The sequence below is a fragment of the Pongo pygmaeus genome, chromosome 6 (genome assembly GCF_028885625.2).
Source record: "Pongo pygmaeus isolate AG05252 chromosome 6, NHGRI_mPonPyg2-v2.0_pri, whole genome shotgun sequence".
Lineage (NCBI taxonomy): Eukaryota > Metazoa > Chordata > Mammalia > Primates > Hominidae > Pongo > Pongo pygmaeus.
In genome coordinates this window covers 26,778,827-26,923,005 of record NC_072379.2, presented here as the reverse complement: position 1 = coordinate 26,923,005, position 144,179 = coordinate 26,778,827, and the positions used below count along the sequence as shown (strand labels likewise).

General features: G+C 40.8%; 1 protein-coding gene and 1 pseudogene across 7 annotated transcripts; one reads left to right on the top strand and one right to left on the bottom strand.

Annotated features, from left to right (window-relative positions):
- Nucleotides 1–26,839: 26,839 nt before the first annotated feature.
- Nucleotides 26,840–28,069, top strand: LOC129040650 (myelin protein zero-like protein 1; annotated as a pseudogene).
- Nucleotides 28,070–60,918: 32,849 nt separating this feature from the next.
- ZNF107 (zinc finger protein 107) lies at nucleotides 60,919–139,443 on the bottom strand. Of its 7 annotated transcripts, XM_063668379.1 has the most exons (11): nucleotides 139,332–139,443; nucleotides 135,474–135,953; nucleotides 135,233–135,324; nucleotides 126,727–127,065; nucleotides 124,428–124,554; nucleotides 123,305–123,376; nucleotides 116,973–117,234; nucleotides 115,908–116,203; nucleotides 91,124–91,250; nucleotides 90,542–90,637; nucleotides 60,919–68,159 (listed from the first exon to the last, which is right to left on the bottom strand). In XM_063668379.1, the coding sequence occupies exons 8-11, from the start codon at nucleotides 115,908–115,910 to the stop codon at nucleotides 65,992–65,994; spliced, it is 2,394 nt and encodes a 797-aa protein (XP_063524449.1). In that variant the 5' UTR covers nucleotides 115,911–116,203; nucleotides 116,973–117,234; nucleotides 123,305–123,376; nucleotides 124,428–124,554; nucleotides 126,727–127,065; nucleotides 135,233–135,324; nucleotides 135,474–135,953; nucleotides 139,332–139,443; the 3' UTR covers nucleotides 60,919–65,991. The 7 variants fall into 7 exon arrangements, with proteins under 7 accessions (XP_063524449.1, XP_054351364.1, XP_054351368.1 ...); XM_054495389.2 differs by lacking the exons at nucleotides 124,428–124,554; nucleotides 135,474–135,953; nucleotides 139,332–139,443 and having other exon boundaries at nucleotides 135,233–135,331; XM_054495393.2 differs by lacking the exons at nucleotides 124,428–124,554; nucleotides 126,727–127,065; nucleotides 135,233–135,324; nucleotides 135,474–135,953; nucleotides 139,332–139,443 and adding exons at nucleotides 123,081–123,223; nucleotides 123,521–123,631.
- Nucleotides 139,444–144,179: the final 4,736 nt, after the last annotated feature.

The following is a 144,179-nucleotide window of genomic DNA, read 5'->3' as shown; positions in this document are numbered from 1 at the left end:
ACTGGGAACAAGATCTGGACATGGCAAAGGGCTCTACTCTAAAAGCAAAGCTTAAGATGTCTATATTCATTGCTCATGGTGCAGAAAATGTCTTCTGTGAGTTTTCTGCATGTCTTCAACCCAAAGTCTGGCCCTGTCTTGTGAATCCAAGGCAGAGACCAGCTTTTATGTGCAGATTTTAGGTGAAATCAAAGTGACTCTCTCTTTTTGGGGTTTACAGCAAGCCAAGTAAAACCAGAGGAGAGATCCTCTCATGGAATTTTTTTCAACACATTATAAAAAGTATTTTGACCTAAAAGGAAAAAGCTGGGGTAAACAATATAAGTAGAGAGTTTATTTTGGCTGAAGCTTAAAGATTGCAACCCTGGAGTATAAAGTTGCCCTGAATATACACTCCAATTAGAAGCAGTTGTAAGTGTGTATTTTTAAAGGCAAAAAAGGAAGGCAGAGAGGGTACTGATACAAAGTTATCTGTCAAAAATTCTTATTGTTTTATATAAATAACTGGTTAGCGATTGACTATACATTGTTAAGCTATAGGGTGTGGGTTATAGAGTCAAGTGTGGCATTATTAGGTTGTGGCAATAGCAACCAATTTAAAAAGATAAATAGTTCAAAGAGGAGAGAAGAATATAACTGTGGTCTCATTTTAACATATCTCTGGGTCTGATAATTAAAAGAACTTGCATGTCTCAAATAAAAGTTCTTTTCTTCCCTCAAATCCCAGGATGTGAATTCAGAATTTGGAACTGCACATTTAGGTCTTGGAAAGCTGGTGAGCTATGCACATTTGTGAGCATTTGGACAAGAGGAGGAGAGAAGAAGGTAAATTCTCATGTTTAATCAATGTACATGTGCGAGCCTGGTTGGGGATCTGGGGCCCTATGATCTTTGAATCAGTGTGAGACCTGAAGATGCCAAGAGCACTGAAAAAGGTGGAGTAATTGATTGCTGCTCTGAAAAGTCATTTTTGCAGAAATCTAGTCTAACTTCTCTAGAAGGGATTGTGGATCTTAAGTAGAAGGAGAGACCATTCTGCTTACAGATTTGGGGAGCACTTTGCTGTACTTTGTGCATTTTGCTGCACAATCATGGGTTGTAATTGGACACTTGAGAAAGAAAGACCCCTCTAAAATGAAACCTGTTGGGCACCTTGTGTATAACGTCTGGTAATTCTGGACAGTGTGTAGAAAATATAGCTAGAAACAAAAACATCTCTAACTCTAAAAAACTCTTAACAATAATAGAACAAGAAAACTATTTTGTTATATCATTAAACCAAAATGTGATGTGCATCACAGGCAATCTACTAAGAGATTGCAAACACAGAAAGGTCACCAAAATTAGTTTCCAAGTAGAAGACTTGACAACACCATTTGCCATACATAGCTTATAACCCTAGTAATCTGGAAGGTCATCTGCATTTTCTAATTGGTAATATTCAAATAAAAAATAAAATTTTCACATCTTCATGACTGAAAGTCCTTTTATAATGTGGAGCCATGTACCTGCTGAAGGGAGCCTCCTACTCTCCTGTACTAACTGTGGATAAATCAGGTGTGTGTATACTCTTGCTATTTATATTTTGAAGCAATAGTTTCCAGTTCCTAAAGATAATTCTGAGTCAAAAAAGACAAATGAACTGTTTAACTAATACAAATGAGTTACATATATTTCAAGGAAGCAGAGAAAATATTTAAATACAAAAGTTTTCAAATTAAGTGCTTAATGAAAATAGAAAACATTGGGCAGGGGCGGTGGCTCACACCTGTAATCCCAGCACTTTGGGAGGCCAAGGCGGGCAGATCACTTGAGGTCAGGAGTTTGAGACCAACCTGGCCAACATGGTGAAACCCCATCTCTACTAAAAATACAAAATTAGCCAGGAGTGATGGTGGGTGCCTGCAATTCCAGCTACTCAGGAGGCTAAGGCAGGAGAATCGCTTGAACCCGGGAGGCAGAGGTTGCAGTGAGTCGAGATTGTGCCATTGCACTCCAGCATGGGCAAAAAGACAAAACTCCATCTCAAAAAAAAAAAAAAAGAAAAGAAAAGAAAATAGAAAACGGCAAAAAATCTTCCCTTATTTTAAAAAGAAAGCATTAAACCGCTTCTTCCTAATTTGTATTTGCTTCTTTTTTTTTTTTTTTTTTTTTGAGACAGTCTCGCACTGTTGCCTGGGCTAGAGTGCAGTGGCATGATCTTGGCTCACTGCAACCTCTGCCTCCTGGGTTCAAGCAATTCTGCCTCAGCCTCCCAAGTAGCTGGGATTACAGGTGCCTGCCACCACGCCTGGCTAATTTTTTGTATTTTTAGTAGAGATGGGGTTTCACTATGTTGGCCATGCTGGTCTTGAACTCCTGACCTTGTGATCCACCCACCTCAGCCTCCCAAAGTGCTGGAATTACAGGTGTGAGCCACTGTGCCCAGCCTCTGTATTTGCTTTGACAACAGCCATGTCTAAAGCCATGGTCTTGAACTTATTAACATCTGAATTCTAGTAGGCACAGGATTCAGGTACCTGAGGGATGGACTTGGGCACACTGCCACACTGTGTGAATATGAAAGAGGGTTTTGGGGGAAAAGAAAGGCAGGAGAGAGAAAGGTACTATCAAGAAACATGAGTGGGCCAAGCACAGTGGCTCACACCTCTAATCCTAGCACTTTGAAGGGCCAAAGTTGGTGGATCACCTGAGGTTAGGAGTTCAAAACCAGCCTAGCCAACATGGTGAAATCCCATCTCTACTAAAATTACAAAAAATAGCTAGGCGTGGTGGCACACACCTGTAGTCCCAGCTATTTGGGAGGCTTAGGCTGAAGAACTGCTAGAACCTGGGAGGCAGAGATTGCAGCGAGCTGAGGTCATGCCACTGTACTCTAGCCTGGGCAACAGAGCAAGAGGCTCCATCTCAAAATAAATAAATAAATGAATAAATAAGAAAATAAAAGTTATTTTCTGCCTATTTTTTGAGATTCTCAAAGATCTTATAGTTGGTATTATTCTCTTATTACAATTCTTCTTTAGGAGTAAGTAACTTCATACCTAACTCTAAATTAGTTCTATTTGACAAAGTTTAGGTAAGCCCTAGGACAATAACAACAAATCCATCCTCAAAAAGAGGCTCCCCAACCACCTCTATCCCAACTTTAACTGCATCTGACTTTGAGTATCCAGCTTTCCAGGGCTCTGTAGCTTCTGTCAGTATAAACAATTCTTCTCTGGCTGAGGTGAATAGGCTGGGACACCTGCAGGGGTGACTCACCAGTAAAAGATCAACCAACTGGGTGTTCAATCACCCTTTCTTGCAGGCTCAAGATTGGCCAGCTTGGAGTCACTGGGTTTGGGCTTTCATTTTCCAATCAGCGTAGTTCACTTGATTTTTTTTTTTTTTTTTTTTTAGACGGTGTTTTGCTCTTGTCGCCCAGGCTGGAGTGCAATGGCATGATCTTTGCTCACTGCAACTTCCACCTCCCGGGTTCAAGTGATTCTCCTGCCTCAGCCTCCCAAGTAGCTGGGATTACAGGCATGCTCCACCATGCCCGGCTAATTTTGTGTTTTTAATAGAGATGGGGTTTCTCCATGTTGGTCAGGCTGGTCTCGAACTCCCAACCTCAGCTGATCTGCCCACCTTGGCCTCCCAAAGTGCTGGGACACTTGATTTTATATTTAAAAAATAGTCAGCGTTTGAAGAATCTAGCAAAATTACTCAAACTCAGTGTTTATGAAAGAGAATTAAGTTGTAAGGCATTTACATTTTATATCTCAACAACAACAACAACAAAACAATGAAAAACAAGTGTCTATCCCTTTCAGACAATAAACACATCACTTATCTCTATAAAAAATAATTTAATAATTAACCATATATTAATACTTTTAGAAGGTGCCAAGTATCATCTTAAAAAATTTAGCAGTAAACTTATTCAGATGACATGCTACAGAAAAGAGATTCGAAATATTACAAATCCTTCACCCTGCAAAAAAAAAAAGGAACTATTGTTTTGATGCATCTGTGTAATTCACCAGTTGATTTACTACACGTCTTGTGGAAATGTATTCATTTTCTATAGCCATAAAAGGAGAGATATTTCCTATTTTTCCCTGGTAGCATTCTCAAAGCTAAGCCCTGAGATTCTGTTTGAAATTACTCCCAAAAAGTGGCAGACCAGAGAAACAACTACACTCATTTTTGTGTGGAAAAAAGTAAATAAGAACTTTTAACAAATAAAATATATGATTAGAACCCCATCTCTACTAAAAATACAAAAAAATTAGCCAGGCGTGGTGGCAGGTGCCTGTAGTCCCAGCTACCCAGCTACTCAGAAGGCTGAGGCAGGAGAATGGCATGAACCTGGGAGGTGTAGTTTGCAATGAGCCGAGATTTCACCACTGCACTCCAGCCTGGGTGACAGAGCAAGACTCCATCTCAAAAAAAAAAAAAAAAAAAAAAAAAAAAATTTTAAAAACCAAAATCCAACATGCATTTTCACAAGGGTCAGGATAGTCAAGGCCCTCAGACAAATAAACTTTCATGGCTCAGAGAGGACAAAAAATGGAGCAGGCCAATCACCTGGTAGGGCTTGTTACCAGTGTCATTTGCAAGGCTACTTTAAAAAGGATTGTCCAACAAGAAACAAGCTACCCCTCACCCATCTCGACTATGCTGAGGCAATCACTGAAAGGTGCACTGCCCCAGAGGACAAAGGTTCTCTGGGCCAGAAGCCTGCAACCAGATGATCCAACAACAGGACTGAGGGTGCCCAGGGCAAATGCCAGCTCATGTCATCACCTTCACTGAGCCCCGGGTACATTTAACCATTGAGGGCCAGGAAATTGACTTCCTCCTGGACACTGGTGCGGCTCTCTCAGTGTTAATCTCCTGTCCCAGACAGCTGTCCTCAAGGTCCATTACCATCTGAGGAATCCTGGGACAGCCTGTAACCAGATATTTCTCCCACCTCCTCAGTTGTAACTGGGAGACTTTGCTACACATAGTAAGTATGCTTATCTAATCCTAAAAGCCCATGCTGCAATATGGAAAGAAAGGGAGTTCCTAACCTCTGGGGGAACCTCCATTAAATATCACAAGGAAACCATGGAGTTATTGCATGCAGGTAAAGGCCCAAGGAGGTGGCAGTCTTACACTGCTGAAGCCATCAAAAGGGGAAGGAGAGGGGAGAACAGCAGCATAAGTGGCTGGCAGAGGCAGGGAAAGACCAGCAGAGAGGAAAGACAGAGAAAGAGAGGAAGAGACAGAGACAAAGAGAGACACAGATAGAAAGAGACAGTCAAAAAGAGAGAGGAAGAGACAGAGACAAAGAGTCAGAGAGAAAGACAGAAAGTCAGAGAAAGAAGAGAGAGGAAGAGACAAAGGAATCAAAGAGAGAGACAGAAAGTCAGAGAGAGGAAGAGACACAGACAAAGAGGGAGTCAGAGAGAGAGAAAAGACAAAGTCAAAGAGAAAGAGAGATGGAAGTAGTGAAGAAAAAACAGTGTACCCTTTTCCTTTAAAAGCCAGGGTAAATTTAAAACCTCTAATTGATCATTGAAGGCCTTCTCTGTAACCCTATAACACTCCAATACCACCTTGTCAGTGTAAACAAGGGCACAGCCCAAAAGCACTGAGGCCACTGACAACCCATAGCCTTCCTATCAAAAATCCTTAACCCAGCAGGTTTCCTAACAGGGGATCTAAACCTTAACTAATTACCATACAAAGGTCTGACCAGATCTAGGAGGAACTCCCTTCAGGACAGAATGACAGGTGGTTCCTCCTGGGCACTTAAGGGAAAAAGACACAATGGGTATTCAATAAGTGACAAGGAAACTCTTGTAGAAGCAGAGTTAGGAAAATTGCCTAATAATTGGTCTGCTTAAACGTGTGAGCTGTTTGTGCTCAGCCAAACCTTGAAGTACTTACAGAATCAGGAAGGAGCCATCTATATCAATTCTAAGTTAATATGGACTGAGCAAAGTCTTACTAATAGCAAAGAGTAATTGAAATCCCAAGCTTACCAGGTTTTCAACAAAAGTAAAATTTGCTAAAAGTTAACACCTCTCCTTGCCCCTTTAATGGAATCCTTTTATTATTTCATCATATTATTAAACAGCATACTAACCATACTCTTTACCTATCTATCCCTCCTGCTTCCTTGGATACCTCATACAATCACCCCTCCCCTTCCACTAGCTCGTAATTACCTCTACAAGGCTCTCAACTTAACCCACTCTCTGTTAAACCAGTCCAATCCTTCCCTGGCAAATGACTGTTGGCTTTGTATCTCTCTATCAATCTCTGCTTGCGTTGCCACTCCCATTCCCACAAAAAACTGGGTCTTTACTAACTTAACCTACCATCCTCATTATGAAGGAAAAGACCCTTTCTGACTTCTAGATATGCAATCATTAGCCAACTTCCCATCTCTGATAGGACCAAGAATACCCTAACAGGACGTGCAACCAACTTTAACATTCTTACATTTCCAACCTCACTTATTACACAAGCAATGAAAAGCCCATACACGGCCATGTAACTCTGAATACCACCATAACTTTCCAAGCCCCTTTATGCATCCAACACAATCTGTTATCAGGCCTTCCCCTGGGGCACCTACTATCCATCAGTGTAATTACACCCTACAACTTCAAGCCCCAACTGATCATAGTAACTTCTGAGTCACCCAAACAGCTCCATTCAGACAGCATGTCTGTCTCTCAGGGTCTCCAAAAATCATCACCTCCTTCCTGCTTAACAAACAGTCCAGGTTTTGTAATGGCAAACATACTTCCTGCATGACCATTCACCCCTGGACCCCCTGCAGCAGCACCCCCACCACTAGTGAATGCCTTTTCATCCCCTCTTTCAATCACTCTCTCCAATGGTTCCTAGTAGATACAGAATGGTTTTTTCTCCAATGGGAAAAGAGAACACAGGGAGCCACTCAGTTTGCTCCCAACACCCCTTTCCTGCCACTCACCAGAGCTATCTTGGCAAGTACTCTAGGAGTATGGAAAAACAAAAACAACAAACTCACACACCTTTTTAACATATACAACTAGTTCTGTCTACCGAGGCAAGGTATATTCTTATGTGGAACATCAACCTATAAATCTGCCTCCCCACTATCTGGACAGGCACTTGCACCTTAGTCTTTCTAAGTCCCAACATTAACATTGCCCCAGGGAATCAGATCCTATCAGTAACCCTCAAAGCTCAAGTCCAGCAGCACAGAGCCATACAACTAATACCTCTACTTATAGTGTTAGGAATGTCTACGGCTACCGGAATAGCCAGTTTATCTACTTTATTATCCTACTACCACACAGTCTCAAAGGATTTCTCAGACAATTTGCAAGAAATAATGAAATCTGTCCTTACTCTACAATCCCAAATAGACTCTTTGGCAGCAGTGATTCTCCAAAACTGCCGAGGCCTAGACTTCCTAACTGATGAGAAAGGAGGACTCTGCACCTTCTCAGGAGAAAAGTGTTGCTTTTACACTAACCAGTCAGGGATAGTATGAGATGCCACCTGGCATTTACAGGAAAAGGCTTCTGAAATCAGATAATGCCTTTCAACCTCTTATACCAACTTCTGGAGTTGGGAGACATGACTTCTCTTCTTTCAAGTTCCCGTGACAGCCATCTTGTTATTACTCGCCTTCCAGCCCTGTATTTTTAACCTCCTTGTCAAATTTGTTTCCTCTAGAATCAAGGCCATCAAGCTGCAGATGGTCTTATAAATGGAACCCCAAATGAGCTCAACTAACAACTCCTACCAAGGACCCCTGGACAGACTCTCTGACCTTTTCACTGGCCTAAAGAGTTCCCCTCTGGAGGACACTACAACTGCAGGGCCCCTTCTTCACCCCTATCCCGCAGGAGGTAGCTAGAGTGGCCATCACTCAATTCCCAACAGCAGTTGGGGTGTCCTGTTTAGAGGGGGGATTGAGAGGTGAAGCCAGCTAAGCTTCTGGGTCAGGTGGGGACTTGAAGAACTTTTGTGTCTAGCTAAAGGATTGTAAACACACCAATCAGCATGCTGTAAAAATGCACCAATCAGCACTCTGTAAAATGGACCAATCAGCACTCCGTAAAATGGACCAATCAGCACTCTTTAAAATGGACCAATCAGCAGGATGTGGGTGGGGCCAAATTAGGGAATAAAAGCTGGCCACCAGAGCCAGCAGTGGCAACCTGCTGGGGTCCCCTTCCACACTGTGGAAGCTTTGTTCTTTTGCTCTTTACAATAAATCTTACTGCTGCTCACTCTTTGGGTCTGCACCACCTTTAAGAGCTGTAACACTCACCACAAAAGTCCACGGCTTCATTCTTGAAGTCAGTGAGACCAAGAACCCACCAGAAGGAAGAAACTCCAGACATAACTGAACACCTGAAGGAACAAACTCCAGACACACAATCTTTAAGATCTGTAACACTTGCTGCAAAAGTCCATGGCTTCATTCTTGAAGTCAGCAAGACCAAGAACCCACTGGAAGGAATAAATTCTGGACACATTTTGAGTAGGCAACCTGAGATTTTAACAGGAGAGCAATCCTCTAAGAAATAAAATGTTAGCCATGTGTGAATTTTTTTTTTTTTTTTTGAGCCAGAGTCTCCAACTGTCACCAGGCTGGAGTGTAATGTCATGATCTCAGCTCACTGCAACCTCCATCTCCCAGGTTCAAGCAATTCTCCTGCCTTAGCCTCCCAAATAGCTGGGATTACAGGTGCCTGCCACCACACCCGGCTAATTTTTTATATTTTCAGTAGAGACGGTGTTTCACTATGTTGGCTAGGCTGGTCTCCAACTCCTGACCTTGTGATCCACCCCCATCAGCCTCCCAAAGTGCTGGGATTACAGGCCTGAGACACTGTGCCCATCTTGAATTTTAAGTTTTTTAGTAGCCACATTAAATATAATAAAAAGAAACAAGTGAAATTTTTTGTAATTATTTAACCCAGTATATCCAAAATATTATTATTTTAATATGTGATCAGTATGTAATTATTAATAAGGAATTTTTGGTTCTAAACCTTCTTAACTCACTCTGTATTTTATATTTGCAGCACATCTCATTTTAAATCAGCCACATTCCAGGTTCTTAGTAGCCTCAAATGTCAAGTAGCTGCCACATCAAAGAGCAGCTCTGAGGGATCTGACTGTCTGATCTCAGGGAGCCAAAGGGCCCAAATACCCGCTTTCTGCTGGAAATGAGGGAACAGCCTCTCCCTGCTGCAGTTTGCCATGGTTACCACAGGACTGAATGAAGGAGGACAAATGAGAAATGAAAACCTAAAACAAAAGAAACTATTTTACAGGAAGGGGCCAGGGGAAGAAGAAGAGGACTCCCTGCTTCTAGTGAGCAAAGGCAGCCACCTTGAGCTTCTACAGCCCTTTGTATTTATTGGGTAGAAAAAGGAAGGAGGAGGTAATGATTGGTCAGCTGCTTGAGTGATCACAGGTTCACATTATTGCTAACAGGCTTCAGATGTGCCTAATTACAAGAAACACTGTGCTTGGTGTGTGACTGCCCTCAGCATTCCTTCTGGGTGGCAGATGCAGTCGTCAGCTTGCTAACATCCTGCATTTATGAGAACAGTTTGCTGTTTACTCATATAGCCTCCAGTGGTATACTGAGTTGATCACAACCCTCACTCTTTTGGCCTGCAACATCTTCCTATAAACTTCTCCATTCAGGCCCACAGATGGGAGGGACAGTGCCCCTAGAATGAGCAGCCACTGCAGGCAGGAAGTGTCCACATGTAGACCATTGTCTCCCAGTTTCTGTTTGGTGAGAATTCCTCTTCCTTCCAAACATCAGACAGTAAACAATGGATGATAGGGCCCCAGCAACAGGGAACCCCATGTCTTCAGGACTCTTTATAGTGTTGACCTCCAAAGTTTAGATGTGGAGAAAATAGATTAAAGGCTGATATGGTTTGGTTCTGTGTCCCCACTCAAATCTCATCTTGAATTGTAATCCCCACATATCAGGGGAGAAACCTGGTGTGAAGTGATTGAGTCATGAGGGGCAGACTTCCCCTTGCTGTTTTGTGATAGAGTTCTTATGAGATCTGGTTGTTTAATAAGTGTGTTTCTTCCTCTCTCTTTCTTTCCTGCCACCTTGTGAAGACAGGCCTTGTTTTCCTTTTGCTTTCTGCCATGATTGTAAGATTCCAGAGCCCCCCTTAGCCATGTAAAACTGTGAGTCAATTAAACCTCTTCTCTTAAACTACCCAGTTTCACGTAGTTCTTTACAGCAGTGTGAAAATGGACTAATACAAAGGCCGACTTCTTATTTTGCTTTTTGGCCTTGGATCTAATTGTCCAGCTGTAGCTGTGTGTTTTTCTCCTGTGATGTGGGGCACTGTGTGAATTTCTGCACCAATCACATGCATCCACATCTACCTGCTCTTCTGTATAACTCAGTACCATCTAAGTGAAATCTAACTTTAAATGAAGGAAAAAGAAAATTAATACTTATAGGGTGCCAAACATCTGGAGGTTATTTGTAATTAACCTTTACTGAAATCCTGACATCCTGCCTATAATGAATGTATTTTTTAGTAAGCCATAACTGCATAGCAAACTATCCCAAAGCTTACTAGCTCATTATTAAGCTGGTTTGAAATTTAGGCTGAGCTCAGCTGGGCTTCTTCAGGCATGAATGGTCAGCTGATGGCAGATTAGGTGGCTCTGCTTCTGAGAGTGAGCTGTCTGTCAACTGAGGCACTTTGGTTTTTCTCCCCATGATATTTTATTTTTCAGCAGGCTAAAATGGGCTTTTAAGACCAAAACTGGCACACTGTCATATTCACAGTTTTGCCCTGTGCAAATAAGTCCAGAAAGATCCAAGGTTTGAAAAACAGATTCTTCCTGTTGATGGGAACTACTATAAAAGCATGTTGCTAAGGGCATGACTATAAGAATGAATAAAAAGAATTGTTGTATTTTCAATCAATATTATTATACCTTTTCTTGCACATAAGATTTATATAACTGTTCCACAGCTACTAAGCTGCTGGGCTGGGACTCAGGATTAACTCTGCCTGAGTCCAAATCTCATGCACCTCAATAGACCACACTACTCAGCCAGGTTTTCTAGTCCATCGAGGTTCTGGAGAGAGATGCTTCTGAAATAGAAGCTATATATATATATTCTCATTCCATTTACCTAGCACTCTTCAAACATTGAAATAAATTCATTATCACAGAGAATACTGCTGAAGCCTCTGGGAAAAACAGAGGAAATGGCTGAGCACTGAGTTTAGAAATTAAGGCCTAAAATTATATTTTTTATTTCTTATCACAGGAGAAATTTGAAAACACCTATAATGCACTCCATATATCTGCAAACTCTTTGTATCACTCTTTGGTATTTGTAGACTATGTATGAGTTCCAAAACAAACTACATCAAATTACCGTGCCTGATAGAGCTGCTGATTATTTTCTTCTGCTGCAATTTGGCCGAACAGCTGTGGATGCCTTAAAAGGCAAAGATATTTTATAAGACCACAAATTTAGGAGTAGCTACAGGGCAAAGCCCTGAAGCACATATAAAAATCACACAACCAATGCATTCCTCACCCTGAATCAATGCTTTTCACCCCTGGCTGCATATTAGTACAAACTGCAGTGGGGTTATTTAAAGTCCCCAAACCCAATTTGCAATGGAACAATTAATCAAAATCCCTGGAGTAAGACCCAGGCAATAGTGTGATATGAAGGTCTCCAGGTGATTGCACTATTCAGCCAAACCCCCAAATCTCTGCTTTAAACTAACATCATTTGGTGAACTAGTTGAAAAAAAAAAATTTTTTTTTTTTGAGATGGAGTTTCACTCTTGTTGCCCAGGCTGGAGTGCAATGACATGATCTTGGCTCACCGCAACCTCCACCTCCTGGGTTCAAGCAATTCTCCTGCCTCAGCCTTCCAAGTAGCTGGAATTACAGGCATGCACCACCATGCCTGGCTAATTTTGTATTTTTAGTAGATACGGGGTTTCTCCATGTTGGCCAGGCTGGTCTTGAACTCCCAACCTCAGGTGATCCACCCACCTCTGCCTCCCAAAGCACTAGGATTACAGGTGTGAGCCACTGTGCCTGGCTGAAAATGTTTCTTAAATAAATGTAAAAGTGTTTGCTGCTGAGTTGTTGTCTTTCAGTCTTACTTGTATTGCCTACTTTCTATCTTTTTCAGAACTGACATCTGCTACTTATTTCACTCCTAATTCAAATCAGTTTCATACCTACCAAGTACACAAGATGTGCAGAGCACTGTGCTAGGTGTTCTGGCCTTGGTGACTATTATCGTGGGGAGAAGACTTTGCAGTAAAAAATTGCATTCAGCTGGGTGTGGCGGCTCATGCCTTTAATCCCAATGTGTCAGGCCAGGTATCACTAATGCAGGCTTCCATAGCAACTGTCTCAGTACTGACTGAGTGGTTAAGTTAAATGTTAAAAGCCAGTGCACTTATACAAAGGCTAGAATGTAACAAAAGCTCACCAAGAGTTTTGCCTAGGCCTTTCCTGTGCCTTAAAGCATGACAAAATAATGAAGAACTTCATCTTGAGTTTGTCTGTTGAGAATTTCCAGGCCTTCTTCCTGTAACCAGTTGCAGAAAAAAGAATTCTCTTCATCCCTAGTTCATCTGAAATAGCAGCCCAATCCTTAGTTTGGTCCAGGAACAAAATTTGGCACAACAGCCAGGAAAGACCAGGATGGTGCTGCATTCAGCAGTCAGTGGCTTGGGATGAGACAGCCCCTCTTGAAGGCTGTCCGGTGTGCAAAATTGCATGTCTCTTTCACTACTGGGGAAGAATGGAGATCAGAAGTGGACACGTTCAAAGGGTGAGATAACCCAATCATATGCCAGGAGCCTATTGTTTTCTTATCTAGGCTTGTTAAGCTATTTGTCAGGTACTGCCAAGGGAAACAATAGGGCTCACTCATATACCCAATTTACATTTTGGTTGAGATCAGGTTTTGAGTTGGTTTTGAGTCGTTTTGTCTGAGTGCACTCCCACTTGTGTTGTCCAGAATTTGTCTCCACTCGTTTGTGTATCTGTCTTATTCTTTTTGATACCATGTAAACTTGAAAATGGGAGGTATTGGGTCCATTCCTGCTAAGAGGCCTCTGGGAAGAAAAAAAAAAATTTTAGGAGCTCAAAGGTTAAGTGTCAGCTTCATTAAAAGCTAACATCCAACATGTGTATACGTATATGTGCATGTTTATATTTAAAAGGCAACCATGTTTTTATTTTTGTTTATTTCTCTCCTAGGATGTTGCCTTTTTGAGCAAAAATTTTCTCAGATTAACTGAATTCTGTTTTCTTCATTAATAGCTATTGCAACAGAAGCTACTCTGGGATTTTTAAGAAAAAGTGTAATTTAGACACTTAGAAATGTCTTCGTTTGGGAAAAAAAATTTTTTTTTTTGATACCAAGTTTCACTTTTTCACCCAAGCTGGAGTGAAGTGGCATGAGCTTGGCTCACTGCAACCTCTGCCTCCCCGAGTTCAAGTGATTCTTGTGCCTCAGCCTCCCAAGTAGCTGGGATTATAGGTGCCCACCACCATGCCTGTTGAACTTTTATATTTTTAGTAGAATTAGGGTTTTGCCATGTTGGCCAGGCTGGACTTGAACTCCTGACCTCATGTGATCCAACTGCCTCAGCCCCCCAAAGTGCTAGGATTACAGGCATGAGCCACCGTGCCCAACCTGGGAAAAAAATTCTTAAGTGCACTGTAAAAGCATCAAATAGTCTAGTCTCATAATAATTCTCCCTTTTTGAAAACCCAGGATTCAGTGTGGGCTCTGCTCAGAGCTCAACGATCCAGTTAAAAGATAGGTAGTCAAGATCTAAATAAAGTTAGTCTCCTTATACAGTTGTTTGAAAAATTTCTATAATTTTTTGTTTGATCTGGCATCCATTTTTAATCTCCCTCTAGCACCACCAGACTTTCTCTTTGTGTACCTTGAGATGTAAATTTTGCCATTTGATTTTCACCTAAGAGTTGTTTCCTTCCATATGCAGATTTAGGTCTATGTAGCTGACAACTGCCAGAGTAATAAATCAGGTCATCAAGAGTTTGCAAGTCGAAGGTAGGAAAAAGGAGGTCTTATGAATCTATTAAATGTACTTCTATTGGCATGGCTAATATGTCTATGTATTTATGTCTTGTGTACACCATGTTTCACTACTGAAAACATATAAAAGAGTTCTAATCAATTGGCTAAAAAAAAAAAGCACTTAAATGCTTTTTTTTTTTTTTTTTTTTGGAGATGGAGTCTTGCTCTGCCACCCAGACTGGAGTACAGTGGTGCAATCTCTGCTCTGCTCACTGCAACCTCCACCTACTGGGATCAAGAGATTCTCCTGCTTCAGCCTTCTGAGTAGCTGGGACTATAGGCACCTGATACCATGCCTGGCTAATTTTTGTATTTTTAGTAGAGACGGAGTTTCACCATATTGGCCAGGCTGGTCTCAAACTCTTTACCTTGTGATCCGCCCACTTTGGCCTCCCAAAGTGCTGGGATTACAGTCATGAGCCATCGCACCTGGCTAGCACTTAAATACTTTAACAGAAAAAAGAAAAGACTAGTCAAATGCTTTTTAAAGGTTATATGGCTTAGTAAAATATTTAATAAATAAGCTAGCTTTTAAAATTATTGGTAAAGTAATATTAGAAATGTCTTGATTTGCCAGCATACATTTTTGCCTGCATTTATTGATAAAGCAATTTTATACTTATCTCTGCCAAAAACTGTAAGGTGTCAAAAGAGGCTACAAAACTGTAACTCAGCCCAAAACAGAATTATCTTTGCTGTGTAAATCTTAATAAATAAAACATTAATATTTGTTTAATGAAGATAGCTACATCTTGAATAATTCAGTAAAATACCCTCACTTCTAATTTTGTGGCTTTAGGCAAGCTAGTCCACAGACATGAAGGAAGTGTGTTCTGGGAAAGGACTGTTACCAACTTTGTTTCAAAGCTAAACTGTAAACTAAGTTGATGAACAAGAAGAGACTAGAAGTTAGAAGCAAGATGGAGTCATTTAGGTCAGATTATTTTCACTGTCTCCGTTATAATTTTGCAATGGCAGTTTCATAACTTTAAATAATGACTATCACAGTTTTCATAAATAATCTAGGTAAATGGTTAAAATAAATCACTAGATAAAGGTAATGGGATAAATACTCATAAGCAACTTTGTCATAATTTGGAATCTAAAGTTAAATTAAACAACAGTTATTTCATTATTTGGGTATTTTCCAATAAAAATATATTGTAGGGAAACATTCTTTCTAGAAATTATGTCCTTTTTAAAGGGGAACCGATTTTCATCTAATTCAAAGCTTATTTAAAGGTTATATATAAAACAAAGTAAAATAAACCAGGAAACAAGGGAGATATAAAGAAAGTTATAAAAATAAAGATAGTTTTAAAGATTATTGGTAAAATATAAATATTTTCAAAAATGGAAACATTTGGTCTAAATTATGCCAATCAAATATTACATTTGCTAAAGGCTTTAGGTCATACACTACTTTTTTGACTTAAAAATTGTTCAATTTCTTCTGGAGTGTTAAATTCTAGATAAGGCCTGTGGACATATGAAATTAGCCATGCCCCTAGCTATGCAAAAAGGTATTAAAGAACAGATATTTTATGTAAGAAAGGATCTTGTATGGTAAATTCTTGTCATAAAGTAAAATAACTGGTTGTTTAAAAAAAAGGAATGTTTAGGACAAGTCAGAAATTCAAGGCATGTCATAGCTTGTCTGTGTAAGTAGTGAAATAATTTATAAAAGGGAATTTATGCAAGAAATGTCATACAATTTAAAGGTAATTAGGCCTCCTAAATACTTTATAAAATGCCACTATGACTCTTAGCTGTACAACTTGCCTGCTTTACAGCTAGGTAAGTCCTGGGATATACGGAGTTAGATGCTGGAATAAGTCAGACCTTATCTGCACTTCTGTCTAGGTCCTAGGCTCCACATCTAGTATGTCATTAAAATCCCAAACTTACCTGGGTTTTCACCAAAAGTAAAGGTTGCTAAGAGTTAACAATATAACATGTATGTGTGACTATTGAAGGAACGGTTTATATGCAATGTAAGAAAAATAAAATATACTTTTGGTAAAATAAATTATAAGGAGGCATGAGAATGTGGATATTTGACTAGATTAAAAGGTTAAAGAACTGTTTTAAGTTGGATAAGATAAAGACAAAGTTTTAAGCAAGTTGTAGAAGGGTGATTGTAAAGGAAATTCTGTGTGTAAACATACTGGCTAAAGTTAAAGAGGGTATTGTCCAGTTTTTCTGTAAATAGAGTATTAAAATAAAAGCACAATGGGTTTCTCTTACAGCACTAACCTACTTTTTTTTGCTTTTTTTTTTCTTTGGAGACGGAGTCTCGCTTTGTTGCCCAGGCTGGTCTTGAGCTCCTGATCTCATGATCCATCTGCCTCGGCCTCTCAAAGTGCTGGGATTACAGGCATGAGCCACCATGTCCAGCCATATTTACCCAATTTTAATGTTTGAGTACGAGGTAACATTTTTATAGACCTTTTATAACCCTTTACAATTTTTGTTAAATAGCAGGTTAGCAGGTCAGGTGCAGCGGCTCACACCTGTAACCCCGGCACTTTAGGATGCCGAGGCGGGTGGATCATGAGGTCAGGAGTTTGAGACCAGCCTGGCCAGCATGGCAAAAGCCCATCTCTACTATAAATACAAAAAATTAGCCAGGCATGGTGGCACACATCTGTACTCTCAGCTGCTTGGGAGGCTGAGGCAGGAGAATCGCTTGAACCCAGGAGTCGGAGGTTGCAGTGAGCCAAGATCACGCCATTGCACTCCATCCTGGGTAACAGAGTGAGACTCTGTTTTAAAAAAAATGGGTTAAAATGTCTATAAGGTTTTATTAAGAATTGGGTTTAACAATGTAAAGGTAAAATTTGGCTCACTTGGTACCAAAAATCATACAGGAAACATTGCCAAACATAAAATGGGGCTTGGCTTTCTTTGGGCTATATTTGTATAAATATGTTATTGGTATGTGTTCAAAAATCATGTGAAACTCCTATAATTCTGATATATCTTAGTGTACGTTACCAGTAATAATTACAATTGTTATGTTAAATTATTGTGTGCCATAGAGGTAACAATTTTCATTGTCAATTGTGTTTTTAACTATGGCTACCCTAAAACTTTTTGTCATCAGTAAACAATTGTTTTCTTGTTTTGGTCCTCTTTAGAAGGTGGTTTTATAATCATCTGTAAAGCTCTAAACGGTGCTCTTGAATGCAGGTTTCTGATCACTTTGGAGATTGTGACATAAGAATAAAGGAAAAATGTTCAGGACTCTTGAAGTGCTAAAATGTTCATTAATGTCAAGCAGAACAGGAATTAAATGCATAAATTAAACTAATAGGAAACTGAAGTGATCTTATTGACTTTTTGCTTAAATTGCTGCTAATCCTTTGTTTTTCAGAATCAAGGAAACTTTTCTTTTGAACTATTAACAGCTTTTAACAATTAAGTATACTCCTATGAACAAAATTTGGAGCATATTTATTTCTCTCTACCTGATTTCTCCAGAACTTGGAAACTATTTATGAGTATTCTTCATTTATGGCAATATAGTTATTTGCATAAGTGCAATAAGAATTTGTTTTCAGGACACAATTTGCAAACCTGGTTATCTGACCAAGGCTTTGACTAGAATGGTGTGCTCTCCTTTAAGGAATCAAACTTGACTTATGAAGCCAATAAAGCCCTTGGAAAACTGGCCTCATATTTTCTGTACACAGTCCCTGTACAGGGTTTCTGATCTGCAATAAGTAAAGAATGTCACTTTCTAACAGGTCAGGAACCAAAAGTTATCTTGGAACCTCAAGAGGAGAAGAATTCACCCAACTCTAGGTATTTGATGGTACAAATCCATGGCTGGGCTCAGTGGTTTTTTTTTTTTTTTTTTTGAGATGGAGTCTTGCTCTGTTGCCCAGGCTGGAGTGCAGTGGTGCAATCTCAGCTCACTGCAACCTCCACCTTCTGGGTTCAAGCACTTCTCCTGCCTCAGCCCCCTGAGTAGCTGGGACTACAGGCATGTGCCACCACACCTGGCTAATTTTTTGTATTTTTAGTAGAGATAGGGTTTCACAATGTTAGCCAGGATGGTCGTGATCTTTTGACCTTGTGATCCGCCTGCCTCAGCCTCCCAAAGTGCTGGGATTACAGGCATGAGGTCTTATCTCAGATTCCTTCTATGGAACAAAGTTCCATCAAAGCCAATTTAAAAGGCCTATGTGAAAAATAATTATTCTTGCTGCACTGTATACAAATAATTAGGCCAAGTATAATAAAGCAAACCAGTCCTACCACAATTTATCTTTCAGTAAAACTGCGAAACTGGAGAGAAAGAAGTTATGTTTCAAAAACAATAGTACACCTGTGATTAAATTCTAGTCTTACCTAATGTTTTTCAAATTTTATTATTTTCTACAGTTTGGATTAAATTCTAATTTTTCTGGCTACAAGTCTCCAAAATAATGTTTTTAATTTTTTCCTTTATATTTTTCTGTTTCCCCATTTTTCCTAATAAGAAATCACTAAAACCCAAGCTGTGCTTTCTTAAGGCCCTGTGAACTAAAGACTAGATGACTTAAACTTCAGAAGAGTAGCCACCTATTTTTATGTGCTTCTGTTGCATACTATTATGTTTCAGAAGGTGCTGCCTCTAAGCCCCCAAAACAGAGAGTGCCATAGGAAACAAATTGACCTCTTCCACTCCAGCGCTGCATTCAGTGCCCCATAACAATTACCCCCTCTCAGCAGGAAGAAGCCAGAAAGATTATGACCCCCCACATCTCCCTCCAATTCTTGTGATAAATAAATACACAAGCAAGACAGAAATCATGCACAAATTGACAGTAGGGATTGTGGCAGGCCAGGTCTTACAAATAGAGGCCTCCAAAACAACTGTTTCAGTACTGAGTGAGTGGTTCAGTTAAATATTAAAAAATAGTGCCCTGGCTGGGCATGGTGGCTCACACCTGTAATCCCAGCACTTCGGGAGACTGAGGCAGGTGGATCACCTGAGGTTGGGAGTTTGAGACCAGCCTCACCATCATGCAGAAACCCCACCTCTACTAAAAATACAAAATTAGCCAGGCGTGGTGGTGCATGCCTGTAGTCCCAGCTACTCGGGAGGCTGAGGCAGGAGAATTGCTTGATCCTGGGAGGCAGAGGTTGCGGTGAGCAGAGATCACACCATGGCACTCCAGCCTGGGCAACAAGAGTGAACCTCAGCACCCCTGCACTCCCCCCCCCCACAAAAAAAAAAACAGTGCCCTTATACAAAGGCTGGAATGTAACAAAAGCCCACGAAGAGTTTTGCCTAGGCCTTTCCTGGGCCTTACAGCATGACAAAATAACGAAGGAATTCTTAACAGGACCTATGTAGAATTAAAAATTTTTTTGTGGGTCTGAAGAAACCCCCAGGCCTCCACAAACAAGTTTACTGGGGGTCTGAAGGAACTACCCTAACCTCCATGATTTAGCAGGAGGCAAGATAAGGGTAATCACCTCAGCACCTGGACCCATTTAGATTAAGTAAATTTACTGAGGCTCCAGAGGAAGGTCTTCAGGACTCAGACATTAGTTATATTAGTGTTAATTTCCCAATGCTTCTGTATTACAATAAATACTTGCTTTACTGAAAGTAGAAATAATCTAGAACAAAAAGTATCAACCATCTCTAAATTGTAAATTTATGTGACTATTTTGGAGTTGATGTTTTGTGATCTCTTCTTTGACATCCTAGCAAAGATACTTCTGTAAAAGTATATTTCACAAATATACTTTCAAATACAAATTAGCACTATCCATGTTTTGGTTACTTTTGCTTTGTGCTTCCACCCCCATATTATTTCTGATAACAAAGCACAGCAACATGATTTTTCTTTTTTTTCTGAGATGGAGTCTCACCCTGTCGCCCAGACTGGAGTGCAGTGGTGCAATCTCAGCTCACTGCACCCTCCGCCTCCCAGGTTCAAACAATCCTCTTGCCTCAGCCTCCCGAGTAGTTGGGACAACAGGTGTCTGCCACCACGCCTGGCTAATTTTTTGTATTTTGATAGAGACAGGGTTTCATCATGTTGGCCAGGCTGGTCTTGAACTCCTGACCTCGTGATCCACCCACCTTATCCTCCCAAAGTGCTGGGATTACAGGCGTGAGCCACCATGCCTGGCCTGCAACGTGATTTTTCTAAGGCAGGCCTCATGAATTTCACCTGGATGTTAACACATTAAAAGGTGGTGAATGCAACTAAAAGGTGTTTAATACATTCCACCAGAAAGGAGAGGCACAGCTGGCCATGCTGGGCCTCACAAAGGCTGTCCCATGCACAGATTGGAAAGCAGAGGTATCAGGGAACTGGGGCTTTGTCTTTATGACTACGATGGTTGTAAGCAATCAAGCAAGGCCGTCCCTTTGGACACAAAGTAAAATCTTGCATGTTGGGGTCCGTGGTTGGGAAGATTATAGTATTTGCATGCTAATAAAAGCTGCCTGAAAAGGAGCATGTAAACAACAGTGATTGCTTATCTGCACCTGTGACTCAGCAGGCTTATGAAGTGGTTATAAATAGCAGCTGTCAAATGGCCAACACAATCTGACAACATGTTCAATATAATTTATTACTAGTGGAAATCCTGAATTAATTAATTATTATTTTTGAGATGGAGTCTCGCTCTGTCACCCAGGCTGGAGTTCAGTGGCATGATCTCAGCTCTCTGCAACCTCTGCTCCCCAGGTTTAAGCAATTCTCCTGTCTCAGCCTCCTGAGGAGCTGGGACTACAGGCACACGCCACCACACTTGGCTAATTTTTGTATTTTTAGTAGAGACGGGGTTTCACCATATTGGTCAGGCTAGTCTTGAACACCTGACCTATGGCGATCCACCCACCTTGGCCTCCCAAAGTGCTAGGATTACAGGCATGAGCCACCACACCCGGCCCTGAATTCTTTAATTTCTGCAGTTTCCATTACTTCTTAAGATGCTGTTAACAAATAAAATCTGCCTTAAATGTTGATACCTGATAACTTCTCTTTGGAGGATTTTGAATTGGCCGACTTAATCAAAACTCCAGCTCTTGCCATCTAAGTACAGTTAAATGGAATATTTAAGATTCCTAAGGGGTCAACTATTACACTTTCAATTTCTTTTTAACGGTATATTATTTTCCAAAAATTCTTTCTTATGACCATTTGAATAGTTTAGCTTTTGCTCCTCTCTTGTGAGCAACAGGATTATATATATTTGGTAAAATGTAATACAGAAAACTTAAAAATTATATTGGACCACCATCGGTAAAATGTATATATCTGGTATAAACAACCTTTTTTAGCAAATTGAATTCTGCATTTTTCTCTTTCCTGATATATATGAAATGCACAAGTATGTTTTTCTTCTGTACAGGCATAAAGAGGTGATTGTCATTTGTATTATCTGCTAAAAGCTTGTGGCAGCTCATGGTATTATTGACCACATATTCTAATGTCTTTTTGCAGAATTTAATATTATATTGTAGTGTCAATTTAACCTTTAGATGTGTGTTAAATCTCTAGATATATTGCAATTAGATTGATTTTTTTTTTTTAAACAGAGTCTCCCTCCATCACCCAGGTTGGTGTGCAATGGGGTGATCTTGGCTCACTGCAACCTCCACCTCCCAAGTTCAAATGATTCTCCTGCCTCAGCCTCCTAAGTAGCTGCGATTACAGGCAACTGCCACCACACCCAGCTATTTGTGTGTGTGTGTGTGTATTTTTAGTAGAGATGGGGTTTTGTCATGTTGGCCAGCCTGTTCTCAAACCCCTGACCTCAGGTGATCCACCACCTCGGCCTTCCAAAGTGCTGGGATTATAGGTGTGAGCCACCATGCCCAGTGTAATTAAATTGATTTTTTTGTAATGGTGATTGTCCTGGTAAATAAATATAAAATAAAAATTATACACCTTTAAAAGATAGTTATTTACAATTGCTTAGAGTTTACCTGGTCAGCTGAGGCCTATCTTTGCTGAAATTACACCTACTCAGTTACAGTCTCTCTGTACAGTAAGAAAAATAGTCCTGACCGAGAATGGCAAAGAAATGAATGAAAAACTTTTGGCAGAGGAATCTTACATGTAAAGAAACAGAGTTGTGGAAAAGAAAATAATGTTCAGAGATGTGTTTTACTCCAGTTATTTTTTATTTTCATTTTATTTATTTATTTATTTATTTTTTTTTTTTTAGACTGAGTCTTGCTCTGTCACTCAGGCTGGAGTGCAGTGGTGCTATCTTGGCTCACTGAAACCTCTACCTCCTGGGTTCAACCGATTCTCCTGCCTCAGCCTCCTGAGTAGCTGGGACTACAGGTGCATGCCACCGCGCCTGGCTAATTTTTGTATTTTTAGAGAAACAGGGTTTCACCATATTGGCCAGGCTAGTCTTGAAATCCTGACCTCATGATCCGCCTGCTTCTGTCTCCCAAAGTGCTGGGATTATAGGCGTGAGCCACTGCGCCAGGCCCATAGTTAATCTTTAAAAAAAATAAATGCTTAGGCCAGGCACAGTGGCTCAATTTGTCTCTAAATAAATAAATAAATGCTTCAAAGTCAAATCAAATTTATGTACTTAATTGAGAAATTGCAAATATAGTGGTGAATGAAATTAAAGCTTTCTGTCTTCACAGAGTGTATACTGTAGGGTTTAGAAAATAAGGTTAATTAGATAATAAATAATCCCTCATATAAATCAGGTAGTATAAGTTGCTACTACATTCTGGAAGAAGGTTTGCCAATGCCTACACAAGCTGAAGATACAAATATATTTCAATTATATTTGTGGTTATAAAGTGGCATCATTTGTCTGGGGTAATACCCCAGGTTCCTTGCCTCATGCCAAGGAAATCAAGGACACGGACATGTAAGGAGTGAGTTTAAGAGGGAAATTTTAATAAACAAGAGTGAAAAGCCCCCTCATGCAGAAGCAGAGAGTTCTGAACAGATCTCTTCATTCATGGCAAGATGCATTTGGTTTTATAGATGTGCTTGAGGAGGTGGTGTCTGATTTACATAGGGCACAGAGGATTTGTTGGACCAGGTGTGCCAAATACATAGTGTGTGAAGAAGCTTGCCATCACACCCTAATCTTTTAATATGCAGATGAATTCTCTACCTGGTGGGTGCCATGTTACCTATTCTCTGACTTCACACAGGATGACAAAGAAAGAGGAAGATCATATCTTTCTTCATCTTCTATCTGCATCCTCCTCTTCTGTGAATAAAAAGAGATGCAATGAAGACACATCTGTTTCCTATTCACATATCACTTCAACTCACTATCAGTCAATGTAAGTAGAGCTGATTGATTATAGCAATTTCCTGGCAGGACACTTCTCAGCAATAAATAACACACTGAAAGAAAAGTATAGGCTGAGTGCCGTGGCTCACACCTGTAATCCCAGCACTTTGGGAGGCCAAGGCAGGCAGAGCATGAGGTCAGGAATTCAAGACCAGCCTGGCCAACATAGTAAAACCCCATCTCTACTGAAAATACAAAAAAAAAAAAAAAAAATCAGCTTGGTGTGGTGGCAAGCACCTGTAGTCCCAGCTACTTGGGAGGCTGAGGCAGGAGAATTGCTTGAACCCAGGAGGTGGAGGTTGCAGGGAGCCAAGATCGTGTCACTGCACTCCAGCCTTGGCAACACATTGAGACTCTGTCTCAAAAAAAAAAAAAGAAAAAAGAAAAGTATAGATTTTTCATAAAAAGCTAATGTATTTCTAGCGAAGTTAACCAGATGCATCAATAACAAAATGCTTCCTGCCAGGCATGGTGGCTCCTGCCTGTAATCCCAGCACTTTGGGAGGCTGAGACAGATGATCACCTGAGGTCAGGAGTTCGAGACCAGCCTGGCCAACATGGTGAAACCTAGTCTCTACTAAAAATACAAAAATTATCTGGGTGTGGTGGCACCACCTGTAGTCCCAGCTACTTGGGAGGCTGAGGCAAGAGAATGGCTGCAACCCAGTAGGTGGAGGCTGCAGTGAACCGAAATTGCACCACTGCACTCCAGCCTGGGCAACACAACGAGACTTTGTCTCAGAAATAAATAAATAAATAAAAATAAAATGCTTGTGGTAAAATATAGATTCATTTTGTTGATTTCTATTGAGCTCAGGTAATATTTGACCAAAAGCTAGCAAATATACCACAGAAAAAGGAATATTTTAAATAAGAATATTGTGAATGAAGTTATCCTATCAATAGAAGTAAAAATATTGGCCGGGCACGGTGGCTCACACCTGTAATCCCAGCACTTTGGGAAGCCGAGGCGGGTGGATCATGAGGTCAGAAGTTCTAAGACCAGCTCGGCCAAGATGGTGAAACCCTGTCTCTACTAAAAACTACAAAAATTAGCTGGGCACAGTGGCAGGTGACTGTCATCCCAGCTACTCAGGAGTCTGAGTCAGAAGAATCACTTGAACCTGGGTGGCTGAGGTTGCAGTGAGATATTGTGCCACTGCACTCCAGCCTGGGTGACAGACTGAGACTCAGTCTCGAAAAAAAAAAAAAAGTAACAATATTATAACCTCATACTAATAGTCTCATCTATAGTTACACAACTTCAAATGCTTCTTTTTATTAAAAATTATATTTCATATGATTATTCAATGTATATCACCCCCCTTCATTATTTCAATGCCTTCTCCACTTTATATCCCTGCAAAACAGGCCAGCTGTTTCTAGGAAAGCACATGGTGCTATTGCTATTTTAATGATGATATTGGAGAGCACTTGTTTGGGTGCTAATTCCATGGCAAACACTGCTATTTGGCCCAAAGTACTGTTTTTCTATTCTTCTCTATATTTATGGACAAAATAAAATTCTTAGCTAAGAAGACTTTATCTCATTCAAGTATATATTATGGAATTTTGTTGACACTTAAGTGTCTCTGACTTACCTGGAATATTGAAATTTCCCATGAATTCAAATTGAGCACTGTAAATAAACAATCTTTTACTAAAAGCGTTTGTGAGGCAGAGTAAGATTCATAAAATTTCTTTGTAATATGGAAAAAATTTTGTTAATGATGTTCCTAGTAATCCCTCTGAACACAGCATTCTCAATTCTCAGTATGCACCATGAATCACTCAGGGGAAATTGGTATCTCTGCAAGCAGGCAGAAGAAGGTGCTGAGTAGAGGTGCATCACATCGCACATAAATGCTGTCTATATGCACCTATTAGAGTCTTAATTTAATGGACTGTTATTTTCATGGCTAGATACTTACTGAATCTAGTCATATTATTTTTGGCAGCTAACGGTATCTGTTACCCATTATTATTATTTTTTTTTTTTTTGAGATGGAATCTTGCTCTGTCACCCAGGCTGGGGTGCAATGGCATAATCTTGGCTCACTGCAACCTCTGCCTCCCAGATTCAAGCCATTCTCCTGCCTTAGCCTCTCAGGTACCTGGGACTACAGGCATGCGCCACCACACCTGGCTAATTTTTTTGTATTTTTAGTAGAGATGGCATTTCACCATGCTGGCCAGGCTGCTGTCAAACTCCTGACCTCAAGTGATCCGTCCACCTTGGCCTCCCAAAGTGCTGGGATTACAGATGTGAGCCATTACACTCGGCCACCCATCAATTTTATACAATTATTTCCCTGGCTGAAAAATAAATCCTTTCCTAATTTACTCTACATAGAGAGATTAGATTTGCAATCTTCAATCTTTTAATGTTAAAGCAAATCAGAGAAGAGCAGTGTATGTATGTAGAATGCATTCTCCTGCCTAACTTCAAAATTCTTCTTATATTTTCTTGGATACCCTAGGAAGCCACCTAAAAAATACGCCTTTCAAATCCTTTAGCCAGGAGTTTAGATTTCATATGGTCAATAACTTAATGATTGAGCAAAGCCAAAATCTTGTCTTTGTTTCTTGTGAGTAATCTGACCATTTCAAAAAGCATGGCAGTTATGCCAAGCCTTTGAAAAGATGTGGTTTTGATTAATTTTATCCCATTTCAAATGTTTTCTCTAATTGTTAATTTTATTAGGTTACTCTAAGAGCAAATATCTACGTAAATGTTCATACATTAAAGAAATATTCATGGCTGGGTGCGGTGGCTCACGCCTGTAATCCCAGCATTTTGGGAGGCCGAGGTGGGTGGATCACTTAAGGTCAGGAGTTTGAGACCTGCCTGGCCAATATGGTGAAACCCCATGTCTACTAAAGATACAAAAAACTAGCTGGGCATGGTTGTGTGTGCCTGTAATCCCAGCTACTTAGGAGGCTGAGGCAAGAGAATCACTTGAACCCAGAAGGCAGAGGTTGCAGTGAGCCGGGATTGTGCCACTGCACTCCAGTCTGTGCGACAGGGTGAGACTCTGTCTTGAAAAATAAATAAATAAATAAATATTCATACTATGACCAGGTGCAGTGGCTCACACATGTAATCCCAGCACTTTGAGAGGCCGAGGTGAACAAATCACTTGAGGTCAGGAGTTCGAGACCAGCCTGGCAAACATGGTGAAACCTCATCTTTACTAAACATAAAAAAATTAGCCAAGTGTGGCCAGAGCAGGGCTCAGGCTAGGGTGTAGAGCTGGCAAGTCATGGCTGGGGCCAGAGTAGGGAGCGCAGCATGGAGGTGCCACACAGTGCAGGTGGTGAAGAGATCAGAACCCTCTTCCCCAAGCCAAGCCAACCTCAGCAGGGACCTGGGCTCAGGGGCGCAGCAGCGGTGACTGCAGTGGCTGGATGATGGCAGCACCCACCAGAGCCGGGGCAGTGATTACAGCCCCAGACAGGAGGCGCTGGCTGTGGTCGGTTCTGGTGGTGGCGCTGGGGCTCTTGACAGCTGGAGTATCAGCCTTGGAAGTATATTTACCAAAAGAAATCTTCGTGGCAAATGGTACACAAGGGAAGCTGACCTGCAAGTTCAAGTCTACTAATACGACTGGTGGGTTGACCTCAGTCTCCTGGAGCTTCCAGCCAGAGGAGGCCGACACCACCGTGTGATTTTGCCACTACTCCCAAGGGCAAGTGTACCTTGGGAATTATCCACCATTTAGATACAGAATCAGCTGGGCTGGAGACATTGACAAGAAAGATGCATCAATCAACATAGAAAATATGCAGTTTATACACAATGGCACCTATATCTGTGATGTCAAAAACCCTCCTGACATTGTTGTCCAGCCTGGACACATTAGGCTCTGTGTCATAGAGAAAGAGAGTTTGCCTGTGTTTCCAGTTTGGGTAGTGGTGGGCATAGTTACTGCTGTGGTCCTAGTCTCACTCTGCTCATCAGCATGATTCTGGCTGTCCTCTATAGAAGGAAAAACTCTAAACAGGATTAAACTGGCTGCAGTACATCAGAGAGTTTGTTACCAGTTAAGCAGGCTCCTCAGAAGTCCCCCTCTGACACTGAGGGTCTTGTAAAGAGTCTGCCTTCTGGATCTCACCAGGGCCCAGTCATATATGCACAGTTAGACCACTCTAGTGGACATCAGAGTGACAAAATTAACAAGTCAGTCTGTGGTGTATGTGGATATCCGAAAAAATTAAGAGAAGACCTAGAACATATCTTCAGCAAGAAACAAAACCAAACTGGACTCTTGTTCAGAAAATGTAGCCCATTACCACATGTAGCCTTGGAGACCCAGGCAAGGACAAGTACATGTGTACTCACAGAGGGAGAGAAAAATGTGTACAAAGAATATATATAAATATTCTATTTAATCTTCCTGATGTGAGAAGCCAATGTTGCATGATGAAAAGATGGTATGATTCTACATATGTACCCATTGTCTTGCTGTTTTTGTACTTTCTTTTCATGTCATTTAGAATTGGGAGATTTCATAAACATTCCTTTCACCATCATTTAGAAATGGTTTGCCTTAATGGAGACAGCAGCAGATCCTGTAGTATTTCCTGTAGACATGGCCTTTTAATCTAAGGGCTTAATCAGTCTTAGCATTTATTGTAGTTGGAGGATGGAGATGCTATGATGGAAGCATACTCAGGGGGCCTTTAACACAGTATCAGTACCATTTATTTGTTTGCAGCTTTAAAAAAATACTCATTGGCTATGCCACTTGAAAACAATTTGAGAAGTTTTTTTGATGTTTTTCTCACTAAAATATGGGGCAATTGTCAGCCTTACATGTTGTGTATACTTACTTTAAGTTGCACCCTTGAAATGTATCATATCAATTTCTGGATTCATAATAGCAAGATTAGCAAAGGATAAATGCTGAAGGTCACTTCATTCTGGATACCTTTGGATCAATACTGATTAAGTAGAAAATCCAAGCTTTGCTTGAGAACTATTGTAATGTGGAAAGTAAAAGGTATCGGTTTTATTCTTTGCTGATGTCCTTTCTGCTTGAAATAACAGTCCCCATACAGCTAAAGGAGAGGAGTTTCTTCTAAGTAGGCAAAAATGGGATCATTATATTACCACTCTCCAATATCCAAGAGCTCGCTCTCTAGAGAATCACCTTTTGCTTTTTTTTTTTTTTCTTGAGGTAGTCTCACTATGTTGCCCAGACTAGCCTTGAACTCTTGGGCTCAAGTGATTCTCCCTCCTCAGCCTCCCAAGTAGCTGGAACTATAGTTGCACCATGGCAGCTGGCATGAATCACCTTTATAAAGTGTCAGTCATGCTTCCAGCAAGAGGCAGCATCAGTCATGGCTTTATAACAGCTTCATGGTGCCTCAAAGACTGTTGAGGTTAACGAGAGCCTAGATTAGACAGTTTGGCTGTCCTTCCCTAAAACTTGTTTTCTCCCATTCACTACTCCCCACCCCACTTAAAATCTATGAGTTTTTACTTTTTACTGGGATTGGAAAGCATGGTGAAGATCATTAAACACTTATGTTGTCATTTCAAAAAAAAAAATTTGCCAGGTGTGGTGGTGTGAGCCTGTAGTCCTAGCTGCTCTGGAGGTTGAGGCAGGAGAATCACTTGAACCTGGGAGGTGGAGGTTGCAGTGAGCCAAGATGGTGCCACCACACTCCAGCCTGGTTGATGAACTGAGACTCTGTCTCCAAACAAAAAAAGTAATATATATATATAAAGATGTTTAAAGTTCAATATTGTATTAAAGTATAGTAAAATTCTCTAAAGTCTAAAATTAACAGAAGATAAGTTCATCATCAAATTAATTATGTTTTCAAGATTTTTCAATTGTGAAAATGAAAAATTAGATATGTTTTTCATGATAATTTTAATTCTAGGAGGGTACTTACTGGTCCCCATGGTATTTCTGTAATGAATAGTGTAAAACTGGATCACCAGAATGGTGCACACATGCTGATTTAATTAGAATAAGAATGAGTTCACCCTCATTGATGGTAGACTATCAATATCCCACAGGCTCATCATTCACTACAACTTACTAAATGTTGCTTCATAATGCCAGTGACCCCTTTCAACCAGATTGCCTCCTTCCTCCCATTGATGTGGTCATGTTTTGGTCTCCTCTGTTTATCTTAAGCTATCTCAGATCAGGTGATTATTTATTGAATGAATGAGAACCCCCTTTTCTTTCCTCTGCCATGGAGAGGATCCATGGGATCCTCTTGTCCTCCCTACTGGAAGCAACATGTGGGAGCCAGGAATGATGAAAAGATACAAGTATATTTCCTGCCATGTGGCCTCCATAAGCAGTTTAGCATGGCCCACCTGGAAGTCACTTACTTCCAGACCAGCAGGGGTGTTTTTCTCTGATGTGTCCTTTTCTTTGTTTGTTTTGTTTTGTTTTTGAGACAGAGTCTCACTCTGTCATCAGGCTGGAATGCAGTGACACGATCTCGGCTTACCACAACTTCCGCCTCCCGGGTTCAAGCAATTCTCCTGTCTTAGGCACCTGAATAGTTGAGACTACAGGTGCACGCCACCGCGCCCAGCTAATTTTTGTATTTTTCATAGAGACAGTGTTTCACCATGTTGGCTAGGATGGTCTCCATCTCTTGACCTTATGATCTGCCCCCCTAGGCCTCCCAAAGTGCTAGGATTACAGGCATGAGCCACTGTGCCCGGGATGTGTCCCTTTCTTTTAAAAGCACCTCTGATTCAGTTTAGCCCAATCAGGATAATCTCTCTTTTGATGAACACAAAGGCAACACATTAGTAACCTAATTTCATGAGTGATTTTCCACCACAGTCACACTTTTTTTTTTACACTTAACAAAAAAAGGATTACACAACAGGTGTGCAACAGACTGGGAATCCTGAGGATCATCTTAGAATTTTGCCTAGCCACCTGAATAGACTTTTAAAATAGTCTTTTACTAGCTTTTGTCATCTAAGCAAACAAAGATATCATCTGCAAATAATAGTTAACTACTTTCCAATTTTATTCATTGAAATATTAACTAACTTATCCTTTTTCTGGCTTATTTCTCCTTTATGTATCATTTTATACATTCACAAGCACACAGAACAATGAAAATGTATCCAATTACTCAATTCTGGTTAACCTTTATTTAAAAATTAGTGTTAAAAATAATTTTTTTGTGGGCCGGGCATGGTGGCTCATGCCTGTAATCTCGGCACTTCGGGAGGCCGAGGCGGGACAAGGTCAAGAAATTGAGACCATCCCATCCAACATGGTGAAATCCCATCTCTATTAAAAATACAAAAATTAGCTGGGCATGGTGGTGCATGCCTGTAGTCCCAGCTACTCCAGACGCTGAGGCAGGAGAATCACTTGAACCCAGGAGGCAGAAGTTGCAGTGAGCTGAGATCACGCCATTACACTCCAGCCTGGTGACAGAGCAAGACTCTGTCTCAAAAAGGAGGGGGGTCTCCTTTCTTGGCTTTGGAGCACCCGCTTCCCTCTTCTCTGTAGAGGGAGCTTCTTCCTTCTTTCTTCTCCTTCTTTCTTGTCTATTAAACTCTCCACTCCTTAAAACCAAAACATAAAATAAATAAATAAATAAATAGTTATGCTTTGGCCGGGTGTGGTGGCTCACGCCTTTAATCCCAGCGCTTTGGGAAACCAAGGTGGGTGGATCACCTGAGGTTGGGAGTTTGAGACCAGCCTGACCAACATGGAGAAACCCTGTCTCTACTAAACATACAAAACTAGCCAGGCGTGGTGGCGCATGTCTGTAATCCTGGCTACTCGGGAGGCTGAGGCAAGAGAATTGCTTGAACCCAGGAGGCGGAGGTTGCGGTGAGCCGAGATTGCACCACTGCACTCCAACCTGGGCAACAAGAGCAAAACTCCATCTCAAAAATACATATATATTATTAATTTTTCTGTTTGAAGAGGGTTTTTATTGTTTTATTGGTTTATCTCTGGATACAAACTTGCCTGTGGTTTAATATTGGCTTTGGTATGGTAAGCAAGTCATTTTTCTCCTTGGCTTTGTTTCTTTCTCTGTAAAATGAGGATAATAATAACTGTTATTCAGTTACTGTGAGAATTAAATTTATTAACATATAAATTGTGTTGTGGCTAGTGCTCAGTACAAATTAACTATTATTTATTATATATATATGCTGAATTATATTAATACATGTTTTAACACAGAAATACTCTTCCATGACATGAGTTTTTCAACCAATAGATGAATATATTTAATTTTTTTTTTTTTTTTTTTTGCGATGGACTCTCACTCTGTCACCAGGCTGGAATGCAGTGGTGTGATCTTGGCTCACTGCAATCTCTGTCTCTTGGGTTCAAGCCATTCTCCTGCCTCAGTCTCCCAAGTAGTTGGGATTATAGGTGCATGCCACCACACCCAGCTAATTTTTGTATTTTTGGTAGAATCAGGTTTCATCACGTGGGCCAGGATGGTCTCCTGACCCTGTGATCCGCCTGCCTTGGCCTCCCCAAGTGCTGGGATTACAGGCGTAAGCCACTGTGCCTGGCCTTAAATTATTTTTTTGAAAAACAAATGTGGCATAGATACACAATGGAATACTATTCAGCCTTAAAAGGGGGTAAATCTCATAATTTGAAACAATATAGATAAATTTGGAAGACATTATGCTAGATGGTATAACCCTGACACAGAAAGATACTGCATAACCTCATTTATATATAGAATAAAGTTTAACTCAAAAAAGTAGAAAGTAAAATCATCTTTAACAGAGGCTGAGTGTGGTGGGAAGAAAACAGGGAGTTGTTCATCAAAGGGTACAAAGTTTCAAATAGAAAGGATAAGTAGGTTTTGAGATCTATTGCACAGCAGAGTGACTATCATAAACAATAATGTACTGTATATTTTAAAATAACTAAATGTAAATTTCAAGTGTCTCACCACAAAAAAAGATAGGTAAGCAAGTTGATAGATATGTTATTTAAATTGATTTAATCATTCCATATTATATATATATATATTCAAGCATCACATTGTACTCCAGAAATGTATGCAACTTTGATATGCCAATCAAAAATACCATTATGCTTTTTTTAAAAAAATGATAGTATTAAAAATATTTAACTAGTATTATAGCCCCAGACTGACTAGAATAAACATGGGTTACAAACCACTGATAAAGCAACCTTGTTTTCGGGCTTAACATTAATCATGATCTAACAGAATTGACAAATAAGACCTAATAAGTTTCCTATACACTTGCTATGTTCTGGGTACTCTTTGGACATCTTTGCTTTAATTTCTTCAATTTTACCAAAACTCTAGCATTTAGGACTATTATTTTCACTGTACAGTTGAAAAGTCAAACAAAGAGAGGTCAAGAAACTGTATTTATGGGGTGATCACCGTGGCTCAGGCCTGTAATCCCAGCACTTTGGGAGGCCAAGGTGGTTGGATCACCAGGTCAGGAGATCGAGACCATCCTGGCTAACACAGTGAAACCCCGTCTCTACTAAAAATACAAAAAATTAGCTGGGAATGGTGGCGGGCACCTGTAGTCCCAGCTACTCGGGAGGCTGAGGCAGGAGAATGGCGTGAACCCGGGAGGTGGAGCTTGCAGTGAGCCGAGATCATGCCACTGCACTCTGGCCTGGGCAACAGAGACAGACTCTGTCTCAAAAAAAAAAAAAAAAGCTGTATTTATGTCATACAGCCCATAAGTGGCAGAACTGGGATGCAGTCAGAAACCACCTGATTCTGAGTTTCAATATATTAACCATTATGCTCAACACCCTCTCACCTGATGCTTGTTTTTATTGCTGACCTAACATTTTGCCTTTGAATTTTGTAATTTAGTAAAAAAATAAAGAGAAATTTGCAAACCACTTTTTTGGGAAAAAAAAATGGCATTCAGGAGGCAGAACCAGATTGCAGCTCCCACTAGGACAGACAAAGCAGTGTGTGGAGACTTGCATCATGAATTTTTGCTCCAGAACTACAGCAGGAATAAACCAGGAAAGCTGAGAGAACCCACAGACCCTCTGAAGAAAGTGGATTGCTCCTGCAGGACTTAGGAGACAGCCCAAATACTGTGAGTGCCCAATCTGTGAAAGTGGGAAAAAGGGATCATCCACCCCCAAACACATACCCTTACTGGGGAAAATGAATGTCTAGATCATGGGAGAAGGATCTCACCTTACCTGGAGCTGAGTCAGTTTAGAGAGTGACTGAAATATAGGGGTAGAGGAAACAGCAGAAAAAGCCCTGTGGGCTCTCTGGGTCCCCTGGGGAAGCTATTTCATACTTGCCTCGAAGGGGTTTTTGGGGAGGGCTGCCAGAAGTACTTGGAAAAGACCACAGGAGGAAGGAAACCTCCAGCTGAAGGTTGTAACAATTCCAACTGAACACAAAGTCTCCTGGCAAGAACTCCGGGGAAGGCATGAATCTGGGGTGCAGACTCTACAGGAAGGGAAGCATGAAAGCCCTGCTCACTTTCTCAGCTGGGAGGCGGGTAGCCTGGGGCAAGTACTCAGCCCTGCTCACCACCAGCTGGAAAAAAACTCAGTGCTGTTGGGGGGTGGGGTACGGTTGGAATGAGACCAACCTTTTGGGTTGCATGGGAGCTGGGTGAGGCATGTAACTGCTGGCTCTCCCCCACTTCCCTGACAACCTGCATGACACCACAGAGGCAGCCATAATCTTTCTGAGAGCAGAACTCCATTAACCTGGGAAAAACACCCCCGTTTCCTGCAGCAGCTGTAGCAAGCCCTGTCCAAGGAAATCCTGGCTGGGACACCAGCAGACAGTTCACATTACAGGACTCTGTGCAGACAACCCCCAGTGTGCCAGCCCAAAGACTGGTAGACCTGCTGGGTGGCTAGATCCAGAAAAGAGATAACGATCACTACAGCTCAGCTCTCAGGAAGCCACATCTCTAAAAAAGGGTGGACAGTAGAACATCAAAGGAACACCCAATGGGACAAAAGAATCTGAACAGCAGCCTTGAGCCCTAGACCTTCCCTCTGACATAGCCTACCCAAATGAGAAAGAACCAGAAAAAAAAAATCTGGTAATATGACAAAACAAGGTTTTTTAACATCCCCCAAAAAACACATTAGCTCACCAGCAATGAATCCAAACCAAGAAGAAATCCCTGATTTACCTGAAAAATAATTCAGAAGGTCATTTATTAAGCTAATCTAGGCGGCATCAGAGAAAGGTGAAGTCCAATTAAAAAATAAAAAAATAAAAGAAATGAGAGGAGAAATTGTCAGTGAAATAGCATGAATAGAAAGCAATCACAACTGCAGGAAATAAAGGATGCACTTAGAGAAATAAAAAATGTTCTGTAAAGTCTCAGCAATAGAATCAAACAAGCAGAAGAAAGAACTTCAGAGCTCAAAGACAAGGCTTTTGAATTAACCCAGTCCAACAAAGACAAAGACAAAAGAATAAGAAAAAATAAAGCCTTCAAGAAGTCTGGGATTATGTTAAGTGACCAAACCTAAGCATAACTGGTGTTCCTGAGAAAGAAGAGAAATATAAAAGTTTGGAAAATGTATTTAGGGGAATAATCAAGGAAAACTTCCCCAGCCTTGCTGGAGACCTAGAAATCCAAATACAAGAAAATTGAAGAACACCTGGAAAATTCATCACAAAAAGATCATCACCTAGGTACATTGTCATCAGGTTATCCAAAGTCAAGATGAAGGAAAGAATCTTAAGAACAGTGAGGAAAAAGCACCAGGTAACCTCTAAAGGAAAATCTATCAGATTAACAGCAGATTTCTCAGCAGAAACTTTACAAGATAGAAGAGATTGGGTCCCTATCTTCAACCTCCTTGCACAAAACAATTATTAGACAAGGATTTTGTATCCAATGAAACTAAACTTAATTTTATTTATTTATTTATTTATTTGAGATGAAGTCTCGCTCTTTTGCCAAGCTAGAGTGCAGTGGCATGATCTTGGCTCACTGAAACCTCTGCCTCCTGGGTTCAAGCAATTCTACTGCTTCAGCCTCCTGAGTAGCTGGGACTACAAGTGTATGCCACCACACCCAGCTAATTTTTTGTATTTTTAGTAGATACAGGGTTTCAACATGTTGGCCAGGATGGTCTTGATCTCCTGACCTTATGGTCCACCCACCTTTGCCTCCCAAAGTGCTGGGATTACAGGTGTGAGCCACCGCACCCAGCCAAAACTAAGCTTATAAATGAAGAAAAGATACTGTTGTTTTTAGACAAACAAATGCTGAATTTGCCACTACCAAGCCAGCACTACCAGAACTGTTAAAAAGAGCTCTAAATCTTGAAACAAATTCTGGAAACATGTTAAAACAGAACCTCTCTAAAGCATAAATATCACAGAACCTGTAAAACTAACAAATAAAAAAACAAGGTATACAGGTAACAAACACCATCATGAATAGAATACTACCTCACATATCAGTAATAACATTGAATGCAAATGGCCTAAACACTCCACTCAAAAGATACAGAATTGTAGAATGGATAAGAATTCACTGACCAACTATCTGCTGCCTTCAAGACACTCTGCTAGCACATAAGGACTCACATAAACTTAATGAGGTGGAAAAAGAAATTCCATGCAAATGGACACAAAAAGCGAGTAAGAGTAGCTATTCTTATATTAGACAAAACAAACTTTAAAGTAACAGCAGTTAAAAAAGACAAAGAAGGAAATTATATCATGATAAAAGGCCTTGTCCAACAGAAAAATATCACAATCTTAAATATATATATGCACCTAAAACTGGAGATCTCAAATTTATAAAACAGTAACTACTAGACCTAAGAAATGAGATAGACAGCAACACAATAGTAATGGGGGACTTCAGTACCCCACTGACAGCACTAGACAGGTCATCAAGAGAGAAAGTGAACAAAGACACAATGGATTTAAATTATACCCTGGAACAAATTGACTTAACAGATATTTATGGAACATTCTACCAAACAACCACAGAATATGCATTCTATTCATCAGTGCATGGAACTTTCTCCAAGATAAACCACATGATAGGTCACAAAACAAGTCTCAGTAAATTTAAGAAAGTTGAAATTATATCAGGTACTGTCTCAGACCACAGTGGAATAAAACTGGAAATCAACTCCAAAAGGGACCTTCAAAATCATGCAAATACATAAAAATTAAATAACTTGCTCCTAAATGATCATTGTGTCAACAAAAAAATCAAGATGGATATTTAAAAAAATCTTCTAACTGAATAATATCAAAACTTCCAGGATACAGCAAATGCGGTGCTAAGAGAAAAGTTTATAGCCCTAAATGCCTACAACAAAAAGGCTGAAAGAGCACAGACAATCCAAGTTTATACCTCAAGGAACTAGGGAAACAAAAACAAACTAAACCCAAACCCAGGAGAAGAAAGGAAATAACCAAGATCCCAACAGAACAAATGAAACTGAAACAAAATAATAGAAAAGATAAATGAAACTAAAACCTGGTTCTTTGAAAAGATAAATAAAATTGATAGACAATTAGCAAGATTCACCAAGAAAAGGAGAGGATCCAAAGAAGCTCAATTAGAAATGAAACAAGAACTATTACAACTAACACCACAAAAATACAAAAGATTATTTAAGGTACTATAAACATCTTTATATGCATAAACTAGAAACCCAGAAGAAGATGTATAAATTCCTTGAAAGATACAACCCTCCTAGCTTAAATCAGGAAGAATTAGAAATCCTGAACAGACCAATAACAAGCAGCGAGATTGAAATGGTAATAACAACATTGCCAACAACAATAAAATAAAGTCCAGGACCAGACAAATTCACACCTGAATTCTACCAGACATTTAAAGAAGAATTGGTACCAATTCTATTGACACTACTCCACAAGATAGAGAAAGAGGGAATCCTCCTTAAATCATTCTATAAAGCCAGTATCACCCTAATACCAAAAACCAGGAAAGGACACAACCAATAAAAAAACTATAGACCAATATCCCCGACGAATATAGATGCAAAAATTCTTCACCAAATACTAGCTAACCAAATCCAACAGCATATCAAAAAGATAATCCAGCATAACCAAGGGGGTTTTACACCAAGGATGTATACATGGTTTGAAATACACAAGTCAGGGGGTGGGGCCAAGATGGCCAAATAGGAAGAGCTCCAGTCTCCAGCTCCCAGTGTGAGCGATGCAGAAGATGGGTGATTTCTGCATTTCCATCTGAGGTACCAGGTTCATCTCTCTAGGGAGTGCCAGACAGTGGGCACAGGGCAGTGGGTGCAGTGCACCGTGCACAAGCTGAAGCAGGGGGAGGCATTGCCTCACTCAGGAAGCACTAGGGGTCAGGGAGTTCCCTTTCCTAGTCAAAGAAAGGGGTGACAGATAGCACCTGGAAAATCGGGTCACTCCCACCCTAATACTACACTTTTCCAACAGGCTTAAAAAACAGCGCACCAGGAGAATATAACCTGCACCTGGATCAGAGGGTCCTACGCCCACAGAGTCTCACTGATTGCTAGCACAGCAGTCTGAGATCAAACTGCAAGGCGGCAGCGAGGCTGGTGGGGGGGCTCCCGCCATTGCCCAGGTTTGCTTACGTAAACAAAGCAGCCCAGAAGCCCGAACTGGGTGGAGCCCACTGTAGCTCAAGGAGGCCTGCCTGCCTCTATAGGCTCCACCTCTGGGGGCAGGGCACAGACAAACAAAAAGACAGCAGTAACCTCTGCAGACTTAAATGTCCCTGTCTGACAGCTTTGAAGAGAGCAGTGGTTCTCCCAGCACTCAGCTGGAGACCTGAGAACAGGCAGACTGCCTCCTCAAGTGGGTCCCTGACCTGTGACCCCTGAGCAGCCTAACTGGGAGGCACCCCCCAGTAGGGGCAGACTGAAACCTCACACAGCCAGGTACTCCTCTGAGACAAAACTTCCAGAGGAACAATCAGACAGCAGCATTCATGGTTCATGAAAATCCACTGTTCTGCAGCCACCACTGCTGGTAGCCAGGCAAACAGGGTCTGGAGTGGACCTCCAGCAAACTCCAACAGACCTGCAGCTGAGGGTCCTGTCTGTTAGAAGGAAAACTAACAAACAGAAAGGACATACACACCAAAAACCCATCTGTACATCACCATCATCAAAGACCAAAAGTAGATAAATCCACAAAGATGCGGAAAAAACAGAGCAGAAAAACTGGAAACTCTAAAAAGCAGAGCACCTCTCCTCCTCCAAAGGAATGCAGCTCCTCACCAGCAACGGAACAAAGCTGGATGGAGAATGACTTTGATGAGTTGAGAGAAGAAGGTTTCAGATGATCAAACTATTCCGAGCTACAGGAGGAAATTCAAACCAAAGGCAAAGAAGTTGAAAACTTTGAAAAAAATTTAGACAAATGTATAACTAGAATAACCAATACAGAGAAGTGCTTAAAGGAGCCGAAGGAGCTGAAAGCCAAGGCTCGAGAAATACGTGAAGAATGCAGAAGCCTCAGGAGCTGATGTGATCAACTGGAAGAAAGGGTATCAGTGATGGAAGATGAAATGAATGAAATGAAGTGAGAAGGGAAGTTTAGAGAAAAAAGAATAAAAAGAAATGAACAAACCCTCCAAGAAATATGGGACTATGTGAAAAGACCAAATCTATGTCTGATTGGTGTACCTGGAAGTGACGAGGAGAATGGAACCAAGTTGGAAAACACTCTGCAGGATATTATCCAGGAGAACTTCCCCAATCTAGCAAGGCAGGCCAACATTCAGATTCAGGAAATACAGAGAATGCCACAAAGATACTCCTTGAGAAGAGCAATTCCAAGACACATAATTGTCAGATTCACCAAAGTTGAAATGAAGGAAAAAATGTTAAGGGCAGCCAGAGAGAAAGGTCGGGATACCCACAAAGGGAAGCCCATCAAACTAACAGTGGATCTCTTGGCAGAAACTCTACAAGCCAGAAGAGAGTGGGGGCCAATATTCAACATTCTTAAAGAAAAGAATTTTCAACCCAGAATTTTATATTCAGCCAAACTAAGCTTCATAAGTGAAGGAGAAAGAAAATACTTCACAGACAAGCAAATGCTGATTTTGTCACCACCAGGCCTGCCCTAAAAGAGCTCCTAAAGGAAGCACTAAACATGGAAACGAACAACCAGTACCAGCCACTGCAAAATCATGCCAAATTGTAAAGACCATCAAGGCTAGGAAGAAACTGCATCAACTAACTAGCAAAATAACCAGCTAACATCATAATGACAGGATGAAATTCACACATAACAATATTAACTTTAAATGTCAATGGAATAAATGCTCCAATTAAAAGACACAGACTGGCAAATTGGATAAAGACTCAAGACCCATCAGTGTGCTGTATTCAGGAAACCCATCTCACCTGCAGAGACACACATAGGCTCAAATTAAATAGATGGAGGAAGATCTACCAAGCAAATGGAAAACAAAAAAAGGCAGGGTTGCAATCCTAGTCTCTGATAAAACAGACTTTAAACCAACAAAGATCAAAAGAGACAAAGAAGGCCATTACATAATGGTAAAGGGATCAATTCAACAAGAAGAGCTAACTATCCTAAATATGTATGCACCCAATACAGGAGCACCCAGATTCATAAAGCAAGTCCTGAGTGACCTACAAAGAGACTTAGACTCCCACACAATAATAATGGGAGACTTTAACACCCCACTGTCAACATTAGACAGATCAAAGAGACAGAAAGCTTACAAGGATACCCAGGAATTGAACTCAGCTCTGCACCAAGAGGACCTAATAGACATTTACAGAACTCTCCACCCCAAATCAACAGAATATACATTTTTTTCAGCACCACACCACACTTATTCCAAAATTGACCACATAATTGGAAGTAAAGCTCTCCTCAGCAAATGTAAAAGATCAGAAATTATAACAAACTGTTTCTCAGGCCACAGTGCAATCAAACTCGAACTCAGGATTAAGAAACTCACTCAAAACTGCTCAACTACATGGAAACTGAACAACCTGCTCCTGAAGGACTACTGGGTACATAACGAAATGAAGGCAGAAATAAAGATGTTCTTTGAAACCAATGAGAACAAAGACACAACATATCAGAATCTCTGGGACACATTTAAAGCAGTGTGTAGAGGGAAATTTATAGCACTAAATGTCCACAAGAGAAAGCAGGAAAGATATAAAATTGACACCCTAACATCACAATTAAAAGAACAAGAAAAGCAAGAGCAAACACATTCAAAAGCTAGCAGAAGGCAAGAAATAACTAAAATCAGAGCAGAACTGAAGGAAACAGAGACACAACAATCCCTTCAAAAAATTAATGAATCCAGGAGCTGGTTTTCTGAAAGGATCCACAAAATTGATACACTGCTAGCAAGACTAATAAAGAAGAAAAGAGAGAAGAATCAAATAGACGCAATAAAAAATGATAAAGGGGTTATCACCACCGATCCCACAGAAATACAAACTACCATCAGAGAATACTATAAACACCTCTACGCAGATAAACTAGAAAATCTAGAAGAAATGGATACATTCCTCGACACATACAACCTCCCAAGATTAAACCAGGAAGAAGTTGAATCTCTGAATAGACCAATAACAGGCTCTGAAATTGTGGCAATAATCAATAGCTTACCAACCAAAAAGAGTCCAAGACCAGATGGATTCACAGCCGAATTCTCCCAGAGTTACAAGGTGGAACTGGTACCATTCCTTCTGAAACTACTCCAATCAAAAGAAACAGAGGGAATCCTCTCTAACTCATTTTATGAGGCCAGTATCATCCTGATACCAAAGCTGGGCAGAGACACAACCAAAAAAGAGAATTTTAGACCAATATCCTTGATGAACATTGATACAAAAATCCTCAATAAAATACTGGCAAACAGAATCCAGAAGCACATCAAAAAGCTTATCCACCATGATCAAGTGGGCTTCATCCCTGGGATGCAAGGCTGGTTCAATATATGCAAATCAATAAATATAATCCAGCACGTAAACAGAACCAAAGACAAAAACCACATGATTATCACAATAGATGCAGAAAAGGCCTTTGAGAAAATTCAACAACCCTTCATGCTAAAAACTCTCAATAAATTAGGTATGGATGGGACGTATCTCAAAATAATAAGAGCTAGCTATGACAAACCCACAGCCAATATCATACTGAATGGGGAAAAACTGGAAGCATTCCCTTTGAAAACTGGCACAAGACAGGGATTCCCTCTCTCACCACTCCTATTCAACATAGTGTTGGAAGTTCTGGCCAGGGCAATCAGGCAGGAGAAGGAAATAAACGGTATTCAATTAGGAAAAGAGGAAGTCAAATTGTCCCTGTTTGCAGATGACATGATTGTATATCTAGAAAACCCCATTGTCTCAGCCCAAAATCTCCTTTAGCTGATAGGCAACTTCAGCAAAGTCTCAGGATACAAAATCAATGTGCAAAAATCACAAGCATTCTTATACACCAATAACAGACAAACAGAGAGCCAAATCATGAGTGAACTCCCATTCACAATTGCTTCAAAGAGAATAAAATACCTAGGAATCCAACTTACAAGGGAAGTGAAGGACCTCTTCAAGGAGAACTACAAACCACTGCTCAATGAAATAAAAGAGGATACAAACAAATGGAAGAACATTCCATGCTCATGGGTAGGAAGAATCAATATCATGAAAATGGCCAAACTGCCCAAGGTAATTTCTAGATTCAATGCCATCCCCATCAAGCTACCAATGACTTTCTTCACAGAATTGGAAAAAACTACTTTAAAGTTCATATGGAACCAAAAAAGAGCCCACATTTGCAAGTCAATCCTAAGCCAAAAGAACAAAGCTGGAGGCATCACGCTGCCTGACTTCAAACTATACTACGAGGCTACAATAACCAAAACAGCATGGTACTGGTACCAAAACAGAGATATAGATCAATGGAACAGAACAGAGCCCTCAGAAATAATGCCGCATATCTACAACTATCTGATCTTTGACAAAGCTGAGAAAAACAAGCAATGGGGAAAGGATTCCCTATTTAATAAATGGTGCTGGGAAAACTGGCTAGCCATATGTAGAAAGCTGAAACTGGATCCCTTCCTTACACCTTATACAAAAATTAATTCAAGATGGATTAAAGACTTAAATGTTAGACCTAAAACCATAAAAACCCTAGAAGAAAACCTAGGCATTACCATTCAGGACGTAGGCATGGGGAAGGACTTCATGTCTAAAACACCAAAAGCAATGGCAACAAAAGCCAAAATTGACAAATGGGATCTAATTAAACTAAAGAGCTTCTGCACAGCAAAAGAAACTACCATCAGAGTCAACAGGCAACCTACAAAATGGGAGAAAATTTTCGTAACCTACTCATCTGACAAAGGGCTAATATCCAGAATCTACAATGAACTCAAACAAATTTACAAGAAAAAAACAAACAACCCCATCAAAAAGTGAGCAAAGGACATGAACAGACACTTCTCAAAAAAAGACATTTATTCGGCCAAAAAACATATGAAAAAATGTTCACCATCACTGGCCATCAGAGAACTGCAAATCAAAACCACAATGAGATATCATCTCACACCAGTTAGAATGGCAATCATTAAAAAGTCAGGAAACACTTTTACACTGTTGGTGGGACTGTAAACTAGTTCAACCATTGTGGAAGTCAGTGTGGCGATTCCTCAGGGATCTAGAACTAGAAATACCATTTGATCCAGCCATCCCATTACTGGGTATATACCCAAAGGACTATAAATCATGCTGCTATAAAGACACATGCACACATATGTTTATTGTAGCACTATTCACAATAGCAAAGACTGGGAATCAACCCAAATGCCCAACAATGATAGACTGGATTAAGAAAATGTGGCACATATACACCATGGAATACTATGCAGCCATAAAAAATGATGAGTTCATGTCCTTTGTAGGGACATGGATGAAATTGGAAATCATCATTCTCAGTAAACTATCGCAAGAACAAAAAACCAAACACCGCATATTCTCACTCATAGGTGGGAATTGAACAATGAGAACACATGGACACAGGAAGGGGAACATCACACTCTGGGGACTGATGTGGGGTGGGGGGAGGGGGGAGGGATAGCTTTAGGAGACATACCTAATGCTAAATGATGAGTTAATAGGTGCAGCACACCAGCATGGCACATGTATACATATGTAACTAACCTGCACATTGTGCACATCTACCCTAAAACTTAAAGTATAATAATAATAAAATAAAATAAAATACACAAGTCAATAAATGTAATACACCACATAAACAGAATTAAAAATAAAAATCACATGATCATCTTAATAGATGCAGAAAAAGCATTTGATAAAATTCAGCATCGCTTTATGATGAAAATCCTCAATAGAATCAGCATACAATGGACATATCTCAATGTAATAAAAGCCATCTATGACAAACCCACAGCCAACATAACACTGAATGGGGAAAAGTTGAAAGCAGGCTGGGTGCAGTGGCTCATGCCTCTAATCCCAGCACTTTAGAAGGCCAAGGCAGGTGGATCACATGAGGTCAGGAGTTCAAGACCAGCCTGGCCAACATGGTAAAACCCTATCTCCACAAAAATACAAAAATTAGCTGGGGATGATGGTGGGTGCCTGTAATCCCAGGTACTTGAGAGGCTGAGGTGGAGAATCGCTTGAACTTGGGAGGTGGAGGTTGCAGTGAGCTGAGATAAAGCCATCGCATTCCAGACAGAATGAGACTCTGTCTCAAAAAAAATAAATAAATAGGGGTGGAGCCAAGATGGCCGAAAAGGAACAGCTCCAGTCTACAGCTCCCAGCATGAGTGACCCAGAAGATTGGTGATTTCTGCATTTCTAACTGAGGAACCAGGTTCATCTCACTGGGGAGTGTCAGAAAGTGGGTTCAGGACAGTGGGTGCAGTGCACCGACCATGAGCCAAAGCAGGGAAGGAAGCCCAGGAAGAGCAAGGGGTCAGAAAATTCTCTTTCCTAGTCAAAGAAAGGGGTGACACATGGCACCTGGAAAATTGGGTCACTCCCACCTTAATACCGTGCTTTTCCAACAGTCTTAGCAAACGGCACACCAGGAGATAATATCCCGTGCCTGGCTCGGAGGGTCCTATGCCCACGGAGCCTCATTCATTGCTAGCACAGCAGTCTGAGATCAAACTGCAAGGCAGTAGCCAGGCTGGGGAAGGGGCGCCCGCCATTGCCGAGGCTTGAGTAGGCAAACAAAGCATCCAGGAAGCTCGAACTGGGTGGAGCCCATTGCAGCTCAAGGAGGCCTGCCTGCCTCTGTAGACTCCACCTCTGGGGGCAGGGCAATGCCAAACAAAAGGCAGCAGAATCCTCTGCAGACTTAAATGTCCCTGTCTGACAGCTTTGAAGAGAGTAGTGGTTCTCTCAGCACGCAGCTGGAGATCTGAGAACGGACAGACTGCCTCCTCAAGTGGGTCCCTGACCCCTGAGTAGCCTAACTGGGAGGCACCCCCCAGTAGGGGCAGAATGACACCTCACACGGCCGGGTACTCCTCTGAGACAAGACTTCCAGAGGAACGATCAGGCAGCAGCATGTGCTGTTCACCAATATCTGCTGTTCTGCAGCCTCCGCTGCTGATACCCAGGCAAACAGGGTCTGGAGTGGACCTCCAGCAAACTCCAACAGACCTGCAGCTGAGGGTCCTGACTGTTAGAAAGAAAACTAACAAACAGAAAGGACATACACACCAAAACCCCATCTGTACATCACCATCATCAAAGACCAAAAGTAGATAAAACCACAAAGATGGGGAAAAAACAGAGCAGAAAAACTGGAAACTCTAAAAATCAGAGCACCTTTCCTCCTCCAAAGGAAAGCAGCTCCTCACCAGCAACAGGACAAAGCTGGATGGAGAATGACCTTAATGAGTTGAGAGAAGAAGGCTTCAGATGACCAAACTACTCCGAGCTAAAGGAGGAAGTTTGAACCCATGGCAAAGAAGTTAAAAACCTTGAAAAAAAATTAGACAAATGGCTGACAAGAATAACCAATGCAGAGAAGTCCTTAAAGGACCTGATGGAGCTGAAAACCACGGCATGAGAACTATGTGATGAATGCACAAGCCTCAGTAGCTGATTCGATCAACTGGAAGAAAGGGTATCAGTGATGGAAGATGAAATGAATGAAATGAAGTGAGAAGACAAGTTTAGAGAAAAAAGAATAAAAAGAAGTGACAAAGTCTCCAAGAAATACGGGACTATGTGAAAAGACCAAATCCACATCTGATTGGTGTACCTGAAAGTGACGGGGAGAATGGAACCAAGTTGGAAAACACTCTGCAGGATATTATCCAGGAGAACTTCCCCAATCTAGCAAGGCAAGCCAATACTCAAATTCAGGAAACACAGAGAATGCCACAAAGATACTCCTTGAGAAGAGCAACTCTAAGACACACAATTGTCAGATTCACCAAAGTTGAAATGAAGGAAAAAATGTTAAGGGCAGCCAAAGAGAAAGGTCGGGTTACCCATACAGGGAAGCCCATCAGACTAACAGCTGATCTCTCAGCAGAATCTCTACAAGCCAGAAGAGAGTGGGGGCCAATATTCAACATTCAACCCAGAATATCATATCCAGCCAAACTAAGCTTCATAAATGAAGGAGAAATAAAATACTTTACAGACAAGCAAATGCTGAGAGATTTTGTCACCACCAGGCCTGCCCCAAAAGAGCTCCTGAAGGAAGCACTAAACATGGAAAGGAACAACTGGTACCAGCCACTGCAAAAACATGACAAATTATAAAGACCATTGAGGCTGGGAAGAAACTGCATCAACTAATGAGCAAAATAACCAGCTAACATCATAATGACAGGATCAAATTCACACATAACAATATCAACCTTAAATGTAAATGGGCTAAATGCTCCAATTAAAAGACACAGACTGGCAAATTGGATAAAGACTCAAGACTCATCAGTGTGCTGTATTCAGGAAACCCATCTCACCTGCAGAGACACACATAGGCTCAAACTAAATAGATGGAGGAAGATCTATCAAGCAAATGGAAAACAATAAAAGGCAGGGGTTGCAATCCTAGTCTCTGATAAAACAGACTTTAAACCAACAAAGATCAAAAGAGACAAAGAAGGCCATTACATAATGGTAAAGGGATCAATTCAACAAGAAGAGCTAACTATCCTAAATATATATGCACCCAATACAGGACCACCCAGATTCATAAAGCAAGTCCTGAGTGACCTACAAAGAGACTTAGACTCCCACACAATAATAATGGGAGACTTTAACACCCCACTGTCAACATTAGACAGATCAAAGAGACAGAAAGCTTACAAGGATACCCAGGAATTGAACTCAGCTCTGCACCAAGAGGACCTAATAGACATTTACAGAACTCTCCACCCCAAATCAACAGAATATACATTTATCTCAGCACCACACTGCACTTATTCCAAAAGTGACCACTTAGTTGGAAGTAAAGCACTCCTCAGCAAATTTAAAAGAACAGAAATTATAACAAACTGTCTCTCAGACCACAGTGCAATCAAACTCGAACTCAGGATTAAGAAACTCACTCAAAACCACTCAACTACATGGAAACTGAACAACCTGCTCCTGAATGACTACTGGGTACATAATAAAATGAAGGCAGAAATAAAGATGTTCTTTGAAACCAATGAGAACAAAGACACAACATATCAGAATCTCTGGGACACATTTAAAGCAGTGTGTAGAGGGAAATTTATAGCACTAAATGCCCACAAGAGAAAGCAGGAAAGATATAAAATTGACACCCTAACATCACAATTAAAAGAACTAGAGAAACAAGAGCAAACACATTCAAAAGCTAGCAGAAGGCAAGAAATAACTAAGATCAGAGCAGAACTGAAGGAAATAGAGACACAAAAATCCCTTCAAAAAATCAATGAATCCAGGAGCTGGTTTTTTTGAAAAGATCCACAAAATTGGTAGACCGCTAGCTAGACTAATAAAGAAGAAAAGAGAGAAGAATCAAATAGACACAATAAAAAATGATAAAAGGGATATCACCACCGATCCCACAGAAATACAAACTACCATCAGAGAATACTACAAACACCTCTATGCAAATAAATTAGAAAATCTAGAAGAAATGGATAAATTCCTCAACACATACACCCTCCCAAGACTAAACCAGGAAGAAGTTGAATCTCTTAATAGACCAATAACAGGCTCTGAAATTGTGGCAATAATTCATAACTTACCAACCAAAAAAAGTCCAGGACCAGATGGATTCACAGCCGAATTCTACCAGAGGTACAAGGAAGAGCTGGTACCAATCCTTCTGAAACTATTCCAATCAATAGAAATAGAGGAAATCCTCCCTAACTCATTTTATGCGGCCAGCATCATCCTGATACCAAAGCTGGGCAGAGACACAACCAAAAAAGAGAATTTTAGACCAATATCCCTGATGAACATTGATGCAAAATTCCTCAATAAAATACTGGCAAACAGAATCCAGCAGTACATCAAGAAGCTTATCCACCATGATCAAGTGGGCTTCATCCCTGGGATGCAAAGCTGGTTCATCATACACAAATCAATAAACGTAATCCAGCATATAAACAGAACCAATGACAAAAACCATATGATTATCTCATTAGATGTAGAAAAGGCCTTTGACAAAATTCAACAACTTTCATACTAAAAACTCTCAACAAATTAGGTATGGATGGGATGTATCTCAAAATAGTAAGAGCTATCTATGACAAACCCACAGCCAATATCATACTGAATGGGCAAAAACTGGAAGCATTCCCTTTGAAAACTAGCACAAGACAGGGATGCCCTCTCTCACCACTCCTGTTCAACATAGTGTTGGAAGTTCTGGCCAGGGCAATGAGGCAGGAGAAGGAAATCAAGGGTATTCAATTAGGAAAAGAGAAAGTCAAATTGTCCCTGTTTGCAGATGACATGATTGTATATCTAGAAAACCCCATTGTCTCAGCCCAAAATCTCCTTAAGCTGATAGGCAACTTCAGCAAGTCTCAGGATACAAAATCAATGTGCAAAAATCACAAGCATTCTTATACACCAATAACAGACAAACAGAGAGCCAAATCATGAGCGAACTCCCATTCACAATTGCTTCAAAGAGAATAAAATACCTAGGAATCCAACTTACAAGGGAAGTGAAGGACCTCTTCAAGGAGAACTACAAACCACTGCTCAATGAAATAAAAGAGGGTACAAACAAATGGAAGAACATTCCATGCTCATGGGTAGGAAGAATCAATATCATGAAAATGGCCATACTGCCCAAGGTAATTTATAGATTCAATGCCATCCCCATCAAGCTACCAATGACTTTTTTCACAGACTTGGAAAAAACTACTTTAAAATTCATATGGAACTAAAAAAGAGCCCACATTTGCAAGTCAATCCTAAGCCAAAAGAACAAAGCTGGAGGCATCATGTTACCTGACTTCAAACTATACTACAAGGCTACAGTAACCAAAACAGCATGGTACTGGTACCAAAACAGAGATACAGACCAATGGAACAGAGCCCTCAGAAATAATGCCGCATATCTACAACTATCTGATCTTTGACAAACCTGACAAAAAAAAGAAATGGGGAAAGGATTCCTTATTTAATAAATGGTGCTGGGAAAACTGGCTAGCCATATGTAGAAAGCTGAAACTGGATCCCTTCCTTACACCTTATACAAAAATTAATTCAAGATGGATTAAAGACTTAAATGTTAGACCTAAAACCATAAAAACCCTAGAAGAAAACCTAGGCAATACCATTCAGGACATAGGCATGGGCAAGGACTTCATGTCTAAAACACCAAAAGCAATGGCAACAAAAGCCAAAATTGACAAATGGGATCTAATTAAACTAAAGAGCTTCTGCACAGCAAAAGAAACTACCATCAGAGTGAACAGGCAACCTACAGAATGGGATAAAAGTTTTGCAACCTACTCATCTGACAAAGGGCTAATATCCAGAATCTACAATGAACTCAAACAAATTTACAAGAAAAAAACAAACAACCCTATCAAAAAGTGGGTGAAGGATATGAACAGACACTTCTCAAAAGAAGACATTTATGCAGCCAAAAGACACATGAAAAAATGCTCATCATCACTGGCCATCAGAGAAATGCAAATCAAAACCACAATGAGATACCATCTCACACCAGTTAGAATGGCAATCATTAAAAAGTCAGGAAACAACAGGTGCTGGAGAGGATGTGGAGAAATAGGAACACTTTTACACTGTTGGTAGGACTGTAAACTAGTTCAACCCTTGTGGAAGTCAGTGTGGTGATTCCTCAGGGATCTAGAACTAGAAATACCATTTGACCCAGCAATCTCATTACTGGGTATATACCCAAAGGATTATAAATCATGCTGCTATCAAGACACATGCACATGTATGTTTATTGCGGCACTATTCACAATAGCAAAGACTTGGAACCAACCCAAATGTCCAACAACGATAGACTGGATTAAGAAAATGTGGCACATATACACCATGGAATACTATGCAGCCATAAAAAATGATGAGTTCATGTCCTTTGTAGGGACCTGGATGAAGCTGGAAACCATCATTCTCAGCAAACTATTGCAAGGACAAAAAACCAAACACCGCATATTCTCACTCATAGGTGGGAATTGAACAATGAGAACACAGGGACACAGGAAGGGGAACATCACACACCGGGGCCTGTTGTGGGGTGGGGGGATGGGGAGGGATAGCATTTGGAGATATGCCTAATGTTAAATGATGAGTTAATGGGTGCAGCACACCAACATGGAACATGTATACATATGTAACAAACCTGCATGTTGTGCACATGTACCCTAAAACTTAAAGTATAATAAAAAAAAATTGATCATTGTTGATGCTGGGTTTGGGGAACATGGACATTCATTATATTATTTTCTTTACTTTTGAATATGTTGGAAATTTTCTAAAATAAAGTTTTAGAAAACATTAAAAAATAAATAAATAAATAAAAGTACAAATAAAATAAAAGTTGAAAGCATTTCCCCTGAGGACTGGAACAAGACAAGAATTTCCCCTTTCACCACTTCTATTCAACATAGTACTGGAAGTCCTAGCCAGAGTGATCAGACAAGAGAAAAAAAATAAAGCACATCCAAATTGGTAAAGAGAAAGTTGGCCGGGCATAGTGGCTCATGCCTGTAATCCCAGCACTTTGGGTGGCTGAGGCAGGTGGATCACGAGGTGAGGAGATGGAGACCATCCTGGCTAACACAGTGAAACCCTGTCTCTACTAAAAATACAAAAAATTAGACAAGCCTGGTGGCAGGCACCTGTAGTCCCAGCTACTCGGGAGGCTGAGGCAGGAGAATTGCTTGAACCCAGGAGACAGAGGTTGCAGTGAGTTGAGATCATGCCATTGCACTCCAGCCTGGGTGACTGAGCAACACTCTGTCTAAAAACAAAAACAAAAACAAAACAAAAAAAACCCACAAAAACAACTGCTTTTTGTTGCTGTTGCTGTTGGCTGCTGATATAATTGTATACCTAGAAAACCCTAAAGACTCTTCCATAAAGCTTCTAGAAGTGATAAATGAATTCAGCAAAGTTTCAGGATACAAAATTAATGTACACAAATCCATAGCTCTGCTATACACCAACAGCACCCCAAGCTGAAAATCAAATAAGCAACTCAACCTCTTTTACAATAGCTGAAAAAAAAAAACAATTAGGAATACACCTAACCAAGAAGGTGCAAAACTTCTACAAGGAAAACTACAAAACACTGTTGAAAGAAATCATAGATGACACAAACAAATAAAAACACATCCCATGCTCATGAATGGATAGAATCAACATTGTAAACATTGCTATACTGCCAAAAGCAATCTACAAATCCCATGCAATTCCCATCAAAATACCACCATCATTATTCACAGAACTAGAAAATGCAATCTGAAAATTTATATAGAACCAAAAAAGAGTCCACAAACGAGAGCAAGACTAAGCAAAAAGAACATTTCGGGAGACATCACCTTACCTGATTTCAAACTATACTATAAGGCCAGAGTCACCAAAACTGCATGGTACAGATACAAAAATAGGCACATAGACCAATGAAACAGAATAGAGAACCCAGAAATAAACCCAAATACTTACAGCCAACTGATCTTCAACAAAGCAACAAAACAAAATAAAGCACGAAAAGGACACCCTATTCAAGAAATGGTGCTGGGATCATTTGCAAGCCACATGTAGAAGAATGAAACTGGATCTTCATCTCTCACCTTATACAAAAATCAACTCAAGATAGATAAAGGACTTAAATCTAAGACCTGAAACTAAAAATTCTAGATGATAATATTGGAAAAACCAATCTAGACATTGGCTCTGGCAAAAACTTCATGATCAAGAACCCAAAAGCAAATGCAATAAAAACAAAGATAAACAGGTGGAACTTAATTAAACTAAAGAACGTTAGCACGGCAAAAGAAACCATCAGTAAACAACAGCCCACAGAATGGGGGAAAATTTTCACAATTTATACATCTGACAAAGGACTAATATCCAGAATTTACAATGAACTCAAACAAAATAGCAAGAAAGAACAAACAATCCCATCAAAAAGTGGGCTATGAAAATGAATAAACAATCCTCAAAAGAAGATATACAAATGGCCAACAAACATATGAAAAAGTGCACAACATCACTGATCATCAAGGAAATGCAAATCAAAACCAAAATGCAATACAATCTTACTTTCATAGGAATGGCCATAATCAAAAGATTAAAAAAAATAGATGGCATGGGTGTGGTGAAAAGGGAACACTTCTACACTGCTGATGGGAATGTAAACTAGTATAACCACTATGGAAAACAGTATGGAGATTCCTTAAAGAACTAAAAATAGAACTACCATTTGATCCAGCAATCCCACTACTGAGTATCTATCCAGAGGAAAAGAAGTCATTATACAAAAAAATACTTGCACAAGCATGTTTGTAGCAGCACAATTTGCAATTGCAAAAATGTGGAACCAACCCAAATGCCCATCAATCAACAAGTGGATAAAAATTATATATAAACCAGTGGATATATATATATATATATATAATCGAATATATATAATCAAATATATATATACATATATATGTATATATATATAATTGAATACTACTCAGCCATAAAAACGAATGAGTTAATAGCATTCACAGAAACCTGGATGAGATTGGAGACTATTATTCTAAGTGAAATAACTCAGGAATGGAAAACCAAACTCGTATGTTTTACTCATAAGTGGGAGCTAAGCTATGAGGACGCAAAGGCATAAGAATGACATGACGGACTTTAGAGACTCAGGGGGAAAGGGTGGGAAGAAGGTGAGAGATAAAATACTACACATTGGGTTCAGTGTATACTGCTTGAGTGATGGGTGCACCAAAATCTCACAAATCACCACTGAAGAACTTACTTGGGTAACCAAATACCACCCGCTCCCCAAAAACCTATGGAAATAAAAAATTTTTAAAAAAAGACTGAAAGGAACCTCAGAACTCATCCAGCCTCACCTTCCTCATTTGGCTAATGTGGGAGAGGGACTGAAGACATTGCCAACCTCACATAGCCTTTAAGAGGCCAACTCCAGACATAAAATCAGAACTTGTGACCCCAAACCCAAGTCCCCTTCTTGCCTTTTGCTATTACTCTGTCTCTTCAAAGGACAAGATAGAGCCAAGTTGGGATGGGGAGTGGTCACACCCACACCCAGATTCTACCCTCATGGGCACTGCCTTCCCTGTGGGACCTATTTCTTTCGTTTCCAGTGCTCATGTTATGGCCAAACCCTGGAAAAAATGTGCCTTTTAAATCTTTGTGCACCCCTAGAACTAGCAGACATTAAAAGTAATAATAATGGGCTGGGAACACTGGCTTGTGCCTGTGGTCCCAGCTACTCGGGAGGCTGAGGAGGGAGGATTTTTTGAGGCCACAAGTTTGAAGCTGCAGTGAGCTATAATTGCACCACTGCATTCTAGCCTGAGTGACAGGATGAGACCCTTTCTCTCAAATAAAGGAAAAAGAAAAAAGTAATAATAACAAAATAAAAAGAGTAATTTACCAATTACTGAGGGAGTCTAGAAAGGTTAAGTGTACCCCCTCTAAATTGGAAATAACAGTTTAAAAAATATTTTATTGGTAAAAAAATAAAAGCCACTTTTTATCCTGAGATAGTATGTAGATCTTGAATTTTGGTTTAAAGCACTTATTACTAAGCTTAACGTAAATACTTTGGCAAATTGATTCTCACAATGATATCCTTCTCATGACTTAAAAGAGCCCCATTAATTTTACTTTTGAAATATGTTTAATTTTTATATTAAAAGCTAGGATGACTGGGCGCAGTGGCTCACACCAGTAATCCCAACACTTTGGGAGGCAGAGGTGGGTGAATCACCTGAGGTCAGGGGTTCGAGACCAGCCTGGCCAACATGGTGAAACTCTGTCTCTACTAAAAATACAAAAATTAGCTGGGCATGATGGCATGTGCCTGTAATCCCAGCTACTCGGGTGGCTGAGGCAGGAGAATCACTTGAACCCCGGAGGTGGAGGTTACCATGAGCTGAGACCGTGCCATTGCACTCCAGCCTGGGCATTGCAGGGAGACTCTGTCTCAAAAAAAAAAAGAAGAAGAAGCTAGAATGAGCCTATTATATAGAAAATTTGTGATCTGTATGTGCCTCCTCATCTATTGAGTGGTCAACAGTTTCTGAAACTTTCAGAAACACTACTATAAGAATACTTTTTCCAACTGAAGAATTTAAAGATATTGTTTTCTCAGTGATTAAAATGAAATATATTGGAATAATCAGTCACTTACAATGGGGTTTTAAATGTTATTTAATGAACACATGTGAAGTTTCTTTTAAACTCATTTTAACATGTTATTTCTATTGATTTTTCACTTTCATTAGAAAAAATATTAGCATTTCTGTTACTACAAACCTATGAATTTTACCTAAACACAGTGCTAATCTTAAAAGATCTGTATGCTTAGGATTATAGAAAGTCTATTCTCTGTTTACATTTAGAAGATAAACAACTGCTTTCCAATAAACCCAATGGGGCAACTGTGACTCACAATCATAAGATATTAAAATATTAATACTTTTTTTTTTGAGATGGAATTTCACTCTTGTTGCCCTGGCTGGAGTGCAATGGTGCCATCTCCACTCACTGCAACCTCTGCCTCCCAGGTTCAAGCGATTCTCCTGCCTCAGCCTCCCAAATTGCTGGGATTACAGGCAAGCACCGCCATGCCTGGCTAATTTTGTATTTTTAGTAAAGACGGGGTTTCTTCATGTTGGTCAGTCTGATCTTGAACTCCCGAACTCAGGAGATCCGCCCGCCTCGGCCTCCCAAAGTGCTGGGATTACAGGCGTGAGCCACTGTGCCTGGCCAAAATATTAATACTATTATCTAGGTAAAACTTTTAGGTATCTGCAAGTTCAAGTTGTTTAACTTATACAATTCAGAAACTAAAAATTTTTATAAATTAAAAAAATTAAAAATATAAAGTATCAATTTTTTTCAGTTATGAAATACTGTCAATATTTCTAGTTGACATAACATGAGAATTCAGATGCTGTGGTTGTAGAAACTAGATATGTCATGGTTGACTGTTTTGCTTCTTGTCTTCCTATTTTATATAAACAAAGAAGCACAAGAAAGGCCAGAAATGCTATACCTTGATTCCAAACACACCAAGGCCCTTCTAGGGAGAATATATGTGTGAGCATATTAACTTGAAGTTTATGGCAACTTTTGTTGAACTACAGTATTCTTTTTCTTTTTCTTGAAACGGAGTCTCACTCTGTCACCAGCCTGTTCGAGCCTAGCCTGACCAACATGAAGAAACCCCATCTCTACTAAAAATACAAAATTAGCCGGGCGTGGTGGCACAGGCCTGTAATCCCAGCTACTCAGGAGGCTGAGGGAGGAGAATCACCTGAACTCGGGAGGCGGAGTTTGCAGTGAGCGGAGATTGCGCCATTGCACTCCAGCCTGAGCAACAACAACAACAACAAAATGTGATTGAACAGCTTAACATTTTTCTCCCCAAAAAAGTAGAGTAACAAATTAACTCTATAGTCTAGTGTACAGTAAATAAATGAAAAACAAAGATATCGAGTCGTTTATTTTAGCTGCACAATTGGGAATAAAACACTTCTTAGGCTACAGGCCAAGAGCTTTCAAATATGTTAGCTTATAGAATGTGGGGAGACCTGGTATAGAAACATTCACCCCTCGTGCCGGGCATGGTGGCTCATGCCTGTAATCCCAGCACTTTCGGAGGCCAAGACAGGCGTTATCACTTGAGGTCAGGAGTTTGAGACCAGCCTGGCTAACATAGTGAAACCCCGTCTCTACTAAAAATACAAAAATTAGCCGGGTGTGGTGGCAGGTGCCTGTAATCCCAGCTACTCGAGAGGCTGAGGCAGGAGAACTGCTTGAACCCAGGAGGCAGAGGTTGCAGTGAGCCAGGATTGCACCACCGCACTCCAGTCTGGGCGACAGAGTGAGAATCTGTCCCCCCACCAAAAAAAAAAAAAAAAAAACCCAGAAACATTTGCCCGTATGCCCAAAGTGAACATAATTCTCTTTCACTCCTAATTCCAACTATTAACTTACAACTGGAGAAATGTAACATGTCATTATTCCACAAAGTTTTTATTACTTTTATTTTAGATTCAAGGGGTACACGTACATATTTGTAACATAGGTATACTGCATGATTTTGAGGTTTGGGCATTTAATAATCTCATTGCCCAAGTAGAGTACATCATACCTGATAAGTAGTTTTTTCAAAGCTTATCTCCTTTTTTTTTTTTTTTTTTTTTTTAGAATTCCCAGTGTTTATTGTTTTTATTTTTGTTTCCAGGTTCACCCAAGGTTTAGCACCCACTTACAAATAAGAACATGTGGTATTTGAGATACTTATACACATGCAATACTATGGAGCCATACAAAAGAAAAAGCAATGTTCTTTGCAGCAACGTGGCTACAGCAGGCCTTTAATCTAAGCAAATTAACATGAAACATCAATCTAAGATTCATATGTACCTGGTTTAAATCCATGCCTTTGCTATTGCAAATACTGCAGTAAACATCTGAGTGCAGGTGTCTTTTTGGTAAAATAATTTATTTTTCTTTAAGCATATACCCAGTAACAAGGTTGATGGGTCAAATGGCAATTGTATCTTTAGTTCTTTGAGAAATCTCCAAACTGTGTTCCACAGGGGCTGAATTAATTTGCATTGCCACCAACAGTGTGTAAAGATTCCCTTTTCTCCACAACTACAACATCTGTTATTTTTGACTTTTTAATAAGAGCCACTTTAACTGGTGTGAGATAGTATCATATTGTCATTTTGATTTACATCTCTCTGATAATTTGAGATGTCGAGCAATTTTCTTGCATGTTTATTGCCAGTTTTTATGTCTTCCTTTGAGAAGTATCTATTTATATCATTTGTCTGCTTTTTTCCTATTAAATTTCTTATAGATTCTACATATTAATTTTTGTTGTACACAGTTTGCAAATATTTTATTCCATACTGTAGGTTGTCCATTTACTTTGTCAATAGTTTATTTTCCTGTGCAGAAGCTCTAGATTAGATGTCAATTTTCAATTTTTTTATTTTTTTTATTTTTTGAGACAAAGTCTCACCCTGTCCCCCAGGAAGGAGGGCAATGGCATGATATCAGCCCACTGCAACCTCACCAGGTTTCCGAGTACCATTTATTAGATAGGGAGTTACTTTCCCTTTGTTTATTTCTATTGACTTTGCCAAAAATAAGTTGTTTGTAGAAGTGTAGCTTTATTTCAGGGCTCTCTCTTCTGTTCCATTGGTCTATATGTATATTTTTTGTAGCAGAACCATGTTATATTGGTTACTGTAGCATGTAGTACATTTTGAAGTCATGTAATGTTAGGCTTCCAGGTTTATTCTTTTTGTTTAAGAATACCTTGTCTATGTGGGCTCTTTTATTCTTTAATATGAATTTCAAAGTTTTTTTTCTAGGTACACCAAAAATGGCATTGATAGTTTCATAGAAATAACACTCAATCTGTGGGCTGCTTTAGGGAGCATGGACACTTTAATTATATTGATTCTTCAAATTCATGAGGATGGAATTTTGTTTTTGTTTTTGTTTTTTGAGACAGAGTCTTGCTCTGTTGCCAGGCTGGAGTGCAGTGGCACAATCTCAGCTCACTGCAACCTCTGCCTCCTGGGTTCAAATGATTCTCCTGCCTCAGCCTCCCAAGTAGCTGGGATTACAAGCACGCGCCACCACACCCAGCTAATTTTTGTATTTTTAGTAGAGACAGGGTTTCACCATGTTAGCCAGGCTGGTCTTGAACTCCTGACCTCATGATCCACCCGCCTCGGCCTCCGAAAGTGCTGGGATTACAGGCATGAGCCACCGCGCCCATCCATGTTTTCCATTTCTATGTGTTGTCTCTGGTTTGTTTCAGTAGTGTTTTGTAGTTCTCCCTGTGGAGATATTTTACCTCCATGACTTAATGCATTCCTAGGAATGTTAATTTTTTGGTGTGGTTATTTTAAATAAAGCTGTGCTATTGATTTTGTTGTCAGCTTGAATGTTATTGGTGTACAGAAATGCTACTCATTTGTGTTTGTTAATTTTGTATCTTGAAACTTTGCTGAAGTCATTTTTTAGGCTTAGGAGTCTTTTGGTGAAATCCCTAAAGTTTCCCTGGTAGAGAATTAAATTGACTTTCTTTTCTCCTATTTGGATGACTTTTATTTCTTTATCTTGTTGGATTGCTCTGGCTAGGACTTCCAAAACTATGTTGAATAGGAGTGTTTAGAGTGGATATTCTTATTTTTATTCTTATGAAGAATGCATCCAGCTTTCACCTGTTCAGTATGATGTTGGCTGAGAATTTGTAATAGATGGCTCTTATTATTGTGAGATGTTTCTTCAATGCCTAGTTTGTTGAGGATTTTTGAACGAATATTGGATTTTCTTGAGTGCTTTTTCTGCATCTATTGTTATAATCATCTGATCTTATGAGTTTAATTATCTTTACATGGTGAATCACTTATTGACTTCACTTATTGACTTGCATATGATGAAATATCTTCACAGTCATAAAGTAATACTCACATGATTGTGGCAAAATAACTTTTTGATTTGCTTATGAACTCAGCTTGCTAGTATTTCAGGAAGGATTTTTGTTTCAATGTTCACCAGGAATATTGGCCTGTAGATTTTTTTTGTTGTGTCTTAAGCAGATTTTGGTATCAAGATGATACTGATTTCATATAACAAGTTAGGAAGGAAACCTACTTTCATTTTTGGAATACATTCAGTAGAATTAGTACCAGATCATATTTGTATTTGTGGTAAAATTAGGCTGCAAATTCATCTGATCCAGGGCTTGTTATATTTTGTAGGGTTTTTTTAAATTACAAATTCAATTTTATTATACATTTAATACATATTAGCTCTGTTCAAGACTTCTCTTTTTTCCTGATTAAATCATGGGAAGTTGTGTATATTGACACATAGGCCAATGAAGCAGAAAAGAGAGACCAGAAGTATATTCATGTATTTACAGCTAACTAATTTTAGATGTAGGTGAACATTTTCTAGGGAAAAAATAGTATCTTCAACAAACGGTGTCAAGAAAACTTTCTATCCACATGCAGAGAAATAAAATGAGACCATATTATACTATATATAAAAATCAACTCAAAATAAATTAGATACTTAAACGTAAGGTCTGAAACTCTGAAACTACTATGAAAAATATAGAGTGAAATCCCCATAACATTGGTCTAGGCAGTGACTTTTTTAACTTAACCTCAAAATCTCAGGGAATCAAAGAAAAAATAGATGAGTCAGACTATTTCAAATTAAAAAGCTGCTGCACAGAATCTGATACGACCAACAGGATAAGACAACTAAAAAATGGGAGAAAATGCTTGCAAATCACATGTGACACGGGGTTAATATAAAAAATATATATAAAGCTCAAATGACTATACAACAAAAGACAACCATTAAAAATGAGCAAAAGGCTTAAATATTTTTCAAGGAAAGACATACATATGGCTAAGAGATATATAAAAAATGCTCAATATCAATTATCAGAGAAAAGAAACCAAAACTCTATGAGGTATCAACTCACTCCTGTGAGAATTACTCTTATTACAAAGAAAATAAGTTAGTCAGGTTGTGAAGAAAAGGGAATGCTTGCACACTGGTTTGAATGTGAATGAGGACAGTCATTATAAAAAACTAAATAAGATTTCTCACAAAATTTAAAATTAAACTACCATATAACACAGCAATTTCAGCCGGGCGCAGTGGCTCATGCCTGTAATCCTAGCACTTTGGGAGACCAAGTGGGGTGGATCATGAGGTCAGGAGATCAAGACCATCCTGGCCAACATGGTGAAACCCCGTCTCTACTAAAAATACAAAAATTAGCTGGGCGTGGTGGCGCATGCCTGTAACCCCCGCTACTCGGGAGGCTGAGGCAGAAGAATCACTTGAACCCGGGAGGTGGAGGTTGCAGTGAGCCAAGATCGTGCCACTGCACTCCAGCCTGGCAACAGACCTAGACTCTGTCTCAAAAAAAAAAAAATTTTTTTCACTATTGTTTATATATCCAAAACAAATGAAATCAGAATGAAGAAATAATTGCACTTCTATACTGCTTGCAACACTCTTCACAATTCCCAAAATATGCCATCAACAGTTCAACATTTAACGAATAAAGACAATGTGGTACATGGAAAATTCTATTATTTTCAATCACATAAATTAAACTGGAGGACATTATATTTGTTGAAATGAGCCAGGTACAGAAAGATGACCATTTCATGATTTCACGTACACATGGATTCTAAAAAACATAATCTCGGCCAGGTGCGGCGACTCATGCCTGTAATCCTAGCACTTTGGGAAGCCAAGAGGGGTGGATTGCCTAAGCTCAGGAGTTCGAGACCAGTCTGGGCAACGTGGCAAATCCCTGTCTCTACTAAAAATACAAAAATTTAGCCAGAGGTGGTGGTGAACGCCTGTAATCTCAACTACTCAGGAGGCTGAGGCAGGAGAACCACTTGAACCTGGGAGGTGGAGGTTGCAGTGAGCTGAGATCGCACCATTGCACTCTAGCCTGGGTGACAGAGTGAGACTGTCTCACAAATAAATAAATACATAAATAAACAAAATGTAATCTCATTGAAGTAGAGAGTAAACTGGTGACCACCAGAGGCCAAGGTATTTAGAAAAAAGGGGGGATGGAAAGATGTCAGTCAAAGAATACATAATTATACTTGGACAGAAAGAAGTTCGAGGTTTTTTTGTTTTTTTTTTACAGCATGGTGATTATAGATTATAATAATATATTAGTATTTTTGGAAAATGCTGATAATGTCATCTGCTCTCACCACAAAAATGTTAACTCTGTGAGGTAAAACTTTAATGACCTAAAATTAAGCATTTGACAATGTATATATACTTCCAAACATAATGTTTTACAGAACAAATATACATTTATTTATTGCAGACAGTAATGGTATGAAAGACACTGAAAGAGAGGTGTTTCTTATGGTCTCATGACTAACTACCCTGTTAACACTGTAAACAAGTTTGCATGCAAAATAACAGAAAACATTTTAATCCAAAAGCTCCCATTATCTCCAAAAGTTTTCCATAGAAAATAAGAAGTTGGCTAGTTAGGTGACTAAGAATAAAAACTGTAGACTAAACTTCACTCATTAAAATAATTATATAAAGTAAGAGTGAGAAATTTTTCTGAATTGTACCTATCAATATAGAAAAGACATAATATTCCAAATATTGAATCAACAGAGGTCATGTTACTTTGCAACCTTGAATATTTACACTTTAAAATAGAAGATTCTGGAAAAAAAAAAGTATGCTCTGCTATATCATGGAAAATTAAATTTAAAATTCTTCACTTACCATTAGCTCTCTTAAAAATTTAATTTCTAAGATCTATTTTCTAGTAAATTTAATATCTGCCACACTTTATGTAAGAATTTAATAAGATGCTCCTTTTAAAAACAGGGAAAAACAACACTGATTTAATCCTCTCACCTGTGGACATCGCATGCCTTTTATCTTAACTAATCTGAAAGTTACATTGATAAGCAAACTCTCTAGTTATAACCAATTTTTCAGTGCATTAAAAAGTACCAACTTTCTCATCAAAACCTACAAAGTACCATGTGAACTGACATGGCATGAAGACAATAGTGAGGAAACTGTGGCAATAACAGAAAAAGAAGCACTGTGTTGAATACACGGAAGACACATAAGATAAACAAAACTGAAGATAATTAGGAAATTTAAAAAAAAAAGAGCAAGATTCAGCTTTGCAGCCTGAAAAAATTTCTCTCCACATGAAAAATCAATGTTAGTTCTTCACTATTAATATTTTCCATCTCTGACTTGAAGTTAATTACAAACTAACACCAGCAGAAATACATATGGCTCATTATGGAGCATCTGTTACACAATAAGCTATGTCATGTTTGTTTGCTACATCTATATATAAAAACATTTTCATGACTTATGAAGTCTTTCTAGTTCTTACCTGAACTGGCTCAATAAATAAACTTACTTATGTCAACTATAACAAGACAAAAGAATACTAACTAAAGAAAAGTAGGCTTATATAGGATTCTGCAATGGAAAGAAGAAATAGAATGTTCTAACTAAATAAAATATAATACACAAATTTTGGAAACACATCTAGAAGTTATTTTGTGTGTACTCCTAAACTTTATAAAAATCATTCTTATAATCCATGACCAGCTCACATGATGAATACCTGATAAATTATAAAAGAAAAAAGCATAAGTAACAAGAAAATTAAAGGTATAGCATGAGTATCACACAAGTATAAACAAAAACTTTGCATGGGGAGATTCTAAATCATCAGCCAGATTTTACAGAAATGAATTCAAGGCAAAGCAGAGGGTATAGATTTGCTTTCAGCATTTTTGAGGTTTTCAGTTGTCTAGTAAATTAGTCACCTTTTAAAAATTATTAGTTTTGGCCGGGCGTGGTGGCTCACGCCTGTAATCCCAGCACTTTGGGTGGCCGAGGCGGGCGGATCACGAGGTCAGGAGATTGAGACCATCCTGGCTAAGCCGAGGCGGGCGGATCACGAGGTCAGGAGATTGAGACCATCCTGGCTAACGTGGTGAAACCCTGTCTCTACTAAAAAATACAAAAAAATTAGCCGGGCGCGGTGCTGGGCACCTGTAGTCCCAGCAACTCGGGAGGCTGAGGCAGCAGAATGGCGTGAACCCAGGAAGCGGAGCTTGCAGTGAGCCAAGATCGCACCACTGCACTCCAGCCTGGGCGACAGAGCAAGACTCCGTCTCGAAAAAAAGATTAGTTTTGTTCCAATACTCCTCGTCTTCTGAAAATAGGTACAAGCTACTACACAAACACACTTACTTGCTCCATAATTTTCCCATACCTAAGGTTTATTTTTAGAGTAATATATGTGTATAGTTAAGTGTATGTAAATCAAAACTAAAATGCTGTATGTTTGCAGGCAGAGAGGTCACATGTTCAAAGAAAAATATATAAGTTTTTAAATGTTTATTCAGAACTCAGAATTTTCTCATGATTTATTTATACTTGTATATAATTTTTATTATAACCATAAAATGACCCTGTAGTAACAACTGCACATTCTAAAGTATCTAAAATTGTAGAATTGGTTTGTAATACAAAGGAGAAATGCTGGAGTTGATGGATACATCTTTTGCCCTGATGTGATTAATACATAAAATTATATGCTTGTATCAAAATATGCCATACATGGCATAAAGATATTCACATACTATGTATCCACAAAAATTAAGAGAAATAAGTATAAATTTTAAAAAATTAAAAATCTAACCTATGGGAACAACATTCTTTATTAGCACCTTAAAGCCACTAACAAAAATAATTATTAGAGATGTTAGCCCATTATGTTATCAAGTAGTATATTGTTACCCTCTTTTACCTAAACCCTTGAGTAATGTGGGATAGGTAAAGTCAGTGGCACGAAAACACTTCATTGAATGCACAATAGTTTTAACATGTTAAAAAAAGTTTAATTAAAAAATTAAGTTCACGCATAATCCAAATATTTTTAAACACATTGCATTTTATTACATAAAAGTACAATTAGTAAAATGATATACTACTAATTAACTTTAAGATTAAAAATGGTTTTCTCTTACTATAATGCAGAAGAATATCACTCTGAAAACCTACTTCATGGATCACTCAATATTATAAGTTGAACATAAACAGCTTCTTCACTCAGGTTTTCATCATGCATCTTACATTTTAATGTCCTTATTCTTTCATAGAAAGTGTCATAAATAATACCGACCTAACAGAAATGATTTCTCATATCTTTGATGCATGAAAAATTAATCACATGCTTTCATGTGTGAATAGGACTGAAGAGCATGAAGTAATTTGAGAGTTGAATTACATCATTATTTGCTTTTCAAAAACTAATTTTTTCAAGAAAAAATATAATTTGAATGTAATTATACACCTACAAAAAAATTCTACTTCTTTTAAAGTTATATACATATTACTTATCTACCAACTTTAGTTTTAAATTATTTTCTATACTCGGCATTCTGATTTAGTGCAATGTCTGAAGTGTCAGTACCTTAGATATTTCTACTGTGAATGATATTTACATAGACTTAATTTTGGATTAAATTATTTTTATATTTACTGCACTTGCAAAAATATATTTTAGTATGAGGCCTCTGGTATTTTCTAAGCTGTAGTTTTTTAAAAAATGTTTTCACAAATGCATTACATTTACAGTGTTTTTCTCCAATATAAATTTTCTGGTGTTGAACAACGTTTGAGCAACTGCTTCATGGTTTTCCTCTAGTGCAAAATGGGTACAACAATATCTGTGATACAAGTAAAGGTACTACAACCCTCTTCGTATTTGTATTGTTTGTCCTCAAAATGAATACTCTTTTTTTGTTTTGTTTTTGAGATGAAGTTTTTGCTCTTGTTGCCTTGGCTGTAGTGTAGTGGTGTGACTTTAGCTCACTGCAACCTTCGCCTCCCAGGTTTGAACAATTCTCCTGCTTCAGACTCCCCAGTAGCTGGGATTACAGGGGCCTGCCACCACACGCAGCTAATTTTTGTAAAATTTTTCACAGAGATGGGGTATTGCTATGTTGGCCAGGCTGGTCTCAGACTCCTGCCCTCAGGTGATCCACCCACCTTGGCCTCCCAAAGTGCTGGCATTACAGATGTGAGGCAGCACACCTGGCTCCTCTTCTTCACTTTAAAAGCTTATGTTTTCTGAAAGATCTCTTGACAAAAATTGCATTTATAATGCTTTTATTACGCACTCTCTAATGTTGAGTAAAACCTGAGCAGTTAATAATGGCTTTCCCACATTCCTTGTATTTGTACAATCTTTCTGAAGTATAAATGCTTTCCTGTGCAATAAGGGGTGAGCATTTATTAAAAGTGTTGCCACATTTTTTACACTTCCAGGAGTTTTCTTCAGTATGGATTATCTTACCTACAATCAAGTGTGACAACCATTTAAAGGCTTTGTGATATTTTTCACATTTCTAGGATTTTTCACCAGTAGGATTTATGTTAGAAAGTTTGAGGTGTTGTCAAAATTATTGTCACATCATTCAGGTTTGTAAAGTTTTCAGTATTATCTTATGTTTGGTGAGGTTTGAGGATTGGTTTAAAGTGTTGCCACATTATTCACATTTGCAGGGTTTCTCTCAAAGTATAAATTGTCTTATGTGTAGCAAGGTGTGAGGACCAGTTAAAGGCATTGCCACATTTTTTACATTTGTAGGGTTTCTCTCCAGTATAAATACTCTTACATGCAGTAAGAGTTGAGAATCAGTTAAAAGCTTTGCCACAGACTTCATATTTGTAGGGTTTCTTTCCAGTATGAATTTTCTTATCTACAGTAAGGGTTAAGGAAGGTTAAAAGCTTTGCCACATTCTTCACAATTGTAGACTTTCTCTCCAGTATGAATTTCTGTATAGTAAGGTATGAGGATTGGTTAAAAGCTTTGCCACATTCTTCACAACTATAGAGTTCCTCTCCAGTATAAATTATCTTATGTGTAGAAAGGTGTGAGGACTGATTAAAGGCATTGCCACATTCTTCTCATTTGTATGGCTTCTCTCCAGTATGAATTACCTTATGTTTAGTAAAAGTTGAGGACCAGTTAAAGGCTTTGCCACGTTTTTCACATTTGTAGGATTCTCTCCAGTATGAATTTTCTCACATTCAGTAAGGTTTGAAGATTAGTTAAAAGCTTTGTCACGTTCTTTACATTTGTAAGGTTTCTCACCAGTATAAAATATCTTGTGTGTGTAGAAAAGGCTGAAGACTTGTTAAAGGCTTTAACACATTCCTCACATTTGTAGAGTTTCTCTCCAGTATGAATTTTCTTATGTGTAGTAAGCTTGTAGGATCAATTAAGTTTTGCCATATTCTTCACATTTGTAGGGTTTCTCTCCAGTATGAATTTTCTTATGTGTAGTAAGATTTGAGGATAGGTTGAAAGCTCTGCCATAATCTCCACATTTGTAGGGTTTCTCTCCAGTATGAATTATCTTATGTATATTAAGAGATGAGAACTGGTTAAAGGATTTGCCACATTCTTCACATTTGTAGGGTTTCTCTGAAGTATGAATTTTCTTATGTGTAGTAAGGTTTGAGGATTGGTTAAAAGCTTTGCCACATTCTTCACATTTATAGGGTTTCTCTCCAGTATGAATTTTCTTATGTGCAGTAAGGGTTGAGGATAGGTTAAAAGCTTTGCCACATTCTTTACATTTGTAAGGTTTCTCTCCAGTATGAATTATCTTATGTCTATTAAGGGTTGAGGAGCAGTTAAAGGCTTTACCACATTCTGCACATTGGTAAGGTTTCTCTCCCGTATGAATTCTCTTATGTATAGTTAGGTTTGAGAATCGGTTATAAGCTTTTCCACATTCTTCACATTTGTGGGGTTTCTCTCCAGTATAAATTATCTTATGGTTAGTAATGTTTGAGAATAGGTTAAAAGCTCTTCCATGTTCTTCAAATTTGTAGAGGTTCTCTCCAGTATGAATTATCTTTTGTGTAGTAAGGTTTGAGGACTGGTTAAAATCTTTGCCATGTTCTTCGCATTTGTAGGGTTTCTCTCCAGTATGAATAATTTTATGTATAGCATGGTGTGATGACTGTTTAAAGGCCTTGCCAAATTCTTCACATTTGTTGAGTTTCTCTTTAGTATGAATTATCTTATGTCTAGTAAGTTGATAGGATTGATTAAAGGCTTTTCCACATTCTTCACATTTATAGGGCTTTTCTCCAGTATGAATTCTCTTATGTTTCGTAAGGGTTGAGAATCGGTTAAAAGCTTTGCCACATTCTTCACATTTGTAGGGTTTCTCTCCAGTATGAATTTTCTTATGTTCAGTAAGGTTTGAAGACTGGCTAAAAGCTCTGCCACATTCTTCACATTTGTAGGGTTTCTCTCCAGTATGAATTTTCTTATGTCTAGTAAGGGTTGAGGATCGATTAAAAGCTTTTCCACATTCTTCACATTTGTATGGTTTCTCTCCAGAATAAATTTTCCTATGGTTAATTAGGTTTGAGTGTTGGTTAAAAGCTTTGCCACATTCTTCACATTTATAGAATTTCTCTGCAGTATGAATTTTCTTATGTTCAGTAAGGTTTGAAGATTGGTTAAAAGCTTTGCCACATTCTTTACATTTGTAGGGTTTCTCTCCAGTATGAATTATCTTATGTCTAGTAAGAGCTGAGAACTGGTTAAAGACTTTGCCACATTCTTCACATTTGTAGGGTTTCTCTTCCATTAGAATTTTCTTATGTGCAGTAAGTTTTAAGGATCGGTTAAAAGCTTTGTCACATTCTTCACATTTGTCGAGTTTCTCTCCAGTATGAATTTTCTCCTGTTTATTAAGGTTTGAGGATATGTTAAAAGCTCTGCCACATTCTTTACATTTGTAGGATTTCTCCCCAGCATGAATTCTCTTATGGTTAGTAAGATTTGAGAATAGATTAAAAGCTTTTCCACATTCTTTACATTTGTAGAGGTTCTCTCCAGTGTGAAGTATCTTTTGTGTAGTAAGGTGTGGGGACTGGCTAAAGACTTTGCCACATTCTTCATATTTGTAAGGTTTTTCTCCAGTATGAATTCTCTTATGTTTAGTAAGAGTTGAGAACCAGTTAAAGGCTTTTCCACATTCTTCACATTTGTAGGAATTCACTGTAGTATGAATTCTTCTATGCTGAGTTAGTTGTGAAAGCACGCAAAATGATTTGCTACATTCTTTACATTTGAAGTGCTTGTTTCCTGTATGTCTTCTCTTATATCTATTTGAATTTGAAAATTTATCAAAGACTTTCACATATTTATTACATTGGAATATTTTGCTTGGGGTAGCTGTCAAACATTGGTTAACTGTATTATGACCTCCTTCGTGCCCCATACACTCATCCACATGTTTACAGCCTTTTCTTAACTGTAAATTCTCATATTCACATTTTCCATATCTTCTCAGTGTCACTTTCTGGAAAGAATCTTTTATGTTCTGCTCTGGCCAAAGGTCTTGGGCAAGATGAAAAGACATTACTGAAAGAAATAAAAATAAGAAATTACTCCACTTGCTAGACTCAGATAAATGTACTTTACAAATCTAATCTATAAAATTATACAAACTATATAAGCCAGATTGCACAGCAAAATACCACAGATTCTAATGTCTTCATAGACATATAAATGTAACAAAAACATAATGACCAAAATACATTTGTGGAAAATTTATAAATGAGTTCAGTGTGTGCAGTGCCCCAGGTGAGCACAATGCAAAGAGTCACATAGAAGAAAGAGACAAGTCTGTTTTATTTACCCAACAAAGCTCTTTCTGTTCCCCAATATAACACAGTGCCTTTAGAAGTAAATTGCCAACTCTTAGTGTTTTTTTTAAAAGACAAGAAAAATAATAACAAGCATATACATCTTTATTTCTGGCTTCTACGTGCCTTTGCAGACATTGGTTTCTGTCTCCCATGACGTAGAGGGCTGAAAGAAATGGTGGTATACTTTGGAATGACATTTTGAGTCTGCTGAGATCAAAGGTAAATGTTACAGCAGTGAAGAGACTGCAGTACTACAGACAGGTAACAGTTGTAGCAAGTGATTACCGACTATCAAGAAGAAACATGAACAAACTCTTTTAACTGAAAAAAAAAAGCTAGAAAATTTCAGACAAGACACATCCTAAGAACATGTCTGAAAGACTCTCAGAATCACTACTCAAGACAAATGGTTTCCAACTATGCCAGGACAAAGCTACATTATAAAGATTGTGACAGACAACTTGTTTTTAATTTCCAAATTTCAATTAAAGATTACAATGTATAAAAAATATTAGGGCAATACAACCCCGCAAAAATTATGAAATTTTCAGAAAGCAACCATTAAAAAATAAAAATATACAAATTAATTTTAAAATTTTAAAGTAAAATGAATAACACTCTATGAGTGAATAGGAACACAAACAACTATTGAAAATCAGAAAAATGAGAATACCAACAAAAATATTAAAAATAGCAAAAAACAGAAATTGTGGAGGTAAAAATACAAAAACAAACTTAAAAATATAAAAGAAAAATGTAAAAATAAAGACAACAAACTAGAATACACACGAAGATATTTATAAAACATATACAAGCAAAATTTCAAAAGTCACAGACAAGAGAATCTTGGGAAATGCAAGATGAAAGTGATATGTCATTTATGATAATAGGCTTATAAGATAGCCAGTGAATATGTCAAGAAAATTTTGCAAGTCAGAAGGGAAGTATGATATAGTCTAAGTGCTGAAAACAATAGCTGTCAAGTGAGAATAATACCAACAACTGTCCTGCCAAATAAAAGAAAAACACCTTCCAAAACAACAAAATGCGGCTGGGTGCAATGGCTCACATCTGTAATCCCAGCACATTGGCAGACCAAGGCGAGTGGATCACTTGTGGGCAGGAGTTCGAGACCAGCCTGATCAACATGGTGAAACCCCATCTGTACTAAAAACATAAAAAATAATTAGTGAGGCATGGTGGTGCACTCCTGTAATCCCAGCTACTTGGGAAGCTGAGGCAGAAGAATCGCTTGAACCCAGGAGGTGGAGGCTGCAGTGAGCTGAGGTCACACCACTACACTCCAGCCTGGGCAACAAGAGTGAAACTCCATCTCGAAATAAATAAATAAAAAACAAAATTCTGAAAATGTATTTTGGTGCTGCCTATGCCCTACATATCAAAGATGCTGAAAGGAGTTCCTTCCACTGAAAACAACATGATGCAAGAAAACAGCACATAATCATATGAAAATATATGACTCTCAGCCAGGCGCGGTGTCTCATGCCTGTAGTCCCAGCACTTTGGGAGGCTGAGGCGGGCAGATCACAAGGTCAAGAGATCAAGACCATCCTGGCGAACATGGTGAAACCCTGTCTCTACTAAAAATACAAAGATTAGATGGGTGTGGTGGTGCATGCCTGTAATCCCACCTACTCAGGAGGCTGAGGCAGGAGAATCACTTGAACCCCAGGAAACAGAGGTCGCAGTGGGCCAAGATCACGCCACTGCACTCTAGCCTGGCGACAGAGTGAGACTCCATCTAAAAAAAAAAAATAAATAACTTTCTGGGAAAGATATGCACATACACAAAAACAGAATTTCACAGCATTATCATAATGGCGCATAAAGCATTTTTAATTATTATCTAAAATGTGAAAAATAAAAGCACAGGAATTATTATAAATACCTGCTAATGAATATACAACATATAAACATATAATTAACATCAATGACAAAGTTGAGGGCAGATGTAACGAATAAGAATTTTTGTATGCAAATAAAGTTGATTTTTTATTAGATTATAATATACTGTTTCATCTTGTAGAGGTTTTATGTAATCCCCAAGGAACCACAAAGAATATATCTGTGTAGATACAAAAACCAAATAAGAAAGAAAGAAAAGTATATGAACACAAAAATCAAAAGACACAAAGGAAGAAAGAAAGAGAGAAAATAAGGGACAAAGATACAAGAATCAAATTAATAATGTTAGCAAGTCTTTCTGTTTCAGAATATTGTTTAAATATATATATAATTAACTTTACTTAAATATCTATAAAATCAAGAGACAAACTTTTGGTCAGGCACAGTGGCTCAGACCTTTAATCCCAGCACTTTGGGAGGCTGAGGCAGGTGGATCAACTGAGGTCAGGAGTTCAAGACCAGCCTGGCTAACATGGTGAAACCCCATTCAATTGAAAATACAAAAATTAGCTGGGCATGGTGGTGGGTGCCTGTAATCCCAGCTACTCAGAAGGCTAAGACAGGAGAATTGCTTGAACCTGAGAGGTGGAGGTTACAGTGAGCTGAGATCATACCACTGCATTTTAGCCTGGGCAACAAGAGCAAAACTCCATTTCCCAAAAAAAAAAAAAAAAAAAAAAAATACAGGGGGAGGAGCCAAGATGGCCGAATAGGAACAGCTCCGGTCTACAGCTCCCAGCGCCAGCGACGCAGAAGACGGGTGATTTCTGCATTTCCATCTGAGGTACCGTGTTCATCTCACTAGGGAGTGCCAGACAGTGGGCGCAGGTCAGTGGGTGAGCGCACCGTGTGCCAGCCGAAGCAGGGGCGAGGCATTGCCTCACTCGGGAAGCGCAAGGGGTCAGGGAGTTCCCCTTCCAGAGGTGACAGACGGCACCTGGAAAATCGGGCCACTCCCACCCGAATACTGTGCTTTTCCGACGGGCTTAGGAAACGGTGCCCCAGGAGAGTATAGCCCGCACCTGGCTCAGAGGGTCCTACGCCCACGGAGTCTCGCTGATTGCTAGCACAGCAGTCTGAGATCAAACAGCAAGTCGGCAGCGAGGCTGGGGGAGGGGCGCCCGCCGTTGCCCAGGCTCGCTTAGGTAAACAAAGCAGCCTGGAAGCTTGAACTGGGTGGAGCCCACCACAGCTCAAGGAGGCCTGCCTGCCTCTGTAGGCTCCACCTCTGGGGGCAGGACACAGACAAACAAAAAGACAGCAGTAACCTCTGCAGACTTAAATGTCCCTGTCTGACAGCTTTGAGGAGAGCAGTGGTTCTCCCAGCACGCAGCTGGAGATCTGAGAACGGGCTGACTGCCTCCTCAAGTGGGTCCCTGACCCCTGACCCCCGAGCAGCCTAACTGGGAGGCACCCCCCAGCAGGGGCAGACTGACACCTCACACGGCCGGACAGGTACTCCAACAGACCTGCAGCTGAGGGTTCTGTCTGTTAGAAGGAAAACTAACAGAAAGGACATCCACACCAAAAACCCATCTGTACATCACCATCATCAAAGACCAAAAGTAGATAAAACCACAAAGATGGGGAAAAAACAGAGCAGAAAAACTGGAAACTCTAAAAACCAGAGTACCTCTCCTCCTCCAAAGGAACGCAGTTCCTCACCAGCAACGGAACAAAGCTGGACGGAGAATGACTTTGACGAGCTGAGAGAAGAAGGCTTCAGACGATCAAATTACTCCGAGCTACGGGAGGATATTCAAACCAAAGGCAAAGAAGTTGAAAACTTTGAAAAAAATTTAGAAGAGTGTATAACTAGAATAACCAATACAGAGAAGTGCTTAAAGGAGCTGATGGAGCTGAAAACCAAGGCTCGAGAACTACGTGAAGAATGCAGAAGCCTCAGGAGCCGATGCGATCAAATGGAAGAAAGGGTATCAGCCCTGGAAGATGAAATGAATGAAATGAAGTGAGAAGGGAAGTTTAGAGAAAAAAGAATAAAAAGAAACGAGCAAAGCCTCCAAGAAATGTGGGACTATGTGAAAAGACCAAATCTACGTCTGATTGGTGTACCTGAAAGTGACGGGGAGAATGGAACCAAGTTGGAAAACACTCTGCAGGATATTATCCAGGAGAACTTCCCCAATCTAGCAAGGCAGGCCAACATTCAGATTCAGGAAATACAGAGAACGCCACAAAGATACTCCTCGAGAAGAGCAACTCCAAGACACATAATTGTCAGATTCACCAAAGTTGAAATGAAGGAAAAAATGTTAAGGGCAGCCAGAGAGAAAGGTCGGGTTACCATCAAAGGGAAGCCCATCAGACTAACAGCAGATCTCTCGGCAGAAACCCTACAAGCCAGAAGAGAGTGGGGGCCAATATTCAACATTCTTAAAGAAAAGAATTTTCAACCCAGAATTTCATATCCTGCCAAACTAAGCTTCATAAGTGAAGGAGAAATAAAATACTTTACAGACAAGCAAATGATGAGAGATTTTGTCACCACCAGGCCTGCCCTAAAAGAGCTCCTGAAGGAAGCGCTAAACATGGAAAGGCACAACCGGTACCAGCCACTGCAAAATCATACCGAAATGTAAAGAACATCGAGACTAGGAAGAGACTGCATCAACTAACGAGCAAAATATCCAGCTAACATCATAATGACAGGATCAAATTCACACATAACAATATTAACTTTAAATGTAAATGGACTAAATGCTCCAATTAAAAGACACAGACTGGCAAACTGGATAAAGACTCAAGACCCTTCAGTGTGCTGTATTCAGGAAACCCATCTCACGTGCAGAGACACACATAGGCTCAAAATAAAAGGATGGAGGAAGATCTACCAAGCAAATGGAAAACAAAAAAAGGCAGGGGTTGCAATCCTAGTCTCTGATAAAACAGACTTTAAACCAACAAAGATCAAAAGAGACAAAGAAGGCCATTACATAATGGTAAAGGGATTAATTCAACAAGAAGAGCTAACTATCCTAAATATATATGCACCCAATACAGGAGCACCCAGATTCATAAAGCAAGTCCTGAGTGACCTACAAAGAGACTTAGACTCCCACACATTAATAATGGGAGACTTTAACACCCCACTATCAACATTAGACAGATCAACGAGACAGAAAGTCAACAAGGATACCCAGGAATTGAACTCAGCTCTGCACCAAGCAGACCTAATAGACATCTACAGAACTCTCCACCCCAAATCAACAGAATATACATTTTTTTCAGCACCACACCACACCTATTCCAAAATTGACCATATACTTGGAAGTAAAGCTCTCCTCAATAAATGTAAAAGAACAGAAATTGTAACAAACTGTCTCCCAGATCACAGTGCAATCAAGCTAGAACTCAGGATTAAGAATCTCACTCAAAACCACTCAACTACGTGGAAACTGAACAACCTGCTCCTGAATGACTACTGGGTACATAACGAAATGAAGGCAGAAATAAAGATGTTCTTTGAAACCAACGAGAACCAAGACACAACATACCAGAATCTCTGGGATGCATTCAAAGCAGTGTGTAGAGGGAAATTTATAGCACTAAATGCCCACAAGAGAAAGCAGGAAAGATCCAAAATTGACACCCTAACATTACAATTAAAAGAACTAGAAAAGCAAGAGCAAACACATTCAAAAGCTAGCAGAAGGCAAGAAATAACTAAAATCAGAGCAGAACTGAAGGAAATAGAGACACAAAAAACCCTTCAAAAAATAAATGAATCCAGGAGCTGGTTTTTTGAAAGGATCAACAAAATTGATAGACCGCTAGCAAGATTAATAAAGAAAAAAAGAGAGAAGAATCAAATAGATGCAATAAAAAATGATAAAGGGGATATCACCACCGATCCCACAGAAATACAAACTACCATCAGAGAATATTACAAACACCTCTATGCAAATAAACTAGAAAATCTAGAAGAAATGGATAAATTCCTCAACACATACACCCTCCCAAGACTAAACCAGGAAGAAGTTGAATCTCTGAATAGACCAATAACAGGAGCTGAAATTGTGGCAATAATCAATAGCTTACCAACCAAAAAAAGTCCAGGTCCAGATGGATTCACAGCCGAATTCTACCAGAGGTACAAGGAGGAGCTGGTACCATTCCTTCTGAAACTATTCCAATCAATAGAAAAAGAGGGAATCCTCCCTAACTCATTTTATGAGGCCAGCATCATCCTGATACCAAAGCCTGGCAGAGACACAACAAAAAAAGAGAATTTTAGACCAATATCCTTGATGAACATTGATGCAAAAATCCTCAATAAAATACTGGCAAATCGAATCCAGCAGCACATCAAAAAGCTTATCCACCATGATCAAGTGGGCTTCATCCCTGGGATGCAAGGCTGGTTCAATATACGCAAATCAATAAATGTAATCCAGCATATAAACAGAACGAAAGACAAAAACCACATGATTATCTCAATAGATGCAGAAAAGGCCTTTGACAAAATTCAACAACCCTTCATGCTAAAAACTCTCAATAAATTAGGAATTGATGGGACGTATCTCAAAATAATAAGAGCTATTTATGACAAACCCACAGCCAATATCATACTGAATGGGCAAAAACTGGAAGCATTCCCTTTGAAAACTGGCACAAGACAGGGATGCCCTCTCTCACCACTTCTATTCAACATAGTGTTGGAAGTTCTGGCCAGGGCAATTAGGCAGGAGAAGGAAATCAAGGGTATTCAATTAGGAAAAGAGGAAGTCAAATTGTCCCTGTTTGCAGATGACATGATAGTATATCTAGAAAACCCCGTTGTCTCAGCCCAAAATCTCCTTAAGCTGATAAGCAACTTCAGCAAAGTCTCAGGATACAAAATCAATGTGCAAAAATCACAAGCATTCTTATACATCCATAACAGACAAACAGAGAGCCAAATCATGAGTGAACTCCCATTCACAATTGCTTCAAAGAGAATAAAATACCTAGGAATCCAACTTACAAGGGATGTGAAAGACCTCTTCAAGGAGAACTACAAACCACTGCTCAAGGAAATAAAAGAGGATACAAACAAATGGAAGAACATTCCATGCTCATGGGTAGGAAGAATCAATATCATGAAAATGGCCATCCTTCCCAAGGTAATTTACAGATTCAATGCCATCCCCATCAAACTACCAATGACTTTCTTCACAGAATTGGAAAAAACTACTTTAAAGTTCATATGGAACCAAAAAAGAGCCCGCATCGCCAAGTCAATCCTAAGCCAAAAGAACAAAGCTGGAGGCATCACACTACCTGACTTCAAACTATACTACAAGGCTACAGTAACCAAAACAGCATGGTACTGGTACCAAAACAGAGATATAGATCAATGGAACAGAACAGAGCCGTCAGAAATAATGCCACATATCTACAAGTATCTGATCTTTGACAAACCTGACAAAAACAAGAAATGGGGAAAGGATTCCCTATTTAATAAATGGTGCTGGGAAAACTGGCTAGCCATATGTAGAAAGCTGAAACTGGATCCCTTCCTTACACCTTATACAAAAATCAATTCAAGATGGATTAAAGACTTAAATGTTAGACCTAAAACCATAAAAACCCTAGAAGAAAACCTAGGCATTACCATTCAGGACATAGGCATGGGCAAGGACTTCATGTCTAAAACACCAAAAGCAATGGCAACAAAAGCCAAAATTGACAAATGGGATCTAATTAAACTCAAGAGCTTCTGCACAGCAAAAGAAACTACCATCAGAGTGAACAGGCAACCTACAAAATGGGAGAAAATTTTCGCAACCTACTCATCTGACAAAGGGCTAATATCCAGAATCTACAATGAACTCCAACAAATTTACAAGAAAAAAACAAACAACCCCATCAAAAAGTGGGCAAAGGACATGAACAGACACTTCTCAAAAGAAGACATTGATGCAGCCAAAAAACACATGAAAAAATGCTCACCATCACTGGCTATCAGAGAAATGCAAATCAAAACCACAATGAGATACCATCTCACACCAGTTAGAATGGCAATCATTAAAAAGTCAGGAAACAACAGGTGCTGGAGAGGATGTGGAGAAATAGGAACACTTTTACACTGTTGGTGGGACTGTAAACTAGTTCAACCATTGTGGAAGTCAGTGTGGCGATTCCTCAGGGATCTAGAACTAGAAATTCCATTCGACCCAGCCATCCCATTACTGGGTATATACCCAAAGGACTATAAATCATGCTGCTATAAAGACACATGCACACGTATGTTTATTGCGGCATTATTCACAATAGCAAAGACTTGGAACCAACCCAAATGTCCAACAATGATAGACTGGATTAAGAAAATGTGGCACATATACACCATGGAATACTATGCAGCCATAAAAAATGATGAGTTCACGTCCTTTGTAGGGACATGGATGAAATTGGAAATCATCATTCTCAGTAAACTATCGCAAGAACAAAAAACCAAACACCGCATATTCTCACTCATAGGTGGGAATTGAACAATGAGAACACATGGACACAGGAAGGGGAACATCACACTCTGGGGACTGTTGTGGGGTGGGGGGAGGGGGGAGGGATAGCATTGGGAGATATACCTAATGCTAGATGACGAGTTGGTGGGTGCAGCGCACCAGCATGGCACATGTATACATATGTAACTTACCTGCACATTGTGCACATGTACCATAAAACCTAAAGTATAATAATAATAATAATAAAAGAAAAAAAAAATGTAAAAAAAAAAAAAAAAAAAAAAAAATACATTCAATAATGGGATTAAAAATTTTTGAAAACCAAGATCCAACTTGACTTTCTACAAGAGTCAGCTGAGATCTAATTATAAAACAAGACTGAAAGTGGCACGATGGATGTATATATTCTACACAAATATTAACAAAATGACAAAAGAAGATGTCCAAAAAATTACACAAGCTACATCTTAAGTCAAAAACTGTCACATTTTATAAAATGTACTTTAAGTCAAAACTCCAAAGAGAAACATTAAACAATAATAGATTCATTTACCGGGAACCTATGACAAATTTGTATATACATGTGTGTTGTGTGTGTGTGTGTGTGTGTGTATCTCACATTATGATTCCAAATATATAAAGCAAATATTGACAGAATAAAAGAAACACATAGAGAGCAACATAATTATAGTAGGATATTTCAATATCCCACTTTCTGTAATAAAAATAAAACAAGACAATATAAGGGAAGAGAGGACTCAGTGGCAGTAAAAAACAAATACATTTAACTGAAATATAGAGAACACTTCTCAAGAACATTAGGATATACACACTTTTCAATAGCTTATACAACATTCTCCTTGATAGACCACCTGGTAGGCCAAATAAGAAGTCTTAACAAATTTTATGAAACTGAATTTTTATGGATTACTTTCTATGACAAAAATGAAATGAGAATATAAAACAATAATAGAAAAAAACTGAAAAACTGGCTGGGTGCAGTAGCTCACGACTGTAAGGGAGGCCAAGGCGGGTGGGTCACGAGGTCAGGAGATTGAGACCATCCTGGCTAACACGGTGAAACCCTGTCTCTACTAAAAATACAAAAAATTAGCCAGGCATGGTGGTGTGTACCTGTAATCCCAGTTACTTGGGAGGCTGAGGCAGGAGAATCACTTGAACCTGAAAGGCAGAGTTTGCAGTGAGCCGAGATCACACCACTGCACTACAGCCTGGGCAACAGAGTGAGACTCTGTCTCAAAAAAAAAAAAAAAAAAAACCTGAAAAATTTACAAATATATAGAAATTAAACAACATACTCTTGAGCATGCTCTTGTTCAAGGGTTGAAATAATTAATATTGTGAAGATATCCATACTGCTCAAAGTAATCTACTAATTTAGTGCAATGTTTTTAAAAATTTCTCGTTGCATTTTTGAAGAAATAGAAACAGGAACCACAAAAGTATATAAAATCTCAAGAGACAATAAAGTACCCAAGAATCTTCAAAAAAAAAAAAAAGAAGAAAATAAGGCATTACAGTTCTTGAATTCAAAACACATTACAAAGCTACAGAATTAAAACAATTTGGTATGAGTATAAAGGTAAAAAAAGGTTGACTAATAAAGTAGAATGCAGTACATACATAAACTTTCACATATATGATCATATGAAGAGTTATTTGCATACCCATAATTATTGTAGCATTGTCACTGAAAGCACATAAGTAAAAACAATGCAAATTTCTGTCACCAAACCACTCAGTAGATACAATTTGAAATACAGAAATATTGGAATATCACCCTGGATTTAAAAAGCAGGAAATATTCTAACAACTATAAAGACAAAGCTAGAAGACATTATGCAAATGAAATGAGCCAGCCACAAAAAGATGGAGATTGTATGAGATATATAAAGCAGTTACACTCTTAGAATCAGAAAACAGCGGTGTTTGTAAAGTGTGACAAAATGGGAAAAACTGGTAGTTGCTTAACATGTATTGAGATTTAGTTGTGCAAGATAAAAACATTCTAGGGATACGTTGCATAACACTGTCAATATAATTAAGATGACTAAATTGAGTATTTAAAAATACTTGACTGTAAATTTTGTTATGTGTTTTTGACAAGTAAAAATAAATGATAATACCTAAAAAAGGTAAGAGTTATGACAGTCTTTTTTTTTTTTTTTTTGAGACGGAGTCTTGCTCTGTTGTCCAGGCTGGAGTGCAGTGGCACGATCTCCACTCACTGCAAGCTCCGCCTCCTGGGTTCACGCCATTCTCCTGCCTCAGCCTCCCAAGGAGCTGGGACTACAGGCGCCCGCCACCACGCCTGGCTAATTTTTTTGTATTTTTAGTAGAGACGGGGTTTCACCGTGTTAGCCAGGATGATCTTGATCTCCTGACCTCGTGATCCTCCTGACCTCGTGATCCGCCCACCTCAGCCTCCCAAAGTGCTGGGATTATAGGCCTGAGCCACTGCACCCGGCCAACAGTTTTCAAATTATCTTTCAATCCAAACGTTTTGCTTCCACACAAAAATATGGATTCAAATATAACTAAATGTTGAAATTAGGAGAATTTTTATGACTGCTCACCTAGACAAAATTAAACAACCATTCACAACAAACCTGTACCAGAAAAATACAAGTCATAAATAAATACAGGGATAATATTTATACAAACAATTATATTGGCAGTAGACAATTAATATGGTTAATTCATAGTTGATTTTGCTCCACACTGTCTTAAATTGCAGAGTTAAATATTGTCATACACAATTAAAATATAAACTAAAATATCAAAATACAATTAACTGGTGTGAGGTGGCACATCCTAAAATATATAACACAAAAATATTAAATTACAAAACAAAATTAAAGCATGGAATGTAAAACTTATCGAATGCCATCAAGTATGTCAATATATTCAAGAAAGAAATATTAGAAGAAGAATATAGAAAAAAAGTAATAGAAAGGTTACTTAAAGACATAAAAGGTGGAGAACTTCCCAAATTTTGATGTAATAAAAAAATTTTAACCAGTAAGACTTGATTCAAAATTATTTTACTTCAAAGACAAAATATAAATAAAGACTTTCCAAAAAAAGAGGGAGGCTGGGTGCGGTGGCTCACGCCTATAATCCCAGCACTTTGGGAGGCTGAGGCAGACAAATCACCTGAGGTCGGGAGAGCTCGAGAACAGCCTGACCAACATGGAGAAACCCCATCTCTACTAAAAATACAAAATTAGCTGGGTGCAGTGGCACATGCCTGTAATCCCAGCTACTTGGGAGGCTGAGGCAGGAGAATCGCTTGAACCCATGAGGCAGAGGTTGTGGTAAGCCGAGATCGTGCCATTGCACTTCAGCCTGAACAAGAGTGAAACTTTGTCTCAAGAAAAAAAAAAAGTACATGAAAAATGAAATATTAATCTGTTAACAAATACACAATATAAAATAATTTGTGATATCAACAACTGAAAAATATAGAGGTGTAGTTTTTGTATTTAATTGAAGTTGTTAAGAGTTTAAAAATATTGGCCGAGCGCGGTGGTTCATGCCTGTAATCCCAGCACTTTGGGAGGCTGAGGCAGGTGGATCATGAGGTCAGGAGTTCAAGACCAGCCTGGCCAAGATGGTGAAACCCCGTCTCTACTAAAAGTACAAAAATTACAGTGCGCCTGTAATCCCAGCTACTCGGGAGGCTGAGGCAGGAGAATCGCTTGAACCTAGCGGGGCGGAGGTTGCAGTGAGCTGAGATCACGCCACTGCACTCCAGCCTGGGCGACAGAGCGAGACTCCGTCTCAAAAAAAAAAAAAAATTGTTTTAACTTTAAGATGTTTTATGTAATCTCCATTTTTCATGACCATTATGAAAATAATATTTATAGAATGTATGAAAAACATTTTAAAAATAAAGCATGTCACTACACAATTAAAATTTAAATTGAAGAAAACAGAAGATAAGAAAAAACATATCTACAGGAAACACATAAAACAATAACAATAAAACTGATAATAGTAACTTCATTTATTTAAACAATCATTTTAAATATAAATTATCTACTTAATAAAAAGAAATGTAATCCCAATATTTTGGGAGGCCAAGGTGGGCTAACACTTGATCCTAGGATTACAAGACCAGCCTAGGCAACATAACAAAACCCTGTCTCTACAAAAAATACAAAAAATCTAGCTGGGTGTGATGGCACTTACTTGTAGTAGAGCTACTTGAGAGGCTGAAATAAGAGGATTATCTGAGTTTGGGAGGTTGAGGCTGCAGTGAGTTGTGATTACACCACTACAAGCCAGCCTGATTGACAGAGTGAAACACTATCTTAAATATAAATGAATAAGTAAATATATTTAAAAAAAAAATGCCTGAATGACTTAAGAAAAAAGCATACAATATGCGGCCTATAAGAGACTAATTTTAGGCCTGGCACAGTGGCTAACACTTGTAATCCCAGTACTTTGGGAGGCTAAGACCAGCCTGGACAACATGGTAAAACCCTGTCTCTACTAGAAAAAAAAAAAATACAAAAATTAGCCAGGCATGGTGGCACACCCTTGTAATCCCAGCTACTCAGGAGGCTAAGGCAGGAGATCACGTGAACCTAGGAGGCAGGGGTTGCAGTGAGCCAGCCTGGGTGACAGAGCAAGACTGCATCTCAAAAAGAAAAAAAAAACAAAACTTATATTAGCATTGAGTCAAATAGGTTGAAAATATCAGAATGGGGAAAATATCTTTATTCTATGCAAATAGTAACCACAATTGGGTGAGGTAGTCATAATTATATTAGACATAATATGCTTTAAGTGAAGTATTAGCATGAGACAAAGATTGATATTATACAATAGTAAAATGGGTTAATTCACCAAGAACATGTAACTATCATATTTATCTATATGTACATGTATATATAACAATAGGGCTTCAAAATATATAAAGAAAATATTGACAAAAATGAAGCAAGAAATACATAGCAACATAATAATTGTAGACATCAAGACCCTATTTTCAATAATAAATAGAAAGTTCAGATAAAAGATCAATAAGAAAACAGCAAACTTAGAAAACATTATAGACTGTATTAATTTTTTTACATATAGAATAATACCTGAGGGCAGATAACTTATAAAGAAAAAAATGGCCAGGCATGGTGGCTCACGCCTGTAATCCCAACACTTTGAGAGGCAAAGGCAGGTGGATCACCTGAGGTCAGGAGTTCGAGACCAGCCTGGCCAACATGGCAAAACCCAGTCTCTACTAAAAATACAAAAATTAGCCAGGCATGGTGGTGGGCACCTGTAATCCCAGCTACTCCAGAGGCTGAGGCAGAAGAATCACTTGAACCCAGGAGGTGCAGGTTGCAGTGAGCTGGGATCACGCCACTGCACTCCAGCCTATGCCACTGCACTCCAGCCTGGGCAACAGAGGAAGACTCAGTCTCAAAAAAAAAAAAAAAGGTTTATTTGGCTTGATTTGACAGACTGCACCTGTACAAGAAGTGCATGCCAGCATCCGCTTATGGTGAGGATCTCAGGAACCTTACGATCATGGTGGAAGGCAAAAAGTAACTGAACATATCACATGGTAATAGACAGAGGAAGTATGAGGTGAAGGAGCTAGTTTATTTTAATGAATCAGCTCTCATTTGAATTAACAGAGTATAAACTTTTTGATTACCAAGAGGATGACGCCAAGCCATTCATGAGGAATTTGGCCCCATGGCCCAAATACCTCGCACCAGGTTTTACATCCAACATTGAGGAGTACATTGCAGCATGAGGTTTGCAGAACATGGACATGCAAACCATATTACAGACCAACTAAGCTTAAAAGACATGTATAAAACTTTTCAGTCAAAAGCAAGAGAATATACAATATTCTTTTTTTTTTTTTTTTTTTGAGACAGAGTCTCACTCTGTCGCCCAGCCGCGGTGGCACGATCTCGGCTCACTGCAAGCTCCGCCTCCTGGGTTCACGCCATTCTCCTGCCTCAGCCTCCCGAGTAGCTGGGACTACAGGCGCCCGCTACCAAGCCCGGCTAATTTTTGTATTTTTAGTAGAGACGGGGTTTCACCGTGTTAGCCAGGATGATCTCGATCTCCTGACCTAGTGATCCGCCCACCTCCGCCTCCCAAAGTGCTGGGATTACAGGCATGAGCTACCACCCCCGGCCGAGAATGTACAATATTCTTATTTGCACCTGGCATATTCTGTTAGGAATCATACTAAGTCTTATGAAATTTAAAAATACCAGTGAACTGCAGGGGCTCATGAGACCAACGTGGGAGGATTACTGGGGCCAGAAGTTTGAGACCAGCATGGACAACTTAGTGAGGGCCTGTTCCTACAAATAATAAAAATATTATCCAGACATGGTGGTCCCATAGTATGTCTGTAGTCCCAGCTACTCAGGAAACTGAGGTGGGAGAATCACTTGAGCCCAGGAAGCTGAGGCTGCAGTGAGCCAGTCATGCCATCATGCCACTGCACCCTAGCCTGGGTGACAGACTAAGATCCTGTCTCAAAACAATGACAACAACAAATAAATTTAAGAAGACCAAAATCATACCTTCCATGTTTTCTGACAAAACTGAATAAACCTACAAATTAAAAGCAAAAGTAAAGCTGGAAAACTCAAAAATATATTAAAATAAAACATACTCTTCAACATATTCTTGCTCAAGGGTAAAAAAATTTAATTTTTAAAAGATGTCAATACAACATACAGTGGTGAACAAATTCAATATAATTTTTATAAAAATCTTAATAGCACAATTTTTTACAGAAATATTATTTAAAATTTTAAATTTTTATTATAAACTATAACACCCATGGAAAAAAACAGAGGCATTATACTTCCTGATTTCAAAACAATTAAAAGCTACAATAACAAAACTGACACAGACAGATAAACAGATGAAAGAACAGAAGAGACCAGAAATCAACCCATCTGTATATAATCAAATGATCTTCTACAAAGCTGCCACGAGTACAAAAGAGAGAAAAGATAATCTTTTCAAAAAATAATGTTGAGAACTGAATATCAACACTGATGAAATAAAGTTGGATCATTTCTTTGAACCATTCTCTTTGAAAATACAAAAAATATTTTTAAAAAATACTTAGAAATAAAAAGTAACAAATCTCTTAGAAAAGCATATAAAGAAAATACATGACATTGGTCTTGGCATTACTTTCTTAAATACAACATTAAATGCAAGAGCAACAAGCCAGGCATGGTAGCTCAGGCCTGTAATTCCAGCACTTTGGGAGGCTGAGCTGGGCAGATCACCTGAGGTCAGAAGTTCAAGACCAGCCTGGGCAACATGGTGAAACCCTGTCTCTACCAAAAATACAAAAATTAGCTGGGCATAGTGGCAGGCACCTGTAATCCCAGCTACTGGAGAGGCTGAGGCAGAAGAATGCTTGAACCTGGGAGGCAGAGGTTGGAGTGAGGTGAGATCATACCACTGCACTCTAGCCTGGGCAACAAGAGCAAGACAATCTCAAAGAAAAAAAAAAAAAAAAAACAGAAAAATTCAACTATACTATATTTAAAATTAATGCACATCACAGACAACATTCAATGAGTGACAACACCTCCTAGGAAATGAGTGAAAATATTTGCAAATCACATGTGATAGAAGTTAATATTACGAATATACAAATAACTCTTAAAACTGAACAATAAAGTTGAATTACTTCATTTAGAAATGGACAAATAATTGAATTAAATTTTCATCAAAAAAGATACACAAATTAGAAAACGCAACTGAAAGAACACAGTAAATTATCATTTGTAGAGAAATGTATAAAAATCACAATGAAAAACAAAATCATCTCACACCAATTAGAATGGCCATTATCAATTTTTTAAAGACACCAAATCTGTTGATGATGCAATAAAAATGAAACCCATATTGACTGTTGGTGAAAAACAAGAATGCAGCCATTGTTTTAAAATGTTATGTTTCTAAATTAAAAATAAAATACTATATCAACTAATAAATCCTATTTCTTAATCTATATCCAAAATATGCAACACAGGACCTGAAAGACATATTTGAACATCTATGTTTATCGTACCAGTATTCACAAAAGCCAAAAGGCTGAAGCAACCCAGGTGTTCCTTTACTTATAAACACATAAAAAAATGTAACATATACATACAACAGGTGCTGGAGAGGATGTGGAGAAAGAGGAACACTTTTACACTGTTGGTGGGACTGTAAACTAGTTCAAACGTTGTGGAAGTCAGTGTGGCGATTCCTCAGGGATTTAGAACTAGAAATACCATTTGACCCAGCCATCCCATTACTGGGTATATACCCAAAGGATTATAAATCATGCTGCTATCAAGACACATGCACACGTATGTTTATTGCGGCACTATTCACAATAGCAAAGACTTGGAACCACCCAAATGTCTAACAATGATAGACTGGACTAAGAAAATGTGGCACATATACACCATGGAATACTATACAGCCATAAAAAATGATGAGTTCATGTCCTTTGTAGGGACATGGATGAAGCTGGAAACCATCATTCTCAGCAAACTATTGCAAGGACAAAAAACCAAACACCGCATGTTATCACTCATAGGTGGGAACTGAACAATGAGAACACTTGGACACAGGAAGGGGAATATCACACAGCAGGGCCTGTTGTGGGGTGGGGGCGGGGGGAGGGATAGCATTAGGAGACATACCTAATGTAAATGACGAGTTAATGGGTGCAGCACACCAACATGGCACATGTACACATATGTAACAAACCTGCATGTTGTGCACATGTACCCTAAAACTTAAAGTATAATAAAAAATAAAAAATAAATAAATAAATAAATCATCACATTTTAAGATAAACTTTGAGAATATTATGTCACTAAAATAAGCCGGTAAAAAACTGAAGGATACTACATGATTCCACTTACATGAGATAATATAAGTAGTCACACTCATAAAAACCAAAAATGGAGGGGTGTTTGTCAAGGGCTGGAAAAGGGGTAAAATGAGCAGTTGTTACTTAATGGGTATTGAATTTTAGTTTCACAAGATGTAAAATTTCTAGAAGTCTGTTAAATAACAACGTGAATATACTTAACATGCCTGAAATGAACAGCATATTTTTTTGAGACCAGGTCTCACTCTGTCACCCAAGCTGGAGTGCAGTGGCACAATTATCACTCACTGTAGCCACTAACTCCCAGGCTCAAGTAATCCTCCTCTCTCAATCTCCCAAAGAGCTGGGAAAACAGATGCACACTATCATGCCTGGCTATTTTTTTAAAAAAACTGTAGGCTGGATGCGGTGGCTCATGCCTGTAATCCCAGCACTTTGAAAGGCCGAGGCGGGTGGATCAGGTCAGGAGTTCGAGACCAGCCTGGCCAGCATGGTGAAACCCCGTCTCTACTAAAAATACAAAAATTAGCCAGGCATGGTGGTGCGTACCTGTAATCCCAGCTACGTGGGAGGCTGAAGCAGGAGAATCACTTGAACCTGGGAGGGGGAGGTTGCAGTGAGCCAAGATCATGTTTAGCTGGGCAACAGAGCGAGACTCCAACTAAAAAAAAAAAAAAATTGTAGAGAGGGAATCTCCATATGTTTTCCAAGCTGGTCTCAAACTTTTGGGCTCAAGCGATCCTTTTGTCTTGGCTTTCCAAAATCCTGGGATTACAGATGTGAGCCACCACCATGCCTGGCCTTGAAATGTACACTTCAATAGATTTAAAACTGTATATTTCATGTAATCAGTTTTTACAACAATTAATATTTTAAAGAAAAACTGAAAAAAATATAGAATTATCTTTTCAAAAATTGCCTCAAATCGCAAAAGTGTTTCTCTCACACAAAGGAAATATAAATTCATCATTAAACACACAGTGAAAAGATGATTTCCATGACTACTTAGACAAGCTAAAATCACCATTTAAAATCAGCTAAGAAAGAATATAAACAAGATAAGCCATAACCAAAATTTGGGTCATATTCATATATAAAACACGCACATATATAATCTGATTGTAATAGACATATGGCTAATTTATTTTTTAAACCCCACATTGACTTAAAAGTGTACAAACAGAATTGCAAATTATCTAAAATTACATAAATAAAACAAAACACAATAATCTGATGTTAAGAAACCTACACTGAAAAACCACACTAATATGGAACTACAAAACAATAAGAAAAATGTTTATTCATGAAATCTTTTTTGCAATATTGATGTACCATTAAGAAAGAATTTGTCTAGATAACTTCAATATTTAAGTGTGTACTCATGGAAGACAGGTATTTTGAATCACTGGTATGTGTTGTATGGCAGTAAAAATTCAGAGAAAATGCAGTATAATCATAAACAGAAGATGCTAATGAGAAAATTTTAATAAATGAGCATTTAAAAGGAAGTAGAGATAATTCTGATATTTAAAATATATGCTATTCTTACACAAAATAAAACTTCTGTAACCTGACTTTAGAAGCAAAGAATACCCTTACATTGCTAAAGAGAAAATATATGTGTATGTATATATATATTTATTTGTGTATGTAACACATATTTATATGTGTAAGTATGTGTGTGTGAGTGCACAGAATATGGTTAGAGTCTCTAATATATAAAAGAAGTATTTGAGAATAAATTATATTATTATTTAGATATAGGTTGAAGAAAGTGGGTGAAAATCCTATAATTTATGACAAGAGCTAGCTCAAATTTGTAAGTAATTATTTTAGTAAATATGGAATATCTACTAATTATCTAATCTATTTTAGGCATAACTTGTAAATTCTAGTACATTGCCCTAAATGTCTGAATCTGAAGTTATAGAAAAATTTGAAGTAGAAAATAAAAAACAAAAATGTATACAGAGAGTGACATCAGTAAGATGGAAAAATAAAAGGTGCCCTATTTTCTTATATCCCAACAGCAAAAACATTTATCAGCCATCCTTGACCAAAAAAAATGTGTTCATGAGAGAGCCAGGCATCATGTATCACACCTGCGATGACAGCTATATGGTATATTCAGGTTGAAGAATTGCTTCAGACCAGGATTTAAAGACCAGCCTCGGTTATAAAGCAAGAACCCATCTAAAAAACAAGTGCCTTTAAAAACAAAATACAAAAAACAAAAAAATAAAAATAAAAAATAAAAAATAAGTGCCTTTAAGAGAGCTCCGAGATCCAGGGAGGGAGTTGTGAAACTCTCTGCTAGAGCCAAAGATTAAGAAGTGTTCCTTTTCAGAAGGCAGGCCCTTATTCAGGAGGCAAACTACAAGACCCCTGTACTTGGCTACAGACCAGGAAATGGCCCTCCCAACTTGGTCCCACTAATTCTGAACTTACTCTGTCATCACCTCAAACTTCCCCCAGCCACAGTCTGCGAGAGGTCCTGTCTTTCCAGAGCCCTGGAGGAGAACACCCACTTGTAGCCATGCAGGCAGGCCTGCAGACCTTGGCCTCTACTGTGGTCCCTGAAACAGTTCAATGACTCAGTTCCAGCTCCCTGATCCACAGTTCATGGTCACTTCTGCCTACATAGAAACCCACACAGTGGCTGGGCGTGGTGGCTCATGCCTGTAATCCCAGCACTTTGGGAGGCAGAGACGGGTGGATCACCTAAGGTCAGGAGTTCGAGACCAGCCAGACCAACATGGTAAAACTCAGTCTCTACTAAAAATACAAAATTAGCCAGGCGTGGTGGCACACACCTGTATCTCCCAGCTACTTGGGGGACTGAAGCATGAGAATCACTTGAACCCGGGAGGCGGAGGTTGCAGTGAGCCGACATCACGCCACTGCACTCCAGCCTGGGCAAGAAGAGCGAAACTCCATCTCAAAAAAAACAAACAAAAAACCTGCACAGTGACCTGGAAAAATCCTCTCTGGTATTCAGTGAAAGCCATACTCATCCACATCCTGATATAAGGCCTACCATATGCAGACCTGACTGCAAAAACATGCCCTAATATCTGCCCTACAGAGCCAACGTCCTGAAGGACATTCAGTCTATCCAAAACTAAAATGGGAATTAAAACTACCCAAGCTTCTAGTAACAAGCCAATAAAGGTGGACCCTAGTGCAGACCCAGCATCCTTGTGACTAAGCTACAGCCCCTCTCCACTACAAACCCAGAGGGCATCACATCACCTGGGGGCTCAACAAAAGAAGATCTTTACCTCCTAAAATTAGTTTATAAAAACTTAAAGAGGTTTTTGCTCTTGCAAATTCACAGACACCAGTGCAAAACTATATTGTGCCCATTGTCAATTCTTTTATCATAGCACTGAAAGTATGCGGCAAAAGAATTAGTTAAAAAAAAAAAAAAAAAAAAACCAGCCAGGCGCAGTGGCTCACGCCTGTAATCCCAGCACTTTGGGAGGCCGAGACGGGCAGATCATGAGTTCAGGAGATCGAGACCATCCTGGCTAACACGGTGAAACCCTATCTCTACTAAAAATACAAAAAAAAAGAAAATTAGCTGAGTGTGGTAGGGGGCACCTGTAGCCCCAGCTACTCAGGAGGCTGAGGCAGGAGAACGGCATGAACCCAGGAGGCGGAGTTTGCAGTGAGCCAAGATCACGCCACTGAACTCCAGCCTGGGCGACAGAGCAAGACTCTGTCTCACAAATAAATAAATAAATAAAAATAAAATAAAATAAAACAACACTGAAATTGAAGACAAGTAAAAAGTTGCTGGTTGCAGATCACATACTCTTACATATACAAAACCATAAACAATACATTAAAACCCATCAAAACTGATAAATATACTTAGAAAATTACCAAAATGTAAAATTATCATACAAGTATAAATTATGGTTCCATCCACTCAAAACAAACTATCTGATAAAACAGAGGAAGAAAACAATCCTATTTATAATAGCATTAAGATAATATATTCTTGAGAACAAATTAAACCAAGGAGGTAAAAAAAATTTACAATGAAAGAAATCAGAGAAGACACAAATAAATTTTAAAATATTTTATGAATATGGATTGAAATAATAAATATTGATAAAGCACCATGTTTTCCAAAGTGATCTATAGATTCAATAAACTCCCTATTGAAATTCCAGTGGCATTATTTTCACAGTAATGAAAAATACAATTCTAAAATTTACATGAAACTACAATAAACTTTGAAGAGCCAAAGCAATTTTGTGAAAAAAGAACAAAGCAGAAGAACATCATAGTTTATAATTTCAAACTATATTTCAAGACTATAGTAATAAAAACAGAATGGAATGTGTAGAAAAATGAACAAATAAAAGAAAACCCAATGGAACAGAAACCACTACTCACACATTTCAGTTATGATGCAAAAAATAACTTAAAAAAGTTTAACATAGAGGTTTTCAAAATTATGCAGATATATGTGTGTCCCCCAAAACAATAAAAAAGAGTCAGATTGTGCAGTCTCTTATATGCCATGAAAAGAACTTTGGCTCTCACTGTGAACTTGAAGGAAGATCACTGAACGGAAAGTAGAATCCTTAGAGAATTTAAAAGCATAAGACAGAAGATGCCCCTATGCGACAGCAAAAGAAAAAAAAACTCAGGCTTTCCAGAAACTATTTGCTTTGGAACACAGCTTCCCAAATCATATTTTAAGGACTGGCTTTTTCTTTGACCTTTAACCTTTCATCTTTGTCACCTGTTGTATTCACTTTCACTCTCACCTACCTGGGGGTTTGGCTACCATCTCATGTCTTTTTATATTCCAGGGCTCTTTTTTTTGCTCCAGACAGGTGATCAGATATGGCTTAGAGACAGCAATACCTGTTTTATTGAAAATAAATAACATGAATCTTAATCATATTCTCCAATTACCAATCCAGTAAGGTGCTCAGTAAAGAGGATGTAATAGAATAAATACTAATTTATAACATATATTTCTAAATATTTAGAAAATATTTTAAATTTGTAGGTTTTAAATTTTACTATCTGGTACTATTGAATCAAAAATTGGTGTTGGAAATTAGATTTTAAGGCATGGGCAACAATATTTCATGCCACTAAATTTCTGGAATTATCACTAATCTAGAGTGAAAAATACAGATTAGCTCACTAATGTGAAAAGTTCAGGTCAAGATGAAACATCTTGAAGGAATTATTTTCTACACAAAGAAATCTCAAAGATTTTCTTGAAAACAGAGATCTGAAACTCATTTATGCAAAGCATAAATTGCTAGAAAACAGTCTACAGAAATAGAGAAATAAAACTTTAAGGGTATTTTAGGAATTGTGTATTGAAGTTATCCTCACCCAAAAAGACCAGGTTTCTGTAGTTCTCTAACAACACATTCCTATATAAATCCCGCTGTGCAGTATCCAGGCATTGCCACTCCTCCAGAGAGAATTCTATGGCCACATCTTTAAATGTCAGTGGTTCCTGAAAAACACAAACACACACACATTTACCAAGTGGCCATGAGCTGTCATTGAATTTTTTTAAAAATGTATAGGATAGTCGGGTACCATGGTTCATGCCTGTAATCCCAGCACTTTGGGAGGCCAAGGAGGGCAAATCACAAGGTCAAGAGATTGAGACCATCCTGGCCAACATGGTGAAACCCCGTCTCTACTAAAAATACAAAAATTAGGCCGAGCGCAGTGGCTCACACCTGTAATCCCAGCACTTTAGGAGGCAGAGGCGGATCACCTGAGGTTGAGAGTTCGAGACCAGCCTGACCAACATGGTGAAACCCCGTCTCTACTAAAAATACAAAATTAGCAGGGTGCAGTGGCACATGTCTGTAATCCTAGCTACTCGGGAGGCTAAGGCAGGAGAATTGCTGGAACCCGGGAGGCGGAAGTTGCAGTGAGCTGAGATTGCTCCACTGCACTCCAGCCTGACAACAGAGTGAGACTCCGTCTCAAAAAAAAAAAAAAGAATAAAAAAATGTATAGGATAAAAGCTAAATATAGACAGATGAGAGGGATACAGAAAAGAACAGTTTAATGTAGTTTAGATTTTCACTGTGTTTATATTTACTTTTTTGTGACTTGTGGGAAACTACTGGATCTGCAGGAATAGAAAACACGTTGCTAAATGGAATGTCTCTGCAAGTACTGGTTTTAATAAAAAATTTTAAAAATTAGGACCCTAAAATGCATACTTTTTTTTCCCATTTATCTCCTTGTGGAATTTGGAAATTGTTAGACCCACTCCAGAAAGACACCAGCCAAAACTCTGATCTCTTCTAATCAGTTCCGTGAGGCAAGACTCCAGGGTGGGGCCAGACCTAAATAAAGCCTCCAAAAAGGGTGAATCTGAACAGAACTGCGGCTGGGAGTAAACCCTATATATTACTCTGCTCAACCCATCGACTGTGTAAATATACTAATTAGCCATTTAAACAAATCTCCTGGGGTTTTCTAGGGCAATTTTATTGTAAGATAAATATATATTCTTAGCAAAGTAAAAGAAATAAAAATATTTAAAATGCTTGTGTCCATAAACATTCATTCAAATGATCTCAGAAGTCACAACAATATAAAGAAAGTGGCCCAAGTAAAGCCCACACGTTTTCCCACACATCTATTCACTTTGCCAACCATATGATGCTTAACTCAACCATGTATTCAGTTGCTAGTCTAGACTAACAGTTCCTAGATGGTAGGGACCATGACTGCTTTATCTATTTTTCTAATGGCCATATGAAATGGTAGCAATTAGTTTATCTGCTTGAGTCTCCAGACCTCCTCCTTGTTTTTCACCCAACTACCAGGAAACTGGGAAACTCTCAACTGGATACCAACCAAAGACATCTCTTGTATGAGGGGAGGAGCAAACACAGGATGACTCATTTCTCTTACACTGAGACAGAGGCAGAATTAACCACCCTTGTCAACCTGACACATTCTGCTCTGGACATCCTCAAATATCTCAAAGCTGCCTCGGTGATTGTGAGAGAGTTCCCAGTGACCCTGAGCTGATGGCCCAAGGATAAGGCAGGCAGGAGAGACTCAGGCTGATTCTAAATAGAAAGTGGAACTGCCACAGTGGCGCTCCAGATTACGGGTCCTGATTAGCTAGCTCTTGGGCAAAAGGAAAGACAAAAATACTCTAGTCCAGTATTACATTTTACGGGTAGGTATAATTGTGATCATGACTCTCGATACTTTGTGGCCTTCATCTCTTACCCCTAAGATGCTTGTTTATGCTTACAGAATCTGTCATCAGATTCTATTTACACCTGGATCCTCTCACGTAACTGTAGCAGGTCACTGAACAAGATCTGAAAAGTTCTAAGAGCAACACTCTCAAAGGGAAGCTTTAAGATGTCTATGTTGACATCTCACAATGCAGAAAATGCCTCCTGTTGGTTTTCTGTACTTTCTCAATCCAGAGTCTGGCCCTGTCTTGTAAATTCCAGGCAGAGGCCAGACCTTATGTACAGATTCTAGGTGGGAGCAGCCTGCCTCTGCATTCTTGGGTGTTACAGCAAGTGGAGTACAACCAAAGGAGAGATCGCCTCATAGAGGCTGCTCTAGCACATTCTAAATAATATGTCTACTTGAAAGGAAAAAGCTGAAGCTACATGAATATAAATAGAGAGTTTACTTGAGCCAAGATTGGGAATTGTAACCTGGGATCAAAGATTCACATTGCCAGGAATCTACACTTTGATTAGCACATCTACAAGTGGATTTGTAAAGGCAAAAAGAGAGGGAAAGAGGGTGGGCTGATACAAAGTTGTTTGTCAGAAACTCTCATCTGTTTACAAAAAAATAACATTGATTATTGATTGGATAAACATTGTTAAGCTATAGGGTGTGGGTTACAGGATCCAGTGTGTCATTATTAGTTTAATTTATACCTACTTGTGGCAATAGCAAGCAGTTTCAAGAGATAAATTTATAGCTCAAAGAACAGAGAAATACATAATTGTGGTATTATTTTAATGTCTCTGAACCTTATAACTAAAATAATTTGCATTTCTCAGATAAAAGTTTTTATTTTTTCCCAAATCTTAAGACCCTGATTCAGAATTTGGAGCTGCAAATTTAGTTCCTGGATGGGTGCAGTAGCAGTAGGTGTCATCTGCACATTTGTGGGTATTTTAAGAAGAGGAAGAAGGGGTTGGGTGTGGTGGCTCATACCTGTAACCCCAGCACTTTGGGAGGCCGAGGCAGGCAGATCACCTGAGGTCACAAGTTTGAGACCAGCCTGGCCAACATGGTGAAACCCCGCCTTCCACTAAACATACAAAAATTAGCTGTACGTCTTGGTGCGCACTTGTAATCCCAGCTACTCAGGAGGCTGAGGCAGGAGAATCATTTGAACCCAGAAGGTGGAGGTTGCAGTGAGCCGAGATCATGCCACTGCACTCCAGCCTGGGTGACAGAGTGAGACTCCATCTCAAAAAAAAAAAAAAAGAGGAGGAAGTGAAAAAAAATGGAGATTCTCATGTCTACTTAATGCACACATGTTACTCTGGGTTTCTGGGTCCCGTGATCTCTGAAGCAGTTTCTGGTCTAAAGATACAAGAGTCATTGAAAGAGGTAAAATGGTTAATTGCTGCCCTGTGAAGTATGTAGAAATCTGGCCTAGCTCTCTAGAGGTGACTGTAGAGGACTATAACACCAAATAGACAGAGACACAATTCTGCCTGCATATTTAGGGGACAGCATGCATTTTGCAGCACAATCGTGAGTTGACTGAAGCCTGAAAGGAAAAGCCTCCTCTGGATTAAAGCTTGGTTGGCACCTTATATGTTTATATCATGTGTGATAATTCTAGACAGTGTTTGGAAAATATAACTAAAAGAAAAATTTTCTCCAGCTCCAGAGTAACTCCACAATGATAGAACAGAAAGAAAACCATTTTATTACACGATTCAACCAGAATGTGACATGCATCACAGTCAATCCGCTTAAGAGATTGCAAAGACAGAAAGACGGTCACAATACTTAGTCCACAAGTAGAAAAATTTACAGCATATGTCATACATAGTTCATCATAAATTCACTGGTAATTGGGGAGGTCATCCATATATGCTAATTGGTTATAATCAATGACAAAATAAACTTTTCACATCTTCATGACAAAAGGTAATTTTGCAACTTAAAGCCAGGTGCCTCCTGCTTGCCATCTCCTGGTGGCTTGTGTCCTCTCTTGACTCCTACCATCTGCCACTGAGGCAGAGCCCCCAGCACACAGCTCACACCTGGCACCCTATATATAACCCCAATTGCCACAGCAGCACTTCAATGCCACATCAGAGAATGAAACCTGAGCTGCAGGAGGAGAGCCTGCAGGCCTCCTGGGTAGAACTGCACCTTCACAATAATGGAAATGGGTGCAGTGTTTAAGCCTCAGTTTTTTATTTATAATGGTGACATGGAAATCACTCTGCTGGATTTCCAGCATGAGTCCATATAGAGATGGCTCCAAGAGTTCTCACTGTGACAGCCCACCTCATTCACAGACACCATGGGATAGTAACAGGGCTTCCAAAACAGACACCCAATGCATTCAAGAGAAAAACAGCTCACTCTGAAAATGATTATATTGAGAGAAAAAAAAAAAGAAGATAAAAGCATCTTAAGAAAAAAGCTCAGATTAGATATGATTGAACAAGTCAGCCAGAAAATATTCCCCTAAAACACATTTCTCTATAAAAACCCAAAGTGCACAGCTACCCTCAGTATGAAAAACATGAGCATTATGAATAATGGGGGGCATATTCTCAGCAGAATTTTGTAAGTGTGTGTTACAGCGTGGTCTGGATTGAAGACCCAAGCAGACTTTGTGTGAGCAACAAGGCCGTTTATTCACTTGAGTGCTAGTGGGCTGAATCGGAAAAGGGAGTCAGCCTGGAGGTGTGAGGGAGAGCAGTCTTTACAGGGCAAAGTGGCGGGCAGAAAATTACAACATGGTTTCGGGACTTGTTGACTCAAGAAGTTGATCAACCAGTTGGAACAGAAACCCGTTGTTCTTCTTTTGTGGTTTTTGGTTGTTGCAGGTTTTCTGGTTCCAGGAAGTCTGGAGGCATATGTGCCGGTCACAGAGTTCTTAATGGCCCACCATCAATAATGGCCTGCTGGCAATAATGCAGCCATATTTGTGGGATATGACATTCCTGTCTTTTTGTTTTAATAAGAAAAGAAGTGGACAGGGCGATGTTTCTCAGGGATTCTTCGAGCGGGACTTGGGGTGGCATGGACTCCTACTTGGGAGAGAGATCTTGGGGTGGGGGTGACATTGAGGGGAAGTTAGGAGTAGCATTTGTTGCATAGATTGACTGGTAATAGCTTGAATGAGATTTTGTAGGAACTGAGAGGCCAGACGGAAGAGGCAGGGTCCAAATAGGAGAAGGAGAATGATGGAAATGAGGGACCCAGCTATAGGGAGAAGCCACAACGCCCAGCTCCAAAGATTGGTGTTAAGAGTCTGAAAGACGTTGTCTGATTTTAGAAGCCTTTTCATTTAATCGCCAGGCAGCATCTCGTACTAGTCCAGACTGGTTGGTGGAAAAACAAAAATCTTCCCCTAAAAAGGTGCATAGCCCACCTTTTTCGGAGGTTAGGAGGTCTAAGCCACGGTGGTTCTGGAGAGTTACTGCTGCTAAGGAGTCTATTTGGGATTGGAGAGTAAGGGTAGATTTTGCTATGTCTTGTAGGCTGTCTGAGAGATCCTTTTAGAATGTATGATAGTAGGACAGGGAAGGGGACAAACCTGCTATTCCGGTTCCTGTGGCATTGGTAATTCCTAGTCCTACAAGCAAGGGTATTATCTGCACAGACCTATGCTGATGGACTTGGGCTCTGATAGGGACTGGTAAGGTTTGGTTTCCAGGGGCAATGTCAATTTTGGGGCTTAGGAAGATTAGGGTACAGGTGCCTGTCCAGTTAGTGGGGAGGCAGACATAGGTTGAAGTTCCACACAAGAAGAATATGCCTTGGCTGGGTAGGCAGAACTGGCTGTGTATGTTAAAAAGGTGTGTGAATTTGTTTTCATTTTCCCACACCCCTAGGGTACTTGCCATGGCAGCCCCAGTGAGCGGCTGAAAAGGGATGTTTGGGATAAGCTGAGTGGCTCCCTGTGTTTTATTTTCCCATTGGAGGAAAAATCATTTTGTATCTACTAGGAGCCACTCAGAAGGGTAATCGAAAGAGGGGATAAGGAGGCATTCGTCAGTGGTGGGAGTGGTGCTGCAGGAGGTCCAGGGGTGAATGGTCATGCAGTGCGTATGCCTGCCATTACAAAACCCAGATTGTTTGTTAAGCAGAGAGGTGCTGATGACTTCTGGGGGCTTTGAGAAGCGGACAGCTGTTTGAATGTAGCCGTTCGGGAGACCTGGAAGTTAATATAGTCAGTTGGGGCTTGAAGCTGCAAGCCGTAGTTGCACTGATGGAACAGTAGGTGACCTAGAGGTAGGCCTGATGACAGGTTGTGTTGGATGCATAAAGGGGCTTGGAAAGTTAAGACAGCGTTTGTAGTCACAGGGCCATGAATGGGCTTTTCATTACTTGTGTAATGGGTGAGGGTGGACATGTAGGAGCGTAAACGTTGAACTGCACGTCCTGTCAGGGTATTTTCGGTCATTTCACTGATGGAGAAGTCGTCCAATGACTGCATATGTAGGAGTTAGAAGGGGCTTTTTCCTTCATTACAAGGGTGGTAGGTTAAGCTAGAAACTACCCAGTTTTTTGCGGGAATGAGAGTGGCAACGTAAGTGGTAGCTGATAGAGAAATGCAAAGCCAGCAGTCTTTTGCCAAAGAAGGGTTGGACTGGTTTAACAGAGAGTGGGTTGAGAGTTTTGTAGAGGTAATTAGGCATTAATGGAAGTGGGAGTGCGGCCATGCCAGGTAGCCAAAGGAGCAGGAGGGATAGATAAAGAGTGAGTAGGAAGGTAAACAGAGGCATCTCATCTGGGAAGAAGTTATACAGAGTGCCCTAAAAGATGAGATCATCTATCCAGTTTAAGAGAGAATCTAAGGTGGGAGTTTGGGGATGAAACCAGGAGATGTCTTGGCAAATAGAGTGGAGGAAAAGGGTGAAGCAGCAGGGTGGACAGAAGCAGGACATTTAAGTTTCTTCAGGGATTTGGGTGAGTTTTAACGGGGTCGGGGAGAGTACTTGCGACTTCCAAGAGGAGGACGAAGGGTCAGGCTGAGTGTCAGATGGACACAGCTTTACTCTGGAAGGGTGAATTCACTGAGGAGGATCTTGTAAGCGGACAGCTGTTGGGGTACCATAAACGACCAGGAAGGGCCCTGTCCACCGAGGTTGTAGAGATCAGGGGGTTAAGCTGTTTATCAGGACGGGCTGTCTGGCCAGAGTGTCCTCATATGGCTGGGTAGCTGGGGTGGGTAAAAGAAGGTTAGTGGCCTGACAGATTTCATTCCTAGCCTGTTGGAGGACTGGTGTCTGGGATGAGGTTGGGCCCCAGTAGAAAAGTACTACCATATTAAGAGTTCGAATGGGCTATACCTGCTAGGTTCATGGGCGGTGGCTCAGATCCGGAGAAGCACAAGTGGTAGGAGAACAGTCCAGTCCTTTCGGAGTTGGAGGGTGAGTTTTTAAGAGGCCGTTGGCTCTTTCAACCTTTCCTGAGGAATGAGGATGGTATGGGGTGTGGAGATTCCACTGGATGCCAAGGGCCTGGGAAACTGCCTGGGTGATTTGGCTAATGAAGGCTGGACCACTGTCAGATTGGATGGAAGTAGGGAGGCCGAAACAGGTAATAATATCTGTTAGAAGAGAGGTAAAAACTGTAGCTGCCTTTTCAGATCCAGTAGGGAAGGCCTCGACCCATCTGGTGAAGGTATCAACCCAAACTAGGAGGCACTTATATTTTTTGACACGAGGCATATGAGTGAAGTCAATTTGCCAATCTTATGCAGTAGTAAACCCTCAGGCCTGATGTGCCGGGAAAGGAGGGGGCCTAAGAAAACCTTGGAGGTTGGTGGAGTGGCAGACAGAACATTGAGAGGTGATTGCTTTAAGGATGGACTTCCACGATGAGAAAGAAATAAAGGGCTCTAGGAGGCGAGGCAAAGGCTTGTATCCTACATGGAAGCGGACATGGAGGGATGAGAGAATAGATTGCACTTGTGAGGCAGGAAGAAGGAACTTTCTATGATCTAAGAACCACTTGCCTTGTGAGTTGGAAAGGACTAGCAGAGCAGGTTTTCAGAAGAAGAGTAGTAGGTAGGGATAATAGATGAGAAAGAAACGTACTGGTCTTTTGGAGCAGAGACTGGAAAGTCTGCAGACACTGAGGAGTTTGCTACCTCTTTTGCTGTTTTATTGGCATGGGCATTTCCTTTAGTGATAGGGTCTGTTGGTTTTTGGCGTCCTCTGCAGTGGACAACTCCAGCCTTGGCTCGCAGGAGAACAGGCTTAAGGAGGGCCTTTATGAGAAAGGCATTGATAATGGAAGACCCTTGTGTGGTTAGAAAACCTCTTTCCACCCAGATGGCAGCACTGTCATGAAGGATGTGGAAAGCATACTTGGAATCAGTATAAATATTGACGTGCATTCCCTTAGAGAGAGACAGCGTGAGTTAAAGCAATTAGTTCAGCTTGCTGAGAGGTGGTGGAGGGTGGAAGTGCAGCAGCCTCGATAACAGATGTGTGGGACACAACAAACAGCATAACTTGCCTTGGCTGGCGAAAATTGGTTGGGCCTTGAAGAACTACCATCGATAAACCAAGTGTGGTCTGGGTTTGGGACTGGAAAAACAGAAATGTGAGGAAAGGGGGAGGATGCCATGTGTATTAAGGAGATGCAGTCATGTGTCTCAGGACATGTGTTGGGTGCTAACTGAGAGGCTGGGTTGAAATTGGGTCCAAGAGTAATGGTTAGCATGGGGTTTAAAATAAAGAGCGAATAAAGCTGGAGGAGATGGGAGTAGGAGAGTAGGTGTGTGAGGTGAGAGGAAGAAATGAGACTCTGGAGGTTGTGAGCGCTATAGAGGGTAACTGGGGTGTAACCAGTGATTTTGAAGGATTCTAGGAGTATTAAGGCAGTGGCCGCTGCAGCATGTAAATAGGGCGGGCAGCCTAGGACTGTGAGGTCAAGTTGTTTAGATAAGTAGGCCACTGGTCGTGGGCCTGGCCCTTGTGTTAGGACCCCAACTGCACATCCCTTTACCTCTGCCATGTAGAGAGAGAAGGGCTGGGTGGAGTCGAGGAGCACCAGTGAGGAGGCTGTCTCAAGAGCTTTTTTCAGGGAATGAAAGGATGAATGAGGGAAGGTTTTGGGGTCTATGGGGTCAGCTAGGTTGCCTTTTGTAAGCTTATAAAGGGGTATTGTTAAGAGGGCAAAACCAGGTACCTAGAGGTGGAAGTACCCAATGATGCCTAGGAAGGAGAGAAGCTGCTGTTTTTGAAGGGACTGGGGTCTAGGAGATTAGGTGAATACGGTCAGCAGGGAGAGTGCGGGTGTGCTGATGGAGAATTATGCTGAGATAAATAACAGAAGGGGAAGAAATTCGAGCTTTAGAAGGTGACATTCGGTACCCTTTAGAGTCTAAATGCTGAAGGAGTAGGAGGATATTCTGTTGGGAGGATTCCTAGGAAGGACTGCAGAAAAGATCGTCGACATACTGGATGAGGTAGGAAAAGGAAGGCTGAAAAGAGAGTAGGTCGCAGGCAAGGGCTTGGCTAAAATAATGAGGGCTATCCCAGAAGCCCTGGGAAGAATGGTCCAGGTTAGTTGTTGGGACTGATGGGTGTCAGCGTCAGTCCAGGTGAAGGCAAAAAGAGGTTGAGAGGAGGGGTGTAGGGGAATGGTGTAGAAGGCGTCTTTTAGGTTGAGAACGGAATAATAGGTAGTGGTGGGAGGTATTCTGGACAAGAGAGTATACGGGTTTGGCACTATAGAATGGATGAAAAGTACAATCTGATTGATGAGACGAAGGTCTTGAACTAATCTGTAGGACTTGTCTGGTTTTTGAAAGGGAAGGATGGGAGAGTTAATGGGTACTAAGAGGCCATGTTGTAAAAAGCAGGTAAAAAGGCTTTAGGCCTTTTAGGGGTGGCATAGGGATAGGGTACTGGCATTGGGCAGGGTAAGGATGGTTTGGCCTTAAAGGGATGATGAGGGTGGAGTGATCTGTAGCAAGGGAGGGATAGATGATATCCCAGACCCTGGGGTTGAGGAAGGGAGACGTTAGAGGAGCTTGTGGGGATGGCGAGGGGTTGGGGAGAAGGGTGGCAAGGAGGTGTGGCTGTAGCCTAGGAATAGTGAGGGAGGCAGACAGTTTTGTTAGGATGCCTTGGCCGAGGAGAGGGACTGGACAAGTGGGGATGACTAAAAGGAGAGCGAAAAGGAGTGCTGACCTAGTTGACACCACACCAGTGGAGTCTGGAGAGGTCTGGAGGCTTTGCCGTCAATTCCCACAACAGTCATGGAGGCTAGGGAGACAGGTCCCTGAAAGGAGGGCAGGGTGGAGTGGGTGGCCCCCATATTGATCAAAAAGGGGATGGACTTACCCTTCACCTTAAGAGTTACCCAAGGTCCATGATGGTCCATGGGGCCTCCGAGGTGTTCGGGCAGTGTCATTCCTCAGCTGCCAAGCCGAGGAGATCAGGGAAGGAGTCAGCCAGGGGGCTGTGGGGTTGAGCTCCAGGAGCTCTAGGGATGGCAGCTTTAGTTGGACAGTCTGACTTCCAGTGAGGGCCAGCACAAACAGGGCATGGCTTAGGAGGAACCCCAGGCTGCAGGAATTCTTTGGCCCAGTGACTATTTTTACGGCACTTGAAGCATGGCCCTGGAGGGGCTGCTGGGCACTGCGGTCTGGACGCCTTGAAATCCCTACAGGCCATTGGTGTGGCTGGGGTTCGTCTTACGGGGGAGGCAAGCATCTGTAATTCAGAAACACGCTGCCACCAGGTAGCCTCTTCCCTGTTACTGAACACCTTAAAAGCAAGGTTAATTAAATCCTGTTGTGGGGTTTGAGGGCCAGACTCTAATTTTTGAAGTTTTTTTCTAATGTCGGGAGCTGACTGGGTAATAAAATGCATGAGTCGACCTTCTGGCCCCTGGCCCTTCAGGGTCTAAAGCTGGATTTATGGCCAGACGGGCTATAAACTGGGCTGGATTTTCGTCCTTGCCCTGAGTGGTTTCTTTTAACTTATCATAATTGACAGCCTTATATGCAGCTTTTTGGAGTCCCTCTACTAAGCAAGTGATCATATAATCTCGCCTGGCCATACCAGGAGATCCTGTTTGATGGTTTCACTGGGGGTCCTCACGGGGGACCTCCCTGGCACCTTCCTGGAGACCTGGCTCAAGGCGCCAGTGGTCACCTGCATAGGACTGAGCTAGGGCCCAAACACCCTCCCATTCTTCAGGAGTGAGTGTAGAAGTGAGGATGACATTTAAGTCACTCCAGGTGAGGTTATAAGACTGAGTTAAATATTGAAATTCCTGGATATATTTAATGGAGTCTTACAGAAAAGAACCTAAACGCTGGCTGACCTGAGACCGGTCAGACAGGGAGAAAGAAACATGAACTCGGACTATCCCTTCAGCTCCAGCCACCTCTCAAAGGGGAAATAGAGGGGTGGGAGGAGGGGGATTAGAAGTGGGACCAAATTGTCAGCCAGTTCAGGTATGGGGCAGAGTAGGGACCGAAGGGATATAGGGAGGCATGGTATGGGTAGAAGGGGGACTGGGGTCTGGAGAAGGGTTGGGACCGGAGTCGGACGGGCAGGGAGGAGAAATATCAGAAGGGTCTGTGGACAGGAAGGACTCGTTGTCGCCAGAGGGTGGTAGGGGAGCAGATGGGAGGGACAGAGAATTTGAGACAAATCGCATTAGGAACAAGGGCTGGGGAGGGACCAAAGTGTAAAACATGCCTGGATGTATGGAACCTCAAACCATTTGCCCATTTTGTGACAAAAGTTGTCTAAGTCCCACAAAATAGAGAAATTGAAAGTGACATTTTCTGGCCACTGAGAGCCATTGTCTAATTCATATTGGGGCCAGGCCATATTACAGAAGAAAATGAGATGTTTAGGTTCCAAATCAGGTGAAAGACGGAGGGGTTTTAGATTCTTAAGGACACAGGCCAAGGGAGAAGGAGGAATGGAGGGCGGAAGGGTGCCCATAATGAACAGCGGAGGACTGAAGAAACAAAGACAGAGAGACAGAAACGAGGAGGAGAGCAACCACAAGGACCTTCAGCGGGTGTCCCCAGCTGGGTTGTGCAGTGGATGAGTGGCCAAGGCACATGTCCCTGTGGTTGACCAGTCACCTAGGGAAGCCTGTCTTCCCAGAGATAATCCATGACCAATGTTAGATTTAGGAAACACTGACAGTTGAGTGTCCTCTGCTCTCTAAGAAAAGGAAAGTTTGAGAAAGGATGGAGGTCTCTTACCTATCCGAAGGCAGAGGTGGGGCTTTTACAGAGCTGGTCCAAGGTACCGAGGTCACAGGTGGGTCTCTTCAAGAAGTCAGGGGAAGGGGCTAGGGGACACGACTCCCAAAGGAGTTCCCCTATCCTGGATTTCAGCATCAAATGTGTGTTATGGCGCGGTCGGGATTGAAGAGACAACCCAAGCAGGCTTTGTGTGAGTTCCCACCCAAGTGAATAAACAGCCTCACTGCTCACACAAAGCCTGCTTGGGTCGTCTCTTCAATCCAGACTACACCTTAACCCAAAGTAAGGTTCCTCTTTCATCTCTGCTGCTCTCTTATCTTCTAGCCATTGAATGGGAGATCTATACTGGAATATGCCTGACCATTTCCACCAAAACATTTTGATGAACAATTGGAATATGACTTTGTTAATATAGTGGAATATATTTGAGCTTGCATCATGGCTAAGTGAAGAGCTATTATGGTTTTTGAGTGGCCACATCACCCTTGTTTATTTGTCTTGTAATAGCAGCATTCCAATTTAGTGAAATAAAAGACACTAAAATCATGCTTCCCTAATATTATCTCTATTGAATAAACTAGTAAGCATATCATACTAATATCTACTATAATAATTTGGTAGTAAATTTTCTTTCACATTGGATAAACTATCTAAGTATAAATAATTTTAGTGTACTAGTCATAATGTACATAGGATTTTAAAATATTGTCTGTAACCATAATTCAATTAAAACACTTTATGTTTCGAAAGTATGAATAACAATATTAAAATGACTAAGGGATTCATTCAAAGTAAATATTGTGGCCTTATATTTCTGCCAAAGCGAAAACAAGGCAATAAATCTGAGGTCTCAGATAAAGACAATCCCAAGTCAAGAACAATGACCAAAAATTTCTTTAGCTATTAATATAATTTATGTATCGTTCAAAACAACAAAGACAAAAATCTATATATAATTTAAAACCTTTAAGAAAAAAGAGATTAGCAAAATATCCTTCCTTATTTTCACATAGGAGAATAAAGCCTCTTATTTCTAATTTTTATTTTCTCCTACAACAGACAGGTCTCTGGACATGTTTTTGAACTCTTGGACATCTTTTTTTTTTTGAGACACAGTCTCATTCTGTCGCCCAGGCTGGAGTGCAGTGGCTTGATCTTGGCTCACTGCAAGCCCCGCCTCACGGGTTCATGCCATTCTCCTGCCTCAGCCTCCCAAGTAGCTGGGTCTATAGGCACCCACCACCACGCCCGGCTAATTTTTTGTATTTTTAGGAGAGACGGGGTTTCACCGTATTAGCCAGGATGGTCTCGATCTCCTGATCTCGTGATCCACCCGCCTCGGCCTCCCAAAGTGCTGGGATTACAGGCGTGAGCCACCACGCCTAGCTGAACTCTTGGACATCTTAATTTTGCATACTGTATGCAACTGAAAGAATGTTATCGGACAAAAAAAAGAAGAGAGAAAGGTGTTATAAAAAAAAAATCCAGCGAGGTGCATTGACTCATGCCTGTAATCCCAGCACTTTGAGAGGCCAAGGCGGGTGGATCACCTAAGGTCACGAGTTCGAGACCAGCCTGACCAACGTGGCAAAACCCCGTCTCTACTAAAAATACAAAAATTTGCCAGGCATGGTGATGCATGCCTGTAATCCCAGCTACTTGGGAGGCTGAGGCAGGTGAATGGCTTGAACCTGGGAGACAGAGGTTGCAGTGAGCCAAAATCATGCCACTGCACTCCAGCCTGGGCAACAAGAGTGAAACTCCATCTCAAAAAAAAAAAAAAAAAAAAAAAAAAATCCATGGGTATGTTAATCAAGAAAAATGACAAGACAAATCTCAATCATTTTAGGAGGTTTGCTGCCAAAGTTAAGGATGTGTGCCCTGGAGACAAGTCTATGTCTTTCTTCCAAGATCATTTTGAGGACTTCAAATTTAAAGGGAAAAGGGTGGGATGTTGTAAGTATACAATTTTCATGTAAGAAGAGGATAGAAAAATACAGTCATTCATGCCTTTGTCTGGCTCAGTGAATCTGCATTTTTTTTAACATAAGATGACACAGACAAACAGGGCAGAAGAAAAATGCAGGGAAACTGAATTTTTACATAAGATAACATAGACAAAATGGGGCAGAGGAACGGATAAGCATCTGTGTCTGATGGAAAGGGGAGTGACTGAACCTATAAACTATCAATTTACATTTCTATGATAAAATTTTAACAGAAACACCTTGGGGTAAAGATGTGCAGCTCACTAGGAATTTTATTGTGGACACATATGGGGGGGAGGTATGCAGCTTTTCATCTTTTAACCATCTTATTTAGGAACCAAAAGGGAAAGGCAGGTTTGTGTGACCCAGTTCTCAGATTAACTTTTCTCTTTGGCTTAATGAGTTTGGAGTCCCAAGATTTAATTTACTTTCACAGGTGCACATGAATAAAGCAATTTCTTAGAGATTTATAAAGAGACTTAGATTCTGACACAATAATAGTGGGAGACTACAACACCCCACAGACACTAATAAATCACTGAGGCAAAAAATTAACAAAGATATCAGGACCTAAATGTAACACTTGACCAAATAGTCCTAATAGACAGCTACAGAACTCTTCATCTACAAACTACATAATATACATTTTTCTCATCACCATATGGCACATACTCTAAAACTGACCACAATCAGAAATAAAACAATTCTTAGTAAATTCAAACATCCCAAAATTATACCAACCACAAACTCAGATCACAGCCTGATAAAAATATAATTGAATACAAAGAAAACCACTTGAAACCATACAATTACACACAAATTTAAAAACCTGGGCTGGGCATGGTGGTTCATGCCTGTAATCCCAGCACTTTGGGAGGCAGAGGCAGGCAGATCACTTGAGGTCAGGAGTTTGAGACCAGCCTGACCAACATGGTGAAACCCTGCCTCTATTAAATATACAAAAATTAGCCGGGCATGGTGGTGCATGCCTGTAATCCCAGCTACTCGGGAGGCTGAGGCACAGAATCACTTGAGCCCAGGAGGCAGAGGTTGCCGTGAGCCGAGATCGTGCCACTGCACTCCAGCCTGGGTGACAGAGTGAGAGTCTGTCTCACAAAACAAACAAACACCTGCACCTGAATGACTTTTTGGTAAATAATAAAATTAAGGGAGAAATCAAGAAATTCTTTGGAACAAATGAGAACAAACTACTGCAACACAGCTGATACAGTGTTAAGAGGGAAATTTATAGCACCAAATGTTCACGATAAAAAGTTAAAAAGATCTCAATTTAACAAACTAACATTATAAATAAAAGAATGAGAGCAGCAAGAGGAAACCAACTTCTAAACTAGCAGAAGGCAAGAAATAACCAAAATCACATCTGTACCAAAGGAAATTTAGACATGAAAAACTATACAAAAGATCAAGAAACCTAGGAGTTAAATCTTTGAAAAAATTAATAAGTTAAATAAACCACTAGTTAGATTCATGACGAAGACAAGATCCAAATAAACACAATTAGAAATGATAAAAGAAGCATTACCACTGACCCCAGAAAAATACAAATAACTGTTGAAGTCTGCTATGAACACCTCTATGCACACAAACTAGAAAATCTAAAAGAAATGGATAAATTCCTGAACAAATACATCCTCCCAAGACTGAGCAAAAAAAGAAATTGAATCCCTGAATAGACCAATAACAAGCTCCAAAACTAAATTACTAATAAATAGCCAAGTAATCAAAAAAAGCCCAGGACCAGAAGGATTTACAGCTGAATTTTACCAGATGTACAAAGAAGAGCTGGTACCATTTCTTCTAAAACTATTCCAAAAAATTGAGAAGGCACCCTTCCCAACTCATTATATAAGAACAGTATCATATGATACCAAAACCTGACAGAGATATAACTAAAAGAGAAAACTTCAGGTCAATATCCTTGATGACCATTTATACAAAAATCATCAGCAAAATACCAGCAAATTGAATCCAGCAGCACATCATAAAAGCTAATCCACTATGATCAAGTAGACTTTATCCCTGGCATATAAGGTTGGTTCAACATACACAAATCAATAAATGTGATTCATCACATAAACAGAAATACAGACAAAAACCACAAGGTTATCTCAATAGATGCAGAAGAAGCTTTCAATAAAATTTAACATTCTTCGCATTAAAATAATTAAAGGCCCTCAACAAAGTAGGCACTGAAGGTACATACTTCAAAATAATGATTATCTATGAGGAACCCACAACCAACATATGGAATTGACAAAGCTAGAAGCATTTCTCCATGAAAACCGGCACAAGACAAGGATGCTTTCTCTCACCACTCCTATTCAACACAGAATTGGTAGTCCTCACTAGAGCAATCAGGCAAGAGACAAAAATAAAAGGCATCCAAATAGTAAGCAAACAAGTCAAACTATCCCTGTTTGCAGACAACATATCTAGAAAAGCCTATAGTCCCCACAGAAAAGCTCTTTAAACTGAAAAATAACTGAAGCAAAATTTCAGAATACAAAATAAATGCACAAAAATCAGTAGCATCCCTCTACATCAACAACATCCAAGATGAAAACCAAATCAAAAACACAATCTCATTCACAATTGCTACAAAAAGAATATTTAGGAATACAGCTAACCAGGAAGGTGAAAGATCTCTACAACAACAATTACAAAACACTGCTTAAAGAAGTTAGATATGACACAAATAAATGGAAAATCATTTTATGCTCATGGATAGAAAAGATCAAAATTATTAAAATGGCCATACTGCCCAAAGAAATGCACAGATCTAATATTATTCCCATCAAACTACTAAAAACATTCTTAACAGAACTTAAAAAAAAAAACACCTATTTTAAAATTCATATGGAACAACAAAAAACTCAAATAGCCAAGGCAATTCCAAGCAAAAAGAACAAAGCTAGAGGCATCGCATTACCTGAATTCAAACTATACTTCAGGGCTACAGTAACCAAAGAAGCATGGTAGTGGTTAAAAAAAAAAAAAAAAAACACCAAACAACAACAACAACAAAAAGACCAATAGACCAGTGCAACACAATAGAGCCCAGAAATAATGCCACACACCTACAGCCATTTGGTCTTCTGACAAAGCTGACAAGAGGAATGCGGGAAGAATTCCATATTTAACAAACGATGCTAGAATAACTAGCTAACACTATGTAGAACATTGAAAGTGGATACCTTTCCTACACCATATATAAAAATCACTCAAGATGAGTTACAGATTTAAATGTAAAACTTAAAATTATAAAATACCCTGGAAGATTAACCTAGGAAATACCATTCTAACATAGAAACTGACAGAGATTTCATGATGAAGATGCCAAAAGCAATTGCAACAAAAGCTAAAACTGACAATACGATGTAATTAAACTAGCTATTTCACAGCAATGGAAACTATCAACAGACAAACTACAGAATAAAATAAAATATTTGCAAACTACACTTCTGACAAAGGTCTAATATCCAGCATCCATAAGAAACTCAAACAAATTTATAAGAAAAACACAAACAACCTTATTTAAAAGTAGGCAAAAAACATGAACAGATGCTTTTCAAAAGAAGACATACATGTGGCTAAAAAGTAAATTTTAAAAATGCTCTGTCGGGCACGGTGGCTCATGCCTATAATCCCAGCACTTTGGGAGGCCAAGGCGGGTGGATCACGAGGTCAGGAGTTTGAGACCAGCCTGACCAAGATGGTGAAACCCCGTCTCTACTAAAAATACAAAAATTAGCCGGGCACGATAGCAGGCACCTGTAATCCCAGCTACTGGGGAGGCTAAGGCAGAAGAATTGCTTGAACTCAGGCGGGAGAGGTTGCAGTGAGCCGAGATCGTGCCACTGCACTCCAGACTGGGCGACAGAGTGTGACTCCATCTCAAATAAATAAATAAATAAATAAATGCTCATCACTAATCATTAGAGAAATACAGAGAAAAACTACAATGAGATACCATCTCATACCAGTCAGAATGGCTGTTGTTAATAACAGATGCTGGCAAGGTTGAAGAGAAAAGGGAATGCTTATACACTGCTTGTGGGAGTGTAAATTAGTTAAACCATTGTGAAAAGCAGTGTTGTGATTCCTCACAGAACTAGAAACAGAATTACTATTTGACCCAGACACCTCATAATTGGGTTTAAACCCAAAGAAATATAAATTATTCTATCATAGAGACACATGCACATGCATGTTCACTGCAGCACTATTCACATAGCAAAGATATGGAATCAACCAAATACCTATCGATGGTAGACTGGATAAAGAAAATATGGTATGGTAGGGCACGGTGGCTCACACGTGTAACCACAGCACTTTCTAAGCTGAGGCATGCAGATTTGCGCAACTCAAAAGTTCAAAACCAGACTGAGCAATGTGGAAGAACCACGTCTTTACAAAAAATACAAAAAGAAAAATTAGCCAGGCATAATGATACACATCCGTAGTTCCAGTTACTTGAAGGGCTTAGGTAGGAGGATTGCTTGAGCCAGGGAGGTTGAGGCTGCAGTGAGCCAAGATCACACCACTGCACTTCAGCCTGTGCGACAAGGTGAGACCCTGTCTCCAAAAATAATTATAATAAAAATAAAATAAAACAAAATATGTAATACAAACAAAATATGATACATAAACATCATGGAATACCATGTGGCCATAAAAAAGAACAAGAGCATGTCCTTCGCAGCAACATGGATAAAGCTGGAGACCATTAGCCATAGAAAACTAATGCAGAATAGAAAACCAAATATATTTTCTCATGTATAAGAGCTAAATAATAAGAACACATGGACACAAAGAGGGGAACAACAGAGGCCTAGTTGAAGGTGGAAGGTGAAAGAACAAAAAGGGTCGCCAGCTGGGTGCGGTGGCTCACGCCTGTAATCCCAGCACTTTGGGAGGCCGAGGTGGGTGGATCACAAGGTCAGGAGATCGAGACCATCCTGGCTAACACAGTGAAACCCTATCTCTACTAAAAAATACAAAAAAAATTTAGCTGGGCTTGGTGGCGGGCACCTGTAGTCCCAGCTACTCAGGAGGCTAAGGCAGGAGAATGGCCTGAACCTGGGAGGCGGAGCTTGCAGTGAGCAGAGATCGCGCCGCTGCACTCCAGCCTGGGCAACACAGCGAGACTCTGTCTCAAAAAAAAAAAAGAACAAAAAGGATCAAAAAAATACTTGTCTGGTGCTATGCTTAGTATCTCAGCGATAAAATAATCTGCACACCAAACCACCGTGGCACAATTTTACCTATATAACAAACTGCACCTGTACCCCAAAACAGAAATAAAAGTGAAAAGGAAAAAAATCCATGGGTGGGGGAGAATGCCAGGTAGGTGGGAGGCATGGTCTGTGCTACAGATAGTGGCCCAGGTGGGACTGTCCTCTGATTTATTTGTGTCCATGCAGGCAGATGAGATTATGAACAGGTGGTCCAGAACCCTTGGTTGGTGGAGAGAACAGGCTGCTGCTGCAGATTCAGTGTTTGGGAATAGGAATATGTCAGGAGACTTGTAGACACTTTTGTGGGTTTTTGGCAAAAAACACTAGAATAAAAAAATGCTGTAGTGAAATTCCTGAGGGCGGTGCCTAGTCCTGGGAGGGGTGTAGACACATCAATGTATAATGGGTATGTTTGTGAATGGGTGGAAATTCTGGGATGGCAGCTGCGAGAAAAGGGGGTCTATAATCAGAGCTCCTTTCCTCTAAGTTTTCAGTCCTCTCTCACCATGGAAGGAGACCTGGAATCACAGGACAATGGGCAGTGTGACAGTCTGTGTACAGGAGAGTAGAGCGTCGAATTCCCAGACACCCAGAGTTCCACTCCAGGCCAGGCCTCTGTGATATCTTTCTTTTGGCACCAAATCTGTAAAGTTTGCTTAACACCAAGCAATTCTCCAAAACTAACACATTGTTTAACATTTGAATTCTGACCCCAGAGTCAGCAGACCCTGATTCAGGGCTCAGTCCCACAACACTGTCCTCACTGCAGATGCCAGTCAAAAACCATATGGGCCCATCTATGCTTTTAAACTACTGTTTGAAAATTTAGAACTCCCATAAACTCCCTCAAGTTCAATAATTTGATAGAGCTACTCACAGAACTCTGCAAAACACTGTGGTTATGTCAACCAGTTTACTATACAAGACACAACCCAGGAAAATTCAAAAGGAAAAAATGTATAGGACAAAGAAAAGAGGTGGGGAAAGATGAAGCACATAGATAATCCTGGTAAACAGCTGTGATTAATAAAAGTCCCCATCCTTTGTGTTCTCCAGGAACAGTTTATGGAAAGAAACACCCTTCCCATTATGACTTAGATGGTACTCTTTTTCTTAACTATTTAATAACCAAACGCTCGCTCTGCATATTTTCTTTTTCATATTAAAAAATTAGCTGAATTTTTCTTCAGTGGTCAAAATAAAGTTCTTCTTAATCAAACTTCACTTAAGTTTATCTCCTTTCCACAGGCTCCTGAACTTTGAGGTACCCTCAGTCTGAGCCAACATGCAACCCCATTTTTTGTCCCTCCTAAAGACTTGATGACTTCAGGATAAAAGTTTTCTAATCTAGTATTTTTTTTCACCCTCCATTTGCCATTCCCCTGTGACCTTCTTTCTAACCTTCTTTGCTCCTCCCAAAAAAAAAAGTCTTTGTCTGCCTAAACTTTGCAATTCTTAAAGATCTTATAGTTGGTATTTCCTTCTGTTGCAATACTCCTTTAAAATTCAAAATTTTTTTTACAGAAACCTCATTCTGTTTTTACAAAAAGTAAAATACTGCCTCAAAACGATAACAACTTCATCTTTAGTAAGACTCTCTCATTCCCCTTCCATCTTAATGTTAACTACATCTGCCTGTGGGTCCCCCAACGTCCTGGGCTCTGTAGCTTCTCTCAGAATAAAGCCTTCTTCCATGGCTGGGGTGAGCAGGGGAGGCTTCCAAGAAAGAACTAACTGGGCCTTTAATAACCTCCCTTCCCTTTGCAGGCTCAATATTACCCTTAGCTTGGAATCACTGGGCACAAGCTTTAATTTCCACGTCAAGGTTATTCACTTGGGTTTTGAAACTGCTTTAAAAATTTGGCCAAATTAGGCACAGTATTTATATATGGGAAGGAAATTTTTTTTTCTTTTTTTTTGAGACAGAGTCTTGCTCTGTTGCCCAGCCTGGAGTGCAGTGGTACACTCTTGGCTCACTGCAACCTCTCCCTCCCAGATTCAAGCGATTCTCCTGCCTCAGCCTACCAAGTAGCTAAGACTACAGGTGCTTGTCACCCACACCTGGCTAATTTTTCAGTAGAGACGGGGCTTCACCATGTTGGCCAGGCTGGTCTTGAACTCCTGATCTCAGGTGATCCGCCTGCCTCAGCCTCCCAAAGTGCTGGGATTACAGGCGTGAGCCACTGCACCCAACCAAGGGAAGGAAATTTTAAGGTGCTTACATTTCATACCTCAGTAAGAAATGCAAAGTATTTATTCCTTTCAGACGATAAATGTATTATTTTATTATTTTCATTAAAAATTATGTAGTAATCAATTAGTCATATGGGAACACTTCTAGGAGGTACCAACTTTCATCTCATAAAATTTAGCATTAACCAGCTGGGTGCAGTGGCTCATGCCTGTAATCCCTTGGGAGACCAAGACGGGCGGATCACTTGAGGTCAGGAGTTCAAGGCCAGCCTGCCCAACATGGTGAAACCCCGTGTCTAATAAAACTACAAAAATCACCTGGGCATGGTGGTGCATGCCTGTAATCCCAGCTACTTGGGAGGTTGAGGTAGGAGAACTGCTTGAGCCCGGAAGGCAGAGGTTTCAGTGAGCCACGATCGCACCACTGCCCTTCAGCCTGGGCGACAGAGCGAGACTCCGTCTCAAAAAAAAAAAAAAAATTAGCGTTATCCTCACAAATCAAGATGATAGGATATAGAACAGAGGTATCCTCATAAATCAAGATGATAGGATATAGAACAGAGGTATTCACTGTAACAAATGTACCCTGCAAGAAGAGGAACTGATGCTTTCATAAATCTATGTAACTCATCAATTATCTACCACATTTTCTTGTAAAAATGTATTCATTTTCTACAGTCAAAATGGAAGAGAGGTTTTTTTCCTTTCTGTTTCCCTGCTAGCACTCTAAAAACTAAGCCTTGGAATACCATTGGACATCACCCAGCCATAAAAAACACACCTGAGTAAATTCCTAAACTAAGTCTGGGAAAGAAAAAGGTAAATGAGAATTCTTAATAAATGGAATATATTATTAGATATTTTTTTCTCTGAAACTCACCTCTTTTATGCTCTGTAAATATTTTCTTAACTTTTAAATCATACTAATAAAATGCAAGTTACAGTTATAAAACTGAAATCAAAATAAGTGAACAAATCTTTTCAAGGTGACAAACCCAGGGGGTGGCGGTGCTGATTAGAAAACAGACGTGTCTGATGAGTTCATGTCCTTTGCAGGGACATGGATGAAGCTGAAAACCATCGTTCTCAGCAAACTATCGCAAGGACAAAAAACTAAACACCGCATGTTCTCACTTACAGGTGGGAATTGAACAATGAGAACACATGGACACAGGAAGGGGAACATCACACACCGGGGCCTGTTGTGGGGTGGGGGGAGGGGGGAGGGATAGCATTAGGAGATATACCTAATGCTAAATGATGAGTTACTGGGTGCAAGCACACCAACATGGCACATGTGTACATATGTAACAAACCCGCACGTTGTGCACATGTACCCTAAAACTTAAAGTATAATAATAAAAAAAAATTAAAAAAAAAAAAAAGAAAACAGATGTGTCTGACTCATGTGTCAAGTCAGGCTACCCAAACACTAGATTCTCCTACCCCATCCTTCTCACTTAAGTGCTCAATGACCACCCTCTCCGTAGACACTGCCCTATGCCTCAGTGACTACTCCAAGTGCATTTCACTTTGCAAGTTCTTGTACCATCTCACTGGGGTCAAGTTTGATTTTTTTTTTTTTTTTTTTTGTCTTCTGGAATACTATTTTTTCTTTCACAAATCTTAGAGAATCCAGGGGGCAGAAATTATTTCTGAGTTTTCCTCTCAATACCAGCATCTGATTGGCTGACCAGCAACGTACCTCTGAGAAATGGAAGTTGGGTTGAGTGAACACAATCTTAATGCCTCAAAGGGTTAGCTTTCCAAAGGAAGAGTATACCAGGAGATTCCTCTTAGCCCCAGGGCATCCACCTGCTCCCTTGAGAGGCTACACTCCAACCTCAGATTGTCCTATGTCTCCCATTCCCAGATACCCAGAGTTCCATTTCAGGCCAGGAGCTGAAATTTACTAGAGATTCTAGCATACACAGCCACAGTTGATATCTTGATTTATCCCCAGACAGTACTGAAACCCAGGACCAGGAGAAAACCGAAAGGTGGCTGAGGACACATCACCCTGTAAAGTTTCCAAAGGGAAACCTTGACCCAAAAACATTCTGATAAGATCTCTGCGCCTAGGGAAGATAAAAGGAAAATAGGCACAGACTTTTTTTTTTACAATACAGTGTCAGGGGATTATTTTTTGTTTTCTTCTCACTGGAAATATTTTCAAACAGCAAACAATTTGTTTAAAGTGCCACCCAACAATTTGTCAACAATGATTAATTAAAATACAGTATCTAAAATGTACACTAAAGGACAAATAGTTGATAATGTGAATTAGGGAGGGGAAGTTGGCATTTGGGAATGTCAAAGGAAACTGGAAATTTAGCATTTTACTGAAAGTCAGTTAGGCTAAAAGAATGGGGAATAGGGAGTAGTCTTGAGACCCTGCTTGAGGCACATGTGAAAGTTGCAGGGGAAAATCTGTCCCCTGTGGAGTGTGAAAATAACTAAATGGCAGGCAATTAGACTGAGGTGGCTCTAGTCCCAGGGTTTTTACTTTTTAAAAAATCTAACTCAAATGCATTTTTTTGTAAATTACTACATTGGGGAAAACAAAATTTAGACTTAATCAACCATAAACTGCCAGTTAAGCTCTGATTACGTGACCAGAAAATTTCCACCTTGATCTGAAACTAAGAAACTACATAACTCTACCTAACCAATTATTGAGTTTGCTTTCCTTTATCATGCACCTTATAAAAGTCTTTTCTTCGAGCCCCTCCCATGGAAAATGAACTACAAACCACAGCTGGGTGCTCTATAATTCTTGAATTACTCTTTGATTAAATTCTTTAATATTTTTGCGGTGACTTCCATAGATTTTTAAGAGAAAAAAGATGGACTAGGAACCCCACAGACTAAAGCTTTTCCCATTCATGAACCCCGCATCCCGAGTCAGGATTCTCCCCTGATGACCCTCCCGGCATCCCTGCACAATCGGGGAGAGATGCGGCGCTGCGGGTGGGTGCAAAGCTGCCCAGAGAGGGCTCCAGGCCAGGGCACAGTCACTGCGCAAGGAGGAGGCAGGACGCCCAGGGTCCCGGCTGTCAGCCCAGCCGCCATCTTACGGCTGAAGGGGACTGAGGACCGAGCTGCGCCAAGGAGAACTCGGGGCCGCGGGGGACTGAGGGCCCAGCTGCGCCAAGGAGAACTCGGGGCCGCGGATTTTGGAGGCCCGAGTCCAGCCACAGCCACTTCCGATCGGTTCCAACTAGCCCCTCCCCCTCTCTCGGGATGTCGGACACAGCACTCACCATTTCTAGGCTTCCAGGGGGTCCCGGCGTCTTAGCTGTGGATCTCCCAATATCTGCAGGTCACAGGGACACAGAGGCTGGGCCTCTAGGAGCAGAGGACACTGAGCAGTGGAGAGGAGGGCAGGAGCTCCGGCTGCAGCCAGAGACAAAGGCCCCGCCAAATCCCGGAAGCCGTCCTGTCCGCTCCAGCTGCGTGCCTGATTGGACGGTTCCCAGCCCAGCGGTCCTGATTGGATAACGTTTGCTGCTCCGCTCCCTCAGGCCCTGAGTGACAGAAGCTGTGCTCAGATGCTGGGCTGGAAGATGATAAAGTGAAACCGAAGCTGCAGCCTTTTCAGGCAGGGCTTCCTCCCTGAGTTGAGCCAGGTCCACCCCAGAAGGCATTTGCATTTAACCCGTGTATAAAGTCATATGCATTTATAAATAATATATTATGTGGCTATTCACACATGAAAATAATATAACAATTATTTTAAAATTCCAGATTTTATGCGCTTTCTGAATTCTGGTCCTTTGAGCAGGCCGATTGAGAGTTTAAAAAGGAGGCAATCCTCTGAAATAAAACGTGAGCCACATGTGTATTCTAAATTTTCTAGCAGTCAAACTTCAAGAAGAAAGAAGAAGGCCGGGCGCTGTGGCTCATGCCTGTAATCCCAGCACTTTGGGAGGCCGAGGCGGGCGGATCACGAGGTCAGGAGATCGAGACCATCCTGGCTAACATGGTGAAACCCCGTCTCTACTAAAAATACAAAAAATTAGCCGTGCGCGGTGGTGGGCGCCTATAGTCCCAGCTACTCAGGAGGCTGAGGCAGGAGAATGGTGTGAACCCAGGAGGCGGAGCTTGCAGTGAGCAGAGATAGCGCCACTGCACTCCAGCCTGGGCGACAGAGCGAAACTCCGTCTCAAAAAAAAAAAAAAAAAAAAGGAAGAAGAAACAGGTGGAATTCATTCTAACCATTTAATTAACCCACTATATCAAAAATATTATATTAATATCTGAGCAATATGTAATTATTAATAAAGTGTATATATTTTTGGAACTAAATCTTTAACTCTGTATTTTACCTTTCTAGCACATCGCAGTTCAGACCAGCCACATTCCGGACATCCAGTAGCCATACATGGCCAATAGCTGTCACATTAAAGTGCAGCTTTGACAACAGGGGGTTGAAGGGCCTGAACATTCCTTTTCTGCCAGAGGTGAGGGAAGAGCCCTTTTCTGCCAGAGGTGAGGGAAGAGCCTCTCCCTACCAACATCCCTCTTCAGTTTTGAGGTGGAACAGACCGTGGCCATAAAAAGAGCAGAGGACAGCAGGAATAAAATAACCTAAAGTTGTTAAGAATTAATGTAATTAATATGTATATAATTAAAACTACTAGATGTATGAAAAACAATTCTGCATAGAGAATGTATAAACAAAAGCAAAATATGCTTTTAATGAAGAAAGTTAGAAACATTTTATCTAGTTTGGAATTACTTAATGATTGTTTCAAATTGAAAAAAGAAAAAAACAAAAATATAATATAAAAAGTTGAAAAATTTATTATAATAGACTATAAAATATTTATGAAAATCTACAGTAGCCAAAAATGACAAATTTGATGGATTTATTTATAAGGTTTTATTAAAATTAGCTTTAGTATTAATAATACAGTAATACAAAAGTAAAAGTTGATTTTCTTTTGAACAAAAATTTTACATATCAATATGACATAGTAAAATATTTTTGTCCACCTTTTGAATGAATTTTAAAATAAAGAAAGTAAAAAAGAGATAGAATTTTTCTCATGCTATCTTTCTCAGGTTTTTTGACTGGAAAACTGAATCTCCTGTATCAAACACTAAATGATTTTGTTTTTAAAATCTTTTATTGATCACTTTGGATAAATAAATGACTATTATTTTATGGTGTTCTGTGATCCTATTTTAGTGAAGTGTTTTAACCCTATGACATATTTGACAGGCTTCCCAACATCAAATTTTGCTTTAAAAGTGTCTTTTTTTTAGACCCCGCACTTTTGGATGCTATAGAGTGTCAATGCAGCATGCAAAAGAGTGATAAACAGGCAGGGGGCAGTGGCTCATGCCTGTAATCTCAGCACTTTGGGAGGCGGAGGCGGGCAGATCACCAGGTCAAGAGATGGAGACCATCCTGGCCAACATGATGAAACCCCGTCTCTACTAAAAACACAAAAATTATCTGGGCATGGTGGTGAGCACCTGTAATCTGAGCTACTCAGGAGGCTGAGGCTGGAGAATGGCTTGAACCTGGGAGGCAGAGGTTGCAGTGAGCCAAGATCACTCCATTGCACTCCAGCCTGGGCAACAAGAGCAAAACTTCGACTGAAAAAAAAAAAAGTTAACTTACATGGAAGCATTATCAAAATAAAAATAATGTTTGCCAGGCATGGTAGCTTATGCCTGTAATCCCAGGACTTTGGGAGGCCGAGGCAGATGGATCACCTGAGGTCAGGAATTCAAGACCAGCCTTGCCGACATGGCAAAACCCTGTCACTACTAAAAATACAAAAATTAAGCCAGACGTGGTGGTGGGTGCCCGTAATCCCAGCAACTCAGGAGGCTGAGGCAGGAGAATCGCTTGAATCCAGGAGCCAGAGGTTCCAGTGAGCTGAGATTGTGACATTACTCTCCAGCCTGGGTGACAGAGCGAGATTCTGTCTTAAAACTATATATATATATTTGACCTCCTTCAACTTATATTTTAATAAATATGTTATTAATATTTATGTCAAAATTGTATGAAATTTCTAAAAATCTAATGTATCTGAGTATATGCTCTTATTCATAATTATGGTTATTATGATAAATTATTGTCGGCAACAGATATTATCAATTTCTTTTGTTTCTTTATAACCATGTAAAGTCATTTCCACAGTTAATGGCTTAATTCTGATGTAGTTTCTAAAAACTTTAAAAGCATGAAAAATCCTAGAGTACTGTGTTTTCAAGGAGGTTCATGAAAAGACGGAAAAGGCCCAGATGAGTTAAGTACAGATTTCTGATAACGTTAGAATTATATTGTTTGAATTAGGTAAAGATTGTGAGAATTCAGCCAGGCACGGTGGCTCATGACTGTAGTCCCAGCACCTTGCATTTCTGTGGGATCAGTCATGATACCCCCTTTATCATTTTTTGTTTCAACTATTTGATTCTTCTCTCTTTTCTTCTTTATTAGTCTGGCTAGCAGCCTATCGATTTTGTTGATCTTTTCAAAAACACCAGCTCCTGGATTCATTGATTTTTTTAAGGGTTTTTTGTGTCTCTATCTCCTTCAGTTCTGCTCTGATCTTAATTATTTCTTGTCTTCTGCTAGCTTTTGAATTTGTTTGCTCTTGCTTCTCTAGTACTTTTAATTTTGAGGTTAGGGTGTTGATTTTACCTTTCCTGCTTTCTGTTGTGGGCATTTAGTGCTATAAATTTCCCTCTACACACTGCTTTAAATATGTCCCAGAGATTCTGGTACATCGTGTCTTTGTTCTCATTGGTTTCAAAGAACATCTTTATTTCTGCCTTCATTTCGTTATTTACCCAGTAGTCATTTAGGAGCAGGTTGTTCAGTTTCCATGTAGTTGAGCCGTTTTGAGTGAGTTTCTTAATCCTGAGTTCTAATTTGATTGCACTGTGGTCTGAGAGACTGTTTGTTATGATTTCCATTCTTTTGTATTTGCTGAGGAGTGTTTTACTTCCAATAATGTGGTCAATTTTAGAATAAGTGCAATGAGGTGCTGAGAAGAATGTATATTCTGTTGATTTAGGGTGGAGAGTTCTGCAGATGTCTTTTAGGTCCACTTGGTCCAGAGCTGAGTTCAAGGCCTGAATATCCTTGTTAATTTTCTGTCTGGTTGACCTGTCTAATATTGACAGCGGGGTGTTAAAGTCTCCCACTATTATTGTGTGGGAGTCTAAATCTCTTTGTAGGTCTCTAAGAACTTGCTTTATGAATCTGGGTGCTCCTGTATTGGGTGCATTTATATTTGGGATAGTTAGCTCTTCTTGATGCATTGATCCCTTTACCATTATGTAATGGCCTTCTTTGTCTCTTTTGATCTTTGTTGGTTTAAAGTCTGTTTTATCAGAGATTAGGATTGTAACTCCTGCTTTTTTTTGCTTTCCATTTGCTTGGCATCCCTTTATTTTGAGCCTATGTGTGTCTTTGCACGTGAGATGGGCCTCCTGAATACAGCACACTGATGGGTCTTGACTCTTTATCCAATTTGCCAGTCTGTGTCTTTTAATTGGGGCATTTAGCCCATTCACGTTTAAGGTTAATATTGTTATATGTGAATTTGATTCTGTCATTATGATGCTAGCTGGTTATTTTGCCCATTAGTTGATGCAATTTCTTCATAGTGTCATTGGTCTTTACAATTTGGTATGTTTTTGCAGTGGCTGGTGCCAGTTTTTCCTTTCCATATTTAGTGCTTCCTTCAGGAGCTCTTGTAAGGCAGGCCTGGTGGTGACAAAATCTCTTAGCCTTTGTTTGTCTGTAAAGGATTTTATTTCTCTTTCACTTATGAAGCTTAGTTTGGCTGGATATGAAATTCTGGGTTGAAAATTCTTTTCTTTAAGAATGTTGAATATTGACCCCCATTCTCTTTTGGCTTGTAGGGTTTCTGCAGAGAGCTCTGCTGTTAGTCTGATGGGCTTCCCTGTATGGGTAACCCGACCTTTCTTTCTGGCTGCCCTTAACATTTTTTTCTTCATTTCAACCTTGGTGAATCTGATGATTATGTGTCTTTGGGTTGCTCTTCTCGAGGAGTATCTTTGTGGTGTTTTCTGTATTTCCTGAATTTGAATATTGGCCTATCTTGCTAGGTTGAGGAAGTTCTGGATAATCTCCTGAAGAGTGTTTTCCAACTTGGTTCCATTCTCCCCGTTGCTTTCAGGTACACCAATCAAATGTAGATTTGGTGTTTTCACATAGTCCCATATTTCTTAGAGGCTTTGTTCATTCCTTTTTTATTCTTTTTTCTCTAATCTCGTCTGCTTGCTCTATTTCAGTAAGTTGATCTTCAATCTCTGATATCCTTTCTTCTGATTGATTGATTCGGCTATTGATACTTGTGTATGCTTCATGAAGTTCTCATGCTGTGTTTTTCAGCTCCATCAGGTCATTTATGTCCTCTAAACTGGTTATTCTGGTTAGCAAATTGGCTAACCGTTTTTCAAGGTTCTTAGCTTCCTTGCATTGGGTTAGAACATGCTCCTTTAGCTCAAAGGAGTTTATTACCCACCTTTTGAAGCCTACTTCTGTCAATTCATCAAACTCATTCTCTGTCCAGTTTTGTTCCCTTGCTGGCGAGGAGTTGTGATCCTTTGGAGGAGAAGAGGCGTTATGGTTTTTGGAATTTTCAGGCTTTTTACACTAGTTTCTCCCCATCTTTGTGGATTTATCTACCTTTGGTCTTTGATGTTGGTGACTTCGGATGGGGTCTCCGAGTGGACGTGCTAGTCCTTTCTGTTTGTTAGTTTTCCTTCTAACAGTCAGGCCCCTCTGCTGCAGGTCTGCTGGAGTTTGCTGGAGGTCCACTCCAGACCCTGTTTACCTGGATATCACTAGAGGAGGCTACAGAACAGCAAAGATTGCTGCCTGTTCTTTCCTCTGGAAGCACCCAGAGGGGCAACTGCCAGATGCCAACCAGAGCTCTCCTGTATGAGGTGTCTGTCGGCCCCTACTGGGGGTCAGGGACCCACTTTAGGAGGCAGTCTGACTCTTAGCAGGGCTCAAACGCTGAGCTGGGAGGTCCGCTGCACTCTTCAAAGCCGTCAGGCAGGGATGTTTAAGTCTGCTGAAGCTGCACTAAAATTTCTCAGATATGCCATTTGAATAAACTCTGTTGTCCAAGTCAAATTACCTATAAGAACCCCTCATTTATCTGTGCTATGCACCTAATTTGGAGACACAAACTTGGTACTTAAGAGGACATAAATTTAATGTTCAGTGTGGACCCATGAAGAACCTAGACAGCCAACAGCCAGTTGTTCATTCCTGAGTTCTTAAAGCTTCCGTTATAAAAAGCTGTGCATTCCATTATCATTATAGAAGAGATCAAATAATCTACATAAAATATAAATTAGGCCGGGTGCAGTGGCTTATGCCTGTATTCCCAGTACTTTGGGAGGCTGAGGTAGGTGGATCACGTGGTCAAAAGATCAAGACCATCCTGGCCAACATGGTGAAACCCCATCTCTACTAAAAATACAAAATTAGCCAGGTGTAGTGGCACATGTCTGTAATCCCAGCTATTCGGGAGGCTGAGGCAGAAGAATCACTTGAACCCGGGAGGTGGAGGTTACAGTGAGCCAAGATCACACCATTGCATTCCAGCCTGGGCAACAAGAGTGAAACTCCATCTCAAAAAAAAAAAAGAAGAAAAGAAAAAGAAAAGAAAATAGTCACATCATCTACATGTCGAGGCCACAGATATGTATATGTATTGATATGTATCAATAACACTTGTGGGCAGGGACCAGACAGAAGAACCACATCACCTGTGTGCTGGGCTCTGTGATAAGTCACCCTTTATCTGTGGGTATGGCCCACGTAGAAAAGGCAAGCCAAATCACCTGGTGCAGGGCCCAGAGATATGTCACAGTGTCTTCTATAGGCAAAGGCCAGGGAACAGAGGAGAGTCACATCGAATAGTTGATATACCCAGAGATATGTCACAATGCCCCTGTAATCAGGGTCCAGGTAAGAGACTCAAATCACCTTTGTTCTGGGCCCAGCAATATGTCACAATGCTTTCTCCATAACTGTCATACAAAGAGGAGACCCAGGCTCTTACCTAATTCACTAAGCCTAGCTATGATAGTATCTCTTACATTGGGTGGCTTGTAGGAAGAATCATCTCTCCTGTGAGCTGGACCAAGATATATGTCATAATCCAGTAGAGAGCAAGCATGAGAGTCACATCACCTGGGTGCTGGGCAAGGGATATGTTACAATCTTCCCTGAGGACAGGGACCAGGCAGGAGAGTCACATTAGCAGAAGAGTCACATTACCTGGGTGCTCAGGAAGGGATCTTATTTGACAATCCCCCCCTGAAAGCAAGGCACAGAATGCACAGTCACATCACATGGGTTCTTGGCCCAGTAATATCTTACAATGCTCAGTATGAGCAACACCCTTTCAGGAGAGGCAGATTACCTTAATGGGGGACCGAGCGATATGCCGCAATCTTCTTTGTGGGCAGGATGCAGGAAGAACAAAAGTCACATCTTCTAGGTGATGGATGCAGGGAGATGTAAACAGTCCCTCTGTGGACAGGGCCAAGGCAGAAGCCTCCAATTCTATAAATGTAGGGCCCAGGGATTTGTCACAATACCTAACATATGCAAAGCCCAGGCAAAGAGGAGAGTTATATCACTTACCTCCTAGGTCAAGTAATATGTCCCAATCCTCCCTTTTGACATGGCCCAGGCAGGAGAAGAAAGTGACATCACCTAGGTAATGAATAAAGAGATATGTCATAATACACCTGTGGACAGGGCCAAGGCAGGAGTCACATCACTTAGATGTTGGTCCCAGCCATATGTCAAAATACACAAAGTATACTGGACCCAGGTAGGAGAGGAGAGTCATGTCACCTAGGTTCTGGGCCCAGGCATACATCACAATCCCTACTTGGGCAGAGCCCAAGCAGTAGAAGAGAATTACATCAACTAGATACTGGGTCAATAAATATGTCATGATACTTTCTGAGGGAAAGAATGAGGCAGGAGATTCACATCACCTAGGTGAGGGGCCCAGAGATATGTCACAATGACCTTTGTTAGTAGAGCTCAGGGAAAAAAAGTCACATAACACAGGTGCTGGGCCAAATGATATGTCACAATTCTAACCATAGATAGATCCCAGTAAGGAGAAAGTCAAATCGTCTATAAGATGGGCCCAAAGATAAGTCAAAATTACCTCTGTGGGCAGGGACCAGGCAGAAGAATCACATCACCTGTGTACTGGTGATAAGCCGCTTTATTTTGTAGGCATGGCCCAGGTAAGAGAAGAGAGTCATATCACCTAAGTTCTCAGCCCAAAAAATATGTCACAATCTCTCTTATGAGCAAAGCCAAGGTAAGAGAGAAGAATGACATCAAATAGTTGATGCTCTAGAAGACATGCCACAATGCCACCTGTGGGCAGGGTTTACAGGGAGACTCACATGACCTTGGTGCTACATTCAGCAATATGTCACAATGCCTTTTGAGGGCAGGGCTGAGCAAAAGAGTAAGTTCAGCTTTTTTTTTTTTTTTTGAGATGGAGTCTTGCTCTGTTGCCCAGGCTAAAGTGCAGAGGCGCGATCTCGGCTTACGCAAGCTCCACCTCCCAGGTTCAAGCAATTCTCCTGCCTCAGCCTCCCAAGTAGCTGAGATTACAGGCACCTGCCACTGCGCCTGGCTAATTTTTGTATTTTTGTATTTTTGTGATTTGTAATTTTGTATTTTTAGTAGAGACGGGGTTTCACCATCTTGGCCAAGCTGGTCTGGAACTCCTGACCTCATGATCCACCCGCCTCAACCTCCCAAAATGCTAGGATTACAGGCATGGGTCACCGCTCCCGGCCAGTAATGTCAGCTTTTTGTTGGGCCCAGCAATATGACACAATCTCCTCTCTTGGCAGGACCTAGGAAGACAAAAAGAGTCACATCAACTAAGTACTGGGCCCAGTGAAAGATCACAATCACCTCTGTTAGCAAGAAGAAGGCATAGTCACAACACCTGGGTAATGGGTGCAGAGATACATGGGTGCAGAGATACATCACAATGCCCCCTGTAGGAAGAGCCCAGCAGCAACATAACACTGGTAATGGGCCCAGCAGTATGTAACAATGGCCACGGTGGGCAGGGCATGGCAGAAGAGTCACATAACTTGGGTGAAGAGCCAAGTTATATGTCACAACATTCTTCTGTGACCAGCACCAAGGCAGGAGAGGAGACTCAAATCCCCTGTGTGCAGAGCCCAGCAATGTTTCAAAATGCCTCCTGTGAGCAGCATCAATGCAGGAGAATAGTGTCACATTAAGTAGATGGTGGGTCCAGCCATATGTCACTATTCCATCTCCAGGCTGGGCCTAGGCAGAAGAGTCATTCACTCAGGTGCTGAGCAGAGGTATATTTCACAATCACACCTGCAGGAAAGTCCAGGGATAAGACTAACAATTCCGCATATGTCCTGGTTGTAGGTGTGAGTATTAACACTTTCTGTGCTTTTTGTCTAACTATACAAGTTACAGTCTCATTGGTAAACTGTATCTCTGCATGAGAACCTCAATCCCTTCTGCAGATTGTGTTGCTTTAGTGGAGTCACAGCCTCACGGGTGTGCTGAATTTGCTTCTGAGAGTACCAACTAACCTGGAGATCAGATCCAGGTATGAGAGGAAATTTTAAAACTTTTAACTGCTTAAGGATCTGAAATTTAGAACCTCAATAGTGGGCTGTGTTCATGTGAAAGATGACAAGTTTTACTGTTAACTTAGTGTGCATACCAGTGTCACAATCTCACCTGTGTGCTGGGCCTTGTTAGGACACTCTCTATACCACTCGAGGGCTTTATATAATATACATGAGAGTCACAATATGCTCTGATACCTTCATGCTGGTACAGACCAATGATTTTACCTGTGATCCTAGGCCCAGGTATGAGAGTCAGCATCTTTTCAATTGGCTGGGTAAAAATAATACAGTCATCAACTGCCCAAATGGTAAGTTTAGAAGTGAGTCAGCATTCAAACTGTGGCCAGATGTTAACAAATGACAAGCACAATTCCAATTGTGAACTACATCTCCATGTAAGATTCAGGATCTCACCAGTGGGATCCATCCATGTTTGAGGGTGACAATCCTTATGGTTGGTGGTGTATGCATATGAGAAACACAATCTCACCTGTGTGCTGGGCTCTGGAATGTCACACTCTACCACCCAAGGGCTTTATGTGATATGTAAGAGAGCAGTAGTCTTGAATAACCTTCATACAAAGAGAAGACCCAGGATCTTACCCATTTTTCTAAGCTAGCTATGAGTAACAGTATCTCTCCTATTGGCTGATTTGAAAGTCATCATTGTACTTGTGAGCTGGCCCCAGATATATGTCACGATCCCACTTGTAGGAAGTGAGCAAATAAGAGTGTCGCATTACTTGGGTGCTAGGCTAGGCCTATGTCACTATCTCCCCTGAGGACAGGGACAAAACCCAGAAAACATCATCTGGGTTTTTGGCCATGGATATTTTGCAGTCCCCTCCTGAAAGCAGGACACAGGCCAGCAGTGTCACATCACCTGGGCGCTGGGCCCAGTGATATTTCACAAAGCTCCCTGTGGGAAAGGTCAAGGCAGGAGAGACACACCACCTGGTTATTGGGTCTAGTGACATGTCACAATCTTTCTTGTGGACAGGGTACATGCAGAAGAGGAGAGTCAGATCCTCTGGGTGATAGATGCAGAGATATTTCACAAGATTCTAGGTCAGCAGAACACAGGCAGGAGTCTTTTATTCCCTACATGTTGGGTCCAGTGATATGTCATAATTCCCAATATATGCATTGCCTGGGGAAAAAGGCAAGTCATGGCACCTAGGTGCTGAGTATAGTGATATGTCATAATTTCCTCTTTTGGCAAGGTCCAAGCAGAAGGGGGGGGGGGTCACATCAACTAGGTGATGAATGAAAAGTTATGTCATAATACCCCGGTGGGCAGAGCCAATGCAAGAGAGTAGCATTACCTAGGTTTGCGATCGAGCCCCATGTCACAATACACAATTTATGCAGGGCCCAGGCAAGAGAAGAGAGTTACATTACCTAGGTGCTGGGTTCAGCAATCCATCACAATTTTCTCATGAGCAGAGCCCAAGCAGTAGAGAAGAGTCACATCACCTATTTGCTGGACCCAGAGATATTTCATAGTCTCTTCTGTGAGCAAAGTCCATGTAAGAGAAGAGAGTTACATCAAATAGTTGATGGGCCCAGAGATATGTCACAATGCCCCATGTTGGCAGAGTCTACTAAGAAGACACATCATTTTGATGCTGAGCTAAGAAATATGTCACAATGTCTTCAAGGGGGGGTCCAAGGCAAAAGTGTCACATCACCTTCATTTTGAGGACAGCAACAAGTCAAAATCTCCCTTGTGGGCAGAACCTAAGAAGAAGAAAAAAGTCATAATAGCTAGGTACAAGGTTCAGCAATAGGTAAAAAGCCCCTTGTGAGCAGAAATCAGGCAGGAAAAGGGAGTCAGAACACCTGAGTAATAAGTGCTGAGATATGTCACAATGCTCCCTGTAAAAAGGGCCCAGGCAGAGGAGTCACATCACCCGGGTCTTGGACACTGCAATATGTCAAAATGGTCAATGTGGGCAGGGCACAGGCAGAAGAGTCACACAACCTGGGCCCAGAGGCCAAGCAATATGTCACAAATGTCCTCTCTGTGGGCAGCTCCAAGGCAGGAGTATAGATCACATCACCTAAGTTTTGAGCCCAGAGAAATATTAAAATTCCATCTGTGGGCGTGCCCTAGCAAGGGAAGTCAAATCAGTCAGATACTAGGCATGTGTCAGAACCACACCTGTAGGAAAGTCCAGGGATGAGATTAACAATCCCACACATGTTCCAGCTTTAGGCATGAGAGTCAACACCTTGTGTGTGATTGGTCTAAGTACATGAGTAAGAATCTTTTTTAAATACTTTTTTATTTTAGTTTTATTTATTTATTTATTGAGATGGAGTCTTGCTCTGTCACCCAGGCTGAAGTGCAATGGCACGATCTTGGCTCACTGCAACCTCTGCCTTCCAGGTTCAAGTGATTCTCCTGCCTCAGCCTCCTGTGTGGCTGGGATTACAGGCACTCACCACTATGTCCAGCTAATTTTTGTATTCTTAGTAGAGACAAGGTTTCACCATGTTAGTCAGGCTGGTCTCGAACTCCTGACCTCAGGTGATCTGCCCGCCTCCGCCTCCCAAAGTGTTGGTTTACAGGCGTAAGCCACCGCATCCAGCTACGAGTAAAAATCTTAATGGTAAACTTAATCTCTGCGTAAGAGTCTTAATTCCTCCTGTGACCTCCTTAGTAGAGTCACAGCCTCACACATGTGCTGAATCTTGGTCTGAGGGTCACCGACTCACATGTGGACCAAATCCACGTGTGAGTCAATTTTCAGCTGGACATGGTGGCTCATGCCTGTAATCCCAGCACTTTGAGAGGCCAAGGTGGGTGGATCATTTGAGGCCAGGAGTTTGAGACCAGCCTGGCCAACATGGTAAACCTCCATCTCTACTAAAAATACAGAAATTAGCCGGGTGTGGTGGCATATGCTTGTAATCACAGCTGCTTGGGTGGCTAAGGCACAAGAATCGCTTGACCCTGGGAGGCAGAATTTGCACTGAGCTGAGACCGTGCCAGTGCACTCCAGCCTGGATGAGAGAACAAGAGTCTGTCTCAAAAAGAGATACAGAGAGAGTGAATTCTCCAGATTTTGACTGTTTCTGGGTGGAAGATTCAGAACCTCAAAAATGGGCTGTGTTCATATGGAAGGATGCCAGTTTTTACTACAGGCTAGCTGCACATGAGTGTCACGATCTCAACTCTGTGCTGAGCTCTGTGAGAACACTCCCTTTATCACCCAAGAGCCTTATACAGAATGCATGAGAGTTGCAATTTGGTCTGAGATCTTTGTGCTGGCCCCATGATCATACCTGTGGCTCTAAGCCCATGTATAAGAGTAAATATCTTTCCAATTGGCTAGTTTGTCTTTCTTTCTTTCTTTCCTTCTTTCTTTTTTTTTTTCTGGGTTGGTGGGTGGTGGGGATAGAGTCTTACTCTATCACCCAGGCTGGAGTGCATCTCAGCTCACTGCAACCTCTGTCTCCTGGGTTCAAGCAATTCTCTAGCCTCAGCCTCCCGAGTAGCTGGGATTACAGGCACATGCCACTATGCCCAGCTAATTTTTGTGTTTTTAGTAGAGATGGGTTTTTGCCACATTAGCCTGGCTGGTCTCAAACTCCTGACCTCTGGTGATCTGCCCACCTCGGCCTCTCAAAGTGCTGGGATTACAGGCGTGAGCCACCATGCCCAGCCTAATTAGCTAGCTTCTGATAAAAGAGTTCACACTTACCTATGACCTGGGTTTACAAATAAGTTGCCATTTCAACTGTGGCTGGATGTTCACATGTGAGAGTCAAAAATCCAGCTGCATACTGCATCTATGTGTGAGATTCAAGACTTAACCAATGGGTGCAGCACACCAACATGGCACATGTATACATATATAACAAACCTGCACATTGTGCACATGTACCCTAAAACTTAAAGTATAATAATAACAAAATTTAAAAAAAAGACTTAACCAATTTTTTCTTTTCATGTGTGAGGGTGACAATCCTAACATTCAGCTGGGTGTGCATGCAAAAAAGACAATCTCACCTGTGTGCTTGGCCCTGTGATGACACTCTCTGTATCGCTGAAGGGCATTATGTGACATGTGAGAGTGGTAATCCCCTATAACTTTTTTTTTTTTTAGATGAAGTTTCACTCTGTCACCAGGCTGGAGTGCAGTGGCGCGATCTCGGCTCACTGCAATCTCCACCTCCCAGGTCCAAGCGATTCTCCTGCCTCAGCTTCCCAAGTAGCTGGGACTACAGGCACCTGCCACCATGCCCAGCTAATTTTTGTATTTTTAGTAGAGACGGGATTTCACCATTTTGGCCAGGACAGTTTTGATCTCTTGACCTCAGGAGATTGCCCGCATCAGAAGCTAGCTAATTAGGCTGGGCATGGTGGCTCACACCTGTAATCCCAGCACTTTGAGAGGCCGAGGTGGGCAGATCACCAGAGGTCAGGAGTTTGAGACCAGCCAGGCTAATGTGGCAAAAACCCATCTCTACCAGGTCTCCCAAAGTGCTGGGACTACAAGCGTGAGCCACTGCGCCCAGCTCCCATAACTTTTTTTTTTTTCTTGAGATGGAGTCTCGCTCTGTCGCCCAGCCGGGAGTGCAGTGGTGCAATCTCGGCTCACTGCAACCTCCGCCTTCCGGGTTCAAGCAATTCTCTGCCTCAACCTCCCAAATAGCTGGGATTACATGTGCCCGCCACCACGCCCAGCTAATTTTTGTATTTTTATTAGAGATGGGGTTTCACCATCTTGGCCAGGCTGGTCTTGAACTCCTGACCTCATGGTCTACCCACCTTGGCCTCCCAAAGTGCTAGGATTACAGACCTGAGCCACCGCGCCAGGCTGCCCGTAACTTTTATGTAAAGAGGAGACCCAGGGTCTTACCCATTATACTAAGCCTCAGTACAAGAGACAGCATTGCTCATATTGGCAGGCTCAAGGAACAAAAGACATCATCATACCTCTGAGCTTGGACAAGATATATATCAGAATCCCAGCTGTGGGTAGAGAGTAAGCAGGAGAGTAAGTTTACCTAGGTGCTGGGAAAAAGACGTGTTATAATATTCCCTGAGGACTCGCACCAGGAGAGTCACATCATCTGGGTACCAGGCCAGGGAAATGTTACAATTCCTTCTGGAAATCAGGGCAAAGAAATTAGAGTCACAATACCTGCATGCTGGGCCCAGTGATATGTCACAATGCTCCCTGTAGGCAATACCCAGGCAGGAAAGACACATTGTCTCAATCGTGGACCCAGCAATATATCATAATCTTCCTTATAGGCAGGATGCAGGCAGAACAGGAGAGTCACATCTCAGTGACAGATGCAGGGATACTTTACAATGCCCCCTGTTGGCAGGGCCAAGGCAGGAGTCTTAAATCCCATTCATGTAGGGCTCAGCCATAGGACTCAATACCCAATATATGCAAGGTGCAGGCAAATAAGACAGTCACATCACCCCTAGGTGTTGGGTCAAGTGACACGCTCCAATCCCCTTTTTTGTCAGGGCCCAGGCAGAAGGAAAGAGTCACATCACCTAGGTGATGAGCAAAATAACATGTCATAATACCCTTGTGGGCAAAGCACAGGCAAAAGAGTTGCATCACCTAGGTTTTGATCCCAGCCATATGTCACAATGTAAAACGTATGCAGGGCCCAGGCAGGAGAAGAGAGTCACATTACCTAGCCTCTTGGCCCAGTGATACATCACAATCCCTTGGACACAGCCCAAGCAGTAGAAGAGAGTCACATCATCACCTAGGTACTGGGTCCAGCAATATGTCACAATACACCCTAAGGGGAAGGCCCAGGCAGGAGAGTCACATCACCTAGGTGAGAGGCCCAGAGGTATATCACAATGCACCCTGCATTAAGGCTAAGGAAGAAGAAAAAGAAAGTCATAAAGCCTATGGGATAGACCAAGTTATATTTCACAATCACCCTAGTGAGCATGGTTGAGGCATAAGTGGACAGTCACATGATGTAGGTGCTGAGCCAAGTAATTTGTCACAATCCCCTCTGTGATTAGGGACCAGGCAGGAGAAAAAAGTCAAATCACCTGGGTGATGGGTGCAGAGATATGTCACAATATGCCCTGTAGGCAGGGCTCTGACAAGAGAGTAACATCACTTTGGTGTTGGATTCAGAAATATGTCACAATGCCCCATGTAAGCATGGCACAAGCAGGAGAGTCAGAAAAATTGAATGCGAGGCCTGGTGATATTTTATAATTTCCACTGTGGACAGGTTCAAAGAAGAAAAGGAGACTCACATAATCTAGGCTATGGGCCCAGTGATATATCATCATTACCTCTATTGACAGGAACCAGGCAAGAGTATCACATTACCTTTGTGCTAGGTGATTTGCTAGGTCACATCACCTAGGAGATGAACAGCAATATATTACTCTTTCTTCTCTGGGCATGGCCCAGGCAAGAGAGGAGCATCACATTACTTAGGTACTGGGCCCAGAGATATGTCACCATATTTCTTTTTTTTTTTTTTTTTTGAGACAGAGTCTCGCTCTGTTGCCCAGACTGGAGTGCAGTGGCAAGATCTCGACTCACTGCAACCTCTGCCTTCCGGGTTCAAGCGATTCTCCTGCCTCAGCCTCCTGAGTAGCTGGGACTACAGGCGCACGACACCACACCCGGCTAATTTTTGTATTTTTAGTAGAGACGGGGTTTCACCATGTTGGCCAGGATGGTCTCGATCTCTTGACCTCGTGATCTACCTGCCTCAGCCTCCCAAAGTGCTGGAATTACAGGTGTGAGCCACCACACCAGGCCAACACCATATTTCTTGTGAGCAAAGACATGGTAAGCAGGGAGAGTCAAATCAAATAGTTGATGGTCCCGGAGATATGCCACAATGCCCCATGTGGGCAGGGTTCAAATATGAGACACATGTCACCTTGGTGCTGGTAACAGTAATATGTTACAATGCCTTCTGAGGGCAATGCTTAGGAAAAAGAGTAACATTACCATCATGTTGGGCCCAGCATGATGTCACAATCTCCCCAGCAAGCAAAACCTCAGAAGAGAAGAGTCACATCAGCTAGGTACTGGACCAAGCCATATGTTACATTTTCCCCTGTGAGCCAGGACCAGATAGTCACATCAGTTGGGTGACAGGCCCATGATATGTCACAATTTTTGTATAGGCAGGGCTTAGGCAAGAAAGTTAAATCAAATGGGCATAGGACCAAGTGATATGTTACAGTGCAGTATCAAGGCATGAGAGGAGACACATCACCCGGGTGCAAGTCTCAATGAAGTCAAAATGTCTTCTGTGGGCAGTGCCATGGAAGGAAAATAGAGTCACATGACCTAGGTTCCGTGTCCAGTTACATGTCACAATCTCATATGTGGGCTGGGTCAAGGCAGTAGAGTCAAATCACTCAGGTGTTGCACTGGGGCCTATGTAGCAATAACACCTGCAGGAAGATCCAGGGATGAGATTAACAATTTCACACGTGTCACAGTTCTACGTATAAGAGTTAACATCTCCTGTATGGTGGTTCTAAGTGCACGAGTTACAATTTCAATGGCTGACAGAATCCATGCTTGAGAGCCCCATTTTGTCCTGTGCACTGTGTCTTTTTAGTGGAGATGCAGCCTCACAGGTGTGCTGAATCTTAATCTGAGTGTCATAAACCCACCTGTGGAACAGATCCAAGTAAACGAGTCAATTTTCCAACTTTCAACCACCTCAGGGTGTGAGATTTAGGACCTCAACAGTGGGCTGTGCTCATGTGAGAGAAAGACAATCTTTACAGTCACCTAGGTGTGCATATGAGTGTCAAAATCTCACTTGTGTGCTGGGCCCTATTAGAATACTTTCTGTACCACCTGAGGGCTTTATACAACATGCATGAGAGTCCAATTTTGCTCTGATTCCTTCGTGCTGGAAAGGACCCATGACTGTACCTGTGGCCCTAAGCCCAAGTATGAGAGTCAACATCTTTCCTATTGACTGTGTCCAGAAAGGAGAGTCCTCACCTGTCTATAAGCCTAAACCCAACTTACAGGCAGGTGAGGACTGTCCTATCTGGACACAGTCAACAGGAAATGAGTAACCATTCCAATTGTGGCTGTTTTCCAGATATGACAGTTACAATTCAAACTGTGGACTGCGTTCGTGTATGAGTTTCAGGACCTCAGCAGTAGGCTATGTTTATGTCTGAGGGTAAAAATTCTAATGGCTGGTGAAATGCACATATAATAACACAATCTCACTTGTGTTCTGGGATCTGCAATAACACTGTAGTACCCAAATGTTCTATATGATATAGGAGAGTGGTAACTTACTGTGACCTTCCTACAAAGAGGAGACCCACGATCGTACTCATTTCCCTAAGCTTAAATATAAGAGAAAGTATTTCTCCTATTGGTTGATTCAAGGTATAATAGTCATTATTGCACTTGTGGGCTGAAACAAGATATATGTCACAATCCCTCCTCTCAGTAAGAAGTGAGCAGGACAGCCGCATCACCTAGGTGCTAGGCCATGAATATTTCACAACCTTTCCTGAAAGCAGGGACCAGACAGGAGAGTCACATCATTTGTGTGTGTGGCAGAGAATACTTTAAAATCTCTTCTTGAAAGCAATGCAGAAGAAGCAGAATCATTTTATCTGGGTGCTGGGCCCAGCAATATGTCACAGTGCTCCCTGTAGGAAAGGCCCAGGCAGGAGACATACGTCTATTGGTTGCTGCATGCAGAAATATGTCACAATTTTTCTTGCTGGCAAAATGCAGGCAGAAATGAAGAGTCACAATTTTTAGGTGATGGATGCAATTTTTAGGGGATGGATGGATTTTACAAGGCTCCCTGCAGGCAGGGCTCAGGCAGGAGACTCACATTCCCCAAGTTCTGGGTCTAGCAATATGTCATAGTACCAAAAATATGTGGGGCAAAGCAAAAAGAGGTGAGTTACATCATCTAGGATCTTGGTCCACCAATATGTCACTGATATTGTTGGGCTCTGTGTCCCCATCAAAGTCTCATCTTGAAGTATAATCTTTATAATTCCCACATGTCAAGGGAGGGACCAGGTGGAGGTAATTAAATGAGGGAGTGGTTTTTTCCATGCTGTTCTCATGATAGTGAGTTCTCACAAGATCTGATGGTTTTATAAGGGGCTCTTCCTTCTTTGCTCAGCATTTCTCCTTCCTGCCACCTTGTAAAGAAGGTGCCTTGCTTTTCCTTTGCCTTCCACCATGATTGTAAGTTTCCTGAGGCCTCTCCAGTCATGCTGAACTGTGAGTCAATTAAACCTCTTTATAAATTACCCAGTTTTGGGCAGTTCTTTATAGCAGTATGAGAATGGACTAATAAAGTCACAATCTCCTTTTGGCCATGCCCAGGCAAAAGAAAAGAGTCACATCTTCTAGGTGATGAACAAAAATACATGACAGAATGCCCCTGTGTGTAGGCCCCATGCAGAAAAGTCATAAAACCTAGGTGTTGGCCTCAGTCCCATATCACAATATGCAATGTATGCAAGGTTCAGGCAGTAAAAGAGAGTCACATTACCTGGATCTGAGCCCAGTAATATGTCAAAATCCCTCATTGGACAAAGCCCAAACAATAGAAGAGTCATATTACCTTGGTGGTGTGTCTAATGATATGTCACAATTCTTTCTTGGTCAGAGCCCAATCAGTAGAAGAGAGTCAATTCACATAGGTTCTGGGTTCAGCAACATGTCACAATACCCTTTGAGGAGAGGGCTCATGCAGGAGAGTCACATCACCTGAGTGACAGGCCCAGATATATGTCACAATTTCCCCTTTGGGAAGGGCTTAGAAATAAAGGGACAGTCACATAACCTAGGGGCTGGGCCCAGCTATATATCACAATCACCCCAGTTGGCAGAGCCCAGGCATAAGAGAAATGTCACATCATGTAGTTGCTTACCCAAGAGATGTGTCACAATTTTCACTGTGAGTAGGTCCCAAGAAGAGTCACATTATCCAGGTGATGGATCCAGAGATATGTTACAATGTTCCCTGTGGGTAGAACTCAGAAAAAGAGGAAAATTACATAACATAAAGGCTGAGTTTAGTATGTCAATTATCTCAGTGGGCAGGCCCAAGGCATGAGAGAAAAATCACATCATTAGTAAGTGCAGGGCCCGGTGAAATGTCACAATACTTACCGTGTACAGCACACAGGAAGAAGAGGAGAGTCACATCATTTAGGTGATGGGCCCAGAGTTAAGTCACAATGAGTTTTGTGGGCAGGGACCAGGCAGAAGAATCACGTCACCTCTCTGCTGGGCCCAGAAATAAGTCACTTTCTCTTCTGTGAGCACCATCCAGACAGAAGAGGGAGTCATATCACCTAGGTGCTGGGCCCAGAGTTATGTCCTGCCTTGGCCTCCCAAAGTGCTGGGATTTGCCTCTCCTACAGGCAAAACCAAGGTAAGAGAAGAGAGTAACATCAAATAGTAAATGGGCCCAGAGATATGTCACAATAGCCCCTGTGTGCAGTGTCCAGGCAGGAGACTCACATCACCTTGGTGCTGGGCCCAGCAGTACGTCACAGTGAACTTCAGAGTTCAGGGCCAAGGCAAAAGTGTAACTACACCTTGGTGTTAGACCCAGTGATATGTCACAATCTTCCCTGTTGGTAGAACCTAGGAAAAAGAGAAAAGTCACATCAGCTAGGTGCTGGGCCCAGCAGTAGGTCACAATCTCCTCTGTAAGGACCAGGTAGGGGAAGAGAGTCACATTGCCTGAGTGACAGGTGCAGAGGTATATAACATGATGCCCCCATGAAGCAGGACTGAGGCAGGAAAGTTACATCATTTGGGTGTTGAACGTAGCAGTACGTCACAATTTTTTTTTTCAAGACAGAGCCTTGCTCTGTTGCCCAGGCTGGAGTGAGGTGGCACGATCTCAACTCACTGCAACCTCCGCCTCCTGGGTTCAAGCAATTCTCCTTCCTCAGCCTCTTGAGTAGCTAGGATTGCAAGCGCGTGCCACCATGCCCAGTTAATTTTTGTATTTTTAGTAGAGACGGAGTTTCACCATGTTGGAAAGGCTGGTCTCAAACTCCTGACCTTGTGATCCGCCCACCTTGGCCTCCCAAAGTGCTGGGATTACAGGCATGAGCCACTGCACCCAGCCAATATTTTACAATTATTCCTGGGGACAGGGCACAGGCAGAAGCCATCTAGTACCAAGATGCAGAACCCAGCGACATGTCACAATACCCCTGTTAGCAGTGCCAAAGCAGGAGGGGAGGCCCACATAACCTTGGTGCAAAGCCCAGCGATATAGCAAAATGCCCCTGTGGGCAATACCAAGGCAGGAGAATAATGACACATCACGTAGGTTCTGAGTTAAGCAATATGTCACAATTCCACCTGTTGTGCCCAGCTAGGAAAGTCAAATCACTCAGGTATTGGGCAAAGAAATATTTTACAATTACACCTGCATAAAGGTCCAGGGATAAAATTAACAACTATGTACATGTCCTGGTCCTAGGTATTAGTGTCAATACCTCCTGTATGTAAGGTCCAAGTACATGAGTCACAATCTCAACAGGTGACTGGATCCGTGCTTGGGAGCTACAATCTCTCAAGTCCACTGTATATTCTTCATAGAGTCACAGCCTCACAGGTTTGCTGAATTTTGGCCTGAGAGTCACAAACCCACCTGTGGACCAGATCCATGTATGGGAGTCAATTTTCCAACTTTTGACTGCCTCTGGTTGTGAGATTCAGGACCCCAACATTGGCTGTGTTTATGTGGTTGAATGACAATCTTTATTGTTAGCCGTGTGTGCATACAAGTGTCACAATTTTACTTGTGTGCTGGATACTATAGGGACCCTCTCTGTTTTACTAAGGACATCACACAGTATGCATGAGAGTTGCAATCTGCTGTGAAACCTTTGTACTTGGATCCAGAGATATGTCACAATGCTCTAGATTTATAACTGTATTTGGGCTTATAACCACTATCTTACCTGTGGTTGTAAGCACAGATATGAGACTGAATATCTCTTAAAATGACTGGCTTTAGGTAGGAGGGTCTTCACCTGCCTATAAACTCGGTTTAGAAATGAGTAACCATGGGCTGGGTGTGGTGGCTCACGCCTGTAAATGCCAGCATTTTGGGAGGCCGAGGCAAGTGGATTGCCTAAAGTCAGGAGTTTGAGACCAGCCTGGCTAACATGGTGAAACACCATCTCTACTAAAAATACAAAAATTAGCCGGACGTGGGGGCAGGTGGCTGTAATCCCAGCTACTGGGGAGACTGAGGCAGGAAAATCGCTTGAACCTGGGAGGTGAAGGGTGCAGTGAGCCAAGATTGCACCATTGCACTCCAGCTGGGGTGACAAGAGCGAGACTTCATTCTCAAAAAAAAAAAAAAAAAAGAGAAAAAGAAATGAGTAAACATTCCAACTGTGGCCAGATGTTCAGATGTTCACATATGCAATCACAAATCTAACTGTGGACTGTATCCATAAGTTGGATTGAGGATGTCACCATTGGGCTCTCTTCATGTGTCAAGGTGATAGTGCTAATAGTTGGCTGGGTGTGCATATGAAAAGAAAAATCTCCCCTGAATTTACGCTCTCTGTATCACCCAAGGGCTTTATACAATGTGGGAGAAAGTGATAATTCTTTATGATCTTTGTACAAAGAGGAGACCCAGCATCTTACCTGTTTCCCTCAGCCTAGCTATAAGAGAGAGTATTTATTTTTACTAACTAATTTGAGGAATGAGAGTCATCATCACGCATAGAAGTCAGGCCAAGATATATGTCACAATTTCATTTGTTGGTAAGGATTGAGCAGGAGAGTCACATCAACTGGGGGCTGGGAGAGGAATATGTCACAATCTTCCATGTGGGCAGAATGCAGACTGAAGGGGGGAGTTACATCTCCTTGGTGACAGACGCAGATATATATCACAAGGCCCTATGTGTGACAATGCAGATATTTATCACAAGGCAGTGCCCAGGCAGGAACTTCCCATTCTGAAAGTTTTGGACCCAGCAATATGTCACAATATCCAAAGTATGTGGATTTTGAGAAAAAAGGAGAGTCAAATCACAGAGGTGCTTGGTCCACTGATATGTGAGGCCCAGGAAGAAGAGGAGAGTCACATCACCTAGGTGATGAATAAAAAAAATGTTTCATAATACCCCTGTGGCCAGAGCCCATGCAGAAGAGTCTCACTGGACCAAGCCATATGTCACAATACACAATATATAGAGTACCCAGGCAGAAGATGCAAATCATGTCACCTAGGTGCTAGGCCCAGTGGTACATCACAGTCCCTTTCAGGGCACAGCTCAAGCAATAGAAAGGAGTCACATAAACTAGGTGCTGAGTTTGACAATTTGTCACAATACCCTTTGAGGGTAGGCTCCAAGAAAAAAATTCACATCACCTAAATAAGGGGGGCATAGATATGCCACAATGTCCCCTGTGGGTATGGCTCAGGAAGAAGAGAGTCACATAAGTTCAGGGCTTGCCCAAACTATATATCACAATCGCTCCAGTGGGCAGTGCTGAGAAATAAGAAGAGAGTCATAAAAGTTAGGTAGTAGGCAGGCGCGGTGGCTCACGCCAGTAGTCTCAGCAGTTTAGGAGGCCGAGGCAGGCGAATCACCTGAGGTCAGGAGTTTGAGACCAGCCTGACAAACATGGAGAAACCCCATCATACTAAAAATACAAAATTAGCTGGGTGTGGTGGTAGGCGCCTATAATCCCAGCTACTTGGGAGGCAGAGGCAGGAGAATCGCTTGAACCCTGGAGGCAGAGGTTGTGGTGAGCCAAGATGACACCATTGCACTCCGGCCTGGAAAACAAGAACAAAACTCCATCTCAAAAAAAAGGAAAAAAAAAAAGGTAGGTGCTGGGCCAAGCCATATGTCACAATCCCTGCTGTGGACAGGTCGCAGAAAGAAAAGAAGAGTCTCATTATCTAGGTAATTGGCCCAGAGACATGTCACAATAACTTCTGTGGGCAGGGATCAGGCAGAATAATCACATCACCTGTATGCTGAGCCCAGGAATAAGTCATTCTCTCTTCTGTGAAAGTTGCCCAGACAAGAACAGCAAGTCATATCACCTAGGTGCTATGCCCAGAGATATGTCACAATCTTTCCTATGGGCAAATCCCAGGCAAGAGAGGAGAGACACATTAAATAGTTGGTTGGCCCAGAGATAGGTCACAATGCCCCTGTGGGCAGGTTTCAGGCAGGAGACACATCACCTTGGTTCTGGGCTCAGCTATATGTCACAATGTCTTCTGAGGGCATGGCCAAGGCAAAAGAGTAATGTCACCTTGGTGCTGGGCACAGTGATATGTCACCATTTCCCTTGTGGGCAGAACCTAGAAAAAAGAGGAGAGTCACATCAGCTGGATTCTGGGCATAGCAATATGTCACAATACCTGCTGTGAGCAAAGACCAGGTAGAAGAAGAGAGTGACATCATGGAGCCTCCTGCAGGCAGGGCCATGGCAAGTCAGTTACATTACCTGCATGCAAGGCCTGGTGATATGTAACAATGTCTACTTTGGGCAGTGCCAAAGCAGAAGAGAAGACTCACATCACCTGGGTGCAAGGCCCAGTGATATGTCACAATGTCCACTGTGGGCAGTGCTGAGACAGGAGACTAGATCACATTACCTAGGGGCCAGGTCCAGCAACATGGCACATTTTGAACTGTGGGCCGGGCCCAGGCAAGAGAGTCAAATCACTTAAGAGCTGGGCAGAGACTTATTTAACAATCACACCTGTAGGAAGGTGCAGGGATGGTATTAACAAGCCCACACATGTCCACGTTCTAGGTATGAAAGTCAGCAACTCTTGTATGTTGGGTTTAAGTACATGAGTCACCATCTCAGCAGTGGACTGGATCAGTGCATGGGAGCCTCAATCTTTTCTGCAGACTACCTCACCTTAGTAGAGTCACAGCCTCACAGGTTTGCTGAATCTTAGCCTGAGAGTCACCAAAACACTTGTGGACCTGATCCACATATGAGAGTCAATTTTCCAACTTTTGACTGACTCCAGGTGTGAGTTTCAGAATCTCAACAGTGGGCTGTGTTCATGGGAAATGATAACAATCTTTACTGTCAGCAGGGTGTGATATGAGTGTAGGGTCAATCTCTCCCAAGAGGATTGACCCAAAATACAAGATATGTTGACACTCCCACCTAGAACTGGGACATGTGTGGGATTGTGATCTTATTCCTGGACCTTCCTGCAAGTGTGATTGTGACATACACCTTTACCCAGCACCTAAGTGGTTTTCCTCTGCTGCCTGGAGTGAACTCACAGATAAAATTGTGACATATTGCTCAACCCTGCACCTTGGTGGTGTGACTCTAATCTCAAGCCTTGGCATTGCCCACATGAAGAATTGTGACATATTGGTGGGTCTTGCACCCAAGTTATGTGAGTCTTTTCTTCTGCCTTGGTGTTGTATACAGGGAGCATTATGATATATTGCTGCATCCCGTGTCAAGGATTTGTGGCTCTTCTGCCTGTGCCTTGCCCACATGGGCCAATGGGACACACTGCTCAGTCTAACACGTAGGTAATGTAACTCTCCTGCCTGGGTACTGCTTACAGGAAACATTGTGATATATTTGTGTACCTATCAACCAGGTTACATAAATCTCTTCTCCTTCCTGATTCCTGACACTTAGGTAATGAAACTTCCCTGCCTGGGAACTTCTTACAGAGGACATTGTGATATATGTGTGTACTCATCAACCAGGTTACATAAATCTCTTCCCCTTCCTGATTCATGCTAACAGAGGGGATTGTGGCTCCTCTATTGTTTTTAGGTTCTGTCTTCAGGGAAAATTGTGACATATCACTGGACCCAACACTAACAGGATGTTACCATTTTGCTTTGGCCCTGACCTCAAAAGGCATTCAGCCCTATTGCTGGGCCTAGCACCAAACTCATGTGCCTCTTTTGCCTGGAGACACATTGTGACATATCTCAAAGCTTATCAACTATTTGATGTAACTCTCTATTCTTACTTGCACTTTGCTTATGAAAGATTCTGACATATCTCTGTCTCTGGGTCCTCTCCTTCTGGACAAACCCCCTCAGAAAAAAAAAGTGACTTATTGCTGACCTCAGCACACAAGTGATGTAATTCTTCTGCCTGGTCCCTGCCCACAGAGAGCATTGCAACATATTTTTTAGTCTATAAACTTTTGATGTAACTTTCCTCCTTTACCTTAATCCTCCACATAGTCCCTGCCCACCCAGGGCATTGTGACATATCTCTAGGCCCCTCAACTATTGGATATGATGCTCTTTTCATATCTGAGCTTTGCCAAAAAGTGAGATTCTGATATATACCTGTGGGCTCAGCACCTAAATAAGATGACTCTCCTCCTTTGCCTGGGTCCTGTATTCATTGTGTGTTATGACATATGGCTGAGTCCAATACCTACATGATGTGACTCTCCTGCCTGGGTTTTGCCCACAGGGTATTTTAAAATATCTTCTTCTTTATTACCTAGGTGATGTGACTCTCTTATTCCACCAGAGCCCTGCCAAATAGAAGCATTGTGACATATCACTGAACACAGCACCTAGGTGATGTGACTCTCTCCTTTTGCCTGGGCCTCACATATTCTGGGTATTGTAACAAATTGCTGGGCCCCACCACTAGGAGATGGGAGGCTTGTGCATGGATCCTGCCTACGTGGGGACCTTTTGATATTTATCTGCATCTATCACTTAGAAGATATGACTTTCCTACCTGCACCCTACCCACAAGGAAGATTGGGAACTATCACGAGGCCATGCGTCCAGGTTATGCAACTCGGCTGCCTGTGTTCTGCTTTCAGGAAGGAATTGCCACAACCTCTTCTACAGGCAATGCCCAGGTAAGAGTAGAGAGTTACATCAAGTAGTTGACAGGCCCAGAGATATGTCACGATGTCCCCTGTGGACAGAGTTCAGGAAACAGACTCACATCACGTTGGTGCTGGGTCCAGCAGTATGTCACAATGCCTTCTGAGGGCAAGGCCAAGCCAAAGAGAAAAGAGCAATGTCACTTTGGTGCTTGGCCCAGTGGTATTTTACAATCCCCCACATGAGCAGTGATCAGGCAAAATGAGAGTGTCATATCCTGGGAGATGTGCATAGAGATATGTCACAATGCCCCCTGTAGTCAGGGTCTAAGCAGGAGAGTTACATTACCTGGGTTTTGGACTAAATAATATGTTATAATGCCTTATGTGGGCAGGGCACAGGCAGAAGAATCACATACCTTGGGTATGGAGCCCAGTGATATGTCACAGTGCCCCCTATGGGCAGTGCCTAGGTAGGAGAGGAAATTCACATCACCTGGTTACTGGCCTAAAAGAATCTGTCACAAATTTTTTTTTTTTTTTTTTTTTTTTTTGCCAGGGTTCAGGCAGAATGAAGAGTTACATCTCCTAGGTGATAAATGCAGAAATATGTCAAAAGGTCCCCTGTGGACAGGGCCCAAGCAGAAGCCTCCCACCCCCTAGGTGTTGGGCTAAGAGATATATCACAGTACCCAAAATATGCTGAGCCCAGGAAAACAAGAAGAGTCATATTACCGAGGTGCTGGGTCCAGTTATATGTCACAATCCCCTCTTCTGGCAAAGCTCTGGCAGAAAAGGAGAGTCACATAACTTAGGCAATGAATAAAAAGATAATACCCCTAAGGGCAGGGCCCATCAAGGAGAGTTGCATAACCTAGGTGTTGGACCTAACCCTATGTCTCAATACACAATGTATGAAGAACTCAGGTAGGAGGGAAGGGTCACATTGCCTAGGTGTTAAGCCCAGCAATACAACAAAATCCTTTTTTTAGGCAGATCCCTAGCAGCAGAAAAGAGTCAGATCACCTAGATGCTAGGTCCAGCAATATGTCACAATATTCCTCGAGGAAAGAGACGAGGTAAGATAGTAACATCATCTAGGTGAAAGGCCTAGCAATATTTCACAATCTTCTCTGGAGACAGAACCCAGAAATAAAAGGAGTCACATCAGCTAGGTGCTGGGCACAGTGAAATGTCATGTTGGGTATAACTACATGAGTCACAGTCTCAATGGTGGACTGGATCCAAGCATGAGAGCCTCAATCCTTCCTGTGGACTGTGTCTTCTTAGTAGAGTGATGGCCTCACAGGTTTGCTAAATGTTGATTTGAGAGTCACAAACCCAAATGTGAACCAAATCTACATATGAGAGTCAATTTCCCCACTTCACTGCCTTTGGGTGTGAGATTAAGAAACTCAACAGTGGGCTGTGTTTATGTGGAAGGATAAAAGTTTATACTGTTGGCTGGGTATGCATGTGAGTGTCACAGTCTCAGCTGTGTGCAGTGCCCAGGCATAAAAGAAGAGTCCAATCGCCTAGGTGTAGAATTAAGAGATTTTAATCTCTTTTTTTTTTTTGAGACAGAGTCTCGCTCTGTCGCCCAGGCTGCAGTGCAGTGGCTTGATCTCAGCTCACTGCAAGCTCCACCTCCTGGGTTCACACCATTCTCCTGCCTCAGCCTCCTGAGTAGCTGGGACTACAGGTGCCCGCCACCACGCCTGGCTAATTTTTTGTATTTTTCAGTAGAGACGGAGTTTCACCATGTTAGCCACGATAGTCTCGATCTCCTGACCTCGTGATCCACCTGCCTCGGCCTCCCAAAGTTCTGGGATTACAGGTGTGAGCCACTGTGCCCGGCCTTAATCTCTTTTTTTAATCTCTTCTGATACTTCTATGGGCAAAGTCCATTGAGGAGAGCCACATCATCTATGCTTTGGACCCAGCCATACATCACAATGCACAATGTATTCAGGGCCCAGGCAGAAGAGGGGAGTCAAATAACCTGGGTACTGGGC

Excerpts from the sequence above, each read along its gene's own strand:
- ZNF107 (XM_063668379.1), bottom strand. Across the intron at positions 90,638-91,123 it reads CAGAAACCTGGTCTTTTTGG|GTATTGCTGTCTCTAAGCCA; the intron begins GTGAGGATAACT and ends TCAATAAAACAG. Across the intron at positions 68,160-90,541 it reads GATGGTAGCCAAACCCCCAG|TAATGTCTTTTCATCTTGCC; the intron begins GTAGGTGAGAGT and ends TATTTCTTTCAG.